Genomic DNA, 132,108 nt, shown 5'->3' on the forward strand with positions numbered 1-132,108 from the left:
CTAGTTATGCAACGTTATCGACTCAAAAAGATAGAACATTAAAGCTGTATAGAATATGATTTCTAAATAATTCACTATCACATTAACTCCGAAGAATTGTAGCTGTTTATGCTAATAATCCTGTACACGTAAGGTATAATTTGACACTTGCGTTACCCCAAATACTGACCAATGACCATCATACCAAATGCAAAAATAATATTATAATATTTTGTAGGCATGCTGTATGTAGGTACCTACACGCGGTTTAGCGGTTATATCAATAATTACGAATATAAAAGATGATGACCATGACATGCAGATCTTCATCCATAGGATTGAACTAATTATGTTACTAAATCTCTAATGATCGTAGTGACACACAAAACTATAAAAAAAAATACTCATATACATAATATTCTCTTTTACTTTTACTATTTAATTTCCATTAGATCAGAGATATAAATCGGAGTATGGTCTGAATCAATATAAGTACATAAAATTATACCGGGTTAGTGTTTTCTGAAATAATGAGTGTCTTACGTTAAATGGATCGATATTATTAGGTTAGTTTACTTCAGCGAGACGATAGTACCTAAGTTATTAAGTACAAAAATATTCGTGTTTTAATAGTTTTAAAATGTTGGTTTCTCCGTATACAATTTGGGGACTGAATGTAACTTTAAATTCGTTTTGTTATAAATGTGAATCCTAGGCTTGTGTATACCGCCTTGACGTCTAACCACACAATATACACTCGAGTAGTTGTACATCACGGACCAGCCAATGTTAAGGAACGGAATGATGGAAACGCATGAAAAAATCAATAGTTACCTACCTACCCGACTACCCAGTACCATTGATTTTATAATGTACAGATAAGCCATGGTCATCGTATTGACAAAATTGAAAACGGTCGAATGCAATTAGCCTGGGTTTTCTCTCAGTGGGGTCCATTAATCATATACATACTGAAATATATCATTATTATTATTCTGTAACAATGAAATGAAAAATTAACACAATTATTAAATCAATACTATAATACTTACTACATTATAGGAATTACAATATATTACCATTCAATATATTTGTTATTGTTATTAATTTATATAATGATAAATTGCAATGACCTATTAATATTATAAATATAATTTTAAAATCACATAACTATTTGGTAACCTCTTAAGCTTGACAAAAATTCATTTTTTGGTAGATCACGATTTGTACCATGTGTGGGTACATCATTCTTTAAACTCGTTAATAATGATATGCCCGCCATCGTTTTAAATTTTAAACGATCGAACATAAAATCATTCTTCAACCACCATCGACATCGGTGTCCGGAATACAGGTACCCATAAATTGTAACTTATTCGAACCATAAAAGCATCCAGCATGATACAAAGTCGGTCAATGATGTGTTTATTTACCGCCCGGGGAGAAAATTAAACGATTTTGTGTCACCTACAAAAATAACACTAGGTATAACATATTAAAATATATTAAATTACCTATACCTATATCAAACTAAATACAGTAAAAGTAAATGTATAGTTGTGACACATTAGTGGGAAACGTAAGTGCGCAACATTATTATCACTGCACATTGATAACTTTTTTAATGGCTTTGTATTCCATTATATAGGCGCGTTATATTTTTATATAGATTTTTTTACAATTATTTTGTTTTCAACTTTTTGATCATTATAATTCAGTGCTGCTACTTAAGCACAGTGGTCGCTATCTCCATCGCTACTTTTTTTTTAATATAGTGCGCTATTTCTAACTTTATTGTTTAAATGAAGCTCTTTACTTTTTCGCTACGTTTTCTTGATTTATTTGGATATTCACTTGAGTGCTCGGTCATTATTTGTACATACCACTATTTTCTTGTATTTTCGAATGGCAGGTTCGTTCAATGTATCTCATGTATCGTTGTAACAAAACTCAAATCAAAAAAAAAACGTTTTATTGAAAATTGATAATTGGTAGTTTGTAGTTTGTATACTAATTTGACGTTTGAGCACCGGGATGGAAGACTTGACACAGTAAGGAGATTAGTGATAAAAAAATTATATTTTAATGATAATGAAATACGTTGGAAGTAGCGACAAAATAATGAAAATTTTCTCCACGCTGTCCGTAAATTTCTAGCTCCCAATAATATTTCGCTACATTTTGTATATTGTATAGTGACACTATATGTTAACCACTACAACTTAAGTAGCGTAGCTACAATTAGCACACTACTCCCGACCCTGCAGTTGAGAGAGGCAATACGAAATCGAAATAAATACTCACCGAAAACGCCACCCAGTGCCACGACGGTCAACGAGTGTATACTAAGCGGGAAGGTATAAGACGCATCATTTGTGACGTAGGTACATTAGCAATACTGGTTTGTCATAGAACGATGGGTGAGTTATGGAGTTTTTGGTCACAATACACGAAGTCGTTTGAAATCGATCATCGGTGTTCGGTAATGATCGCTATTATTGTTCGTTATTCCTTATTGCTCCCTCCGGATGCCCTGTATATTATTGTAATGTCTATGATAAGTACCAAAACGTATTAGGTATATATTATTTTTATGGCATTGGTTTCGTACTTTTGTCAACCTAACAATGATTCATTTTTTTAATTAAACTGAAAATATATAAATATATAATATATTGTTAATTATGATGAACAGTGGCTGGTCGCAAAGTAAAAACATACTAATGCCTTGATTGAATGCTGAAATGGTAATTTCAATAAAAATAAATTAATATGTGGCCATGGTACAAGGATAAAATAACTTAATATTATTTTGACAAGCCGCAAATAGTAATGAGCTAAACAAGACTAAAAAAATGTTGGACTTGATGACTTGATCTTGTTCTTCTAGACTCGATCCAGGTCTTGGTGTGGTTCTTGTTGAATCAGTTGTAGGTATTGCCGAATTGGTCTAGTTGCAAAAAAAAAAATTAAATAACTATATAGGCTATAATATATTATGTGGTTATTTGTTGTTGGATTGTTAAATAATCTCTGGAAATACAATATATTATAATAAATACATTTATATTTCAAACAAAAACAAGTCTAAGTTAATTTTTCTCTGGACACTTTTTCATATTTTATCACTCATTTTAAAATATTAAAGTAAACAAGTTTAATATTAGTTAAGGCAGTTTTTATCACGGAAATACTGATGTACTGTATAAATATGAGGCTCGTAATTTGGTAGTAATAATGTCACTAGAACTATGAAAGAAATAAAAACATATAGTGCCCACTATAATATAAAGACTTCCTGTTATTAATATTATATAATATTCAATGTAGAAATTGGTACACCAACAGATGCACAACATTATAGTCACTGAATACTCCAGTGTCATTACTTATTTGGTAATAATTGTAAAATTAACGATTGATAGTTTAATTCAGTAAACAACTATAGTTTTTTTCAGATTGTGGCTTCTGGTTTGATAGTATCGATAATTGTAGTATCACACAACATACATAACAATCTACATTATGTAAATAATTTTGAATGCTTTTTCTTTCTATTACAATTCGTTTTTATGTTTTTTTTTTTTTATAGGTCTTGTTTAAAAAAACTGTGTTTGAATAATATAATCATCACGACAATTCTTCAGTATTAGTATTATGATGTAATTAAATAAGTGTGTAACAATAATTATTGGTTAAAATTTAAATATTAATACATCAGTTACAATATATTTTATAACAGCTGTTTTTTACTTTCCTCTCACTCACACGCGCTGTATTAAAATTGCATATACAAAGCGCCACGCTCCGTATTTTTTATTTTTTCATTAAAACCGGCACGTCTTACGAAAATAATTATTGTGCAAATGACTACAAGTAACAATATTAACATTTTTCTTATTTCTAATTTCTAATTAATATTGTTTCTTTAAGAATCACTTAAAGCAACTCTTGAATCCAGATGCTTTCATTAAACTTTAATATTATAGAAGTTGTGTGATTATTAAAATATACTAATTGTTCGGTATTCAAGTTCATTATACCTATCGATATACTTCAGTAAAAATCTTCAACGGACCTAGTATTCTAGTTGATATTTTTGACTTTTTGAGAGCTCAAAATTGAAAATTCCTACAGATAAAATGCATGCCTAAGTTAATTTGTTTTGAATTTGCCTTAAGAAGTGAGAATAAGTGACTCTTTAAAATTAAAATTAAGTGTACGTCATAGTGATCTTATTATTACTTATGGGAAATCCTTACAACCAAATAAAATCTTAGTAAATAGAATTATAAAAAAAATTATAAAATAATATTACATATTTGCATAACAACCTATTAATTTTAATAGTTTGTATTATAATTTATAACCAACATTTTTTCAGGCGAAAACTATGGTTTGGTATGATTTGGACGTATCCATTATTTTCCAAATCTACAAATGACAGATTTTATTTAAATAATAAAATAACCTTATGTTTTGTGCTTGGAATAGTATTGCTAAAAAAATGGAGATAAGATTTTAATAAATAATATTATCGTATTGTAAATCAAAAAATCTAGATGCATTCCCAAACTATACAAAACTTGTTGCCAGCTTTAATGTTTGAAACACATACAAATCGTATCTATGTCACAGCATTCAATTCCTTATCAGTTCTCAGTACTTACCTATTTGTTACAGCTGATATTGCGTTTATATAATTTATAACAAGGTCTAAAACTTCTAACGTACCTCTACTTTCGTATAATATATCGACTATATCAGATCAATATGTCGAATATCGCACACTGAAGCATCCGTCCGATGTCAAGATCCAGTCCGAGACCTTAAATTATATGCTCCAGGTTTTTGACGATCTCCGAGGGTCAAATCGCCCCAAAGTGGTAGAAAGTGATGAGTGCACAGGCGACTTACATCGACGCCCTACTACATTACGGTCGACTTCAGCAGGCCGACCACGACCGATTCGATGATCCAGGAAAATCACCGAAAAGTGCGGTGGTCTCGCATATTTGAAGGCTCACAGACGATGTAAATGGCGGCAGTCCAGACAAATTCCGCAGGCGATGCACTTGCGATGTAGGATTGCCGCCACCGGTTTCATCCAGGGTATCAAACTTTTAGACGTCCGCCGCCGTCGCCACCGATTCGTCTAACGCAGCAGAAATGACACTGCCCTGCCGCCGCTGCAGAAGTCAGCGAAAAGCTATCGTCGTTGTCGATGCAACCGGGTTGGCCGGCCGAAGGAGACAAGTTCGAAAGACAACATGGCAGCACTGCAGTTTGCGGTGATGCTGCAGAGTCCAACAAATGCTAGACTTTCCAGGATATGGAATCCTTGGCGGCCACGGGAACGGACTAGACCAGCGGTTCTCAACCTTTTTGAGTTCACGACCCCCTATGATGTCACCAAGATGTCCAACGACCCTTTTATAATGTAAGCATTAAAAAATTGAACTAACTGTTATTATTGTATTTATTTGTGTATATATTTTACAAAAAAAAAGTATATTATGTACACTTCAACGAACGTTTTTATCGACTATCGGACTATCCAAAAATATATATATATTATAACACTTATTAATTATAAGATTCTAAGTGAAACAATTTTTTTCCCACATGGATTGACGATCCTAAAATAATTGTTGGCGACCCCCAAAGGGGTCGAGATCCCGGTTGAGAATTGCTGGACTAGACGGTAACTGCGGTCGCCGGTCAATCCTAGACGTCGCTCACTGTGGAGCCGCACGAACAGATTCGTCCGGCGAATGTTTTGTTGTGGCGCTGTTGACATAGACCGTAATGAATACAGTTTATAACGAGTGTTATATTTTAAACGTCACTGCGAGCTTTACAAGTTCGCGAAAACTGACCCACTTCCGCCCTTGGTTTGTACGCCACTATACGCGCTCACTCTGCACTTTTGTGTCCAGCTGGACGCCCGTTCTGTCCGCCACTGTAAGCGTTTGTTCCAAAATCGTTCCACACTTGAATGACCGGACGAACACCTGTGTTCGCGCCGGACAATCCGTTCGACATCACTTTGATATTTTATTATTGTAAACAATTTTGAGATTTGAAAATAAAGTGATAATTTCTTCGAAATCTGCTTTACTTGCCTACCATTGTTATTTCTGATTCAATTGTCAATAATGCCAACGCAAAACACCTTTCTCAGTTCATAGTTGACCTTAAATAAAAATGTTAAGAACATTATCTTAAATGTAAAAATAAACACTATAGTTGTATTTGTATGCGAAATTATCATACGAATCGAGGCGTAATTTATAAAATAATCGAATTTATTGCCATGTAAAATGCCTCTTCTAAAATATCAAACTTAAATTAAATACCCGGTAGAACCCTAGCTCTAGTGATAAAATATTGTAGATCCCACAACAACAACAAATCCTGGCTATCAAGTATCAGTGTAAGTCTACAGCGTAAGACCTGTTAGACATTACAAACATAACTTAAACGTACCTATGGGCTTTGGCAATAAATTCGATCATTTAAAATTCTGTTAACTCTAGTTTAGTTATTATTTCATCATTTATATCAGTCGACAATGTACAACAATGTGTTAATTAGTCGTGTATATTAACTGACAATAAATAATTACCTATCAATTATCAGTTATCACCCGGTCTATCTTGTAGTGTTCTTGATCTTTTCATACAAATCGAAGTGTCGCATCACTTTAATTTAGTCGGCAATTCGGCACTGAAAAACGAGCGACCGATGTGAAGCCTCAATTCGTATGAGAATTTCGCAAAAAATACATCTAGAGTGTTTATTTATACACTCAATATAATGTTCTAAAAATAATTTGAATAATCACAGATTTTGAAAATGAAAAAAAATCTCCATTGCAGTGAGTACGCATGTAACTAGTGACCTCATCCATTAAAGAAATACCCTGTATGTCATATTCATTATTCAGTAATCTACCTAACCCTGTTTACAAGGTTTAACAGAAAGTGCAACAATAATATATCAATCACCAAAGTAATAAAATATAGTCAAAGTAGATTGTAGTTTGACATTAAATTTCGACAAATTTGGAAATTCACAAGAAAAAAATTACGAAACTGAATTAAACGATTGACTTACGTATTTTGTTGCAATTCAAAAATATTTTCGTTAACTGGTTTCAATAGTGTGCTGTTAGTTTTAAGATTAGTGTAAATTAACCTATATTATAAACAATTTTGGTAAGAACATTATCTGTGCTTATTGCTTACAAATCGTCGATTTTTTTAGATATTTTTATTTTCAAGCAAGACAGGTAGGTAGCAAGATAGGTATATGAAATTTCACAAATTAAAAATGCTCATATCTCGCTTGAAAATTAATAAACAGAATAAAATATTCTTTCCTCGCTCTAATATCAAAACTAACACCACAATATTTGATTGTAAGTTGTAATTACAATATTATTGTCTATAAATTATAATCAATGTAATCATTTAACTCATTGGTCGTTACAATAAAACAAACATTGATATTTGATACTGATAATTACAGACACAATGTCATATTTTAAATTAAAGCTGTTGTTTTTGTAAAATATAAAAACAAGATAAAAACATTGTCAACCATGTGGTAATTAAATTTTTTATTATTAATACTTCAATGTTGTACTAAATGACAAAAAATAAATAAATATTATAAATATTTTTTTTTTTTTTTTGTTAGGTAATTTGTTCAAGGTTTATTTAGTAATTACTAATTACAAATGTAGAGATTATCTAAACGATCTTAAATCTTAATGATAGCTTACAAAATAATAAATAATTACCTTAACATATTTGGCAGTATTTGTGTATTATTCATGTTTTTATGTTTAAGGTTCATAATAATAATAATACTGTATGCATAATACCATTGATTTTATAATATACATATATATATTATAAAATCAATGATGATACATAGTAATTGTATTGGAAACATTCACAAACACAACATATTTGTAAAAATAATAATATTTTATTTGGTTAGATACTAAGTGTAAGTATAAATATACATACATTTATACTTATGTCTATTAAATTTAATAGATATTTATAAAAGTTTACAATAATATATTCAGTATTAATGTACATAACTACAAAAGTATAAGAGTACATAAAAAAATTAATTGACACTATTGGCTTAACCAAATCACCGACTAATAGTTCATATTAGATTATGAATTAACACAAAAAATTGTGTTTATATAAAAAAAATATCTATGCATAATTAATTTTAACATATAAAAAATCCTTAAAATTACATAATATAAATAAAATCACAAAATTCGGACTAGGATCAGAAATATTGTACTAAATAAACTCTACTTAATGACACCTATATTATTTGTTTTCTTTTTACACTGATTTATACAATAAAATGGTAACGTTTTTTTTTAAAATACACAATTGGCCAGCATGGCCTACCGATGTATTAGAAAAAACCGCAATGATATTACATTCTTTTTTACTCCATACAACTATAGCAACACATTAAACTCTCAAGTTAGAAAATTAACTACTGTATATACATTTAAGAGATAATATTCCGGTTGCAATACACTTATATTATTAAGTTATATAAAATAACTTATTTAATACAAAATAGCCAAAATCTAAATTACATTGTTTAGTATGTTAAAATAATTTAAGTAAAAAAATATTATGGACATTTGTGTTTGTTCATTATTACATTTGTTAACACTTTGAAATAAAAGTCAATAAATTAGAAAGTGTAAAAATATAAGAATGTAGATTCATAGCAATATAAATTAAGTTATTGGGTTTTTTTAATATATAGAATTGAGATTAACAAGTTAATCAATTCGTTAAATAAATATTGGCAGGAAAACTAAACTATTGTCTATTAAAAATAAAAAGTATATTATCAGAAAAAATATACTTAATACTTAAAAAGTCTTACCTCGACTTTAAAATGTCTTATTTTAAGCACGTATAGTTTAAACTTAAGTATAGTATCATTTGTAAAGGAAAATAGTATACATAGAATATGAATTGTTGTGATGTTGGACGTGCGTAAGGTAGAGACAATAAATTAAGGTATGGTGTCTTCTTAAGCTACAATACTAGGAACACTCAAAGAAAGTTGTACAATGCAATGATAGTGAGAATAAATAAGTTTAATTTATGTGTACAATTGGCATCAGCTGTTGAATCGGGGTTAAACTCAAATACACTAACCGTTCTATTAAACAATGAGCGTGGTTCAAAAAACAATACATCAGAATATGCTGCATGTGAAGCATTGATGAACTGTTCATCGTGAGAAGTCATCATATCGAACACACACCAATCTAAATACTGATCAGTTAGTTTGTGACCGGTGGGCCCAATACTGTTGTGACATAATGTCAACCCACGATCTAATTCACTTATTGTGACTTGTTTAATATCTATTTGTTCAGAAGTTGGACAACCAGTAGAACATAATACATTCTTGTCTTGATCAAATACTTGCGCTAACTGGTCTGGCAATTTAGCAGAAATGGACAGATATTTTCCAACACGGGTCACAGTTATAATTGTAGAAATATACGATAATCGTATGATTACTGTCTCACTGTTGGCACTGTTGGGGTCATTGGAGCGCCAGGAAAGGGAAACAGTTGGCGATGAAGCTGGTCCAGATGAAGTGGTACTATCTTCAAATTTATCTGGCAACTGAAGATCTCCTTGTGCTTCGTACAATTTGTACGGAGTACACTCAGGTTTATGTGCTTTTAACATGACAGTCAACTAAAAATTTAAGAAAATTATGATTAAACATATTTTTCTATTAACATATAACAAATTAATTAAATACCTTAGTTGGAGCCGTGGCTGTTGTGCTATTTAAAATGGCGTCATTGGTTACCATGATACTAAAAAATGGATTCTCGATCACTTGCCAAGCCCCATGAATTCGGCAAGTTTGATATCGGCCATCGAATGTCCTCAAATGAGGATCACCAAACAAGCCACAAAACCGGTGTGGTTTTTTGTCATCAAATAGCAATGGGCAAGCAGGTCCATTGTGAGTTGATGGTACCATTTGGGAATTTTCACCGCTATTATTTCTGGAGAAATCTTCATTGCCGATGCATTTCCTTTTGAACTCTGAATTTGATACCGTAATAGCTGAATGATACCCAATGTCACCACGGCATTTCTTCGATAATGATTTCATACACTTAAGGTATGCATCTAAATCTCTACATTGATTGTCCTTATTATCAGGCAAAGTACATGTATCTTGAGGACATGGTACTGGAACACAGGTGCACACTAAAAAAAGTTTATGTTACTCATTAGATTCTCGATGTAATTAAACAAACATAAAAATTAATCATTAAATTAAAATAGACAACATAAAAGAACATTATGACGTATGCTAATCTACTTCATTTAAATTATATTCATAAACCAGTATTTAGTACCTACATTATCTTTCAAGAATAATTTATCAAGTTCATTTCATTTAATGTTTTTTAAGTAGGAAGTAGATACCTATCTGCTTTAAATTGCTTTAAAAACTAGTCTCAATGAAACAGTACCAATTATTATCAACATAAAATAATTTATAGATACTACACATTGTTTAACACACAAAAATACAATAAACAAATCACTAGTAAACATTTACATTCGGCAGCGCCATGTAGATGTAAACGTAAACAAATACTAATTTATATTATACTCGTAGTTGTATTGGCATGGAATCATAATATTATTTTAATCAGTTTACTAAATTGATAAGTAAATAACTAAAATTGGAATTGACAGAACGGTAATATTAATTTAATTGGTGATACTTGGAGACAAGTTATTGGCACTTGATAAATAATAAATAAAAGGCGGTTAAATTTACGCATAACACAATTTGTTAAATTACAAATCATTTAATCGCCTAACAAATAACATAACGAGTCAACATTTGCAAAACTCTTACCTGCAATAACGGTGGCCCATATTATCCAAATACGATGAATGAGGTTTGAAACAAGCATCCTCCAGGAGTGTATTGAACACGAACAACCAGCTACGTCACCATATCTTCATAACAAAGCTGAAAAATACCAAAACATGACCGATTGAGAAAATATTTAATGAAAATAAACAATAGTAGGTATCAGACTCTGATGGATTATTGAATGACGAAAACCATCGGAGTAATGCCAGCCACTGCGATTAAGTATATCAGGGTAACGACATAGTCGGACGATAGTACAAGTGAAACATTTTAAACGTTATTATCTAACGACAATATTACAACAACACCAAAACGGTTCAAGTTGTACAATTATATATTATTATATATTTAGTAATATCTGAGAATATTAAAAAAAATAGGTATGTCTGAGATCGAACGACAAAGATACGCACAACAATTAATATAATTTAGGTAGGTACCTGATATATATTTTATTAATATGCATCTACTTGACACATCTATAGACGTACAATACTATAATAATAGGGAATACGTAGGTAATGATAGGTATAATGATAATAAATCGATTGCGACATTTCGCGAACATTACCATTTACAGCGGACGGCCGTGCACGATAGGATGAAGAGGACGATGACGACGACGACGACGACGACGACAGAGGGGACGCGGCGATCGCACTCGGATGACGGGCAGCATCAATTCCGGCGGCGGCGGAGCCCGATCGATTCGTAAACGGCAGCGGCGCGCGAAATTAATAATATTATTATAATACGGACGGCGGCGGCGATTATTGACGTAATATTATCGTCAACAGACGGAACGCAGCACACAATATTGCGGTATCGGAATACCGACGATAACCACTGAGTCACTGAGGTGTACACGACAACGATAATGTAAAAGATTGGTCGCGCGCAAACAGCGTCAGTCGCTACAACTCGCTATCAGCGCAGAGGTGTGTGTGCGTGCGTGGTGCGTGTAAACAACGAGAACATCGTATTCGAAAAAAAAAAGAAATATTTTATTATTGTCGTAACGCGGTCTCGGAGATCGGTAGACTCACTGCGGCGGCCGGCAACGAGATACGGTCGCTCGGCGGCTGCGGCGGCGGCGGCGGTGGCAGAAGGGAATGCGGTCGGACCAATCGGCGCGACCGGTCGTGTATAACGGGCATCGCAGCCGCCTTGGCTGCGAAAGCCGTCAACGCGCCCGGACGAGCGGATGGGGGAATGATGGCGGGCGGGCGGGTGGACGGTACGTATGGCGGCGGCCGTTTTGCCGTGCGTGTACACACGGCGCGCGCGTTTCGTCCCAGACTTGGTGTCGTCGGCTCGTGGGATTCCTTCTGTGTGCGGCTGCCAACCCCCTGTGCCCCGTCCCCGCCGCCGTTCCGTATTATTACACCGCACGTACAAGCGTATATACCAATATTATTATTCATTGTTCGGTACCTATATAATATTTGATAGGTATACGTTTTTTTTTTTTAATCTTTTTCGTCTGTACGGCACAATACACGTTCTCATCTTACCCCTATATCAAATATTATATACGACCTGAAACGTACAATATTTAATATTATATTATTATTATTATTATTATGTGTAGGTAGATGTATAGGATGCATGCGATGTGTACAGGGCGGTCGGGGCGGCGATTCTTATTTATCGCGCGAACCACTAATTGTCTATGGCGAATTCGCAGTTATGAGTTTTCGAAAACTTTTTTCACATGCCCACCAAAATGGATTGATATCAAGCCAACACCCACAATAATATTATGATTTAAAGTCGTTACAACAATAATTATTACGTAAAATAATTATATTTCTTATAAATGTGATTTTGATGTGTAAAATTCGAATATCTGAACAATAAAAAATTACCACATTTACCAAGTAAATTGCAAGTAAGCGAACAAGAGTGTATATGACTGGGAAGCTTTGCTGTAGAGGTAACCCAGCCAACCGTTGTTGCACTACTCCGCTCATCATCCAAATTTTAAGGTTTAATTAAATTTTAACTATAGGTACCAACATGGAAATCCTCAGTAAAATGTTCTGTTTCAGAATATATGAAAATTAATGTTGTCATAAAAGTGAAAAACTTATATAAGTATAATAATGTAGGTATACACATGGCTAAAATATACTATACTACCTACAGTATATTAATAATTACGCCACGAGTATACTAGTACTTAAAAAAAAAAATTAACTTACTAGAGTAACTAGTAATACCTTATACCTATACATGAACATACAAAAATATAATGTTGTAATTACTATTAAATATTTTCTTTTTAAATGTTTTCAAAAACCATAAGCTTACCGGAGAATCAACTGACTCGACGTGATAAAAGAATCACTCTGTATGTTATATATATGAAATTATTACGGCCGTAGCCACACGGTTGTTGTGTCCGCATTTCAGAAAAGAAATCTGATGGGAACGGCGGAGAGGAAGAGGATGAAAAAATAATAAAATCCGAAATACGTGTATACATAATAATAATAATAATAATAATAATAATAATAATACTGTCGTACGTTGGGAATACGCGTGAACAACAATGGTGAATGGACGGCCGCTGCCGACGGTACGTGGTGTATTGAGAACACCGTGACATTACTATACGACGTTGCCTATTATAATAATAATATATGTATAGGTATATATAGGGGTACTGTGGCCGGGACGTTACGTCAAAAAAAAACCAAAATACTAGAATCCACGACAACCGTGGATTTTTGATTATTTATAAAATATACGTAATATTTTTTACCTGTAAGTAGGTACCCTGTAAGTAATACGATATAATATTACATATTATTATACTATATTATATGCGTCGGAGACGTGGTATTTTTTTTTATTGCATACGCGACCGTGTCAAAAACATAATGTGTAATATAATAACATAATATTACCTATGTACCATGATGAACTCGTGTTATATTATATTCATCATTCACATCGTATAAAACGTAAAGATGAACACAAAAATATATTTATTTGGTATAACATTAAAAATATTATACTTAAATGATTGCCCAAAAAATAATAATATATCTGTTCATTGCTACCGTAATTTATTACATTTAATTATATAAGATAAACGTACATATTATGTATTATAATAATAATAATAATAATGAATTGTAGTGTGGTTGAAAACGATTTTAGTTGTTCTAAAGACACCGCCTCTCGTTTAACGAGGTTTTTTTATTTTTTTTTTTATTGAGAAATGCCTACTATAAAAATAAAATATATTATGCATGTGCGATGTGCGATACCACAACGCGTGTGCATATTAATAACGTATTCAATTAATTAAAAATTCATCTGACATAACGTCTTAGTAACCGAAATTTTCGCACCTTCATCGCATATTATAGACACGTTTTTTTTTTTTAATTGTTTGTTGTGCAATATACGTATAAGATATACTGTCCGTTTAATAACCATTAGCGTTGCAGACATTATTCACTATTTTGAAATTTTGTTTGCGTGGGTTCCTAATTTAAATGTTATAAACTTTTAACCTACATTTGTATTATATTATACTATGGTCTGTTATAATTTAAAATAACAATTAAACTTTAAGAATTTAATAACTAATAAAAAAATAAATCGCAATATGAATAAACACTTAATAAAAAGTTGCATGGTTTCAAACAAACGCTTTATGATAGGTGCCTAATATAAAATGTAAAAATATAAAACAACTAAACAAGTATAAGTCAATCATACTTATTGAAAACGATTATACGTAATAATTAAACATTACAGTCTACAGATGCGTTATGGATTTACTAGGTATATTTGTATTAGTAAATTATTATATTCATAAGTCTATTTGATATGACTCATCCATATTAATCGTGTTAAGTCAACTATAACCGTATAATATAATTTATTTGTTCTTTTGAGGTATCATACGCTTAAATTGAATTATATTAATTTGTCTATACCCATACCGGGCCATACACCTTACACTCAAACTTTTTCGGACCTGACAGCTTTTTTTTTGTAATTTAAGATCATTAATTTCTAGATTTAAGTACTTATAATCCCTGTCCCCCTAGATTTGGACCATGTACTCATCCGGTGTTTGTATCTGAAGATGGTTAAAATTTTTGATTGAAACCTCATTAATTTTATATCAAAAGATAAATAATAATAATTCATAGAGCTCACTGCTAAGTATCCCGTTGTAATTTTTACTTAATAATTCCATGATTCATTAATGAATTTAAAAATTTTTTTCCTGAATTTAGTTTGGAGGATGAGAATGATATATTAATATAGGCATATAGTTATCGTGTGTTGAATATATAGGATGCAGTATACAACAGATGGAAGCATCTGGGATACAGAAACTCTAGGATTGTTTCTACAGCTGCCAGTAACCCAAATTACATATGTTTTATACGAAAATGGTAATTTATTAATTTTAAAAACTACTTAATGTTTCAAATGTTTCAGGGTACATTTCAAATGTTGTAACAAGAGTGCAAAACTTATACGAAATAATTATAATTATTATATAAGTACCTATATTTTTTTCGAGTTAGAACTATCAACTTTTTCCGGTAAATTATTATGTGGATGATTTTTTTGAAAATGTTGATGTATCCTATTTAAAATTTGACGAATGGTTTTGAGTTTTTTTTATTAATCTATCAATATTTTATATTTTGTACAATTTGTTTGAGTTTAATAAGTACTACCTATAGATTAAATATTACATCAGCTATTTCATAATTTTGTAACGCAATTTTTTAGAACTACATTAATGCTTAGTAAATAGTTTACCTATTAGTGGCGTATTTATATATTTTTCATTGAATTCCACATAATTGTCCTAACACAATAAGCTCTGGGTTACATTTATAATCATTTTTTCTATAAGATAAATTCAGTAAAAAAATGTATATACATCGTTATGGGGCAATTTGGACCACCCCCTCCCCTCTATCGCCCTCATAAATACGCCACTGATACTTATATTTCAATAACTCAAAAACTACTCGTTCAAATTTTGATTTAGAAGAAATTTAAATCGTCTATGGATATTTCTTAAATAATGAATACATCTTATAAGCATTTAAAATTATTGGTCTTCAGAGGAAATATCATCATAATGTATATACGAACTTTGACAAGTTTTACCTTTTTATTATTACTATTATTATATAAAAAATGTGAACAAAAAAAAGAATTTAATTCAAAGAAAATATTACCTATGTAAAAAAATTAAAGAGGAGCTGCCCCTTATTGGTACCTCATATTAATACAAATTTAATAATAATAAAACAAATAATAATGTTAATAAATTATCATCATCAATTGTATTTAAAATTTAAATATTTGTCTTAATGAACCAAATTATAGTTCACATTCATTGGGTAATAATGCAAAAATACATCCTAACCTAACCTATATATAAATTTAAAATTTAACAGCTCCACTAGAATTAACTTAATTTGGTAGTAAAACGTGTTGACTGTTGGATTATGAAATAGAGATGTCCTATGAAATTGTAAAAACATCCATAAAGTTATTCATTATTCAGCTCATTTATAAAAACAACTGGATAGTGAATACAGACTATTTATCGAGGTAAAATATTACATCAATTATACTTAATAATATATAGACTTAAATTTTTAATCTACTTAATTCAAAGTTCAAAATTATAAAGACTATTATTATTACTATTATTATTTATTACTTTTAGTTCGATATAGGTACATAATAACTATATTATGTATAGGTATATTTGAACTAGGAACTGTCAGTTCAAATATCTAATAAAAATAAATATACTTAGATGCATCCTGCAGTATTCGTATAATCGTATATATACGAATAATACAAAGTACCATTACACCGTCTGTACATGTACGAATATGTTCACAGTGCCCCCCCCCTTATCTTCTTGAAGAATAAATAAAAATAAAAATTACGCCATTATACGTACCCATATCATTTAATCATTATTTTTAAGTGATTTTGTGTACTATTGAGTTAATTTGTGTTATTAATGAAATAAATATAATATAAAAATCCTATATGAGCAGTCTGCTTAGCCCAGAATCGTTTTTCGCATACACCAATGAACGATAGGTACATCATTTAATTAAAATTTAACACATCCTTTACACTGACCCACTAGAGTTTGACACCAACTGTACAGCAGAGCGGCACCTATCTTTTTTTTTAAATTTTTTTTTTGAAAAGTACTGATACCATTTTTAGATCTTAGTGCAGTGATAAATGTATTCATTTCACAATGTATATGTATATGTATATTTGGGTCTGTCAATACCTTTTTGTTTTGACATCCCAAAGTACAAATTGAAACCAATTTGCTACCTGCAGAAACCCCCTACAAAGTTGAAGATTGGAGCTTTTTTATACTCCTACATATCAAACAAAATGTATTTCTTTGGATCATTAAGTATCATTTGAACATGTTTTAGTTGAGCATTAACTATAATAATTGTTATAACAGTATTTTAAAAATTGTATGCCGAAGAGCCGTCCCCTACAGAAAAAATCCAGAATTCCAAATAAGGTGGAGTACCACCGTTGATTAGTAAAATCAATTGTATTATACATTAATCTAATCAATAATCAAGTAAGTATGCCAAAAAAATATTTTTCACCCGTTCTTTAATTTATTTCCTAAATAATAAGTACAATAAATATTCAGATAAATTGAAGATTATTATTAATATTGTTATTATTATTATTATTATTGTTATTATTTAATCTCGCTTTGAATTAATATAGGTTCTGTTGACTATTTATCTCAAACATAAAGCCGAAGCCTGAAGGCTACTATTATATATATATTATACAATGTATAGATTTTCACACCATTTACCCGGTATAATTTCATTTGAAAACAACGTTAAGTCAATTAGTAAACAACGATTTGTTCGAACTATAACTACTACCTACAACCTACGTCTTACTCCTTAACATAAAATTTAATGATATGTATGTTTATTTTTTAATAGATGTATTAAGACTTAAGAGGATAATTTTACACCATATAATTTTGTAATAGAATAATAATATTATTATATTAAAAGCACAAACGTAATTTTCAGCTATCTTTAACATATTTGGGGTCTTACAGCGTAAACAGTAACACATGCAGTAATATAAAACAAAATAATAGTTATAACTCTTCACAAATATACACTTATCAACAAATTCAAATTAACATTTTATGAATATATTTTTTTCATGCTCCTTTCAAAAATTATACTGTCTTAGCCTCTTTATAGGTGACTGCATCAGACGAATATTAGATACGGCCTAATATTATAATTTATAACGATAAAAAATATTAAACTTATTACTCAATAACAAACTCATAAGTCATAAGTATGAAATTTCTAGGTGGTCTGCAAATAACATATGGCTATCTAACATTATAGACTATCCTGTTATTTTATTTCATATTTATTTAAGTTCCACAATATTTTTTTCGTCATTTTTTGTCAATTTTTGTCATTTAATGTTCTCCAATTCAAAAATAATTACCCAAGTAGATACATAAAAAGTATCCTTTGAAGCACTTATTATTACTAAATGTCTATTCAGACGCCAACAACTTTCGACTTACATATTTTTCTTTCTGTTAAAACTATTTTGAATATGGATACAGTATACTCTTGTTAAATATTCCTATTATTATTATTAATTATTATTGATATTTCAAAATATAATATTTTTATACTATGTTTACATTTTTGGTCAAGAATTTCAAGAATTGGACTTAGTCTTTAAACCATAAATAATTTTATATTTACCTATGTATTATAGATATAGGCACACGTATAGATAATATATTTATATAGTAGAATACTTCAATACCTATAATATGGCTAAATGCTTATGTTTTAAAATTAAAACATTATTTTTATAATATAGCAACTGTAGTTCTCTATTCGAATAAAGAACATTATATGAGTACCTAAATGTATAGGTATACATTTAATAGACGAAATAAATTATTTTTGGAGCCCATAATATTTCATTAACAAGATTGTTGTGATAAATTAAACATAAAATAATAATTTGGTGTAGGTGTAAGTACCTTCTTATTTTAACAAAAAAACGAGTGTATCTGCTATTTATAATCAATTGACTAAATTATGATGTATAATATCTATCCTTAAATTGTAATTGTTCAATATTTTAGTATTTAAAAGTGAACATACTTAACAACCAAAAATAGTTGAATAATATTAGTAAATAGATATAATTTCCCACTTCCTAAACACAGTTTATGGAAAATAAGATAGGTATTTTTAAATATTTATTATAATACAAAATAAATAAGTAGTAGGTATGAAAACTAAAGTGAGCACAAAATAATATTTTTTACTACCTATATTCTATAGATAAACGTACATAACATTTAGTGAAATAATATTTTTTTTCCAACCAGTAGAAAGGATTACAGTTGGTGTGTAGGTAGATGATTTTTTTCAGATCCTAAGCATCAGAAACCCAACAATAATTATAATGAAGTGTCACGGAGATAAATAATACCGCTAGTGTGTGTGGGATTAGTAAATTGTGAAAAATGTAATTGGAAATGGGGAGAAAAAAATATTAATAAAATATAGAAATATACGCGTTAATAAATAATTCACTGAGAAGGTTGTCTAGATCCAGTAGGCGCGTTTATTCTTGCGCTACACAATAAAAGGTGTGAACTGGTTTTGTACTGCGTTCAATAACATATTGGTGCTCAAACTGTGTTCCGTAAAAAAAACGTTAATACACCGTAACTAAAAACAAATTATTTCCTCTATTATTATAAATAGTGATGTGTAAAAAAAAAATATATTTTATGTTCTATACAACCTTGTTTAATTACGAAAAGAATACTACAATACCGAAGTACATTTTGCCATTTTGTAAAGTTAAAAAACCAGATACTCTTCACAGCAGTTTTTAACCCAAATAATGATGTGTTTAAAATAAATAATCGGTTCAATAAGGTTCTTCTTAATATATCATTTTTAATAACAATTTCCTAAAAAAATCATATTATTTTAAATTTACATACCAATTACCAATATATTATAGGTACTTAATAGATTTTATGTATAATATTTAAATGGTAAACGACATTATAGAGAAGTAAGAAACGTTTAAATATAATTTGTTTAGTACCTACTCTATAATTTTCATTTGTACCTACTGCCGATTATCAACTAAAAGACCGGGTATCAATAGTTCGTAAAAACTCGGTAGTCACAAAAGAAAATTGCTGGTTATGAAATAGGACACAGTTGGTAACTATATAATTTTAACAAGTTTACTCGATATGGGTTTTTTTAAAGACACGCTCTCAACCTTGTCTATACCTGAAGTGTGATGGTAGAGAATTATTGGGAACCCCTGTGAAAAATCACGCCGTACAATAGGGCATTCCATTCTGGTCGTACACAAAGACTTTAACACCCGGTCCTGACTCCCGACGCTGTACCATAGCTCAGTATTTAAATGATATGTATGATATATGACACATAACACGTTATGAGAAAAATAAAACGGAAAAAAAACACATTCATTTTATGTGAACGTCCATTTTGGTATCCTCATATAAATTCGGTTTGAACTTCGGCCTGTAAGAGAAAGAATGTATTTTATTGTAAAAAGAGGCAATGAGCCAGACAGAATCGGCCGTCAAGTGCAAAGTAATAGCTATTTATTTTTTCTCATTTATTCACGTCTCGGGACATGAAGTACACCACCATTGTAGAATCTAACACGTAACATAAAAAAATCTGAAATCGTGGACGGTAACACACATATACACACCTACAACAGGTTCAGACTCATTTGCGTTTAAATTCTCCTGGTATTTTATGCTCAATTTTTTATTTAAATAAACATATTTAAATGACAACTGTACTTAATCTTTTACAGTTTTACATATAAATTTAATTTTAGACTTCGTGGTGTAAGACTTGTGAGGTTAATCCGTTTTACAATTTGTATAGCTTAATCGAATTTATCATGTCAAACCAACCACATTATATCTACACCAAATACCAATCCTTACCTTATTTTCAGTCAAATATGGTAAATAAATATATATATAACTAATATTTTAAATTCTAGTGTATATTATATTATTAAATAATAAGAATTTACTAATATTTTTATTATTTATTTAATAATTTTCATAGATAGGTATTTTATAAATTAATGATTAAACTTAATCATTAATGATATAATATTATGACTTATATGAAAATCATAATTATAACGAATTAATAGCTTAATCTATACCTAAACGATAACACAATTCAAAGTACTCACTTATACATTAATCACGGCTGAACGGATGTTTATTATTAAAAAAAACATGTAATGTGCAATGTATACCTTTAAAAAAAAAAGTATATTGGTACTTATTTACCCCAGCTCACCGAAAAACTAGGGTCCATTTAGACGAGTGTGCCATTCAAAAATATTTTATCAGTCCAATCTACACACATGTATACCCGAACACCCACATGTTAACATAAATACATTTTATCGGAGATCGTTCATCCCATTCAATATTGTCACAGACTTGGTGGCTCCAACGTTCATCGAATATTTTGTTTGTTGTTAGTTGACCTTTTTTCTTGAGTACGTTACAATAATCCTAGTAGTAAATTTAATTTAGTTTTGTGTATCCAGTTATAAATATTTTAGTGTAATCAGTGGGCAGTTGTCAGTGGGCACAGGGTACTACCTAATCGAAAATAAAATAATATAAATTTTAGATATTATAGTCAGAAAAAATGTAGATAAAATTAACTAAAGGTTACAAATATTACTAGTGTAAATATAGGCTAGCGATGATTATACCTCCAAAAATATTTATAAGTAGATGCCTACTACTAGATAACCATAAAACATAAAAAATAAATTTATTATTTAACCATAAGCTATTTATTTCTATTCAATTTAAATATTTAAATTAAATTTTATATTTTAAAATATTTACACTTTTATATCTGATAAATACTAGCATTTCCGCTGTATGCAACCACAATGTAAATTAGGCTACAAATTCGGCCCACGTTTTTAGTTTATCAATTATTTTGTATAAATATTTAAAACATAGTGTGAAAAATAATCAGATAAATTCAGTAGTTATACTACAAAGCATTTGAAATTTAAATTTTAACTGTTTCTGGTAACTTTTTAACTATCAGATAAAATGAATAATTCATTGTTTTTTTATGTGTACCTATAGTAAATTAAGAAAAAAACATGTTTGGTGAGTTTAAGATTTATTGTACTGATTTGCGACGTGTATAGCAAAAAAACCTAAAACGTATAAATTATTTAAAACATCCCATACACCTATCAAAAATCTTATTTTCATTAATCAAATCCTTTTGTAATGTAACACAACAATAATAATGATCTGCGTTCATTGTCATAAGAAACAATATTGCTTATTCATTATAAGTATTTGAGCACATCTTAAAATTACCTATAAGGCTGAAAAGCTCACAAGCTATAAAAGTATTATTTGAACAATATAATTTATGTTCGTGGCATAATAATCGATATCAGTAAAATAATTACATTTACATAACATATTATAATTTATCTATTAAATGGATATAAATCATACATAATATGTTCCTATATGTAGTATGTATTGGATAGGTACCTAACAAAATATTAAATTTTTAAATGCACCTATAATTTGAAAACAAAACAACATACTTTAAAAAAAAAAATAGATTAATTTTGCAGTAATGTAAACTGTGAACATGGTCCATAAATAAAAACTAATATTAAGTTAGAAGTACCGTTAAAGTACTATGATATTCCTATATAATGTAAGTTTCGATAGAATATCAAAAACAAAATATAACAATATCAATTTCATCAATTGCTGTATAGTTAAAAATCAGTATATAATAATTAATAACTAATATAATATAATACTACAGTACATTTGTATTTTGTAAAATACATTTATTGTAACCCATTTATTATAAAGAGCGTATAATATGTTTGGACCAATTATCTTTTAACGGGATTTCATGCGGATTTCACTAGAACATTTTTGATTAGTGACAATAGTATACATTTAATCCATGAAATGTGCACCCTAAATCCACTTCTACGGAAGTAAATTAACCCATCGATTCCGCTAATTTGGAGGTATAAGTATAGGTAACTCAAGTTTATCCACTATTTTTCATTTCAAAAAACTGCCAAATACTCTTATATTAGGTATAATAATTGGGAATTGATGAATTATATAAACTTCCTATATAATCCTTTTTAAATTGATAATACAATAATTAATAAACATTATACAATTTTAATATATTAATTATCAAGCTAACGTTATTTTCAAATTGACTCAAAGTGAAACTGAGTGATTTAACAAAAATCTCTTTTTAAAAATTACAAATCGAGTAATATTTAAATTTTAAAATATAGTATATTGAGCAATTGAAAGACTTGCTGCAAAATTCACACTATAGTCTACTTTTTGAAACTTTCCGGTATGATAAAAATCATTATTATGGTTTGAAAATTATGCTTAATTACGATTTTGCATTTTATGAAAGGTACTGGATATCTATGTAAATTGTTGGTTCATCTATGATCGGAATATATTTTATTTTATTGTAATAAATTTGATCCAACCAGGACTTATCTGATTTTTCCCCACAATTATAATTTTTTTTTTTAATGAAAAAAAACCTAGGTAATATATATTTGACATAAACGAAAATGTATAATGTATACCTTTTGCAGTTTGCATACTACTTACAAGAAAACCAAATACGTCCATTTATTATAAAAACTATACTCATTAGTTATTTCAAAGGACTAATCTGGTTGTTGCACCAACTTGTAAGAAATTATCATTATTTTATTCAATAAATAGTAAACTATTTTTTTTATTGTTAGGGTCAGTTTTTGATGCGTTTGCATTTTTTTGCTGCGATGCTTTCTACGATACAAAATATGTGTTAAAAGTATACTTGGACTATGCTATAACTATACTAACTTTTTCGGGGAGTTTTTGCATTTTTCGAGGTGTTTGATGTTAAAGTGCATTTTTAAACATTTTTGGGGCAATAATTATTAAAAGGGTAATTTTAACCTAGGTATTTATAGTATAATATTACGAAAAAAATACACATAGTGTACTAAAACAACATAGTTATCTGGTTTTTAAATAAAACAATTCACAAAGTGATCTTAATTTCTGAAGAAATCCAGTCAATCCATGGAATTTTTTTTACGACATTTTTCAGAGTTTTAGGTCATACATTCATTTTTTGAAAGGGCATTTTCGATATTTTTAAGAGAATTTAAATCCGAGCCTTATATTTTTACTATTTATTATTATATATTTTAATTAATGGAGTACCTATAATAATTGTGAACTATTGTATTATTATGTACCTACAATATACTATTTCTTTTAGCTAATAACCACATAAGAAAAGTAATGTATTTGAGCGAGTATGATATAATTATAATAAAGTGAACCAATATGGATTTATACTAGATTTTTTTCCAATTCCCGTTACGGTAAGGCGTACCTATATACTACATAGGCCACCCTTTTTTGAGTGATTATACCAGAAACCAGCTGACTACATAATAATAATAATTTATAATACTATAGTAAAAATATTTTCAGTATTGAAACTCGCATCCGCGTATATTTGTATACAACATCTGTTACAGGATATCGGTTCCATATAAAGAATCAGAGAAGCTCACGGGTGTCTTGTAAAATTCAAATACGAATTTATTGTAAATCTGTTCCGGACAATAACGATTCGCGAGACCACGATGAAGGTTTTCGGAGAACTGTATAATATTTTTGTAAAATGTCGGTAATCGGTAGTAATAATATAATAAAGAATGGGTGCAAATTTGCAGCCTGCAGGTGAGAATCTATTGTGTTGGTGATCGCTGCAATCGTCGTTGCAACCATAATAATAATGATCCGGTCATCCGGAATAATATCCTATACCTGCACTGCGGCATAATATAAATAGTAAACCCAAAAATTATGAAAATGTATTATACTTGGGAGACGACAATTACGTTAATACATGACACCTATAAATAGGTTTACAGGTGTTTCATACTTCGAATGCTCTATTGGTTTATTTACTGTATTTATATATTTTTTATTGTATATAAGTTTAAGATTTGAAAATATATCACAATAAAAGGTTCTTCATGTAAAAAGTTCTTATTAAAACCCAAAAATCTAAAGCAGTATTTAAGTAAGTACCCAACCGGCTCTATTAGCCCTCGTTTCGATAATGTATAAAAATTAATTCGATATGATCCCAATCAATTTTGATAAAAATATATTTCGTCTTAATAAAATATATAATTTTAAGCTATAGTGGGTACTCACAATACACATTAAAATCACCTACATGGGATTCATTTTTAGAATTCCCTAACTTATTACTTCCTACTGGGATTTATACCTCTGCACCTAGCAATGGCAAAGAAAGATGGTTGTATTTCGAAACAATTGTTTCACAGCAGAAATTTGGTAGTCAGTAGGTATCAAGTGAGGTAAGTAGTGAAAAAAATGTTAGGTAGTCAAGTATTTTACATGTATAATATAATAATATACTACAGTTAATATTTATGAAAGTTTAGATTATAATTTAGATGATAACTAATACCACAGAAACAATAAATGTATTCTGTGGTAATATCACACTTATTGTAAATGCAGTGCAGGGTTTTTTACTTTTTTAGTGTGCAGTGAAATACATTTTGTGCAGTGAGAAAAGTAATTGTGCAGGGAAAATTGTTACTTTGTTTACTGAAAAAAACAATTTCTAGATGATATTTATTCTATATAATAAAACAATAATTGCGTAATCCTTAAGTTAAAAAAAATTGTTTCAAGATAAATTTTGAAAATTCATATTGCGTCTTAGTTTTATCTCGCTCTCCGAACGAATTAAGTCGAACAGCTAGTGCAACAGGCAAATGTATTGTTATATAGTCCGTGGACCGTGATACATACTTATAAATACTAAAATACATACTTACTAATATATTTACTAATATAGGTACTTATCAAAATGACAAAATCTTTTAAATTGTTGACTTAAGTTTTTATTCCTTTGCGTTTTCTTCAACACTAAAGTTTACATTGAAGTTATCATACTATATAGAAGTTTCTATTTTGGTAATATACTTAAAAAATTATGATTGGTTAAAAAAATTTTTAAGTTGTTTAGTTGTTAATATTATTCATTACTATAGGTACATACTAAAAAGTATTATTTGATGTAAAGTGTAAAACAAAAATTGAATTAAAAATAATAAATTACCTAGTCAATTCCTTTCAGATTTTGAGCGGAGCAATGAATGTATTGATTTTACAATGATATGCGTTTTTTTATTTTTTTATTTCTGTGTCTGTCATCACGGTTTTGGGCAGTAAAAAAGCTTAGATTTTCTTCAACAGCAACTTGTCTGGTAGGAAAGTGAACCTAGTTGGTGCATTTGGGAGGTCAACATTTAAAATTTCCAATCATTTTCAAAAGCATCAGAAAAAAACAAACAAAATATTAAGGAAAAACGGGAATCTTTATGCAAAACGAGTTTTCGACTTTGGTTATTATTGTAACTTTAAAAAAATGACCAAAGATACATGAAATATTCACAGTTCACTGAATGTTTGTGTACATGGTTTATACACTATCATTCTTTAAAAATATTTTGACTCATGTTGAACTATTTATTGGCATATGCAATTTTTTATTGTTATTTGTTTTTTTTAACTTATGGCGATAAAAAATGTCCTCAAAAAACTTGAAAATGTAATACAAGGTTCCTCGTAAGTTGTTAGTGAAAAATAAAAAATTAAGTTGAGCGTAAATCCTCAATATTTTTTATGAGCGTTTGAATCCCCACACCCCCTCTCGTTCATAAGTTTTGTATACTACATTTCAGCTTAATTACAGCATTTTAGTTTTATTATATTTCAAGTATAAATTATAATTATATAATATTATTTAACTATATAACAATAGTAATCAAATATGAATTTATATTCACTTATTTTTCGAAATTTTTTACAATTACATTTTATGCATTCAGTCCATGTTTTAATACGATCTTCGATTTCTTGGATTTGAAAGTCTCTGTGGAGATTTGCATTTCTGACAAACCATGGGGCATTTGCAATTATTCTAAGGACTTTTGTTTTGGACAATTTGCATTTTTTTGATGTGTGAGGATGCGCAATTACCCCATATCGGGCAAGTGTAGGTAGGAATTATTGGGCGTATTATTAATGCTAATATCATGAAAAAATACATTGTACAATAATATATGTTGCCATGGATAATATCTTAATTTGTGGTTCAGGCGCATTACTTTTTTAACTTTTCCAATAGCAAGCTCATACGAGTATATTGTCCATTAGCCGTAATCGGGCCGCCGCGGTCGTGCGGTTATTTTATTTACTAATAGGTCTTTTAGAAGTAATTTATTTTGTCAATTACATAATATTTGAGTCAAATAGATAGTTAATAACATAACAATTGTAAAATAATCAAATACATAAAAATAACCCAAAATATGCAATTATATGCAAAATAAAATGTTGTATTTGGATTTGTATAAGTATAATTCAAATTTGTAACTAGCTGATCTAGCAATTTTTTAGTTCATTCAGTTAAAACATGCAAATGCATGAATTTCCGGGCCCTACAGGTGAGTCTCGTCTCCCTATGCATCACCAGTCACCACAATTCAAGCACTGCTAATAATATTTACTATTTATAATCAATGCTAATACCCACAAGCGGCGCTCACTAAATCATAATATCACCTAGCGCTTCCTAGTGAATAACTATTGAAACAAAGCTCATAATAATGAGTATTGAACAATCAATTTGAACATAGACCTCATACTACGGTATGAGGTATTGAGTAATGAATTTATGTTAAAGTATATTACTATATTATAAGCAGGACCGTCCCTGGGGCAGGGCGAGAGGAGCCCAGTACTCTCACCACAGTTGGACAGACCCCTCGTAATCTATAGGTACAATAAAAAGTCAAGTTGATGAGCAAAACATTTTTTTTATTTAAATCGAATTATAGACGTGTTAATGATTAAAGGCTTCGAAGTCGGTGAGTTTTTAGTACAAAAACATGTCTTACAAGAAAAACTAAATACGCCCTGTAGAATAGCCATTCCGTTAATTTGTTTTTAGCTTAAAATAATAGAACATTTTGCAGGTTGGATCAAAGCACGATTTTCAAAAATAAAATTATGGAAGCTAAATTATGCATTTGAATATTGTATAATATTAATTGTTATTTTTCTAGCACTATTTTGAGTAAAATGAAAATTCGGGCTTTAACCGTACCTAAAAAAGTTCTCATCTTTCAAATAAAAATAAATGGTCAAAATTCGACTTATAAATAAGGCGTGAGTGCTTTTCTTCTAAATTATTTTTATTGATATAATACATATTACACCTTATAACCTACAACCTATACAACCTCCCCTAGTGGCTAGTAGATTATTGGATAATTATTATAACTAATAAGTATAGCAATTAAAATATAAAATATAATTTTCAAATTATTAAAATTCAATTTTTTAAGCTGAAAATTATTTAAAAAATGTAAAAACTATCTTCAAAGCTCTCTGTCTCAAGAAAAAGACTCCAATTTAACTATATTCAATGGGTATCTATAAAAACAAATTGCTGACCAACTAAAATATAACGATATTATTGACACACTTTCTGATTTAAAAAATAGAAAGGACAATAATTTACAACAGGTACATTTTTATAGTAGGTATTGTTTTACTGTATTTATCAACTAGTTTATCAATAAAATTACTTCTTTTATATTTAAGTAAATGATGTGTTGTGTTATTAATTTATTTACTTAATCATATATTGTTGTAGCCTTATTATTATTTTACTATTAGCTTTATTGTTATAGGTACAAGGTACTATATATTTTAAGTCTATTTGGGCCCTTTCCCTATTATAAAGATTAAAGGGGCACTTGACGATAGTGACACTTTAGGCCTCGCAATTTTACTTTTCCCCGAGCCTTGAAAATCGGCAGGGCGGCCCTCATTATAAGTTAAACCTTGTAAAAATAGTTGCGTAAAAATTATTCATACCTACTTCATAAATTCATAATATAAACATTATAAACTGATGCCCAGGAATTCAAAATGAATTGTTTGTAACTATTATAAATTACTATGTACTACTAAATAGCAAGGTATGTCATTCGAATGACAAATTTAACTTTTTAGTGTCACTAATAATGATCTCTGATTAGTGATTTGTACTGCACGATAGGTAGTCAAAATAATGTTTCAATTTTCAACTTCAGTATCTTTTCCGATTGGAAAGTTAATTAGTTTTTACATTCGGGAAGTCAAATAATTTAAAATTCCGAGTAGTTACATCAAAAGAGCAGTGAAAAACAAAAAAAAAATATTAAGGAAAACGTGAATTTTTTAGCACAGTTTATTTTGGTTTTTGTTGTAACTCTAAAAAAATACCGTAGATACATGCAATTTTAACTGAATATTTAGATTAGCATTTTTTATACAACATAACATTTTCAATATATAATGACTCATGTTAAGCTATTTATAGGCTTATACAATTTTCAATTAACATTAGTCTTTTTTAAAGTTGTTAATGTTGATAAAAAATGTTCGCTTTCTCAAAAAACTTGTGAATAGGATATAAGGTTATCGTAGATTGATGTTGGCGGAAATTAAAAAAAAAAAGTTGAGTGAAAATAGTGTAATTCATTTGAACTGAACTTGACTGAAGGGAAAGTCCAACGTAACTAAATATTACCTGCTATACTAGAACACTATATTCAATAATACTTTTAATTTCTATCTAGATGATCTAAACATGTGGCCATAATTACTAATATTAAATATATATATTAAACTTAAATATTTCGTGGGTATATTAATTAATATTGCATATAAGTATTAAGTATTAATATATAAATTATATATATAGTATTAACATATTAAGTATTAGTATGACCGATTTGTGTAAGACATTTTGTAACATCACCATATTCGTTAAGCTGCTCAATAGCTCTTTTCAACAGAATTCACTTCTAGAAGTTTGATCTCGAATCTAAACATAAAATGTATAGGTAATAATAAGGTTGCATAATATATTAATAATTTATATTGAGTCAAAATAGCTGTTTTAAAAATAAAGTAAGTATTGATAGGTTTTTGCTGGCTTGTATAAATTCTAATTAAATTGATTTTCTAATTTTCTGAATTTCTCTATAAGTAATAAATTGTAGGTAATTAATTTGGATAGAAATAAGAAATTGGAGAAAAGTCTTATGCTTCAAAGATTCTTACATAAAAAGTCCTAGATATTTGGGTGATTTCCAAAGAACCTTAACAACTGGCTATGAAAGGACTCCAAGTAAGTATTTTAAATAATTAATCCTTATTTGACAGTTATTTCACTACTAAAGACACTAATTAAAGCTGGTCCAACTTGGTTCACCAAAAATGTTACATCTATTAATAAATGAGAAAATAATTACTAATATGGTATCACTGAACCAACCATATGTTTGATAACCTGTGCCCATCGCCAAAGATGCATCGAGAAAAACATGTGGTAAATGATAATTGATAACTATAGATATTGTGATTTGTGGTGTAAGGTTCTTAGATAAACACTAAGTAGACAAGTAGTAAGGTTTGTATTAATATAACATTTCGCAATACTGTAAAACATTTGGACATTTTTCATCTAACTCTACGAATTATATTCATCTCAACTTAAAATAATGAGGATAAACAATGCGTTGACGAGATCATGTTTGGTTAACCATCAGGTGAATTTATTACTTCTTTATACTTTTGATATTCTATTAAGTCAATGTCAAAAGTAAAATCATATTGGTTTTAAATTGTTTTACAATTTTATTAATGGTTTTAATATGTATTTATACCAGTTTTAAGAAGATACATTTTTAGTTCCGCAGATACGTGGCTACAACTGAAAAACCAAAAGACATTACATCAAATGTTAAAGGTCTGAGTTCCAAGGTTATCATTGCTAACCCACCACCAGGTAATTAATTATTTACCAATGACTATGGTTTTACTAATTTATTTGTTTACAAAAACGTACTGATATATATATATAGAAGTATAAATGTATATTTTTCATCCAGAGAATATGACTAAAAGCTTACAAATGTAGATCCTCACAGATTACTCTCTTATTGAAATATTATTGTCCCATATCAGCTTTGCATTAGAATGTTACTAGTTTTGGTTTCTGCACAGTCATATTCTCTAGGCCAGGGATGGCAAATCCATGGTACGCGGGCCCGAGGTGGCACGCGAACATTTTTACTATTAAATATTATATAATATTATAGGACATATAACAACCTAAACTTTATTACTAATTTTTTGCATGCAGTGTTCAAAAGGTTTGCCATCCCTGCTCTAGGTGGTTAAAGAACCAATACTCCGCAATATTATTATTATTTTTTCCATCACATTGATTTTTATATTATAGAACGTGTAAAGAAAGCCGCAGAAAACGGTCCCTACAAGAATCCACAATATTTCAGTTACCACAAAAATTCATATTTTGATGCTGAGATTGAAATGCACAAATACAGATTACCACAACCTTCAAGTTTAAAATAGAAAATGTAAGATTTTTTTTAAAATATTAATCTAATTTAAATACTTGAACCAAATGAGGAAGAATGAATTAGTTTTTATTTTCTGAGTGAAGCGATGAATGTATTGATTTTACCATGATGTGTATGTTTTTTTTTTTGTGACTTTCATCACCTTCCAGGACAATAAAAATGCTTCACTTTTCTTCAACAGCATCTTTATTGGTAGGAAAATGAATCTAGTTTTCATTTTAAGGGGTCAAAAGTAAAAAATTCCAAATAGTTTTCAAAAACCTTGTAAAAAATAGATTTTTTTCACTGAATGATTATACATATCAGCAATTTTTTTTGGCAAAAATGAATTTAACCTAGTGATGTACTACTAATGCCTAAAAATAAAATAATTATGCTTAGTAATATTAAAGGCTAACATGCTGTCTTCACTCAGAATAGTTTTTTGTCAACAATGGTTTTATATCATTGAATTCAAATTGTACACCATTTATTACAGTGATCCACTTGTAACCTACTATATAGCAGAGCGACACCCACTTACCCACTTTTTTTATAACATGCCTTACCACTTTTTTAAAGTAGTAATGCTCCATTAGTTTCATATTTACCTACAGATTAAAAACATGATCTTGTTGGTATTCTTAAGAGACTTAAAATCATTTTAAAATGTAGAGTTTCATAAAGGTCATAACTTACTTAAAAATAATAATATCAATAAAAGCCTATGCAGGGCCCTAGATAATAATTGTATAACAGGTCAATTTACTCTAATATCAAAAGTAACAGCACACTGTTGAAACTGGTGAACAAAAATTTGCTATATCATACATGTGTCCGACAACAACAACACATGTGGGTGTAGCATCCTCTTAAAATTGGTCATTTTGATTGTTTCAACAGTAGTGCCGAGCATACAAGTTTTGAAGAAATAAGAAACATAAGGAATTTGAAAATGTATTTATACTAACTATTTATAAATTTACAAGTTAAACAAAATCAACAATAAAATAATCTAAGAAATTTGATATTTTGACTAATATAATGTTATAATAACTATAGTAAACAAATTATCTCTACTAAATTGTTTATTACTAAACTACATAAATTAAATTTATTAGCTTATTCATACATTGTTTTGATTTTTTTTTCAGATTGACCATGGTTTTGTATAGAATATTGTTAAGATATGTACCAATGATAACCTTCCCAATAGCTTTTGTAGCTGGTATTATTGGTTACAATGTAGAACGTACAATATCTAATGTAGAAACACCATCTATACCCAGTATTTTGGAAGAAAAACTTAAAAGAATAGATGATCAGAAAGTTTCTTACAAAGAACCTCCGGTTTTAGAAAGAAATCTTTCACCGCCATTAAAAAAAGGCTATTGATGGTCGCATAAAAATATATTTAGTTAAATAATTACATAATAATATAAAAATGAATTGTATATTAAATATTTGGTTAGCTTATTAATATGTATTACAATCATTAAAAAAATGTGTTTTTTCATTTCATTTTTAAAATAAATATATTATCCATATTTTTTTTTTTTACTTGGTATCAAGAACCTGAGGAGGAAAACTGCTGTTGGCGTTGATTCTCCTAACATTATCTATACCGAATGGAAACTATATGCAATAAGATATAAGTAAGAAACATTATACTTTAAAGATTGAAATCCAACTTATCAATTTGATTAAGTATATTTTCCCCGGAAGTATATGTAAAATGTCAAGTTGATTTGTGTTCTGGCAAATAATGGACAGCTTTGGGTTGAGAATTTTCAGACCATCAACATTGTACATTTCTCATGGTCTGAATCGAAAAAATTATGTTACTTAACTTCTTTTAGTGATGTAGGTTTGGAACTTATTTTTAGCTAGAAATCCAAAAATAATTATCTCAATTTTTTAATCTTAACCCAAATGCTGTGATACTTGAAGACAGTGGCGTGGCGACAAGATTTTATAGTAGGGGCGAATACATCTTTTTGGTACCCACCCACGTCTTACAGATTTGTATATCCCCCCCCCCCACCATAATTTTATTACAAACCTCTAAAAAAGTTATTATTTTTATTTTTATTATTAACCAATTCTAAATAATTATAATAATAATAATAATAATAATAATAATAGTAAATAAGAATTCTAGAATAGTATACTGCAGTTGAATGACAAATGACATAAAGGTAAATTAATATATTATTTAACCTTAGATATCACCCACTAACATAAGCACCCATCCACCCCTGGGTTGTACTAGGGGCGGTTGCCCCAAAAAATTTACTTCGCCACGCAACTGCTTGAAGATTTGCACTGTAGGTCAAAAACTTCAATCCTGAAACCATTAAAAATATTAGATTTACATGCATTATCATTCATTTAATTTATCAGTACATGGGGAATAAAACATAATGAGGACATGAGGTTATATTATTCCATGCACCATAATAAGATACAAGTCTTTTCTCCTCTTAATAAGGTGCTTAAATGTATTTTAACCAAATTAGAATAATTTTAATGATATCGATGTTCTGTGGTAAATGTTATCGACGATTTTGACTTGTTTAGGTTCCTGTATTTAGTTTATGTTTTTAAAATTGTTCCAATAATGTTAGTACTCATTAATGACGATCTTAGAGGTTTAGAGATTTTCTTTAAGGGGCAATATTTAGGCAATTCGTTGCTGCTCCTCATGGCAATTGATGGCATATTGGCATTAGTGTTGGTCGTCAATGATAATTATAAAAAAAATAGTGAGTGTGATTGTATACGAGTGATACGACTACAGGACTATCAACGCACACTCCACGCACACACATGTCAACGGCACCGCCGACCAAAAATAATGGAAGATTTTAAGAGGAAAAACTCTTGTCTCTCAACTCCCGAGCATCGTAGAGTGGACAGCCGACAGATTTGGTTAATTTTTTTTTCTGTTAGTTAGAGTATAGTTTTTTACCGGGCGCATTGAACTTTGATTTTAAATGTTGTTGCTTGAATCAAACATAATAAAAATAACAAATGCTTTTGAAAATTGGTCGTATTCAAAATCCTATTGTATTGTTGAGAAAAAGGATTTCAAAAATCCAAGTCCAAGCACCATGTAAAAGTTTCTCGTTGAAAAAAAAAATTATCAAAAAAAGATGGTTCTACCGTGAGAGTTTTTCCTGAAAGGCATGCGTTGAGCAAAATACAGATCACTTATAAGCTATAAGCCCCTTAACTAAATAATAAATAAATAAAATGAAATATTATTTTGAACATCAAAATACATAGAAATTAGGAATCCTTTTTGTTTTAAAATATTATCAGCTAATCAGATCAGATCTAGAATATTGTTTACACATAATTCAACTTACATTATCTCCTGGTTATTGGTTTATAGTTAACATAATTAAAAAATATATACATCAGACATATCACAACGTCCTATTACGACCTTATACGAGTAGTTTATAACTTATTATTAGAGGTCGGATTTTTATGATTTTACATATTTGTTTCTAGTCTGTGCAGTTAAATGGGAGTGAGAAATCTTTACGAATCATTAAGCACAGAATTCACAGAAAAAAATTTATTTTGCATAAAAAAGCATATTTTAGAGGTTAGAGAATATTTGTGAATATTTTTGTAATATCCGGCTTATAATGTACATATTTCACGTATATCAGCACTTTGATAAATACAATGTACACTAAATGATTTATTTCTGGGTTTTAATAAAAATTAATCTCCAAGTATTCCTTATCGATTGCGAAAGCCCATCGGTTATTACTTATTTCGTTAGCTGTCACGACTATCCATTAAACAATATATAGTTATTAATTGTTATTGTAAAATTAATTTAATTAAATATATTTAAAATCGAATTAATAAAAAATAAATTTAAACTGAATTTTTTTTTTTAATATCAATGAATATTTTGCATATTTAAGGTAATAAAACATCATATTTAAGGATTTTAAAAGAATATAAATCCGACCTCTACTTATTATTAATAATTGCTGCTTGCCTAAGATATTTTAAATGGTTATTTTCTGCTCATGAGTTGTTTGAAATTGATTTTTTATCTCTTAAAAGTTCACACAATCTAAATTTATTTAATAGTCCTAGTTTTTTATAGGAAGTCCGAAGTTGCCTAACAAATCTTTACAGTATATTTTTTAGATTCTAATTTCTAAGCCGAGAAATGAATGTATTGATTTTACAATGATGGGTGATTTTTTACTTTCTTATTTTTCATTTTTTTTTTTCGTATTTGTCATCACGTTTTGGGACAGAAAAAGTTCTTCGATTTTCTCCAACAGTAACTTTTCAGGTAGGAAAGTGAATCTAGTTGGTACTTTGGGGGTGAAAAAAATAAAAAATTCCCAATAGTTTTCAAAAACGAAAGAAAAATAGGAATTTTTTTATACAGATCCGGTTTTCGACAAATCTATTTTGGTTTTTGATGTAACTCAACAAAAAAATGTCTTAGACCTATGAACATTTCGCTAAATCAGAGTTTTCTATTACACACAATACAATTTTCAAAATATTTTGACTCTTGTTAAACTATACATGGACATATGACATTTTCGATTTTTTTTTCAAACTAATGTCGATAAAACATTATTCACCAAGTCAAAAAACTTGAAAATATAATACAATGTTCCTCGTAAGTTGGTGTGAGTGAAAATTAAAAAAAGAAGTTAAGCGTAAATCCACAATATATTTTGTTAATGTATTATTTTGTTGTAAATTGTAATTTAAAAACGAATAACTCCAGATACTTGAAATTTGCACTATATTTTTATATTATCAATTCATATACCTTATACAATTTTCAATTTTTCTTTTTCTATCATTTTCTATCATTTATTAATACCCATGTGTTAGTTGACTTTTTTATATGTATACTTTATTAAAGAGCTTATACCCATTGATAATTACAAATAAAATAAATAGTTAAAACATCAAACTTTTATTTTAAAGATACACAGACCAAAAGTTTTAACATGGTGGATTTTACTTTTGATAAATATTTTTATTTGGTGCACATTGACTATGGAAAATTAATTTAAAAAATAATATATAATTTAACATATCTGCATTTTTTAATGATTTCAACTTTCAATTTTTTAGTTATTTTACCCTGTATTTCATAGTTTAAATAATTACAAATGAAAATGTTGTATGTGTAGTAAAAAAATATGAGGAAGTAGGTACCTATAAATATATATAAGGTCTAAAAATATTAAGTTACAATCTGTAATAGGTATACAACAATTTGTTTTTAAGAAAAATATGTTGCAATAATAATTTACATAATTTAAATAGTATATGTACGTATATATAAATAAAAGATAAAATATTTCAAGTTAACAAAAAATAAAAATTAATTAATTAATTAATAAATAAATAAATAAATAAATAATGGTAGGCTAAGGTCACAAAATAGAAATTATTAAATGCTTCTTTCGTCAGTGAAATTGAGCTCAAAAAACCTTTTTCTGTTTCTTTGGTCAATGTATTAATAATGAAATAAAAACAAATTTTAACTTTCTATCACTTTTTTTCTAACGCTATAAATCTGTACTTTCGGGTTCTTTTTTTGTAGATAAAACTGGTGGCGGAGGTGGTGGAGGTATGGGTCGCTGAGTTCTTGTTGGTGTTTTTGATGCTGGTGATTGTCCTAAAATGAATTTCATCTCATAATTAAAACATAATTTAATAATTGTTAATATGCTAACCAGATTGGATGTCTGATGGTATATGACTGTGACTAGAAAAATTTGGACTTATATTATGCCCACCATTGTCATCATTTGGACTCTCTTGGTTTGTACAATAAGCATCCATTATATTATCTGAAATTGAGTAATAAATATCCCCGTAAGTATTTTGAAAATATTTATCTTAAAAGTAAAATTAAATACAATAATAATAAATTCATACTAACCAGTGTGTTGATTTTGATTAATTTCTTTATCGTCACATTGATCACCAACTTGTATCAACGAAACTTGTTGTTTAGACACAGTGTACAGGTGTGCTCTTTCCAACATAGGCCCTTGATCCACCTATAATTATAAAAAATGATTCAATATTGAAGCATGCATAGTGAAATTAAATTATTATTACATCTACTTTATCATTAGAAACATCTGTTAATATTCTAAGACTCCTAAATGAAGAACTTAATGGTCTTTGTAAGGATGCTGGTCGTTCAGGTATAGCAGGTTTGCGGAAAACTGTATCATCAGACGTTTCAAGTATTGTGCGTGGAGCAACTGCAGGCTTAACAGGGCGTTTCAAAGAACCTGTATCAGCAGCTGGTAACTTTTCTCTAGGAGATTCGGTAGTTTGACTAGGTTTCACTAAGGAACCAGGCGGAGGTTTATCACAGTTTGCTTTATCATGGTCTTTTATAGTGACTGAAGGACTTTCAAATATGTTGTTGGCCTTAATTGTCGGTGATGGTGGGACTGGAGCAGGTTTACTTTTACGTCCTCTTGTGTGCGGTTTAGGGCTCTCTGATGGAGGGCTAAATATAATCAAATTGTATACTTCATTAATTAATTTAAATGGTTTAATAAATGTTGTTTTGATAGTTTTAAAAAAATTAAATAAAACACACATATATAGAATAAACACAAAAACATTAAATACCTGATATCAGTAATATTAGTACTAGATCTACTTCGTTTCAAATTTGTGTCAAAAGTATCATTTGTATATATCAAATGTGTATCGCCACTACTTGATCTTTTATGTCCATTAAAATCATTTACGTCCAACGCCTTTAATGTGACATAAAATTCTTCTTCTGAAAATAAAATTTTTTCATTATTTAATAATAAAAATGTACTGATTACTATCAAATATTTTATTTTTACCCCCAGGAAAAATCCAATCTGAATGGGAAATTAGACAGTCCACAATGATATTATGACATGCAGCTGCGTTCATATTTAACCTAGTCCAACAAACAAAAAAAAAAAGGAATATAAGCAATATAAAATTCAATACACATGAATTCTTACCCTATATTATCACTTTTATCTTCAGGTGTCCATAAAAGGTTAGGTGCAATAACTATAGCTAAATTTTGTGGGCTCATTTTATTTACATCTTGATGTTTGGTCAATAAGGCCAAAAATTTTATTATATATCGTAAGTTATATAAATTAGATTGAGGTAACTTTTGAACAACATTTAAAATTGCCTGAAGTCTACTTTCACTAGTTTGTAGCCTAATAAATAATAATAATACATTATAGAATTATCAATAATAATAACAAATAATATTAGGTAGTTAATAAATGAAATCAAAATACATACTTAGCTGCAGCCATCCATTCTTCATACAAATGATGAGTTAATAGAGGTTCGGGTAACTGTCTCAAATAAGATTTTAAAACTCCAGCAATTATATGAGGATCCCTGTATTCAACTGCTGATTCTAAATCTAGACAATTAGAATCTAATCTGAGTTTCATGCACCGTACTTTAGAAGCACCAGCTGCAATTCGAAACAATCCTTCTTCTTCCACACTCATTTCCAATAAAGCACAAATACACAGTTCAATCGGATAGGCTATTCGTCTACTTGTAACTCTTAAATGGTCTTCAAGTTTTTGACCAAAAACTGGCTTTGATGGGTTACTATCTGCAAAAAATGCATAAAATATGTTAGTCAATATTTAAAATATTAAAGGATTAAAGAACATACCAATAACAGTTTCTAATTCAGGAACTATTTCATCCAAAACAGCTAATGCAGTTTGGTGGTAAGAACGTTGATGTTTTATTAATTCCATAAGAACAGATGAAAGTTCTGCTTCTCGTGAAATTAATTGAAATATTTCGGATGCTAAAGAGTCCTTAATGTAAATAAAAAAAATTTTTTTTTTAAATGAATAACTATTATTGATTATTTTATACACATACTTTGCATTGTTCGACTTTCAATTCTATATCTTCTAATTCTTCTTTAACTGCATCTACTTTATTTGTATGAGAACTTCCAGAATTTGAGTTTTTTAAGACTCCTTGGTATCTTTTTAAAAATAAAATACAAATAATAATTTTAATTTACAATACTAAGTGTAAAATCAAAAATATAATATTCATTATTCATTAATATAAAACTCAATTATGATACCATTTGATACCTATTATTTATTAAGTTTGTTAAATAATTACGTATTAAATTGAAATATTAAAACAAAAATATGGACATCAAAGAAAATAAGGCAATAGGTCTATATATTTGAGTAGTTATCAAAAATATATAATTTAGTTTTACTATTAAATATAAAAACAAATATTACTTTGCTCGAGCTAAATCCATATCAAGCACCAATTTAGTAAGCAATCGTTTTTGCTTTATAATATTTGGCACATCTACATCAAGAATTTGTTGTAGTTTACTAAGCACTGTTTGTTCAATACGTGATTCATAATCTACACCTGCATTAGCTAAACATATTTGTACTTTGCTACATTCCACTAATACTTGTCTAAAAAATAATAATCATTTAAAATAACCTTAAATTTAAATTTAAAAAAATATATAATTAAAGTTTGAGACAAATTAAATCAAACCACTACACATAAACAAATCATGGGTTTTAATTAGTAAATCTAAAGGTAATTATAATTTTATTTCACCATAATAAAAAACTTGATTCTTTTACTGAGTAGTAAATAGGGATTTCTCTGATTCATTATTGTTTGTTTATGTATCAGTAGCTTTAACGCAAACTATAAAAGTATGCAGTTAACAATATTTTACCTTAATAAATTATCTTCTTCAATAGAACCATTATCAAGCATTGCCATAGCTAACAAATAATCAGGCATTTTTTTCTGAAACATTAAAAATGAATTATTGAATATTATGATGTAATAAAATATAATATAATATAATATAATATAATATAATATTATATCATATTATATTATTTAATAATGATGTATAAGAAAAAATATATTAGTTACTTACAAGTCGTTTTTCACGTGCAGGAGCGTCATGGCCAAGCCCAGGTGATATTAATGTGGCTAATAGTTTTTTTGTAGTATTTTGACAAGCATTTTTTATAAATTCTACTCGTTTTTCTGCTGTTTGTAATGTATCAGAAAGAGCTTCAGTTTTACCAGACCTAAAAAAATTGAATAAAAATATTATTTGAATATTTGTAAGTTTATAATTATAACATTAAAAAAATTTAATTCATCATACCTAGAAAATGTCTGGTCAGCGAATTGCTTAACTTTAAAAAACTGCCTTTTCATCTTCGCTATGCTTGGATAAAAATTAAATAGTAAAAGCTACTTAAATAATCATATCATATTATTGTCATAAAATGAATAATTATTGTAAAACCTAAAAACCAAAAATAATTATTTTATTAAATAGTTGTAGTCACAACTGGTAGATGCACACAGTTATAAAAATTAAGTAAATATTGACATCAATTAGATTAGAAAATTGTTTGAAAAAGATGAGATTAGAAATGTTTAAATATTGAAATTGGTATTCCTATTATTTGAAACGATTGTACAATTTAGATAAATACTTAATATGTTAATAAATTCAATAAGTCTTAAAACACTGTTATTTGTATAAAAACATAATTTTAACTATTGACACTAAATTAATGTATATAATAATAATAAACTATGATTGTACAGTCAGAGTTATATACTCAGGAATTAAAGGATACTAATGAGATAACATTATTAAGGCCTTTGATTATTTGTTTAACTTATTCAATAGGTACAGACAAATTATAAACGGAATATACTGTGAGCTCCATAGTGTATAGTAATAACTAATAATAGTATTATTAAGTATTCAGTATACTGCAATATTATGTTCTATGATATATTATCATATAATACAGTGAAATCACTCAACAAACAATGATAGTATCCTATAAGTATTGTGAAAAATATGCTCACGAAGAGGCAAGAAAACCCATAGGTATAGCCAAAATTTATTAGACAACACCATTCAAAAAAGTTATTTTTAAATAAAATATGGGTAGGCCAAGCAAACACGTTGGCTGTGTCGCAGCATACAATTAAAGTTAAATACAACAAAATTACAACAGATACAATTAGTCAATATCTTAGACGAACCTAACACTATTATTAAATTTTAATACAAATTAAATTAAATTTATTCTAAGAATTATTATACAGTTAATTAGCTTTAAAATGTTGAAATGATATAGGATGTACTTTATTTAAAATTAACTAATTGAAAAATTCACAACATTGAAGTTTAAATAAAAGTGAAAGTAAATTCATATTGTGAATAATATTATATAGATCTACCTACAGTGAGTCATTTCTAAAAATAATGAAATGTATAGAAAGATTTAACAGATTTACATTAATTTTTATCTTATTGAATTAAATATAACTCTCCATTAAATTATATTAAATAAAAACAATGTTAATCAGGACAGTATGGGTAATAGCACTCAGATGTGCATTTACTATCTTAATAATTAGTATATAATACACACATACCTATTACCTACAGCAATAAAGAATAGCATGAAGATTTTAAACAAGCTATCAAATAATTGCAAGCAAAATTAGCTTTAAAGATAACCTATAAATTATAATTGAAACCCAAGTACTGAATATAAATATATATATTTATAGTTGTAGGTTAGGTAGTTGTATAATATTCAATAAATGTTTATTATTATTATAAATGTTTTATTTAGTATTTTACAATTTCTCATACTTTTAATGCCTAAAGAATTCAGAATATCATTAAACATTTGCTTTCTAAGAAAAATAAATTATAAACAACAACAATAACAAGAATATTGATTACATTTTGTAGGCATGTAAAATTTAAGTAGTCCGACTACTTTATACTAAATCTAAATATTCATTATTGGAATTTAATGGTTTTTAATAAATCATAACCACATACCTATAATAATATGAAAAAAAACCCATTAAAATCATTAGTTGACAGTAAATTTTAAAATTACCATTATTTTCTATTTTTTTTATGAAGTATACCTCATAAAAAATAAAAATAACTGATTATTGTTTAACTAATATGTCATTTAATGAGGTCATACATCCATTTGTTAAAAAAAAAAAATATAATTGTAACATGCATAATAAAATATCCCTTACTTAAGCAGGGTTACATGAACAATCACTAAACATTTATTGAATCAATAGTGAGCTAATGGTCTCTTAAATATGATTTAGTGGTCCGTTACATTTTACTGAACCATTAAATTCATTAATTTTTCAATTTTTCATGCAACCCAATGTTGGTATATTTTGAATTCATATTATGTACATTTTGTACATAAAAATAATGGTATAAAAATTCTTTAATTCTTAAATCAGAAAGTCATAAGCAACTTTAAAATAAATTAACATTTTTTTATAAATATTGTTTTATTGTAATAAAAGATAAAAATTTATCAATAACAATAAACATTTGTGTTAATTGACATAGTTACAATTTGGCATATACAACTAAGTATAAATCATTAAGATTATTAAAACTAAAATATTAAAGAATTCTTAGATTAGTTCATATTATTTAAATAAGTCAACTAATTGAAACCATAAATATATTTTATTGAATTAAAAAACAATTTTTTATTCTTGTGTATAGCAATGAGAAAAAATGTACTTCTTTTACAATCATTAATTCTTTTTTAGTTACTTTACAACTCAAAAGTTAGGTTAAGTTCCTAATTAAATTCTGATAAAAACAATATAATGTCTCTGAACAATTGATTAATATCCAAATTCTTTTGATAGAATGCTGTTAAATACATTGGTATACATTCTTAGCTGAAATAGTTTGATTTTACCAATGTGTGCCAAAGTTTACCAATGCAACTATTAATAGGTAAATGATTTCTGGTTTTCACTTTTAACTTTCTATAATTATGAATAATATTTATTGGGTATTAAAAACCAGAATTTATAAAACGAGAGATTATCGTGTGCAAAAAAATATAAAAATTTGTTTTGAATTAGCTTTAACCAATAAGTGAGTTGTAAGCTGTATATTAGAATAAAAGCATGTATCAGGTTTAACTTAATAAAAACATTTGACCAAGTTGTACCACATTAGTAAGTGTTACTTTGTACTGGAGTTTTTAGATTTCACAATTATTCCATATTAAACAATATTTTAAAATAAAACTAAAAATGTACATGGATTGTAGACAAATTACTTATACATTCATTGTACTGAGATAAAATCAAAAAAGCTGAACTTAATAACTTACGCTACAGTGCTAGCGGCCCGACGTTATCCTCCGACCACCGAACTTCGAGAAGGACAACCACAGCATGAAACGGAAACGTTTTTACTCATTTAAAGGAAAAAATGAAAAATTCAATTTTTCTACAACTAGATAAGGAAAAAACTTTAAAAATTGGTGAAGGAAAATGTCAACATTTATACAGCGCTACCAACAGAGATAACTAACCGATTGTTTTATTTTGTTACCGCATAGTGCATACTCATTTTTTAGTACAATAGAAGACTTTATTTTAACAATTTAGGTACAATTATTATGGCAGACGAATATTGCTTATTGGCTAATACGACAAAATAAAAAGGACATCTCTAATTACGAATTCGCGTGATATCGACATAATAAAATGCTATCTAAACTATTAAAAACCATTTATGAATTGATGTCAAAAATAATCGAATAAGTTTAACTTAATTTCGATTTTTAGACCCTGCACTGTACACGTAATCGTTAGTTGGTAGAATCGATAACACTTCTGATATCGAAATTTTTCTTTGAATTTTCCCTTGTTTCTAAAAAGAAATAAGAATTTTCGTTTTGTATTACGGATTTTGAACTTCAACACATCATTTTATAGTGAAGACGATATAATTTAGTATTTTTGTGTTAAATAATAAATGCTGCAGAGAAATGGCAGGACAAATAGTGAGTATCTAAATGGCTAAGTATCATCGAGTTACATTTTTCTATTGTTATTACATACAAAGTACAATATTATACTTTTTTTATATAAAGGTGCTGTGTCATTGAGTGTTTAACTTGTTTTTAAATATTTTCTTTTTAAATGCCAATCAGACAATTGTCTATTGATAATTTAAACTTCCGGTACATCAAATATTGTCTAATTTTTATTTTATTTACATTATACTTGAATACACTTTAGTATTCAATTTTTCACCTTTCTGTTGCATATTATTATTTTTACTGAAATTTGATTTAATGACAACTACCTATAACAATTTAAAAGTATAGCCTAGTTATTCATTATTTGTTCCAGTATACAGATGATTTAATCCTTTTGTTTCTTAATAAATTGTTTTATAACTATTGTTTTTTAATTGTGTATTACATAATTGGACATTTAAGTTGCTAAATAACCTTAGACTTACTCTTAAACAATTATTTTATAAATACATATTTATTTGAAAATTAAACATTTTTCAGGTATTACGTGTAGAATCTCCAGATGGAACAAAAAGAGTACAAGTTTCACCTACGGAATCAAGTTATAATTTATTTGAAAAAGTAATGAAGTATACCTATTAACATATTCATCTTTTTTTATAAGATTTAAACTTTATATTTTTAAAATAGAGAAATTATATATATCATAATACCTAGTGAATAATACATTTTTAATGAAACTTCAATTGTGAATTCAGCACTATTTCAGAAAAATATTCTAATATTATTTTCAAAATTTTTACAGGTGTACAATGCATTTTCTCTTTCAAATTATGGTTTCACTTTATTTAATGATCGAAATCGTAAAAACGAAATTAAATCATCTAGAAGTGTATACTTGAACAGCTTAAATCTGAAACATGGAGATAAGATATACATGTGTCCATTAGATCCAGATAATATATGGGCAATTCCTGGCCCATCAAGTGCAGGTTCTGCTAATGGAAGTCGTTCTTCTTCAGTAGTGTCCACGCCAGGATCCACTACATCACTGCCATCAAATGGAAAGAAAAGTTCAGGATCAACAAGTCAAGTAGAAGAAGATGAAGTGGATAAACAACTATGGAAATTAGATGGAAAAATTAAACGTCTCAAAGATAAAAAATAGTAAATAATAATATCATTCATTTTTAACTGTTCATATTACTATTTAATAAACTTAATAATAATGCGATATACTTTTAGTTGCCGTCATGGAGATAATGGATGTTGTGTCCATTGTTCACCTTTAGAACCATACGATGAGGAATATTTAAAAACACAAAATATGAAGCATTTATCTTTTCATTCATACCTTAGAAAAATGACTGCTGGAGTGGCAAAGTAATTTAACTATTTTTTTTTTAAATTACTCAAATGATTCAATTAAATTAAATTTCTTTTAGAGGAAAATTTTTACTGTTAGAAAATATAAGCTGTCGGATAAAAGAAGGCTGTACAGGACATTTACCATGGCCAAAAGGTATATGTTCAAAATGTCAACCATCAGCCATTACGTTAAACAGACAGGTAAATAAAATAGGTAGATGAGGTATTTTATTGATTTATATAACTTATATGTTTTTGGCAGACCTATAGGCATGTTGACAACGTTATGTTCGAAAACTCAGAGTTGGTAGAACGTTTTTTGAATTATTGGAGGATTACAGGACATCAACGTATCGGATTTTTGTATGGGCGATATGAGATACATCCTGATATACCACTTGGTATAAGAGCTGTAGTTGCAGCAATTTATGAACCACCTCAAGTAAATCTATTCATGTTCAAAATAAGAATTAAATACCTACCTATTTTTTTATTGAATTTTTTTGGTGTTCAAGTAATAATACAACTAACTGATAAGTATTAATGTTTCAGGAAAGTTCAAGAGATCATGTTAAATTATTGCCTGATGAAAAACAAGATATAGTTAATGAATTGGCTAGATGCTTAGGGCTTACGTCGGTTGGTTGGATTTTTACTGATCTTTTGACTGAAGACATGCAAAATGGAACTGTATGATTATTTATTATATATTTATTACTATAATTATAATTGTATACCTATTTTTTTTTAAATAACTTAGGTAAAATATGTTAGAAACATAAAAAGTCATTTTCTATCTGCTCAAGAATGTATAATGGCTGGATACTTCCAAAATTTACATCCAAATCCTTGCCGTTATGCATCCAATGGATATTTTGGTTCAAAATTTGTCACTGTCTGTGTTACGGGTATGTTCATAAAATTAATAACTTATAAGAATCCAGTTGTGAAATGTAAAATGCTATTTCGACTCTGTTTTTTTATGTACGTACTATGCATATAAAGTATAAAAAATTGCAATTCAATTATTTTATGATTATAGAATTGGTCATATTAATATATAATCTGAAAATACACAATTTTACTTTAGTATTTATTATAAATATTTCCATACAGTATTTTTATTGCCTAATTTAAAATTAAATTGATAGTTGGTGACATTATTTTTATAATTTCTAACAATTGAAATATTCATTTTATAAGTTGTTTATGTAGTTTTGGCAGCTTTTATATTTATGATAATTTTGTATGCATGCCTTTTAATTTTCATTTATTACTTTTACTTAATTTGTTTGTGGTTTATAGGGGATGAAAAATGCCAAGTGCACATGGAAGGCTATAGTGTATCTAATCAGTGTATGGCTTTAGTTAAAGATGACTGTTTGGTACCAACCAAGGATGTACCCGAATTGGGGTTTGTTCGTGAATCTTCGGACAAACAATATGTGCCTGACGTCTACTATAAGGTATGTATAATAAAGTTCTATATATTTTTTTAAACCAATTATTTTAATTAGAATATTTACTATTAAAAACATTAGTTCATTGTTAAACTAGAAAAACATGTTAGTATACTAGAATTTATATTATGAAATCAGTATTTTTTTAGAAAACGGAAACTTACAATATTAATAACTAAATTCTTAAAAAGTATTATTTGTAAATTAATTTCTAAGCTTGAATTTCATAAAAATCAAGTATCAAATTGTATTTATATTTTATATATCACACTACACATAATATTTTTTTAACTATTAGGAAATAAATATACAAGGGTATTCAATATGATTTTCAATGGTTTTATATTTTAAGTTCTTTGGTTTAGAATGATCATTGATACATTAAATACAATAATACTATGTTATTTAGTTTCTGGTAGATTCATACCTATCTGTTCGATGCGGGTTCCCTTCACCACACAAACAACATGTAATATAAAATCAAATTCATCCCATGCTTGCTCCATCATATTATCCATTGTAATTGACTCCGTGAATTATTTTACCTTCTCTGTGGTTGATAGTAACGGTAATATGTACACAGTTTCTTTAACATATCTTTAAAAGAAGTAGTCACATGACATAAGATTCGGTGACCTAGGAGGCAAGATGCAAAGCATGGGATAAATTGTGTATTTTTGTAATTGTATGTAAGCAACACAAGGATTTTAGACCAAATAAAACAGCTATACCTTTCTATACAGCACATTGGTTCAATAAATAACTAAGTAGATTTATTGATATTTTATTAAACAATAATATTGCTAAAAAGTTGTTCCTGCATGTGTTGTTTATCTTACAAACATAAGCACATCTACACATATAACGTTGCACACCTACGTACACAAATTCTTATTATAGTTTATTTATAATTAATATTATAAACAATATATATTACCAAATTTTTAGATGAGAATATATATTGTGCTCAAGCAATTTATTTTCAAATTTTCATTTTAACATAAGAAGTGCTTAAATAGTTCATTTTTTTCAAACTCATATAACTTTAAAATAAATATATTACTACATTATATTCTTCTCTTAAATTTCAATAATAAGCAAGTTTGCTGTACTATATGTTACACTTTTGCATGGCAGAGACAACACATGAGAGTAAGACCTGTTAAATACAATACTCTGTTTTGATTTAAAAATTGTTTATGTTTTGAATATGATATTGAATAATTTAGAACTGTTCAAATTTTAAAATTGATATAATAATGAATAACTAGCATTTATCTGTAGGAATTATTATTAGGGTTTATTGATGGTAATTAATAGCTCACTGCAATAAAAAAATATGTCATGTTGCCTATCCAATGGTGAAATCCCTCCACCCCAAAATCAAAAAAAATGTATTTAAATTTTAAGCTACCTAATTTAAAGGAGTTTTTAAATCCTAAGTACATTAACAAATCTATCAACAGTTCTTAGTTATGGCGACAGTGCACCCAAATTGTAGCAATTGCTAAATAATACTGTGCAAAATCTTATATAAAGATTATCAAGAATGTCTTGATCATATAATAATTAAATTATTAATATTTTAAGAACATTTCATGATTCTATGGTTTACCTAATTTTAATAAAATAATGTAAATTATTTTGTTATCAGTTTTGAAAATATAATAATTTGGCTTTATATACTATGGCAATCCATCCAACCGATTCCTGTTGCTTACATTTTTTGAATTAATTATTGCTACAAATACTTTTTAAATCTCTTGGATATGAGTTAAAATATTAAATGTGCAGTTTTTGATATCATTTTCACTTAACATATTTAAATGATAACATTTTTTGGATACTTATTATTTGATCTGAGACATAGCATATAATTTAATTCTGCTTATAGGATATTCTACAATTATTAAAAATCAAATAACTACAATTTGTAGAACTATATTTTTTTATACTCTCTGAATTGAGATGAAAGATCCCCTATAAATATTATTAATAAAGATTTTTAACTGTCAAATACAAAATAATAAATCCCATTGAAAATATATTTATTATTCATGAGTTCATGACAAACACTCCGAAATAATTTACAATTATTCATGTATGAATATGTCATAATTTATCGTACCGATTAATAATATAACCTTACTCATCAACATATTATAATGTATACATTTATATTATATAACTCAGTTTACTTATAATATTGTTTACAATTGTTTGGTATAATAAAATAAAACAAACTTATCTTGTGATGAATAAAACATTTTCAAAAACAAAATCATGTCTGGGTAAAATCAAAAAATAATATGAACGTTGAGTATACATTGAAAAACATTTACTTTTGGAATACATTAAATTATAAAATAATCTATTCCTGGTATCGAAAAATTTGTGTAATTGTCTTTTTTCTTCAAATTATAAATGTAAATACTTATTTTTTTTTACCTCAACTTTAACAATAATTAGACCAACTTTAATTGATCTATATACAGTAAAATATAATAACATTGTAATTGAAGTTGAAAACCAATGTTTGTATTCAAACACTATATAATGTTATATTATTCTGAACTTTAAATTTTAAACAGGTATATAACTTATGCATATCTGTCAGGAAAGAAATACAGTTAAGATATTATGGTACACAATTTGAAAAATAATAACATGAATAATTCACTGTGCGCAACTTAAATTTAAAAACCGCCATTATATTATTTGATAAATTTTAATATATATGGGATATAATTATTGTTATTATTTAAAACTAATACACGTTTTGGATTCCAAAATAAATTTATCGAAACCTCCGATAATGGATTACAAAAATACACATAAACGTTCACTTGCTTCTATAAACTACTCGATCGATTATTTAGTTTAAATTAACATTAAAAAGAGGGTTATGTTAAACTTTACCACAACTAGATATGACAAATGTCTTGGACGGTTTGCCAGTTTGATCTCCAAACGAGGCCATTTTTTCAACGAGATCAATACCATCTACCACATGTCCAAAGATTGCTGTGAACCCACGCATCTCTTGTAGAATAATACGAAATTGTGATCCAACCATACCCATATTATCATGACGTTTTTGAGTGCGGCGCATTCCTACAGCTCCTCGAACTGCAGGAAACTTAGTATCATCGGGCATGAAGTAACTTTCGTCATATATAGATTTGCCACCACGACCATTGTTTAATTCAAAATCACCAGTAATCACAGATTCTCCATCCCAACATTGAAATATTGAGCAGCCTTTATATGAACAACCATTTGTATCACCAACAGTTAATACTTCAAAATTCTTTGACATTTTTGGCGCTACATCTGGACGAGTTTCAATGACTAAACGACCAAATGATGTCCCATTTACTTCAATATTGAAGTAAAACATAGGATAAGTATTAACATTACGAATTGAAGGTACATTATTCAAAATAGCTGGTGGTGGACTGTTTTGAGACGTTATCAGTACTGGTTCATTTGATGATATTGAGGATAGAGACGTTGTATATTGAGTGGTGGACGAATTTCCAGGAGAATTTTTTGCAAACTCTGATCCATTTACAAGTTGAGTGACATGTTTGGGTAGTACATATCTTGTAAACAACTGTGCAGTACAATAGTTAGCCAAGAAAAAAATATGGGTGTTTGGATTTGCTAAATCTGCAGACTTATATGATTCTAAAGCCATGGACTGTAATGAAGACAACGATTGTTTGATCATACCAAAATCTAACAAGTTAGTAGAAGATATGATATCTTCTAATTGGCCATGTGCAAATTGTTCAGAGTATTTATTTTGTACTTTCTGCTTCACTTGTTCTAGCCGATTTAAATATAATTGTAAATCATATAAATCATCTGTACGCAAATTTGTTGGTTTTATACTATTCAAAGTTTCATTGGTCTGCAGTAAATCATTTGTATTTTGAGTCCAACCACTATTTAACTCTAGTTCAATTTGAGTTTTTAGCGTGTTACAGGCATCTAGAACCCTCAAGAGAAATTGGCGTTTGTGTCCAAATAAATTTTGAATTTCACTCATCAGTTTAGCAATAGCTATAGTTTCAACTTGAACCTATAATATAAAAACAATTATAATTAAGAATACAATTTAAATACCAAATAATACTTACTTCACTGATTAGATGGTCACGTGCATCATTATTTGATTTTATGGAATGTCCAATATGATCAGATTGAGTTCCACACGCTCGACATAACAACTGTTGGCAATTGTAACACCAAAATGAAAATGGCATTCCATGTGTATGACAATTTTCTCCCTAAAATCAAAAAAGTACCAAAATATTTTTAACCATCAACATTTTTAAAATCAATATTAATAACAAACCTTTCGTTCTTTATCAACAGATTTATTGACTTTTACATTTGCAAGATGTCTAATTAGACTGAGAATAGACTTTTGTGTTCGCAGAGTCTCTGGAGATTGCTCATCTAATTCAGTACGCTTCCAACAGTTTATGCAATACACTTCCAAACCTTTGAGCATAGTAGTCTTAACACATTGCAAACAAAAACAATGTTTACAACTAAGTTCCTTTGGCACAAATTCTGTTTCATTAAATTTCTGCTTGCAACAGCCACATATGATAAGTTCTTCAAATTCAAAATCTTTTTTCGTATCCATCATCTATAAACAATGGATAATTATATCTGTATTCAGTACAATAGAATAAAAAAATAAATTAGGAATATTGGTTGATTAAAACTATCTGTACCACTTGAATAATGCATATTTAAGTAATTGGGAAAAAAATGTAAAATATGCATACACGATACATCAAATTATTTTATTTTATTTGTTATTCTTCTATAACTATTATTATTGTATTACTAAAAATAAAAATTCTATTTGTACCATAATTTGATGTAATATGCTCATAGGTGACTGGTAAGGTTAGGTTAGGTTATTTAATACCATAGTAAAATGCCTTGTACTTAATACAACTATGCAAGATGATTGTATGGATCAATTTATTAAATTAAAACAACTCAATTTTATAAACTCAAATTAATAATTAAATTTTTTTAAGTGATGCTATATTAGATACGTACTGTTATTCTATTATGATTAAATATTAATTATTTTATTATTATTAAATAATAAAAATAGTTAATATGTCAAATATGGATAATTGTTGAAAATTATTTTTTTAATTTATAAAAAACAAGTATGTTGAGTTTATTGTCAGAAATCGTATTTATTTTTAAGTATAATTGAAGATTTGAATAGCTTAATAAATAAAAAGTATATTTTATGTACGATAATTTTTAACCTTGAAATTTATAATGTAGATTACAATAAAAAGATTTTTTTAAAAACTTTCGACCGAATAATGCATCTCATTTATCAATTCTTACGAAGTACGACATAATAATATCATAGTATTATGCATGACGTATAATATTGTATTATTGTTTTGTACTCGGAGTGACGAAGGTCAAGGGTGATCGATAATAATAACATTTATATCTTAAACGCGCGGCGTTCAAGTGCGTTTTTTTAAATTATTTTAAATTTTAATAATTTTTATTAGTGGTCCACCGACGGGGCCCCGGTCAAACCCCCAACTGTTGTTTAATAAACATGACATTATTATTATTATTAGTATTATTATACGCATAATAAAATATATCAAGTATGGCGGTGTGCGCAAATACACGAAATCAACTTACACTTTGGTGCAATGTAAACAAAATATAACGGGCGGCCGAACGATTAGCGCCTTGTGTAGGTGTAGTATATTATTATTATAGATAATAAATATACAATATTACGACGACGGTGTATAAAAAAAAAAAAATAATAATAATAATAATAAACAACAACAACAACAACTCGTGTGCGTTGTGATAAGTACGTTCCGCGTGCGTCGAGCGCGTAAAAATACCAATTACGAGTTACGCCTCGCGCACTTATCAATGGCGACGGCGGGCAAACACGATGTGACCGATGGCGCGCACTGTCTAAAATATTAATAATAATAATGTTATCACGACGGCGGCGCGACAAAATATGCGAATGGAGTAAAAATAATTATTCGATAATGTATTTCGTTGTGGATCGAACGGACGACAAACGACGGGAAGGCGACGGCGGGGGGACGTTGAAGGCAGACGGCGACAACGTTCGGAACGATTATGTATTACGAATTACGATTGTAACAATTACGCCATTAAATCTTATATTATTATTTGGCGCGACGACGACGACGGTGCCGTTGTTGTTGTCGTAGCAGCGGCGGTGAAACCGGGGCGGCGTCGTTGTCGGTGGCCCGTCATCGTTGATTTTCCGCTGTGCACAGCTATACGCGAATCGAGCACGACGATATCGACACTGTCGGCGGCCGTACCGTTCGGTGATAACCGACAATAACAATAACGACGACCACAACAACAACAACAACAACTGCTACTGCTACTACTACTACGACGGTATCGACGACAGCAGCCGCCGTGTTGCATGGCGATCGCTTCGGACGGTGCGTATACGACTGACGGTGACTGGTGTCGCGGCGGCGGTGGCGGCAGCGTCGGGCCCGGTGTTTGTGTCGATCCCTCTCCCGCGCGCGCGGGTTTTTCGGAAGTACGCAGTTCGCTAGCGGCGCGGCGCGGCCCGGCTCCGGGTTTCGGGTCTTTTTTTCCTTCCTTCTTTCCACGCCGCCGTGTTGTTGTTTTCCAACCGCCCCGGCGAACCCTCCTCCTACCCTTCACACCGCCGCACCATGTCGGCAGTGCATGACGTACACACGGTCTACCGTAACACTATTTACGTTAATGCCCACGTCCCCCCCCATCCCCTTCGCGCCCGGCCGGCCACCGGTTGTTGTTGTTGTCGTTATGTTTTAAGTGATGGGGTGGTGTTGGTTGGCGGGTGGGTGGTGGGGGTCAAACGAAAATATCGTGTCCGCCTTCCCGTCTTTGTTTTTTCTTTATTGCGTTACATAATAAAAATAACAATATCATACATATTTTATACGACAGTACGAGCAATACACGACACGCTGACGTGCTGTTCAAACTGACACCGACTGGCGACTGGTAATCGGAAAAAAAGACCAAGGAAAAAAAGACCAAGAAAAAAAGACCAAAGAAAAAAAGGACAATTTACAATTTTTGAAAACTACATTTTAAAACCGAGAATAATCATTTTAGTTATTTTGTTGTAATTTTATAATTAATATGTACATTATAATATATTTTTTGGATATTATACACAATTTAAATTTAATAAAAGGAGAAATTACCTTCATTACAAATTTACATAATATTATTTATACGCCATCAAGTAAACGGTATAGGTTAGGTTTTTATTATATTTTATTATATTTATTATATTTTGTGTAACAGCGTATTTTATTTTAATGTGTTTTATTATTAATTACTATTTATATTTTGACTTATTTACAACATTAACTGTTTACAGTGTTACCAGTGTTACAGTACTATATTTTATATCATAAAATTACAACAAAATAACTAAAATGATTATTCTCGGTTTTAAAATGTAGTTTTCAAAAATTGTAAATTGTCCTTTTTTTCCTTGGTCTTTTTTTCTGTTGGTCTTTTTTTCCTTGGTCTTTTTTTCTTGGTCTTTTTTTCCTTGGTCTTTTTTTCCTTGGTCTTTTTTTCCGGGATTCCTGGCGACTACAGCTACGACTCGCTATTCCCCGAAAACGAATTCGACCCGCAAGAACGATAATAAAAATATAAGAAATATAGATAGCTATATGTATCAACATGTAAAGTGAAGAAGTGTTATTATTGAATAGAAACATTAAAATAACTTATAATATCTTATTATCATCAATAGACAATAACTGGCAAGTGTTTGAGATGGCGACGCGACGATTGATTTATTACTTATCAGTTATTGTTCGCTCTCTCGGGCAGCAATTCCGCGTTTCAAGTGTAATTAGTATTTGGCATAGACGTGTGGTACTATTGTACTTGGGTGATTTTGTCTCATTCCGCTATATTGTCCATACGGTTGGCGTATGACCTGTGACCACTATGGCTTTGTGTCAATGTGCTACTTATTGAGATTTTTAAAACCTCGATTTTCATGTGAACAATTTAATCGTGTAATATAAATTTATAATAATAAGAAGATAATATGGTACTTATGTTTTATCCGAACTACCTGGAACAATCGAGAATTTGCCAAGTTAGAGGACTAACATACATATTATTTGGACTACCTACCACTCTTTTTACATATTTTGTGTATTTTTACATCACCTCATACAATTGTATGAGAGTTGTAGTCATATAAAAGTAGTATTGTTTTTTTGGAGGGGATACATTTTTATGTTTCTAAAAAATAAAAATTGAATCATATTATTTCGAATTGATGTGATTTTGTCGCCACATAAATTCCACCAAATGTGAATTGGGGTGGCGTGTGGACCCTACGTGGGTGGACTTAGTTGGGCCACTTCACCAATCCCCATAATATTCTATCTTTTGCTTGTGTATCACTTTCACAGAATCTACATATTAATACCATTCCTGGTAATTATACGTATGTAGTTTTTCCTGGAAAAAAAATTTATATTGGTTGAAGTAAATTTCTTCAAATGATACAGTAACCCTCAGCCCTCTTAAATCCACCATAGACTGGTCCAATGTCCTGCGTCCAACAAAAATGCACATCTTTTGGCTATTACCTTTGTAAATAATTAATAATACTAACGCTGTTAAGATTTTTTTCGTTTGAAATAACTGCTATAATATCTGGTTGGTCATATTATTTGTCAAATAAGTTTTAATGTGTCTTCGGCTAAAACAAGTTCCAATCCGACCCTTGAGGAAGGTATGGAAGTTGCTTCAGTATATATAAATTAATAAAAAAAAGTTCAGAAAAAGTCAACTTGTAACCTTCTAGACTTGTTAGTTTAAATTTTTTTCTATTTTATGTATTTTTATGAGTTAAGGCATTAACTCAGGTTAAGATTCTAAGCTCTCAATATAAACTTCATGGGGCTTGGCAAAAAGTAATAATTTTTGCAAGTCTTAAAACATTTAAGTATTTCGTGCAATTAATAGTTCCTTAAATACTCAAAATGCCCAATTACACCAGATAATATTGGATTATTGTCGGAAATTTCTCAGTAATCTTTAAAATAATCTTGAACAACAAAAAATAAATACGAACATTGTTAAATTTTAACATTATTATAAAAATAATAATTTGGTAACGAGGGTTACACACAAGTTGTAGTCTCGGTTCAGAACTGTAATAATCGTACATGTACAATGACTTATTGTTGAGTTCAAAGTTAACACATACATTACAGTGACTTACTCATTGAAGAGGTGCACTCGACCGACACCTACTATACTGCAGAGCAGTTATCTACTTAACGAGTTTTTTATACAAATTGTAAACACAAAATAGTCGTGGAAGGGTTATTCCTACTAAAATTATTCTGCACACCGCGCGAAAAAATCCTGTGCACGCCGATGATGCAATGTAACAGTGGCGTAGCCAGGGGATGTTTTATATGTTGAAACACCCGTCTCCTCCTTGGCTGTATTTATGCAAAATAAATATGTACTTTATGATTCAGATGTCTGCAAAGTATGTAGAACATATGTTATATTTAATAATAAAATTTAAACACCTCTCCAAAAGAAATCTCGGCTGCATGTACCCTCCTGCAATCTAATAATATTATAATATTTAAACGCGGCGAAGAATATTAATAATATGATAGGTACTAACATCTAATGACGTTAAATTATTCATGTACCAAGTTCATGTACGACGGTTGTTTCGGGACGAAATTACGAAAGCGGAACGCCGACCAACTGCCAAAGTCTATATTATAGTGTTATACGGTATTACGGTATTTCGTGTCGCGTTGTTATGGCTGCATCGGCTCGGCCGGCCGCAATTCACGGTCAAATATGTACCACCACCCGGCATAACAAACGCCGTCCGCCTCCCCGACGCTCGAGCTGCCGGCGCCCCGCTCCCCCGCCATCTTGTCGATCGGATCGACCCCTAAAACCTCTACCACCCGCCGCCATTGCACTGCAGCACACGCGCACGTCGTCGTCGTCGTCGTCGTCGTAGGCACTTCACAGTCGTTCACTTTCCTGCAATTGCTCGCCGCCGCCGCCGCAAATACTCACTCCCACGCTTTTCAAGCTACGCGGCGCGACGCAACCCGACCCCAGTTTGGGCTGGTCCAGTAAGAGCGTTTGTTTCTATTATTATTATTCACCGCCCGGGGGGTTGGGTACCTCGGCCGCCGCCGACCTTGGCCAGTGACGTCACCCGAGCGTTACGTTTTTATTTCACCCTCTTTCGGGTTCCGGGTCGAATCGCCGAACGTTATATTTTTATAACAATATTGTTATTATTATTATTTGGCCGCCGCCCGCTCGCAGACACTACTGCCTGCACGTAGCCCACCCTTGTTTCGTACGCAATAACCTAAAAACAGTGCAGTGTTCGTTGGGTCTGTCGTCCGTGTGATCTTCCAGTGTAACCAGTGTAACCTTCCAGTCCGTGACGATCACTCCGAACGCAGTTGTTGTGGTTATTGTTGTTATAGCAGCAAGAGAGTAACCTTTTTAAATTGTATACCCACGGAATACGGATGTATGTGTGTTCCGTCAATTTGAAAAATCTCATTGGATTAACACTATACGACGTCCATATTTTGAGAGTTTTCTGTAGGTTAAGTTGGGCACTTGTTTATGCTGTTGAAGAATTTATCATTGTATGGAAAAAAACAACGGCCAAGATACGTTAGAATGAGAGTGGAACAAATTTACGATTCTTTGTATTCTTATGTGCTTGACATTCGAGACTCGAGTATTCAACTCTTCAGTCGTTTTTCATACAATACGTACGTGTTGTTATTGGTGCATACCCCCGGGTGTTCTATTATAGGTATCATGGTGACTTGAAAAATAATTGATAAAAAAAAAACATCCTTCCTCGAAAATCTGTAATCATATGAGAAATGTAAACCCTCATTCACCGAATTGTTGACATTTGCCATATGGAGTTCAATTTAAACACATATTTTCGATTACAAAACTTGTATAATATTCATTATTCACTTCCGTGGACACCTGGTGTTGTACCAAACTGTCAAAACTCATACATCCCACATTCTTACAGTATTCAACGCTATTACCTATTTTTATAGCTGGTTTTTTGAAATAAATTTCGATCAAATAATAACATTAAATTATTCAAATGGTTAATTCCGTGAAGGCAAAATGCAAAATCCGTTGTATGAAAATAATTAAACAATGAAGTAAAATAATTAAATCTTTGATTTCTAAAAATCTAGTGTGGGCTATGTGGCGTTATAAATTCCCAAACATCATAATATTATAAGCTTTTAAATAGCTGAAAATGTCTTTTAAAATATTCCTACCTCCTGGTGTTGGTTTCCAAATCGTTGTCTGTACAACTTTATCTTCTATAAAATATAAATATATTGTATGTATACATGATTATATGATCATTTTTGATTACATATACCCTCAAATCATTTTCCAACGTTAAATCTATTTATGTAGACACCATATGTGTAGAATGGGGGAGGGGCTAAGAGGGCTAGACCTACCCCCTAGAATTCGGCCAAGTCCCCTTGGAATTAACAAGAAGTTCCGGTAGCGTCGTCGATGAATCGTGGAAAAAAGTCCCGAGGAAAAAGGTCCTACATTAGGAAAAAGTCAATGAATAAAAAAAGTATAAAATTATAAAATTTAATAAAATGATAAATACTAGCAAAAATGTAGATAAAGCAAAAAGAGCATACTCAATTATGTTCTACATAAAGCAAACATCTTGCATTTCCATATTCCAAATATTCTCCTAGTAAATTATAAACAAATATGTGTACAAAATATATTTTTTTGAAAAATGTGTTTTTTAATTACATAAAATTATGTAAAAAGCTATGAAATAATGAGTGTTGTTCGATAAAAGAATCATCTGGAGATCACTCATAGGTTAATGTACGTTGAACAGAATTTTAGTTTTTAATTATTTTATACTTTAGTAGGAATGTATTTATTTTAAATAAAAATGAATAAAAATTTACCTTCAATAATTATTTTATTTCCACAAGTAGGTTTAGGTGGATCATTAAATGACTTGTAGTTTCTTATAGTTCTTTTTAGATATTCTTCTCTTGGCAATTCAAGTATATACTTCAGAGTTCGGGGAATATTTGATACCACTTTCTCGAAAATTTGAAAAAGCTAATATCACTTGTTAGTTAAGCTTTTCCATCATTAGGTTTTTCATTTTTGTCGCAGAAATAACATTTTCATTCCCTTGATGTACATTGTACATGATCATTATGCACAGAAATAAAAGTTGGGTGAGTTATGTCTAAATCAGTTTTTTAAAAACATGGACACTCCATAAAGTTGTTTTTTGAACACCCCCAACTCTAACGAATAAAATGAAAGCATTCTTTGTGGAATCTGAGCAAAAATCCCATTTACGCAACCTGAGGTTATTGCTAGAGTTAATTAATTTCATTTTTAAATGTAAATTTTCTTTTAAACTGTAAGAAATTATAAAATTTGAAAACAACTGCGCACTCATACGATGTAATCCAACAGACTGGCAACAGTCTCGTTACCTATATCATGACTTTGTCGGGTGCTTGTAATTTTTGATAGTATTAGTTTACCAAATATAGAATCAAACATCAAAAGATACGAGTTATGATGGATATTATGATAGATAACAAATAAATATGTTTATGCGTTTTATACATTACACACTAAAATACGAAGTACCTATAATACAATTGTACACGAAAAAGTATTTCGGTACATTTTCACTAACTTTTTTTCCCGATTACCGTCATCCATACCACTAGGAGAAAAAATGGTTGAGCCCCCCCCCCCCTCCCACGTATAAAGTCATTACGCTACGCCTATGGTAGGCACTATGTACCAGTCCTTTGAGTTTGAATATTAGTGTTAATAAAAAAAACAATTTAGTATCAACCATCATAGTATTATTACAATATTACCTAACGCGTTTAGTATTAACTTTTAAGTATAGGTTCTATAGTTACTATATCTTCTTACAATCTTACCTATCTGGCTATCTACACAGTATAAACTACATATTATACTCGTATTATTATAACCTTTTTTATTGTCATTAGTTACCAGACTTCCCCCTCCCCCAATCTTCTTCAGCAATAAATAGTTGAAATATAATATACCAATACAATTATGAATGCACATTTTTAAGGAAATATTTCAGCTTTTGATCATAAATTAAAAATATACGTTGATAAATGATGGAGAATGAAAAAATCTTATTTAGTTTAAAAAAATGACTATACTATAATATTAAGACCCACTACCTAAGTGTCAAAGTGATATTATAAGTTTACTATTTTTATTCTTATGAATCTTTGTGGACGTGAGATACTTGGTTTTAATTTATTGCTATTTAATACCGACTACGGTTTACGGCGGACTAATCGAGAGATTTATTTTGAAATTCGAAATGATATCGAATGTTATGACAGTTTTAAATTTGTGTTTCGTTGCTTTTGTTATTTATTAAAACTTTAAAGTTAATTATTAGTATGTCAAAATTAACATTTCATCGTTAATTTAACACGAGGATTTAACGCATATTTGATTGCATATTTTAGTGTCTGCGCATACTTCACTACATATTTTAATATTGACAATTAACAGTAATATATTTTTAATTTAATCTCTTTACCTTCCTGCTCACTCAGAAAATAGCAGTAGGTTTATTTTTTAGATATAGGTTTTCTCTAATAATTCTGTTTTATATAATTAATTTTTGATTATAGATAATATGTACATTTTTCATTTTTTAGAATTATTTTCTATCATATTATTTTATACAATTTATAATCATCTTGGGTATCATACATTTGTTTTTCAAAATTCTTTATGAATTTCCGTAATTATCAGCATTTTGTAAGCCACCATTAACCCAATATTAAATAATTATAAAGTAAAAACATATTTGTATATTTTAGTATTTCATTACATAACCTTCATCTCCAAACCATGTTTTTAATTATAGTTTATCTATTATATCACTACAGCAGATGATATTGAACTATTTTATACATTTTTTTTCTTCAATTTATTGATAAAAAATCTTGTTTATGATTTAATATTGCAGATATAATATCTTATTATTTTTTTTATAAAACTATCAATTATTACAAATAAGAAATTTTGAAATTATTCACATTCTATAAAGTACGTGTTTATTTATTGTTGTTATTACGTGGTTGGGCCTAATGTTCTAATACATGATCACGATCAGAGGATCAAAAAACCCTTTTTGTGTCTTTATTATGTTATCTATTTATAATTTAAAATAAGTTAATTTTTTTATGTTATGTAATGGTTCTCCTAACAATTTATTTTTTTTTTGCTTTTATTAGGAAAAAGACAGTTATGGCAATGAAGTGTCTAAATTAGCCCGTCCATTACCTGTGGAGTATTTGTTACTAGATGTACCAGCTTCAACACCCTTAACTCCACTGAATACGTTTACATCAATTAAAGACATCACTAAATTCCCTGTTGAAAACAGATTAATTGATGGGCATTTTCAAGACTTTGATTCATTATGCAAGTACCTAAGACAATTTACTCCATCACAATTCTACGAGTCTATTTCCGATTTTCATTTACTATTGTATATTGCTACAATGGATATGCTACCCATGAAAGTAATTTTTTTTTTAAATATTTATTACCATTCTTGTGTCTAACAAAATATTTTTTTTAGGACTCCATGGCTCCTCTGTTAGAAGCAATACAAATTAATGATAAACAAGCAGTGGTTGAATGGTCTAGGTCAGACGTGTGGGCAACACTCGAGCAATTGATCAGCAATACTTCCGACTCTGCTGTATCGGGGCATGTAGGTAACGGTTTTGCATCTGCTCAGACAGAATCGTGGACATGTATTCATTGCACCTTTATGAATAATTCTGATCGGCAATCATGTGATATATGCAGATTGCCAAGGGATATCAACTAAATGTTTTATAACAAACGTGTATCTCATTCACAGTAAATATAATTATATATATACATATTTTTTTATGCATTGTTTATTATATTGAAAAAAAACTAAATAACACAGGTAATATTATGTAATGAATTTTTGTTTTGTTGTATAGAGCATAAAAATTTAAGTGTATAAAAGAAAACTGGTGGATTATCCCAAAGTAAAAAAAATTTCTAATTTTAATTATGTTTTTTAATTTCAATAGAAATTTATAGTAATTTTTATCTTTATTGTACTGGTATTTTATTTTGATTGATTTTTCTTAATATAAAAATTGAAAACAATAAAGTTTATACCAAAGTAAAAAAAAAAATACGACTTAATTTCTTAAAATCTATGCAATACGCAATATTGAATGTTGCGTTTAATATTTTCCTGATTTTCTTTTTTATCCAACATCATTATTGAAATAGAATAATACTAAAAATGTCTATTTCAAAAGGCATTTGTACAAACTATAACATAATATCGATAAAATATAGTTAATAATTATAAAATCTTGTAAAATGTATTTAGATTTTTTTAACGACCATCTCACAATTAAAATATTTTGTACCTCTGAATATGAAAAACATGTACCTAATCTAGATATTTTAATATATTTGTTCATACATTATTTCCTGATGAAAAATAAAACATCAATTTACAGTCACATCCTGCATTTAATGTATAATTATTGAAAATATTATTGTACAATTTGTTAACATTTTAAGCATATTATAATATATTGAGTCTTAATACTTAAAATTTAAAAATATATTGTTTAAATGTATTTATAAAATATGTCACAATTGTTGAAGAAAAGGCAGATCAAAAAAAAATATATAATATGAAGACAAACAATTTAACAAAAATTTAACAATACAAATGATAAGCATGCAAGTTTCATATAACTGGAGGAAACTCTGAATCGTCGTTCAAGTTAAATCGATCTTCGGATACATCAGTCAAGCTGTCGACATGATTCTCTGCATCTGTAATAAATAATTATAGTTTATCCAACAAATATATTATATTTTGTGAGAGGATTGCTCAACATTGAAATATGTATAATGTATAATGTAATATTTTTGTCTAAGTACGCATTTTGTTGTCAAATGAAAAATTCACAAATGTTATGAGTTCTTATGAAAAATACCTGACTGACTGGATGGAGGATGTCCCCTGAGGGCACCAGCATAACTTCCGACTGGATCTTTTTAGGTATTATCATAAACACAAATACACACATAGATTACAGCAGGTTCATTTGAAGGACAGCAATTTAGAGAGAAGGAATCGAGCAGCAGAAAACAAAACCAACAACGGTGTCATTCAAACCATGTTAAAATTAAGGGCAAAAGCTGCATACTCACTCGCTACAGATAGTGTGTAATCCAAGCAGTCCTCAGTCATATGATTAGTGTCTAACACTACTGCGGTCCCAGTATCTGTTGCAAACAATTTTAGAAACTACCAGTCAACGACTCATAACAAATGTTAAATGACTTGTTACAAATGGAATAAGTTTATCATTTAAACAACGTTTAGTAGAATATTCTAACTCATATATTTTTAATAGATATTATATGAAATTTCACTAAAATATAAGCATAGGACAATGTGATATTATTTTAAAAAGCCTCACATTTTGTGTACCTCAAATTCGTTTTAATTAATTTTTGTTTGTTTGGTATGTTAACTGATGTGAGTTATGATGATCAAATATTATACTAATAGTTTTAAATGATGAAATAATTTAAATTTAGAGATTGATTTTACAAACCTAAATTTTTATCAATTGAGGATTCTGTCCTCATGTTTTTGTCTAACTTGGTTATATTGGCCTCCTTCAATTTGATTGGTTTAGGGCTGTCCACTACATCTAATTGGCCATCCAGTCTAATATAGAGACATAGTTCAATATATATCGATTTATTAATTCAAATTTACAACAATTATACAAACACAAAGCATTGACAAACCTATGAGTACGCCAAAGAGTACATTCACCGCCTTCTTCCATATCTAAATTATAAACGTATAAATATCCATGGGATGAAGCAACCAGGAGCCTTAAAACTTTGTCAACCCTAGAAACAATAAATCAAAAGTAATTTCAAAATGTTTTGTTTTTAGTAAATTGGTTACTTACATCACTATAGTACAAATGTTTTTTAGTCCCTGAAACGGTAGATGGATTGAAGCTACTGCTCTTCCCTGGTTGAACACATCTGTTACTTGAGTCGGTAAATAATTAGCTGATGCAGTAACGGCTTTTGACAAAAACGACATCCAGCTTTGTTGTTCGTCGGGCATTTGTGGACTACAGAGAATAAAAGAGAAAACATTTTTATTATCATCCATTAAACGCACATTATGATGAATAGTAAATTACATTTCTTTGGTGTCATCCAATTTGAACACGTGCACTGTTTCAGTATTACTTGATGAACACAAGTACAAGCCATCAATACTGAACGCCAAGCTACAAATACTGACACAGCGCTTAACACCACGACGGAACTCATACAGTTTGGCACCATCAGAAATGTTGAACACTCTAATAACTGTGCCTCGTTCACTGGCCGTCGCTATTCTATTACCCTGGTGGCTAATGGCCATTGCCGCCAAAGGACTTTCATGAGCTGAGATCATGGACACAGATTGCTAAAATACAATTCAATTAATTTCAACTCAAAAAATCAAAACAACGAGCATATATAAAATGATTACCAAATTGATGGCATCAAAAATTTGCACTTCACCGGTTGTACTTGAACCGGGATAGGCCAAATAGCACATATCACTATTTGTAGACAGACAACAAAGTCCCGCTGGGTTAGGTGGAGTGTCTCTGATTGTATGCAAGACCTTCATGTCATGTATATTGTGTATGTACAAAGATTCTTCTAGGCATACAACTAATCTCTGCCAAAAATAAATTGACAATAATTAACGCCATTACAGGTACGTTACCTACTCTAAAGAAATAAACATAATACTTACAGCCCTGTTTAGTTTCACACCTAGAATAGTGTTTGAGTAGCTGTAGTTACATATTTCATTCCCTTTTTTAAAATGGCACACTCTTAACTTACGTGGCGACGACAAGCTGACCACTGCAACCAGGCTACTGCTGAATAGCCTCTCCACAATACAGATATCTTCAGATTCTGTCACAATTTCAAGTATAATTTTTACACAATTCAATATTTTCATTTAATTAAATTAGCCTTACCATTTTCATATATTTGGTCTAAATTATCAACGGAAGACAATGAGTACAAACGATATCCAGTCTTTGTACCAACAGCAAGTGACCTAAAACAAAATAAATATATGTTAAGTATTTACCAAAATTAAAAAAAAAAAAAAGTTAAACGATTTATTCATATTTCATAGTAGATTTTAGGATTGGTATTTCCGTACAAATTAAATGAATTAAATGTATATAAGTTTTTCAGTTACAGATATTTACTGTAACTATCAGTGGTGTAAATGACATAATAATTGTACTTAAACTACTACAAAAAGTCATTATCACAGCTTACTGAGGTTTTAATCTTAGTAGATACTTTAAGCACAAATGAAACTCTGGTTGAGATTGCGGCTAGCTGAAGCAAATCATCGTTCTAAATACTATGATGACCAGATAACTCAGACAAATAGTCAATCTCATCATCTACATAAAATCGAATCACAAAAAACGTAGTTGATATTCTACTCCTATCTGAAAATTTCACCCACGGAATTATTGTTATCTGAACCACAAAAATAAAAAAAAAATTAATAATTATTGTATTTAGTTGATTAAATATATGTTTGAAATATATATTTTTTTTTAATGTGCTAAACGGTCTGCATAATGAAGTTTTCACTTCAAAAAATTGAAATACATTTTGATTAAAACCTAACGAGAGTAGGTACAACAAATGTCAGTCCTTAGGTACTTGTGTATAACATTTTTCTGGAAGACTATTTTAAAATTCTAAAAAAGGACTCGCTGAAACATATCATCTGCGTGCATTCAATCTAAGTGTACGATTATATGAAACTTATGAATTTATGATGTACTTCTTATACGAAAAAAAAATCAATATAATCTCGGAGATATTTTTGCCAATATATTACCTACCGCATTAAGTCATCATTTTTGAGAACGGTAATTTTTATTTAATAATTGAATATGTTGACTTAGCATTTTTTAGGCTAGCGAATGTAATCCAGGTACCTATCATAAAACATTACGCAAGAAGAAAATCAGGCTTTGAGGGAACAGAAATGATTTATCATATAATATTGATGACCATTTCAGTGACCATATAACCAATGAAGAGGTAAGTACACTCCATATACCTATAAGGAACCTATATATACCTAATAATAAGTCTATGGTACACTCATTGACGGATTCAGCCCCTCGTACAAATTTAAAATTAGCCACCCCAAAACTAACACTGTACCTACTTATTATACATGCGGCCATGCGGGCACTTAATAAACATACCTATTTACTATCTGCAGTTATAAAATATATTAACCAATAATCAAATCTCACTTAAACAATAAACAGGGTAATTCTAAATTCACCAAGAGCATCTCATATCCTTTCACTACGCACTACCTCATTCAAAATTCGATTTTCGGAATTTTTAAGTGCACTTAAAGACCTGCAGAGTTTCGTGTACTGAGATTGTTATATGTAAGTCAAGAAGTTTTGTGCAGCGACACAAAATTCTTTTTTTCAGTACTTTAGTACAGTACTTTCTCCAAATTGTGAATCAAATGATTCTTTTGAAAAAATGTTAACACATCTATACAAATAATACAATATCAAACTTCGCAGGTTCCGAGTAATTCAACTTAATGTGTTAGGGAAATAGTCCTTATTCTACAATAATGGTTATTTGAAATATAAAATGGATACAATTTTCTGTCCAGCACATTGTACATTTGTACCCATACAATTTTTACTAATTCAATTTTTTAATATATTAATAATTAGGTTACTAAGTTATTTTAATTTTCTAATCATCATAGTCGCCATATCGTTTAAACCTACCATTATATATTATTATCTATAGCACACAAAGTTAAATAAATCATAAGTCTTAAGTTACTAGTTTGAATTCAAATTTGTGTACCTGTTAATTGTTATACACCAGAGCGTAATTTATTAATAAGGTTGAATCTATATAGGTTGGCAGGTGGCCGTCGGTCTAAGACTCGGCTCTAAATATTATATTTATTATCCTAGCTTACTTGTTTATACTTAGGTATATTGGACAATTCAACAATGTTGTTCTTTCAATGTTATACACTATATACCTACCATATTAATCACAATGCACTTTTTTTATATGATGAATACATTGGAAAAAAATCAATTTGTTTTGAAAGTATTTTGTTAATATTGACACGTGTAAATTAAACAAAAAACCTTGCATCGTGATTATGAAACATATGCACCGTCGCACCAAGTAACCTTGATAGATGCACACTGCACACTGCATAGTATGCACATTATAGATACACTTGTAGTATTTGCTATGCTTCTAGTCATATTTCATTTTATCAAGATAGTTATATCCCTAGTTTACCAGACCTTGGTATTTAAAACGACGTATAAGGTAAACAAAAAGCACTACAGTTTTAAAACATTATAAAGAACGACATGACTAACACTAATTCCTATTAAATACTTTACAGGTACAACTTAAAATTATAATAATACTCGTACAAAACACATTTTAGAGAATATTGAACTACGAACCGCGTATGGCCATACATGTACTATAAAAGTAGTTACATAATGTTCTTCTACTCAAATCTAATTACAAATAAAATCTATTGTTTTCATTTGTTATGGAAAAAAAATGAATAAATATAAAAGTTAGAAGACACGAAGGACGATAATATTATCGCAAGTAAGTAATACAAAATGCGTGATGCAAATCTATATAAATTTCAATTTAATTTATTTCAAGTACAGATGTACCTATACGAGTTCTTTATTATTTAAAACATATTTTGTAAAACATGAATCTTATATGTCAGGATGCTAATAGAAAATCGTTAATTATTTGATTCTATAGCGATACATACAACATTTAGTAGAAGTATTAGCTATATTATACATGAAAAATAAGACAGCATACAAGACACATATACCCAGCCACCATATCGTACTTCTTTTTTTATATATTTGTTTTTATAGGATTTATATTTATTACGTGAAATTAATTTTAGTTTTTGTTAACAATTTAAATTCAAAAAAACTCTTTAAAAATCATTTATTAGTATGTGTTTTGTATTGACTAAAGAGGCCTTCACTTGGGAAACATTCTTTCATAATGATAATATAACTACCTATGCATAACCTAATGTGTAACGAACACATTTTTAAAACAAATTATTATGCTATGTTGGTACACTTTTTAAAATACCCAAATATATTTTTTAATTAATATTGTTATAATTTTAAAATCACTGTTGATTATTTAAATAGTGAACCATAATAGAATGGATAATCAGCATATTGTTTCCTAATAATAATAACTTCGTATCTTAGTTTAACTCATGTTATCAAGAGTTGTGTTCTGTTTAAGAAAATTGAAATTCAATCGTTTCCAAAAATTGAGTCTGACATCATATTAAGAAAGTATAAAAATAATATTAACGGATATTTTATATCTGCAGGTAATAACGAATTAGAAAAACAGATTGGACGTTGAAATTATCAGCATTAGCTATATAGAAAATAACAAGTCTACCATCCATACATTCATATACCTACATATTTACATATAGATATATACACTATGTAAACATACCAGTTGTTATATTTTAAACACGTTTTTTTATATTCATATAATTACGCAATTTTAAATTTTAGTAGTTAATAAGTATACAATTTACTATGTTAAATGTGAACTGTAATGTCTGTATATTCTGAAGTACTTATTATATCCACTAGGTATAATATTCCACCATTTCACGTATTTCAGTTAATTCTTATGGACGCTTTAATTATTTTAATAAAATACATGTTTCAAAATCCATACAAATACTGTATTGTACTTAGTAAATTACAATTTATTAGCATTTAGAAATAATTTATAATGCACTATTCGAACGAAATATTAAGAATAATTTATTACAATAAAGAAAACTGAAAAATAACCTCCACTAAGTGATAAAATGATTTGGACAATAAAGAGTATAATCATCTCGCGATAATTTAACAAAATTATAATTGAATTAGTAAATCTCATCAAACATCGGCGTGTATGTACAAATAAATAGACAATTAAAAGATAACTACGATGACATATTATTGTTTACTTATCATTAAACAATAACTACGCATACGGAATACGTTGTTATGAAAGAAAATTAATTATTAAGTATTAAAATCACGTAAGATTACGTTTTTTTGTTTCTATTTGACACACGTATGCTGCTCAATAAAATCACGTCCTATATATCATTTTAAAAAAATGATAATAATAATCGCGAATCTCGTATTATAATTTATAGTGACTGGTATGTTGCCCTCTATTTATTTATTTTCAATTTAATTGTTTCAGCACTTCCTATATATAATATATATTTTTTAAGATAATAAATCCAAACCAAATTATTTTGATAAAAATGTGTGTTACCTCACAGTATTTAATCGCTTTTGCGGTTACAAAATGTATATAATATGTACATTAGTACACTAAAATGATATTGTGTAGTACCATTTGCCCATGTTAAAGGTTATTATAATAATAATTATACCTATTATTACTGCTAAGTTATAATCATCTACGTCATAAATCATTTTCATATAAACATATTTATACATAAATAAATATAAAGTTCCATAATTATATAATTAATTGGTACATATATTATATACACATAGAAGTTTATTCCCAGTACATATAATAACGTTTAACAGTTACGATTATATTGACAATATTAGTGACAGAAGACAGACAAGATCCCGGGGACAAAGAAAAATACCGCTCCACAAGACACAAAGAAACAAAGACGTATCTCTATATCTATGTATAGGTATTAAAATATATGGCCTTTATAAATATTATTACAAGACTTTAAGTCATAGCTCGTACATTTTAAGCCGTTACATTACCAAGACCCTTAAAAATTTGTTTAATTATACCATGTCAGAATACAATTAATAAAACACTCGTAATGAAAATTTTGTTCTCCGAACTGCATCAACAGCATTAGATATGAAAACACTAAATTTATAGTAACTGAAATAATAAGTTACTAAACTTTATACAGAGTGATTCGGCAAGCGTGCTCATGGCTCACCCCCATTTTTTTCATTTAACTAATAATGAACTTGTTCAAATTCTATTTTTAGGGATTTTTAAGTATACTTATTAAAATACTCACTTACATTCTTTATACAATTATATAATTCAGTTTTGTGTCCTACTTCTTTTTTTCAGTAAATATTTTATTAGTTGGCCAGTTGGGTTATTTGAGAATTGTATGTATCTATTTCGAAATTCGTACGAGTAGCTATGAGTTGTCCACGATAATGAATTTGGGAGATATGGGAGTTATCTATGATAATTTTAAAATGTTAGTAACTAATATATTAATTCGCATCAACAATTTATAATTTGTAAAACTATTTTTAAGTATTATTATTCTTATACTATACACATTTTGATCAATTTGATAATTCAGAAATGACTATTATTCGAGTTTTGATTTTGATGCATAAAAATCTGAATGAATGAAAATACTTAAACTTAAAAATGCCAAAATATAGAATTTGAAAAATGCATTATTAAAAGAAAAAAATGGGTGCGATTATGTTTGATGAAACATCGTTAAAAAACGTATACGTAAACGTATTTTTCTTACGTAAAATTTCAAACTTCTTGCCACGTCGAATATACTAATTTCACTATAAAAAATCCCTCGTATATTTTAAATAATATTCCTGTACCTATAGGATTGTTCATTTATTTTAAATCTCTAAGGTCAACTGGTTAATTACATAACTATATATAACAAGTCCTCCACACTCAATGTATAGTATGAGAACCACTGAATAAAAATTTACAATTTAATGTGCAGGTGTGTATTATGGCCGTGTAGGAATCGAGGAGAAGTACATAACCCCACGCACACAACAAAGTAGAGATATATAGGGAAAGTATCACTAGCATTATTGTTTTATACGTCATATTACCTATATAGCCAAAATATAGACAGGATAACAACGCAAAAAAATTATTGAGATCGCAGACCATACAATAGGAATATAGGACGAATGATGATGATGGCTGATGAAATTTAATAAACTGTATACCTTAGATTATATAGTTAAATAATTATAACAAGACGAAATAATTTCGTTTATATTAAGTATGATTTTAATTTTTAATTTATAAAAAATTGCTTAAAATTCTATAGTCGATGCTACAACGTTCTGCGCGCTATTAGCGACCGCAGCGTATAATATATTATAATGTACATGTAATGTATATTTTTTATGGATATAGTATTTATTGGTTGAGTTTGTAAAATTGCATAATTAGATGGATTGCAAGGTAAAAAATGACTCATTGTCAGAAAAAAATTGCTCAAATCATTATAATAACAATCATCAAACCTTGGGTTTATGAACCGTAACTTTGGGCAGCGTGGAAGTAAAACAAGTGGCGATCATAATATTATACAGTATCAGTACAGTCTGGTCATACAGTTTTTTTTAGAGTATAGGCATAATATTATAAACTTACCTAGTACCTATAGAAATGATATAAGAAAAAAAATAGTATCAATACGTATACCAATATAGTGCATTAATAATATAAACGTTAATAATATGTACTTTAATACTGAAACACGTGAGGATTATATGATACAATGGTAAGTATAATGATTAATTACGATCCTGGATCGTGTCAAATGGTAAAAGCCAAACATTTTATTTTTTTTGCAAGCGACTGAAATTTAGGGAATTTCTACATTTTATAACATTACAATATAAATATCGTTATCGCAAAACACTATGACGACGGATGTACGTTGCGATAGTTTACGGTGTAAATAATAGTAAATAATATTACATAATTTATAACTGCACATATTGATATTATTTTATTAAATATTATGATATTTTAATGTTATGTAATACCGCTAGCTTCGCTTGCACTCAATTTGTAGCCCTGACAAAATTGCCGAATTATTTTTAAAATTCATATAGTAATTTATCAGTTTGTATCATAATATATTATATCATAGAAAAACGCATAGCATCAATTATATATTATTAAGTATATCATGTTCAAAATCGTACTTGCTCAACACTTTTTTACCAGCGGTACCAAAACTGAAATATTTGAGTTCCGGAGTACCGTTCGACATTAAATATAATACCGGTATATGCGCGTGCGATACGCCGAATCACGATATCGCGACGACAAAATTCGAATTTTTATTTTTTTTAGCACATCTTCACTTCGAACTCCCGTTATTGTAACCGGAGGTTTTGCACACGCCTCGTATAATTAGGTATTAAAATTAATTATAATACTCGTTTAAAAACCAAAAAAAAAAAAAAAACAGAAAACGAAACTTCGATTATTTCTAATAGTATTATTATGTTTCAAATCAAAATATTAATAATAATAAACATACAGAATCACAGCGACACGACGGCAAGTATTGCAAAAATCATATCACAACCACAACAGTGCAGTTGTTGTTATAGGTACCTACGGCGGCGGCCGACTATATACATATAGCGATCTTCGCGTCGAACTGCATGCTATCGTTTAGCACAGTTTTCAGCACTTATTGACCATGGCAGCGGTGCGTCGACTGTTACACGCGCACTGCACACACCCACAAACACACACGCGCGCGCAGCACACACACGCGGCGCACAACCAGCACAGTCGCTCGCGCGTATAGTAATAATAACAACAACAACAACAACAACAACAACACTACAACAGATAACGCGCTCGTCTCTATTACAATAATCGTTGTTGTCGTAATGACTGTAATGACAGGTAGTCGAGTTACGTGTCATAAAAGATGGGTCCCACAACACATTTTGACATATTTTCAATATTATAATTAGGTAGTAAAAAATAATTGTTGTTGTGAGTACGGCGAGCGCACGTCGGATCGCCGCCGCAGCGCGTTACCACCAAATCGTGTGCGCGGATAGCGTGTCGTCGCAGTGGTTTCGCGAACGCGGTGCGCCGTTTTTCTCGCCGCGGACCAAAGTTCACGCGTGGAACTGTGTCACGTAGAGATAGCGGCGGCAGTGGTGGTGGTGACGGAAAAGAGGACCCGCGGTGAGCCTGAGATTTACAGCCGAAACAGCCGTCCGCGATAATAATGTTACAAAAATTCAAGCGTTGGCCGATTTTCGATTTTTTCGTTCAGTCCGGAACGAAACGAGGTGCGCCTACGCGCGGGGCATGAGAACTGGAGATTTGTGTTTCGAAAAAATACTGATTATTCCTGGAATGCCAACGATATCGCTGGTCGGAGCTCGTGATGTGCGCTGTTGTTATTGTTGTTGCGACTCGCGACTGTCATATTATTATTATTATTACACATTTACACCGTCGTGGAGAATCACTTTCGCCCGCCGCCGCGTTAGCGCGAAACTTAACTTGACCTCCAACCGTGACCTGGTTAAAAACGCAAACGAACGTGTAATTTATTTTGAACGCATTGCCGCTGTTTGGCGGGACCGGACCGCCTTGACGTTTAAAAATGGGCGAACAGCTGTAGCCGTCCGTTGCATTACATATTAATTGTTACTTCTATTATATCACGTCATAATAATAAAATCCTCCAGCTGAACGCACAAGCTCCTAACTAACGACGCATGGTTTCGCGCTGTGTAAGTTTTACATACCTACTTTGCACGAACACTCGCGCGCGCGTGTGTGTGTGGGTATATCGTACATAATGTACAAATTAATATATTATTATATCGTCAATTATTACACACGAGATGTATGATCTAGCGACTGGCAACACTAATTTTCAGTCAATTTTTTTTTTTAATAAACATTGTCATTAAAAATAATTATAATACTTCAAAAGAACAAACTATAATTATTTTACATAACCTACTAAATAATACGGATGTATAAATTTTCAAATTGGATTAGGAAATTAGTATGACCAGTTAAAATTGATTAGACTCTAGATTGATGTCGAAACACAGTAGTTAATAATATTGACTCGGTTACACAATTATTAATATTCTTCATAGAGTACTCATATCAAATAAATATATGCAATAAGTTATTATTATTGTTTACCTCTGTTGACTGTTACGCGTATGGCATATCTATGACGGAATGCAGTTGTAACTATTTCATTTACGAATCCGCTAAAAGTTGTTCAAACAAATTTGTCACTGTAAACATATATTAATTGGATAGGGTGTTTCAATAAGTTATGATATAAAACCATGTTATAAACAAGATTTAATTTATTTCAATTATTATAAATTTTTTATTTAATGTTTTAGTTTAACCAATTTAAATATATCCTAAATTTCTTATAACTGTATTATTTTTAATTTATATAGATTCTGTCTCCTGTATTAAGTTCAATACTTCAATGCACAATAATATGTTAAATCGTTAATAGGTTCCTCATAGATAATGAATCATAGTATAGGTATATCACTAACTACCTAATAAAAACATAGAGAAGTACTTGGAATTCTTTGAAAAAAATTAAAAATCGAGACAGTAATTAAATATAATTATATTTTCTGAAGATTTTTACTGCAATATAGTGTATTAAACTAATATTATTTGTTTTACAATAAACTATAAAGTAAGATGTATCTATATATTACGTATACGAGTGGGTGCTGCATTTGGTTATCTGATACCAAGTGAGTGGTAGGTTTAATGGACTAAAAATATTTAGTAGAACACAATAGTTTTAAGAATATGGAAATGAATATATATATATTACAACTGGTAAATTACAAGTAATAATAATACAAATAATATTGTTAAGAACTAGGTAGAAACAGCAAAGAACACACAAAATTAAGCTTGTCCCAAAATGCTCAAAACCTTGGCTGCCGACTCCAATTATATAATATATAATCATCAACATTGATAAATATTCAATTTGAAACATATTAGACACAAGATATGAATTTATGAAACCATTAATTATACTATGATAGTCGTTATATCACAATCTTCACAAAAAAAGTGCCAAAAATGAAATATTAATATAAAATATGAAATTCGAATTGAGTAAATTGTTTGTATTTACATAGTAAAAAATGTAAACTTGTACTTTTTAATTAACTGAAACATTTACAAAAAATATATACTAGTTAATTTATATTAAAAAAAACGATTGATAAAGATTGATGTTCAATTGTGATTCAAATATCAAGGTATGTAAAGAAAATGTAAAGAAAATGTATGACTTTAAAAATTCATTTTTATATTATTATTCAAAATAGTTTTATACAAAGATGAAATACCCCATACAACACAAATACTAAATATATAATGCTAATAATAACTAACATTAATTTTGTACTGTAGTCCATTAATTTAAATAAATATCTAAATTACATGAGTAATATCATGAGTGATTTATCTTTTTAAAATTTGATGATTATTAAAATTAAAATATAGGATGGTACAGAATGTGTTCTTTGAACAAATAAGAGGATAACATTTTTAAACTAAGTACTACATATTTTATTAAACATATAAAATACAGTCTGTTTTTAATCAATTAATAAAATATATTTTATACACTGATGTAATAATACAAATTATAGTTGTCAACTAAAATGTATGAATAATTATGATTATTAATTTATAGTAATACAATTTTAAATGAAAGCATACTAGTATAAAAGCCCAAAGTTAACTAATTAAAGCAAAATTAGAAATCTAAAATTGTAGTACTCAATTAAAAAAACCTTAATTTTAAATAGGATTTAAATGGTTATTTAATCCATAGTGAAAATTTTAAAAAAAAAAGACATAATTTAAAACAAATGAAAAATATATCTCCAGTGAATGTTTGTGTAAAATAAGTGAACCATCAAATATGTTCTTAGTTGTCAGCATTGTATTTTCATTCAATGGATCCTTCATCGTGATCTTGTGAATTCCTGTTACCATTATCATTGCCATCAAGTTGCCATTTATTGGTTTCAGAAGTCGGTTCTGGTGGAGTCTTGGGCTTGTTATTAGCAATATGCTGTTGATCTTCACCACTACCACCAGAATAACGTTTTCTATATTCTTTCGTGGAATTTTTAGATCCACTACGGCTCTTACTACGGCTACGACTACGGCGATTTGGTGAACCTGAGTAACTGCGCCTCTCATAGTGTCTATTTCTATCATATTGTCTAGGTCTGTAATGGAAGAATCTTTGCCTTCCACCGCCTCTTTGTCCTCTATTATTCCAGTTATTGTTATAGTTATTATAATTTTGTCTGTGCACATATCCTCCACGATGTTGGAAACCACGATTCTGAAAACCACGATTATGATGATTTTGATTTTGAAAACGTGGTTTATAGTATGTGCCACGGTTACGATTATTGTAGTATGGCATGCGATTGCGATGATGCATGGAACGAGAACGTGAACGGGAACGAGAGTATGAGCGCGAAGATGAACGAGAACGATTTGAACGTGAAGATGAATAACGTCGATGTCGAGGATAAGATCCTGAACGGCTCCTGGTTTTTGACTTTGACGTCTCTTTGGGCTTCTTTTTAAATGGCGACTGACTTGAACGACCTCCAGAACTTCTACTTCTTGAATAATTGAGGCGCCTCTTAGATACTGATCGGGTACGTGATCTTTGCTTGTTATTGGGACTTGTAAGTCCTGAGTTAAAAGATTGCTTTTGTTGAAACTCCATACTATTCATATTATTCTCAGGAACTGGATGAGTTGAAGGAGGTGGAATAAAATATCCTTTGTTGTTGTCATACATAGTAGGAAATGTATGCTCTGTATTATTAGTCTCATTATTATTGGATGATTGAGTTCTCTGTAACTCGTGATTTGTAGGCAGCAGACGGTTATTGTCCCAATTGTATGGTCCGCTATCAGTTGTCTCCTTCTTCTTGACCTTAACGTAAGTTGTAGTTGTAGTAGGTAGTTGCATTTTAAACTTAGGTGTTGGAATTAATGATGGATCTTCATCATACTTGTAAGTATTCTTTGGTACTTCTACAGCTTCAGTTGCTTTAAATATGTCCGATTGTTCATTATCCTTATCAATAACATTTTGATCAATGGGTTTATCTGGTTTCACATACTTTTTAAAGAATATATTTTCTTTTAAACTTGATAAATTGGATAAATTTGATTTAACACTCTCCGGATCAGGGAGACTGGATTTTTGGACAACTTGCTGTTCGTTATCAAAGGATTGTTCAATGAATTTGTGTTTTTTTGATTTATTTTTTTTATGATGATGTTCCTGATGGTCTTTAGCACTTTTCTGCTTATTTTTAGAATCTTTTTTCTTGTGTTTATGAGACTTCTTTTTATCTTTAGATTTTTTCATTTTCTTATCTGTCTTTTTTTCTTCATTCTTTAAGGCATAAGCATCTTGTAATAATTTTTGAATATTGATTCCAATTTGCTTACTTTTCTTAATTTTGTTTGATTGACTTAGGAGTATTAACTTTTGGATTCTTCCTTCAATATCACTTTCTTTTTCTGAATTCTGTTGCTGAGATTGAGAATTATCTGTTGCAATAAATGAGGGATTACAGGGTAAACCACCACCATTTGTATTACATCCTTCCATCATAGCTAAGCGTTTACTAAATGGTGATAAGGATCTTTCTTTTTCTACTTTTTGTGAATCATTTCCAGATGATCCATCACTAGAACTATCAGAAGAGGATGTGTGATCAGAGTCAGTATCAGAAGAACTAATACTTTCATCATCCGAAGAACTTCCTGAACTTGAACTATCAGTTGAACTGCTGTTGCTATTATTAGAACTGCTGCTACTACTAGCAGATTTTTCTAAATCCGTATCATTTCTTTTTTTTGGTAAACTGTCAAGCGTATTCATAGGTATTGCTCCTGAAACTAGGAGAGTTGACTTAAGATATTCAATAGATGCTTTAGCTTCATCGTGATCAGGTATTACATGCAAGCATTCTTCATAATATTGTAGAGCTTCTTCTAATTTATTTTGTGACTCTAAAGTCCTAGCATACCCCATTAGAGTTTCACCAAGATACTTACGACCATTTACATGTTTCGAATTAATTTTCAAGGCAGATTTTAGATCTTCAATTGCTTTTGGAAAACGACTTGTATTGGCATATAAAGCTCCTCTAGCTACATAAGCTTCCACATTTAATGAATCTATGGTTAATGCCTTATTTAAGCATAAAAATGCTTCAGAGTGTTGTCCGGCTTTAAAATATTTAATTCCATCAGAGACACTTTGAATAGCCCATTGAGCAGACTGAACTTTGCGAAGTTCTAATGCAATTTCTTTTTCAGGGAAGCTCCCCGACAAAGCTGGTATAATAGAATATCTATCATCAGCCAAACCTGTTATCAACTCCAAGTTTAAAGTATTTGACGGATTTTTAAATCCTGTAGAGTTCTGTAACATTGAGTTATATGATTCATCGTTTTTGCCAGCATGAAACAATTTAAATGTTTGAGGACAATTCTCCATGTTAAATAATCCGAGAAAATCTTTATACTTCTTGTGACATTTAACTCCTTTGATTCCACAAACTAATTTACAAGCTTCAGGTACTACCTCTAATACTTCACAACACAAGTTGTCCCCAATACTAAGACCAGGAATAGATGCTTGACAAAAACCACGAACATTAATATCAGAAACACATCTTATAGGTTCAGTATAAGTGCATAATACCTTTAAAATCAATCCAGAGACAGTTTTTGAGGATATTGAAGTAATTATGATTTCTCCTTCAGAGAGTTCGCTTAAGAAATGTTTTAACTTTGTATCTTTGTTGGTATATCCGAACACTTCAAATGGTGGCATTACAGTAAATGAGTTTATCTCAAAGTCTTCACATTGTTTTTGCTTATTGTTAGCCAAATCAACACTAAAAAATGCCTTTGAATTTTTTGCAATAAACTTATGAAGTTTCAATTGTTTTTCACTATCCAAATCATTATTGATACTATGTCCATTTGTATAAGCTGGGAAACTTATAGTAGAAAGTCCAGCAAGATCTCCAACCTCACCCAATTCACTTCCTAATGCTTCTTGTAAATTAGGCCCATGAAATTGAATGGCAGTATACAGCAAATCTTGGTCCAGTTCGACTTCCATTTTTATCTGAAAATAAATCACAATTAGGTTATTTAAAACAAAAAATAAACAAAAATAAACTAATGGCGTATATATTTACAAATATTTTTATTAAAATAAAACATCTAAAGATAAAGTTAAATACAGAATTAAGTAGAATATTGTTCATTATTTAAAAAAGCAAGGCTATATTATTTACTGATGCGTGATGCATATTTTAATTTATGTATGTAACTAATAAAAGGCTAGAAGTTGATCAACAAGATATAAAACAAAATTATCAAATTAATATAAGTGCCTACATTCAATTTTGGAAGGAATAATAAATGAAAAATATGATGAGCTGCTGAACTGTATTGTATTATGACACAAAACCATGGTAACAGCTTTCTTAAATTGATTTGTTTCCATTGTATTAAATTAAAAATCATGCATGTAACAAAATTTCAAACAAATGTAATGAGTAACTTTGTAATATAGTATTTTTCACTTCAGTTTTAATCAAGAGTTTGAAAATAGTTGTATTATTGTTGTTGATCAGCTTTGCCTCACAGATATTAAATACTAAAAATGTAATAAAAATTCCAACATTTTTATTTATTTATTATTGGTTAGATGTAAGATAAAATTCTATACAAAATAAAAATAGGTACTTAAACTGTTGTTTACCTGGAATATTCTCAGTAATAACGATGAAGTGAATAATAATTTTTTACGTAGATTTGATTACAACCGAAAACTTGGCACTAATAAAATAATTATCCAAAATCATATTTTTGAAAAAAAACATGATACCACAAAACCATGTTCAATAAAATTCTAAAAAAATATAATTTTGAAAAATAATTTATCACAATTTAATAACTCTAGATTAAACTCAAGTGAAAAATGTTAAATTAATTTCACTAATTTCCATTTTAAGTCGATAATATATTGAAATTATTATGTACCTATTACATAATATTACCTTGTTTTTTAAATGTAGTTATCATGAAGTTATCATTAGTCTCATGAAATTTCTATTAGCATAAACTTTACATTAATTAATATCATTTTTTTGTCATAAAAAGTAATATTACGAATTAAAAAAAAGAAACAGCTTTATAAACGCAACAGTCTATGTGAACTGCACACCTTTAGTCAATCTTAATAAATACATCAGTTTTAATATTTGCTACCATGGTTACGTGGCATATTTTTGAGTAAAAGTACATTAGAAGCAAATTAACTTTTAATAAACACATACCCAAAATAATAATAAATCACCTAATACTGTTTTAATATTTAGGTAGGTAGGCAAATAAATGTACAATAATACAACTTTACTCAATTTAAACCTCAAGTTAATAAGAAAAGTGTGAACTTTTAAGTATACATAAAAAAAATGTATAATTTATTATGGTGTTAATATACAGATTTTTTTAAGAAATAGGTTAAAAATTTTATTTACCTAAGAGAACATTCAGTTACTCAACAAATAACAAATAAAGCACGTAAGTGAGATTGATGGCTATCATTTATGTACTATCATACTTTAAATACATAAAAATATATTAATTGAAGTTTTGAATTTATTTAACTCAGACTTACAGTGTTTTATATTTGACTAAAGACTTGAGTTAAATATAAATGAATTAAATCTTTGAAAAAAACATAAGTAAACCAAAATATAATATTTTCAAAAATAAATTTTACCTAGTAACTAAATAATTAAATTTTACTTTCACAGGAAAATTGATTTTATTGGTAAAACTCAGAAAATTCAAGAATATGGCATACTCATAGAAATCGATTACAATATAATATTTTAAAATGTATAATGTCTTTAATTCAATATATAAAATATTGTACTTTACCTATTTGCTATTTGACTGTACACATATAGAGTGTATGTTTTGAATATGTTAAATTAACTAACATTTTAATTTAGATTACTGAATATATTAGTAGCTTATGCAAATGTTTAACTTATTATTCAATACTGTAAATGAGATAATACATAGCCAACATCCAATCACTTCACTTGCAACAATTATTTTTAAATTTAATCAATAAAAAATTAAGAGCATTATAATGTTATAAAATAGTATCAATAATATTGGAAACAATATTTTAATTTCGGTATCCATGGTAACATTATTGTATTATGCTTGAATGAAACAATTTATAGACCTAATATAATATATATCAACCGTATACATATTATATACCATATACATACCATGAAGTTATATTTAAGGTAAAATTTGATTTAAATTTAAAACTTAAATACTAATTTAAAATTTAAAAAAAGAGTATAATACCATCTAAGTTATAGTTGAAATATTAATTGAACGTTAAAAATTGTAAAGTACATAGGAGAGGATATTAAAAAAAAGCAAGTTGTATAAATTGTAGTGTATAAATTACTCTGAAGTCAACAAATTCAAATTAATTGTTATTCATTGTAAACAAAATAAAATATATTAGTAACAGGCAGAAGCAAATTATTTATGCCATGTTGGACTTTTTAAATGCTTTTTTTATTTTGTGGTATTTATTTAAGTCTCACGAAAACGATAAATATATTGTTAAAATTGTAACACTAGTGTTGTAATTTAAATATTCCTTTTCTTTACTAACAAGTAACCATCTATTATAAATTGATTCAACACTATCACAAACATATTATGTATACCTAATGTTTAAAAAAAATACAATAACCTACTTAGTAGCATAACAATAGGAGCAGCGAATTTAATTAATACGTCAGTATAGTGAAATAAAAACTTAAGCAAATCAATTATGAATACAAAGTGGAAAATTCATGAGAACTACACATTCTTTATATATCATGTATAATGTAGAGTATAACGCACAACGGTGTTCGAAAAAACGCATTTTACAATGTACACATTTTGTATCTTTGAATAACTTACATTGTACCAGACAAAAAAATATATAATGCATCGTAGCCGTTACAGTAACTCGTGTAAATCATCACAATAATAATAATAATAATATGGCAGACAATAACGTCCGTCGGGTCATGATGACATAAGTAAGCACGTAGTGGCGGGACAGATATCAAGCAGCAGCGCGAAGTCGCGCAGTTATACTCGGAAGAAACATTTACTTACGTGCTGTCTTGGTTAAAGTTGATAAAGTACAAGCGTTCGTTCAGATCAGAATTTGAGAGGTTCATTTAGCCTGAAACATACCGAAAGGTTTGTGATGTGATCGTGGGTGTCAAAGGCGAGGGAGGTGGGTGAATTCCGTGGGCGAGGGGTGTAGAGGGGGGTTGACATTAAAAGTGTAAACATGGGTTTTCATTAATTTTTTTTTCCGATTCGACCGGGCGGCGAACAGGAAGCCGCCGGAATGGGAATCGGGACCGTTCGTAAATTACTGCGCGTGACCTTGAGCGGTTAATGATAAATTCTGTCGTCCAGTAAACAACGGGCGCGCGACTATCGTTTTCCCCTAATAACTCACCAGCGATTCATGAATCTGTTGCCAAGATTATGCGAGTTGAAACCGCACGCGCACTGTGTCTATGTGCAGACGACCCGTCTCGTCGCGCAGCAAACGCACGGCGACGATGGTAAAAAAATTACAGTTCAAAAAACGCTAATGGCCAAAGAAACACTTTCGATCAGCGATCACGCAAAACGTGACCGAGTGCGAGAAGAACAATAGAAAACAGCCAAGACTCAGCATAGGCTCGTCGTTCGACAGTCGATACACCGCAGACGGTCCAACAACAAGAACGACGAACAAAAACAGTGTAAAATGCAGACGGCGCACAAAATGGTCATACACATGGGCACAGTGCAGACAACAACAAGCGCGTTATTGTAGGCGGTGTTACCGCCACAGGTTTTTCAAAAAACGCGATTTCGCGTTCGCGGTTCCTATAGATCGTCGAATGCGGACGTGCAGGTGCTTACGATTTTGGAAGTTCATAATAACATTTAAATCGTTTAATAATCAAATGAAAAACTTCGTTTCCCACGATTTAAGCTTGCAGGCTGCAGCTCTGAGAAATTAAGGCTTTTAGCTGCAATTATTATAAATAATTAGTCAGCATAATGATTTTATGTTTTGTGTATGGCAACTACTTGTGATTGGTCTTGTTAAGTGTTTTGTAATTTTTAATGAACAGCGTTTTATTAAATCGAAAATGTACATGTTCACGTTGGTAATACAGCAGATTTATAGTGCTCAGGTTTGATAAAAAAAAAGAAAAAAACGTCATTGGAAGAATTGTGATTAGAATAAAAAAAAGTTGGGAGAGCTGATGTCGGAGTGGACTACAGATTATAAGAATATAGCTATGAGACATGTGCAATTGTGCACATGACTACACGAGTGACATGACTATGCAATAATGCACATTCTAATCATTCTATTACTTTTAACTTTTTTAACCTATTCATTAAGTTTACCTTTACGAAAGTTGTAGTTATTCGTCACTTAATCATCAATTTCATAGTCCATAGCATATAAAAAGTTCGATTACACTTGACTACTCTATAGGTCAGTAGGCTAATTCGTGAGTTACGGTCATTAACCACTATAATAGTTCTAAAGTTCTCAAGTCACCAGCAGGCAGCAATTGTTATTAGAGTACAATTAATTTTGCCAAACCATGACGATTTCACTCTCCAGTGTTTAAATTTGTCTGCTATTTGCGACGGGAGTAAAAGGCCAACTTAATTTAATATTCGCCTGGTGTAATCGATCCTTCGGTCCTTAGCATTTAGCAGAGTATTGTACGGCAGGGTTGGTAATGTCTCAAAGTATTATCGTTTTGGGTTCCTTTTTCCTCTCTTAGACCTTAGTTCATACCCATTCAACCCCATTTATGTATTATCGGGTAGCTAATGTGTTAAGTTTAGTAATTAGTGTACAACCATATAATAAAGCAACAAAACAATTTCCACCAACGCCGACACGAATGTGACAACATTGCGATGCTGTGGAAGTGTTGTTGGGCAATATTAGAGGTTTAAGTCCTAAGTCAAAACACTCAACACTCCAAAGCACGGATTCAGACTAAGTATCTATATTAATATGTGTATTAAGTATACTATTATGTATTGTATTATACAGTACGAGACGACGTGTACATCATCACAAAATACAACATTTATTATGTTATTAAAATGCTACATTGCTACAATATCATATTTTGTCCTGGTGTATAAACTAAGACTATGGCTGTATTCAATGACTCGTCATAATTCATAGTAAAGGCTAAAGACCGTGAACCGTGGCCGTGTTAACAAAAAATGATACGTAGAAAAGAGATAAACCTCTATATTATTAGTTGCCCTTTTCGGTAGTAAAAAATGCAATGTAGGTTGGTACAAAGATCCATGTTATCGCAATATCGTGTTCCAAGAGAACTGACCCCTTAATCCTTATCCCTTTTTAAAATGGACATCACAGAATATAATATTATGATAAATAAACAACTGATAATTTGAAATTAAATGATTACTAGAACTGGAAAATTACATTTTTCAAATGTTCACTTTTAACTTCTAATTCGTTTGCACGTAGTCATAGAACAGTAGTGTTTTATTTTTTTCCTTAATTTAAATATAAGTATCAACCGAATTTACACATTTTGTATTTAATAATTTGCCACAAGATAGCTGAACAATTACTTATTGATGACAAAAGTCCAAAATTGGTTTCTTTTTCATAGTATTAATTTAAATAACTTATTGTCTTACCTTTAAATGGTTGATTATGGATTTATGATCCAAATCTAACAGGTGATTTCAATTATTTTTCTAAGATACCTACCTAATTTTATAAAAATAATTTTAACCCATAAAAATTGATTGTAATTAATAGGTGTAAGCAAGTTTATCTGTAGATTTCATTTGTTAATTTATTGAAAATACCTACATTTTCAAATTTTTAAATCACAATATTCATTAATATTTTACAGTACTTGCCTGCTTAATTTGTAATTTCTATTATTAGTTTTACTCACTCATTATTTCAGTTTATTTAATTTTTATGACTTAAAATAACTCAAAATATTAAAAATGTGTTGAAAGATCCTCTGAATGTAAGTGTTGATTAATTCAATTTTTTTGTTACAATGTGTGACATTCAAGTGTGTGCTGTACTCCGTAGTACAACTTCATTAATTGATTAGATTACAATAGCACTTATGTCTTAATTCAATTATTGTGTTTATGTTTATTAACATAGTTTCTGTGTATAAATTAACTAATGTCTCAACTCTCAATAATAAAACAATAAAAATGTATTATGAAAATATATTACAAAAATTCCAGTTTTTAACATAAAAATATTATAGATATCATAATGATATTGGATTAAACTTGATAATTCTAACGGCTTATGACCCCATATAATTTGGTTTTCGCTTTTCCACAAATGCCAAGAGTCCTTCCATTCTATCTTTTGTTGGAATTATCTGGCTATAACAAAATTCTTCAATTGCGCAACCGTTATTTATGTCCACTTGTTGTCCATGACTGATCGCTTTTTTAGCCATTTTTACCGCAATCGGCCCATTAGGTATAATCTCTCTAGCAATTTGTAATGCACACTTATAAGCACCTGTACCGTCTTCATTTTGTTCACTTACTCTGTTTACAGCTCCATATTGTAAAGCCTGCTCTGCTTTAAAAAGTCTAGCAGTATAAACCAATTCTTTGGCTAGTGAGCCACCAACTGCACGTGCTAAACGTTGAGTTCCACCAGCACCTGGTATTATGCCAAGTCTAGTTTCTACTAATCCGAAAATGGAATTGGAAGCACAAACAATAAAATCACAACTTAGAGCCAATTCAAAACCTCCACCTAATGCAGCACCATCAACGGCTGCAATAACAGGAACAGGTACATTTTCTATAACATTGGCTAAATTACGTATTTCTGATACACGCCTTCCAACATCAGAAGGTGGTAATTTTAAACGTTCTTTTAAATCGGCTCCTGCACAAAATATTCCCTTGACAAGACTTCGAAAAATAACTGCTTTTGTATCGTTGTCATTGTACAATTGTTTAAAAGTATTTAGTAATTGATCAATCATATGCTTATTAATTGCATTTTTTGACCCTGGTCTATTGAGACTTATAACTACAATACCTTTATCATCATGCGTTAGTCTTTCAACATTGACCAATTCTTGAGTATGTTCTTGAGTTGGTTTTGTAGATAAATGTTTAAATATAAAACTTTTATTGTTTAATTTTGACAACCTATTTATAATAAACATTGTAAAATATTAAAATGGTTGTATTATATTATTATTTAATACTTGTATAAAACACATAAACTTATTTAAAAATGTGTAGTGATTTAATTAGTTTTTTTACACATACTTATTATGCTGTTCATTAAATCATATTATTTGTTTCTGTGATAAGATAAAATATATTTATCCAATAAGTTTATCTATTAGTTCAAATGTCTTGAAAGTTTTGGTTGCTATAACAACAATTTTCAAAACAACTAAAATGTATAATATTTGATGCATAAATAACAGATAAGAGCTAGTTATGAATGTTTAATTTAAATTACCATTGTAACAAAATTGTTTTAAATAATTTCTTAATAAATATATTTAGTAATAAGTACCTACTATAAATAAAATCAATTAAATTATTTTTAACTTTGCATATGAAAATCATTACTTCATGTCAAAAGAAGTGTTTCCATTATGGTTGGAAGATTTATCGGAGTGAGTTGAAAATCTAGGTGATCATTTAAAAATTTTGATAATGATTCACCCAGATTTTTAAATTATTATAATATAGTAATATATTGTCGATCAGAAAAAAAATGCAAAAATAATTTTATTAAATAAAAAATGATGATTTTGCAGGAGAATTGGCAGTTCTCGAAATATATCAACACGTTCCCGAAGAAATCGAAGAATATCAAATGCAAAAAGTGCACGTTTTAGACCAATTGAACCTGCGGTGCTTATGGATATATCACCAACATTATCTCTATCTCCAACAATACATAACAGAACAAATGATTTATTTGATTTGCTTGATGAAGGTATAGATGCACAAACACAGCGTAGGGAAAATTCAGCTCGATATGGTCGAAGAGCTATATCTAATGTTAAAAATATATCTAATCAAACTTTACATAATGTTCCTGATGAAATAATATTACCTAAAAAACCTACTAACCAAGTTAATGAAGATTTTCTCGAACAGTCTTGGACATCTTTAAACTTTTTTAATCGCAAACAAAAAGGGAGACTAACTAGCAAACGACAAGGTTAATTTGTATATGTATTATATTTATTATTTACTGCACTAATATTATTATAATAATATGACAATTTTCTCGTAGTATTATTAATTATTATTAGTACAATTTAAATTAGATAAGTTATTTTAGTATCTATGATGTTTGTTTTTATAATCAATTATTGACTTTTACATACTTGCAGATCGTAAAACACCAATGAGTTTTGGTGTGGAATCCGAATTTGGCACACACATTTCAAAAAATGAATCTCAATCACATACGCCTTTTGTAATACCTGAACTACCATCTGGATCAACATTAAAATTGGATATAACCAGCACTTGGGGTGATCAACATTATGTTGGTCTCAATGGCTTGGAAATTTTTAACAATGAAGGCCAATTAGTAAATATTATGAAAGTATGTGAAACCATAAATTATAAAATGTAAAAGATTGCTCACAATTTTTTTAAATTATTTGTTCAGATTTGGGCAGATCCATCAGACATAAATGTTTTACCAGAATATACATCAGATCCTCGAGTTGTACACAATTTGATAGATGGGATTAATCGAACAAGAGATGATATGCATTTATGGTTAACTCCATTTACTCCAGGGGCTCATCATTTTATCTATTTAGAATTTGATGATGTACATACAGTAGCTATGATCAGAATATGGGTAAGTCAATTATAAATAAATACAATTTATTAAGTTACCTATATTTTAATTATTTATTATGGATGATCCCAATAGAACTACAACAAATCAAGAATCCATTCTTATAGAGGTGCCAAAGACTTGAAAATGTATCTTAACTCAGAGTTAATATTTCAAGGAGAAATTGCTAGAGCGTCTGGTGGAATTGTTGGATGTACAGATGCTTTTGGTGATGTAAGTAATTTTAAATAAATCTTATAAGTTATGGCTGATAAATACAAATTATTTCATTCAACAATGTTTGACCAGGCAGTCTCAAAGAAATATTAATCCCAAGCAAAACTAAATAATTCCATTTTTTTTTTAAATTACTTAATTTTATCTGACTTCATAGTATGTTTTATTTAAAATGTTTATTGTATACTACTATAAGATACATTCTGTTCTATAATTATATTAAATAACAAATACATAATAATATTATTTTAACTAAAAATTGCTATTTATACTGCTTTTAGACAATACTATATACATTAGATGAAGATATATTAGAAAATATTGCACACAACGATACTTCATATTCAATATTATTAGAAGCCAACAATACAGTTGATTCAATTTCAGTTGAACCACAACAACGTCCCCTTACAGCTGATACTGGAGTACAAAAAACTTTAAAAAAATAATTTAAAATGTATTCAATATAAACTTGCTAATATATTAAAACTGTTATAGATTATCAGACCTTTAACATGTGCACAACCAATTATCACAAATATGTCTTCTGATTCATCCGAATCTAACTCAAAAACTCAATATCAAATAACTGGATCACTATTATGCCAACAATCATTGACTATTACTATTATTTCGACTTGGAATTCATTAGATAATTCAGAGGAAATGAATACCGTTAATGTTGTTGGATTGTTGGGATTAGAAGTATTAGGGGAGACTGGTGATGTAGTTAAAATAGACAGTTTAAAATGTAATATTGATACGTCATCTGATGTAGACAAGTAAGATAATTCAAATATATTTTACTAACAATGTAATTAATTCTGATATTATGCATAATACCATGAATTTGTATACATTTTTATTTAACAATATATTTATTTATTATACGTAGAAAATTTAAGTTTCATTTTTTTAATAATAATTATTATAAATGTAAAATCATTATTCATAATATCAGATCCGATAGTAATATATTTATAATAATATCTATGTATTATGATACATTGAATGCATTTAAAATAATGTTATAGATTATTAGAATGCCATGTTACCGATAAAGATTGTGATATGTGGACTTGTGAGTTACCAGATGAACCTTTAACTTTGACATTCAACTTTTTAGCACCAGTCCATTTGTCAGCATTAGTTATATGGAACTATAATGGATCAATAGAAAGTTTAGACTGTGGAGTATGTTTTATTCATTATTTTATAGTATACAGAAAATAATATTTTATTAACAGGTAAAATTTATAAAACTCAATATTGATGATCGAGAATTGGTTGAAAGAGGTATAGTTCAAGTAAGGCGTGGTCCTGGACATTGCCGATATAATTTTGGTCAAAAAATTCCTTTACTTCCAAAGCATTGTCCAGCTCGATCTAAAGAATTAGCAACAGTAAATCCAAAGCAACTTATAAGTATGCATGTTTTTACTTTAAATTGAATTATACTTTATAAACATAATAAACAAATATGTAGGCAATTGTTACTTTATGACATTCACTCACACAATACTATGTTCTAACTAAAGTGATTACCTATAATGTTAATTTGTTTACTGTCAGTATTAGTATTATAAACTTTCTATATAAAATATAATGTGAAATATTTAGAAAAATAATTATTATTCTGTTTTATTAGGAATAAATAATCCTGATTATGAGCATGTAACAATCCCAGTTGGTTTTGTTTACCAAATTGCTTTATTATCAACTTGGGGTGATCAATATTATATTGGTTTAAATGGTATCCAGTTATTTGATAAATTGGGACAAATTATCCATTTGGAGCCTAAAAGTAACACAATTTAATTCAAATAAGATGTTCATCATTTTATGTAAAATATTTTATATTATAAGGTATTAGTTGTTGGCCAAGCAGTGTAAATATTCTACAAAGTAATAAAAATGATATTCGTACACCTGAAAATCTTGTAGATGGGATCAATGATACTATGGATGGTGCTCATATGTGGTTGGCTCCAATTTTACCATCAGAGGTTAATTTTTGTTAACTATTATATATTTGTAATTTTTAAAGTAATATCTAATTAATATTTTTGTATAGGTCACCAAAATTTATATTGTTTTTGATGAACCTACCTATGTCTCAATGTTCAAAATTTGGAATTATGCTAAAACTCCTTTAAGAGGAGTAAAAGAATTTGCAGTAAGACAATAATATATTTCCTAATTATTTTTAAACCACTCATATTTGTTATTTGTGTTCTTAAAGATTTTAGTAGATGATCTGCTGGTTTATAATGGGATTTTAGAATGTTTCAAAACCACATCAACCTTAAATCAGTATTCCACTGTGATATTTGATACTTCTAAGGAACAAAATGAAGCTATTTTTGAATTGTCAACGTAAGTATTTATATGTATTGGTAATATATAAATATAAAAAGTATTCTATTTTTTATACAAAAATCACAATTTCTCCATCATTTAAAATTTATACATGTACAATATATTGCTTGTATAAAATATTCCACTGTCTAAAAAAAAAAACTATTAAATTCTTAAAATTGTTCATTAGTGAAAATTAAATAATTTCAAACATAAACATAAGCCATTAAATACTATGAGGCAAAAATGCATTAACTAGTTTTATGTCCAAAGTGTCCAAAGTAACATTTTATAAATCGAAGCAACTGTAGAATACTCAAGTAGTACAAGGTTTACGGAGCAGTTTAAAAATAGTAAAGAAAACCATAAATCAAATAAAAATATTTATTTAAAAAATGTTCTAAAAATTACTTCATTACTTACAATTAACAATAAGTACCTTTATACAATTATTATGTTTAAAATCAAAAAAAAAATGTTTTTGTGTTTTAGTGCAAATGAATTGAATAGTTTGAATATTGAAGGTATGTTATTAGATAATGTTGTGGACCAGTCACAAAGACCATTTACATCAATGTTACCATCTTCAAGATTAATAAATTAAGAGTTCTTAAATAATCTAGATTTAAAAAAATGCTTATTGTAGTTATGTTAATGTCCAACTGTTATTGGATGTATGATATTGTATAGTTGTGTAATTACCTTTAAATACTTTTATAATTGCATGTAAATGTTAGACATATAATTTATTAAAATAGGTTAAAATGTATTATATTTTGTTTTTATTTCATTATTCAAATCCTTGGTCAATCTAAAATTTTAAATAAACAATCAGTTGGACTACATATAAAAGAATACACCCAATTTTCTTTGGTAATAAGTTCTTTTCCATATTTTGAACTTCAAATAAATTTGTTGTTTCTCAAACGTTTGCGATATTTTTTTGTTTTGTAACTATAAGTGATGATAACTCATAAAAACTAAGAATTATATGCATATAATATACATTAAAAGAAAATGGATGAGTGTGTGATGTAATTTCAATATGAGTCACCACTATGAAATTTTAAGTCTCAGTGACATTAATTGTACGACATAAGTTGTGTGATACCATTGATTTTTCATAAATACGTATAATATTCATTGATGTGAGGTATGATTTCAATTGAGCGTCCATTTTATGTGGCATGTCAATGCTAACACTGATTTGTGATTACAATGTCAACATTTTCGATCAGTCTGTATCTGTAACCCGAATTATCGTTCAAATTTTTTAAATTTTGAAGATTAGTTTATCCTCATACTATCGTGATGTGGCCAACGTCGACTGACATCAACGCCCTAAGACCACTTAGTACTAGTTGAAGGTTGTTCGGAAAGAATTCAGTTGAATATGAGGGACGGCGCGTACGCAGTCCCAGCTACCAAAAATTATGCGTCCGAGGTATCCACATTAGGGATACTCGCAGGGGTCAACCAACTCTATGTGCAATGAGCAGGCCTCACCCTGGAGGAACCGCCTATTTGATCACGGTTGACCTCCACGCCAGGTAAGTATGCTTGTAAACGCTTTTCAGGGCCTCTATATGCTGTCAGACGTCCGCGCCGGCACAGTACCCCGCTGTCCGTCGTCACTGTTACGGTGGGTGTCGGGTGCTGTATCTCATGCTCTGGGACCTTATGCGTCACGTTACCTGTACCAGCACATTTTGTTTTGGAAGTCCAGCTGAATACGAAGCATTTCGAGCATAACGCGACTTACAAAAACCGTCTGTCGTCCGACGAACATTGACTGGTACCGATTTAACGCCATCTACCGGCGGTACCGTTGCCGCGGCGGAACCGTAGTTCGCTGACCGAACGGTGGGCAATACGGAGCGAAAACTCGACCCGTGGTACGGCACAAATGCTTGACGGTACATTTTCGGACGGTGTCTCAAATTCTATGATGTAATGTCGAATTCATGCCTCCCCTGTACAGTTCCGTCTGTGTTTACCAGTCAGCGTTTTCCGTAAGCGCATCGGTCGCTTCACCGCTAGAGCGCGTACGTAGTATATATTTTGTACGCGTAACGTAAGATAGCCATTTTTTGTATTTTAATATCATATTATTATTATTATACGCATTTGTGTCATGGATGACTTTCAGCATTAATTGAAGCAATGTCAGTTGTCCGATTAATTATGATTTGTGAGACGGAAATAAAACTACAATTCGAACAGACAACATGACACTTGTTGCGAAATCATTGGTGCACGAGTACATTGTTTTTTGTTTTGTATTACCATATTATATTGCTTATACATATACATTAATAAATTCAAATGCATTTTAAATGACTAAATTAAAATCTGTGAATATCATTGTACGAGGTTTTTAATGTAATTGATTCTTTTGTATCACAGGTTGTCACAATAATTACTCAAATCTAAAATAATAATGTTATTATAGTAAAACCTCAACTTGCGACACTGAATGAAACTTTAGAAGAATTTTGTTTATTTATCTAAAAGACAATTTACAATCAGTAAACAATATTACAATAAGCAAATATGAAAGTTTATAATGGTTAAAATAACATGGACAGCATTGCAATCACCCGTTGACAACACATATTGAAAATAAAATATTATGTTTATAGATCTCTACACGACTACATCGATATTAATACAGAACAATATATTACGCTTCATCTGTGGGTGTTGAGTTTTTTTGAAGAATGATAGTGGACATATGGGAAACGAGTAGACAGCTATGAGTATTTAAATTTGAAAAACATAAACAATTTAAAAATGTAAAATACATAAATTGATTAGGTATCACAACAACAACAAATATTATTTCTTAATAATTTTTTTTTAATAATTTATTTGTAATCACTTGTGACACTGTAAACATGCTAAAAGGCTAATAAGACTAATTGTCCATATTCTATTCACATAAATGCTTCTTTCTTATTCCTATACAAAATATTTCATAAATCATATGACATTTAAATTTTAAATACAATTAAAAGTTTTAAAAGATTAATTGATGATATCAATAACATATTATAATTTTTAATAACTGGCAAAAGTTTCGATTTTTTTAAAATACCCTTTTTACATAATTTTATGTGAAAACTACATTTTTTGCAGGAAATATTTTTAAAAATTATACTAAATATACATTTTTTTTAAATTTCCATATAAATAATCAATTAATATATTTTCAATTTTGGAATTAACTATGTTTAGTGACTATGTTTGTACATCTTACTGTATAATTTGTTAATATAATTATATATACTTATAAATTATAATATAAAACCATCTGTATTAGGTTTGTGTAGTTATATCCACGGGTTTTAGCAGGCGCAGATCCAGCCTACATTAACGGGAGGGGTGGATTATAAATATCTAAATATATTTACTATTTACCTATTTTAAATACGAGTACATATATATTATAAATACGCAATAATTGCTTATTAATTATAAAGAATATTTTTTTTCTTAAACTGAATTGAATGCATTTATTGAATTATTTACTCTCAATCAGTCATAATATTGTTATCAACAATTTATAAATGTGTGTTATTAAAATAAAATACGACGATTTATGAGTTTGTGACTGAATAATATAACAATACATTTACATAGGATAACACAAAATATTAAATTTAAATATTACGGTCAACGGGGGGGGGAGGGGAGTCGCCCCTACTGCCCCCGACTGGACGCCTGGGTTTTAGTGTATAAGTGTCTAGCGTACTTCAGTCTATAAATGGTGACGTTTAAAGTTACTTAATGTTGACCGCAGAAAGGAATACGTTTACAGGTATAAAGCATTACTTAAATGCCTTAACCACACGACATAGCACACATTAATTATGTTTAGCAGTATTAAGTAGGTTAATAATTGCATGTATCTAGTAACCTATAATAATACGATGAATCGACATAATATCAAACTTATAGGTAATAGCCAATAGGTGAGATATTTTCGTAGGTTTTTTATGAAGTTTAAATCAAGTCATAAGCGTATTGAATATTACAATTTGAAAATTAGCTTTAGATTCCATACACATCATGTTGTAGAGCATACAATATGGATGAATTAAGTATTAACTATTCATTATGTATATTTTGATTCAATTACATATACAAAATGAGTCGATTTTAGGTGTGGTTTCTACACTGCTATCTCATATATTAAATACCTGATATTGTAAGTATTCAAATATCACATTGTTTTGTCTAATATTCTTGACATGAGATTTGCGGGTAATTTAAGAAGGTGCCTATTATTTTTACGCTCATTATTTAGTCACGTATAACACCATGTTCAACTTACCTTGAAGTGTATTAGAACTATGTGTTATTGTGTTGTGTTTTTCATGGTACCTGTTTTACATGTTATAGGTATTGTTGTTATAGAAAATATTTTCTGTATGTTTCTGTTTGTACTTAATACTTAGGCTCTTAATAACTCAAGTCTAAGAGTGCCTAACAATGATATTCTAAAGGTCAAATGTAATTTTTACGTTTCGTAAACATCAATAATGGGTTGTACTCGCAATATTTTCAAATAATTTGTTGTCGTTGAAAAATGTTTTTGTTTATATTTATTGTCAACACACGCATCATTAACCACTTCACGTGTAGGACAGCAGTTGTTCCACACAGCTCATACACAAGTATACAACGGTATCGCCAAAAGTTCACCAGAGCAGTACTTTTTTATATTATGGGTCGGGTAGACCACTTGCTAGCGTTACATATTTTGGCAAGTTTTGAACGTATCCACGTACCAATCTACATTTCAGGAAACTATGCAACGTCTAGTTTTAAATTTAGAGGACGGTGCGCGCGCGCGCCATCGCCGGTCATCTATACTCTCGCTTTTAAACGACAGTGTCCCCGGTTTGATGAATATGCATGCATCGTCTAATTCACCGGCCATTTCTAAACCACTCCTTCTCCTCGTGGACCATTAAACCAGGTGGCATGGACCCGGGCCATGAATCGTAACCGTTTACCGGAATGCGCGTATTTATTATCCTGATAAAATGCCGAGGAGCAACTTTACTACGGTGCCACGATTTACGAGGCACTCGCGGCCACGTCCGGTACTAGGTCGCTACAACGGTACGTGTTTTGCCGGCAGATGGCGGTGTTATCGCATACCGTCTGACTCCGATCGCTGTCGGCCCCGAGTCCGCCATCCGCGGACCGCGACCGGGATGCGAACCGTCTGCGATCGTAGCATTGCCGGCGTCGGAGCGACGGCGACGGACCTCAGACGTTAGAATATTGCGTGGACTGAGTCCCGGTACCGGCGGAGGTACTCGTAGACAGGCGGTTCTGCACCGCTGTGACGGGCTGGCCACGTTACATAATCGGGAACGCAACGGCACTCGGAATACTTACTTGGTGTCGAGGTCAACCGTGATCACCGAGGCGGTTCCTCTAGGACGAGACCGTTCCATTGCACATCGGGACGGTTGACCCCTGCGAGTATTCCAAATAGGAATATCTCGGGCACGTAATTTTTGGTAGCGGGACTGCGTTCGCGCCGTCCCTTATCATCGAATCTTCTTTATGTGGATCATACAACGTGGAAACCTCTTGACTCCAGCAGCCGCTGCTTGACTTCACCGAGTACCTTGAACCGTAGTGTGACAAAATTGACTACTGGCGCGCTTTGAGCCGTTATGTCCTATAATACGTACAAAATATGTTTTTACTTCGCCTAATATTTGTGATAAAATCCGACCGCGTATCGTTGTTAAATTTTCACGTAGGTAACGAAATGTTAGAATGGTTAATATGAGATCAAAATGTACATCACACATAGTACCGCAAGATTCGGTAATATACAATGATGTGGACATGATTAAATTGTTGTGGCGTACTTTATTCGTCATTATTTCATACACGTAAACAACTCACTATTAGGTTGTTAATAAAAATAAAGTTTAATTTGTTCTGAAATCTAAAAACTACATCCAACGATTTTATTTTCCTGTTCATGTCGAATCATCTCTTATGTTAACAACTATTATTGTTGTTACAATTTGAAAAATGATATTATTACCTTTACGTTTGGCCTTAGCCAAGACGCTTTAATTTGTTTAAGTAATTTGTCAATCTTGCCAAAAACATGACTTTTACATTTTAATAACAATTAACATTATAAAATATAATTAAACTTTTCCTCTAATGTATATAATTCATTCGTGTTAAAACAATAAACGACCACTAGTTGTTGTTGTCAGTATATCCTAGAGCGCGCGGTCGATACTGAAGATGAATAAAATATAGCATCAAACGATTACACCAGTTTTGGGTAGGTATCAAATTATATTTGCTTGAGAAATTAAAACAATAAACTCCTTTATGTTCATCAAACCCAGGGTAAAAAAAAGTAAGTATAAAATATTAAATAGTAATACGCTCAATAAGTGGAATACAATTTTTTACACAATTCTATTTGCATTTTTTATTTAAAATTGCTCATATTAATAAAAATATATATTTATAAACACTTTAAATATTAAAGGGTTTTTATGATTTTACCACCAAAAATTCATTATTTTTTTAACCTGTTTAGAATTTGTATAATCTACTCGACCGAAGTTTAATGTTGTAATTGCCAATTGGTACTTATTTCTTATTTATTTATGTCTATACGGTCTATAGGTACCTACTTAGTAGACAGTAGATAGTAATTATTATACATTATAAAATGGAATATGACCGAGATTTGTTATACTACTTGCATACAAAAATAGATTTTAATTAAATGCCGCTAGGATTTTATATTTCTGGAAAATATTATGTACGTTGCTGAACTTGAAAGTAGAACACATTGCTATTTTCGTGACTGCCGTTAAACGAATCTCATCAACTCACTCTAATCATTACGGTTTTGTGCAGTTTTAACACATACAATAATTATCCAATTTTTCATTTGAATTCTCCTTACATAATAGCATATATTGAACACGAATACTCGATAAAATAATTGCAATTGGTTGGGTAAATAATTATTCTGAATTTCTGAAGACATCCAACTATTGTCTATTAGTCCATTATCTTTTAGGTATTTAAATAATGGAGAACATCGTGTATAATTTCGCAGTCAAAGTTATAGCGAACCATATTATTTAAGTTAATATCTTGTCCTGCAATATCTACAACCTACAATGAATTATAAGAAAACACAACCTTTATAGTTATTATAGTATATATTGACATATTGTAAACACATTTGATTAAAAAATTGTTTAATATTTTAGTGGCGTATTATTAACTATTATTACACGGAAACATAATAATTATATACGTCACAATAATAATGCGATGACAAAATATGAATCGTTATTTGTTGATATAATATTAGTAACCAATCCATGATGGTAAATAGTATTGGAACAAATCAAGTAAAAAGCTATAGTGTTAACTTTTAAGATTATGTATAGGTGAATAGGTTAGGTTGTTTATATCTTTAGTAAAGACTTAGTAGATCTTACTAAAGACCGCCAACGATAACAATGATTTGATCTCTGAAAAATTTGTATACATTTTTAACTACAAGTTAATCAAAAAACAAGGAATAATAATATTGTTACTTATACAATATAATGTAAATCTATTACCTATAGGGCTATAGCCTATCTAATATCTATACGTATAGGATTTAGATAAATTAAGTATAACCTTACACAATATACCTAAGTATTTTCATTTTATACGATGATTTGTAGAAATCTGATACAGAATTAGAATACTTAATAATTAATTAATTATTTTAAAAGAACTATAAATTAATGAAAATTATTTGTTGGAATATTTACATTCTCAAGCAGTGTACTTGAACAATAGACTTTCAAATTGTATAAATAGGTAATTCTATGTTTCATACTTTAAAACATAATTATTTTATATGAGATACAAAATAATTGTAATTTTACTTTTAAACATTTATATAATATACCTAGGTACCTATACGGCTATACATATCGTGAGTAATGAATATTATTGAGTTATGGCTCTATACAGTAATTTATTTATCACTACATCTACTATAGTACATAATATATAATTACAATTTATAGTATGAGTCATGTACATATAAATTATAATAATAATACTTATATATCAAGTTATAGTACTCAAAAAACTCGATTTCATTTTGCTATTTTGGAACCCGGATACACGGTTTTAATTTTGATTTGTTTAATGTTGATAAATATTTATTATTTATATAAGCTACCTTTAGGCTTTAATGATAACAATTAATATACTTATATAGTTATAAACCTACCTATAATTTATAAGTACTTTTTAGTTTTTACGTATATAAATGTTTGTTTTGATTTATTTATTAAAACTATTTGTAAATTATAATTTATAATGTATTATTTATTACGATAGACTCAAGATTATTATAGTTCTTTGGTAAACTAAAATGTATTTTAGGCTTCAAGTCGCTTTGCATTCCATTAGTCCATCTTAAATTTTAATATTCAATGCAAGTGTATATTTTTATAACGAATACTAACAACTAGGTTACGAATTTACGATACCCAACTGTGCCAGGGCCAGAAAATACTTGCTGTATAAGCCTATAATAAATTAATACCTAAATGTATATTATAATATTTTATATAATTATGTATACAATTTCGTCATCTAACTAACTGTTAAACTTTTTAAGTCTAGTTTATGATAGTAGTAAAGTGGTGTTGTAATTACTTAATATCTAATTACTAATTACTAATTAGTATAAGTTACCTAGTATTATGGAAGCGTCTTAATATTAAATACATGCTGCAGGAGAAACTACTTGTAAGTCGTAGTTATAACTATTAACTGTACATTGCCACATTGGTATTGTAAATTACGACGGTATGTCGGTATGCGTATGTCTGTGTAAAATTGTACAATGTGAATATTCCCCGAAACGTCGGTTAGGTAAAATCGGGTTTGTAAAGTCTGGTCACAGAATAAATTAAATTTCATTTATTCTGTGGCCCGGTTCCGGTCTGTGAGTGTGTTCAGGATGATTAAGGATGATTCACACAATCACACTTAATCGTCAGTACCTATATTGGTTAATAATTAATAATGACTTTAAAGTTAAATAGCCCAGCTTAGTGTTCTATACTGTGTTAGAATTACTTTATTTTTCGTTAATGCAGTAATATGGAAATAAATAGTTTTTATATTTTGAACGTAAACATGATAAGTGTTCTGCAGTATATATATTTTAAAAATGTTGAACCCCCAAATTTTTTTCAGTTACGGCCTTGAGCGTATTACATGTCAATTTTATGATTAGTATTTTTGTGTATTATTATCTTATGAATAATGATTGTAATTTGTAGAGTTTATAGCAAAATGTATAACAAATTTGCAAATTATAACTAATTTATTATATATACTGTGAAAAAGTGGTAATATGCTATAATTTTTAATTAAATATATACAACCTAAATAGAGCGTCAATGGACAACATTTACTTGTTAAATACAAATACAAATTAGATAACATTACAACATTTTGACCATTTTATTTTTTAAATTATAATATAGTCAGGGGCAAAACTTAGGTCCTGTAGGTTGTGGGTGTAAACCAGATTAAAGACTATATTATTATGTAATCGTATAACGAACAATTATTAACTACTATTATAATGATATATAGTTAGGTGAATACATATTTCTATATAATGCATGTACATCGTACCATTTACTGATTTACATCCAAATATGCCAATAAAACTTAATTTTTTATATAAAAATATTTTTACTCCGATGTTCGATAGTGGATTGCCATTTGCTAATATTATGTAACTTATTTATGTTAAATAAATTATGTACATTTAATGATAAATACCAATATAACATTTATTTGGTAGGTAGTACTATATTTAATTTTAGAAGTGCAACATCTTAACAATAATAATTTAAAGAGGATTGCTTAAATGTAACTTGTAACTTAACAATTTTGTGAAAAAGAGGTAGATCTAACTAACATAACCTAGGCTATATTTAAATATAATAAATTATAATACTTATGTCGTATGCAGTTCACTATTAGTTATTACTGAAATAATGAATATATGAATCAAATTATTTTCTAATGATCAACTTAGTAATAAGTTTATTATGTTATAAAATATATATTCCAAACGATCCAAACTACCATTAACATATAATAAAGACACTAGTACAAAATAATATATCATACCTATTATATGTATATTTAAATGTCTCTGGTTAATACTTATAACACGACCTAGGGTATATGGTATACAGGCATACAGCAAACGTTACAGTAGGTAAATTAATATAAATGTATATATTTTTGTTAATATTTATGTTCTTACCAAATATATTATTTCAAGATGCTAATGCTTACCTCGGCGCGTAAGCGTTTTAAAGGCAATTCAAAATACGCAACTTTACTTCATACTTATATCCACACGATTACACATTACATTTTACAAATTATAATACACACGAATTACGCATCTACCTTCGAGCGGTTATTATAGGTGTGTAATGAAGTATTGAAAAAGGGAAGGTGAATAGATGACGGCGATCGGACGAAAAAGAAAATCACATGCACTGTGTGCCTTGATGTATATAATGAAATATATTATTATTATTGTTGTGCATCATACAATTTTAAATGTAGTAATTTGTAATTATGGGAATAATTAGGATATTGAAATTATACAAAGTCTAAAGCCCTACAACGGCAATTTGAAAAAAATCACACACAGAGGGATTGTTTCTTTTATGATAATAATTACAATTTTCTTACCTCAGAGTACGTAAATAAAAAAGTACTTAAACTATAAACTATTACAGTATTACCTAACATTATTTATTAAATTTCAAAACATTTAATAAAAACATTTCAAATTTACAAATGTATGATAAATATTACAATATTGATAATTACTACCCGTAATCTTTAATAGAATATAATACTTTTTATAATTGCAACTTGCAAATAAATATGAAACCGCCTAAGGTCAGAAAACATTTTTCATATAGATATCTATAATCTATGTTATTGTCGCTAAGTCACTTTTAATTGTGGATGATCAATGTTTCCCGATATCAAAAAAGTCTCTAAATATATCATGTACCTACTTATAATTATAGTAGTTATATCTTTCTAATGCACGATAAATATCGTTTACTTCACTTGCAGGAACAGTATAGCGATTAGCGAGCGCCGGGACGACGGGAAATTTCCCGTTTGCTTGTCATCACTCGTGTTCATGGATGGCCTGCAGACTATAGGTATAAAAATCCATTTTTTTGGTTAAATCTTCATGGACAGCCTATACAATTTCTCGGCTTGAAATATCACCCCGATCCACCCCAGTTCACTGGTTGATTGAAAACAATTATATTTATGTACAATGTTCTAAATTTATACGAGATGGAGGGCTGAGATTGTGTATAATACAGATTGTGCATCCTGCAAGAATACCTACTGCTGAACTCGACAGGCGATATTTCTTATTTGTGGCTAGAATGTAACGCAAGGTGCATGCAATGCATGTTTACCGTATACGCATCATTGGCATCATCCGCCTTGGCAAGGGGTGACAATCACACGATGGGACTCTATCCATGCATAGTATTTGCCATTATTTCATGAAGGTATTGACTTATGCAATTTCATAGTGTCATATGGATATGGTAAAAAAGGTTTTGAATATTATAATATAGCGCGTGTAATGGTTTAAAAGACGATAATGCCCCACACAAATATTATAATATAGTCGGCTATAGTAAAGTACATCGATGAGTTTTGCTCGGTCTGGCGAATACCGGAATACATAATAATGAAATAATATATACCGAAATGACGCCACCGTTGCAGTCGTAAGTATTACCTGTGCAGTTACGTTGCGCACACGCATCCGCGTAGATTTATAATAATATGTATTATTATTATAATAATGGTCGTCGTGTCTGGTGTCTGTCGCCGTCCACAATAAATAAATAATAAAACGCCGGTGGTGGTGACCGGTGGTGGTGGTGGTTGCGAGTGTTACGACGTGGTCGGTGCAGTGTGCGTGTGTGTGTGCACCGGTCGCTGAGAGACCTGTTGGGGGGCATTGTTCAAAACGGCTTCAAGGTCGTTTTGACTATACAATCCCGACGAGATTTGGCAATGCCGCTTTTGTGTACGACGGCTGCGACGACGATCGGCCCCGAACGAATACATAACACATACCTATCTACGACGATGATAATAATAATAATAATAATAATAATAGAAATATTATGATAAAAATGATAAAATTTGAATAGTTGATAATATGGCCGTTGTCGAACCGTGTCCCCCACATACATAATATACGACACTTCGCAGTTCACACTTATTAAAGCTTGATTGATAGAAACGGCAGCGTATCTCGGCGATTTACATTCCGTAAATTATTATAATTATTATAGTTGCACAATTTATGTATATTTATAGTTTAAAATAGTGATAACAGTAAACGTTTACAATTCGGGTAGGTATTGTCATTTGTTAAACTAAAGTATGTACTGTTCCAATACTTATTTTTTTATGAATGAACTAAACTAATAAACGAGATGATGGGCATCTTTGAAGGTCCTACAGAAGTACTCCTGTCTCCTTTAATAGTCATAGGTATACTCGTACCTAGGTAGTAGGTTTAAGATTCTGGGGAGTACTGCAGGCTGCACTGCACCCCTCACCAATACTGAACGTACAGAAACCACACCCCACCACATGTCCACATTTATATACCATAATACCGTATTACCATCAGTCATTTTCTATTCTGAGCGAAGCAATATTGGTCTTACGATTGTCAGGGGGTGCTGACCCACGCCCTAGCTGCACCACTGCCCCTAGTAGGTATCCGCCCTAGAGGTAAGTGGTCACGAAGTACGAGGCACGTGAAATGACGAGAAGCGCCGAGCAACCCGCGACTATACGTCGTGTCGTCGTCACTGACGGAGCGGTCCGCACGAGTTATTATCAAAAATAAAAAAATCGCTGCGTACTCGGTGCCGCTATCAGCTGCGGCCTGCGGTGATTCAGATTTCAGTGATTGAGCGAGCGAGCGGTGTTTTTGTAATTTTGTCCCCCGCCATTTCGCCCCGAGAACCAGTGGGGCGCACGCGCGTTCGTCCGTTGTGCGTGTGTGCGCGACCGAGAGAGCGAGTGCGTGTGCGTCGATGTGTGTGAGTGTGTGTTGTGTGTTGTGTGAGTGTGTGTGCGTGTGACTGTGTGAGTGTGACTGCGCGCGTATGTACGCGAAGTGTCTCGTGCGAGGCCGTCCGCGCTTATCTCGTCAAAGGTTGTTGTTCCGTCCGTTTCGTCCGTCAACGGGAAGAACCACGTACGACATAAAAAATAATCGCAGTCCGAGTTCCGGTGTGCAGTTAGTGCTCCGTTTTTTTTTTTTTTTTACAAATACTCGCGTGTCCGGCGATTTCCGTGCACCGATAACATATATGTTTTGAACGGACCGGAACCAACTATGGAAGCCACGGCCAAGCACGACTTCAAAGCCACGGCGCCCGACGAACTGAGCTTCAAAAAGGGTAGCTTGCTCAGGGTGAGTTAGTCTGGTGAACTCGGCCTTGGGGGTTTGAGGGGGTCAGAGTGATGGACGAATGTGGGCAGTTTGGATGGTTAGGGATGGCCCTTGTGCCGCCGCCGGGTATCTGCCACTGTACATGTACAAGGCACCTGACTGATTCAAATTGTTTTTACAGGTGATCAACATGGAAGACGATGTCAATTGGTTTCGGGCCGAGTTCGAGGGGAAAGAGGGACTGATACCTAGCAATTATATAGAAATGAAAAATCATGAGTGAGTGGCGCCCACTTTGGGTTTCTATGTCTTTATAATAAAATCATTCACGCCTAGGTGTTACTAATGTTTGTCATTCCTTGTTTTCTTGTAGTTGGTACTATGGGAAAATCACTCGAGCAGACGCCGAGAAATTATTAGACCAACAGCCTGAGGGTTGTTTTTTGGTACGAATAAGTGAGAGTTCACCTGGAGATTTTTCACTATCCGTCAAGTGAGCAAAGATATTCCATGATACAATACCTACCTATAGTATTTACAAACTTTTCTGTATTGTGTCCTTGAACTCCTATAATAATTTGTATTTTTTGAAAATGTGTTTTATATGTTGTAATGTAATAATTTTCAATAATAGATGTGGTGATGGTGTCCAACATTTCAAAGTTTTACGAGATGCACAGGCAAAATTCTTCCTGTGGGTGGTGAAATTTGATAGTTTAAATGAACTAGTTGATTATCATCGAGAGTCATCTGTGTCCCGTTCCCAAGATGTTAGGCTTAGGGACATGCCAGCAGCAACTCAAAATGGATTTAACCAAAAACCGGTATTTATTATTTATGTCTATGATATATTATCAACTGGGTCAATTGTAGGTACATATTAATAAATAACAAATATGTCTTTTGCGGTTTTACAGACTCTGGTAATTGGCATGTATGACTTTACTCCTCAAGAAGATGGAGAATTAGCATTCAAAAGAGGAGATGTTATAACTGTGACAAATCGCACTGATGTAAATTGGTGGCGAGGTGAGATTGGCACCAGAGAAGGACTGTTTCCCGCTGCGTATGTTTCTCCTTATCATGCCCCTTAATCTACAGTGTTTTTCATTATATTGGATGTATTTACTACTATATGAAACGTTTATTTACTACGGTAGAGAACATGTGACAACAAAATAGACTTAACAATTCTAGATTTTTCCTTTGAGATCAGATTATTGCAATAAAAAAAAGTCAATAATTATTTAAATAATTAAATCTGTTTAGGTTTTCCAAGTTTTGTTATTAATTAATTCATTGATATATTAACTTAATTTTTTTTGCTTACCCATTAATTTTTGTTCATTATTAATATGTACGAGGTTAATACACTATGAATCAAAATAATAAAATGTTACCTACCATTCAGACTTAGCAATTGTTTTAAAAAGGTATTTTTTACTATTTAGAATATACCTAAAAACCATTTAGACATGTGATAACCATTGTGTAAGAAACATTAGTTTTCATGTTTGATAAATTGTTGTAATCATGCAAAAAGTTATCAAGTATAAATTAAAATCTTAGGAGGACGCTACCATATGCGTAATTTGGAGTGGGGTTAAACCTTCTTAGCTCCATAAAAACATGCAGCTTTTTAGTTGTGTGGCATCAAAGCCCCCACTCATATTAATGTTAAAAATGTTAACCACCATGAAATTTTAATGTATTTGCTCCTATGGACGCTGCTACCCATCCATTGTCTATATCTTAGAACATGTTGACACCAATTTTTTGTTCACTAGTTTCAATAGTATGCTGTTGTTCATTTTGATATTAGAGCAAATCCCATTATCAAACTTTATTAAGAACATTATCTGTATTCTGTGCTTAAACGTTGGCTTTTCTTCTATATTTTAAGCGATATATCATTATGACCTTTTTTTAATTTATGATATTTCACATACTCATATTATCAAAAAAAAATCACCAACACTTAAGCAGAGATAATTTTCTTATCTAAATATTAGGTCAATCCACTCTTAAACAGGGGGTGAATCGCTAGGGGGACCCTGAGTTTGGTCACACAACCTAAATGTAATAGAATCAAACATGTTTGATTGTCAGTCGTGAGATACAAGCAAAGGTATTGTAACGTGTTGCACCCCAATTTATGACCCGTGGAACCTTACTTAATATCAAAACTAAAACTCCATTATTGAAACTATTGAACAGAATTTGGTTGGTCATACTCTTGTATGTTGGAGACAACAAACGCGTAGCGTCTTCTTAATAATTTTTACTCTATCACTTGTTGCATGAAAGCGAAAATATGTTTGTTCATTTATAGACCTTTTTTTTGGAATTTATAATTTTGATTTTTATGTATGAGATTTTTGCTCGCATGCTTACTATGTATATCCATGCATTTAAATCGTAAACATTGCTTTGATAACCTGCTATTATTTATAATATATGATAATAGTTCTGAATATTATGATTAATATAAAACATTAAAATAAAATACCATTGAACAATAAGTCAATAAACAGAAGTATAGGTTAAATGTTCATAAAAATTAAAGTTACAATAAAACAGTATCCTTTTTTTCATCCAAACATCAAATATTATTATTTATTATAATTCTTAAATTTGTATGAAAGTTCAATTTAGTGAAATCTATCTAAAATGTATGTTATTAACAAATTGTTATGAAAGTGGTTCTTCATCTCTATTAATATTTTATTTGTTAATTGAATAGATTTGTATTAATTTTAGATAGATTTCACTTAATCATTTGTGTATACTATTATATTTAAATTAGGAATATTAAATTTAGTACAAGTTGATGATTTGTTCTGTGTTTTTTTTTTTACCGTTTATACTATCAGTTCTTTATGGAATTAAATTTATAAATATTATATGATGTAAACTATATTTTTAATGATTGCATTTAAATAAGGAAATATTTTTTATCAAATGTATTTCCATGTTAATGTCTTATTTTTTATTTTTAAGTTGAATACACAAGTATAACGACATTTAGAAACACAGAACTTTTATGTTTTTCTTCTTACAATTTATAAAAATCGCTCAATTCCTTTGTCTGTATCAAATAATTGTTTTTTAATATTTGAAATATTTCAAACAAATATCTGTTTAGTTATTTATTTGTTGAACTTGACTTGTACTTGGATCAATTATTATATATTGTGCTTAACAAATTTTCAGTCATATCGAACAATTATTTTAGTTTTGATTTTAAATTAAACAATACAATGTCAATTTGTGATATAAAATAATATTAAAACTCCTTACTTTACCTATCTTATATATTTCTTTGTTGTAGATTGAGATTATTTGTTTTTTTTTACTAATTTGTCTATATTTAAGTATAAATTCTCCCCGACATATAACATATTCATAAAGGTAAGACTCCATTGTTAATTGCCTACACATGAATATTTTCTCGCATACTATGATATAATTTTTTTTTTTTACTAGGTACTTATAGAAATTTTATTTTTTATTATTTATTTAAGTAAAATAAATTGTGAAAAAATATATATGTTAGTCATAGTGATTAAAGACTCTTATAGTTTGAAATAGTGAAATAATGTCCATAAAGTATATTAGTCTATTAATCTATTATATACATACATATATATATAAATACTTACATGTATTAAATAACTAAATAAGTGTCTTTTTCCCTATCTTATACATTTATTAAATTAAAAATATTTTTGTGCCACGATCAATATTATATTATTTTATATTGTAAATAGTTACACTGAAATAATTCATAAATCATTTTACCTACATATATAATTTTCTTTTCCAGTAATACCTTACATTATCTGATGGCGTTGAAGTAAGTAATATTTTATCAACGATTATCTATGATAGAAATAAATACTTTAAAAAAACTATTTTAAATCTAAGTAAACTATTGAAAAATCAAAAAGATAATTTCAATATATTTTTTTTAAATTTCATTCAATTTTTTAAGACATGTTGAAATTGTATTCTTACATAATGATTATGTTCTTATATTTTAGTTATTATTTTGTGTCTTAAACATCCCTTATAATATTTGTAATAATAACATAGTATAAAATCGGTGGTGATATTATATTATTATTACATTTATATATTTCATTTTTAACTATTGAAGTTCGTTATTTGGATACAAGAAAATTAAAATATCAGGTTTCCAATACAATATTGATAGATTGTAAATTCAATTTTATAAAATCAAAATTCAGTAATGGAGTGATTGATATAGAGTTTTCCTATTTCCATATGAAAAAAGCGGGTAAGTGGACGTCGCTGTAATGGATGGTAATTTGAACTCAATAATAAAATATTGTATACGAAAAACGATTCTGAGCTGAGACGGAATGCCAGTTTAGGATAATTTATACTGTTATTATTACTTATTTATATGGTAGCCGGTAAGTTGAATTAATATTACTTTTGGATATGAATTACAAAAAAAAATGACTAAAATCGTTATTCTTGGTGTTAGTATGCAATTTCGTCTAAATTTAAACTCAAAATAACTAAAAAAAAAAAGCTGTGTTTATGTTTATTTTTATATTTTTTTGGTTACGGAATTAACTACTTACGTAGAACCTTGTTTTAAATTTTCAATCCTTAGCTAAAAAAAAGTTGAGGGCGATGGTAAATTCCACCGACACTTTTTTTACCTGAAAAAAATATGTAAATTCCACCGGTACGTATTTTTGACCTGAAAACATTTAACATGTTAACTCCACAGACTACTATACTATATCGCGAAACGAATACATTCCATAAAATATTTTTGAAAGCATATTTTAGTTCGTGAGTTTGTCCGTTGATTTCAAAATGAATACATTAACCGAAAAAATCAGTGAACTTGGCCAAGTTTTGCTTTGCTTAAATAGTTGTAAGTTTTATAAAAAGTCGCACTTTTGCGGTCCGCTATTTAGATGATATATCACATTCACATCATATCACTGCAGTCTGCAGGTATACCTCAAGGTATCATCTTAGCTCCGACTCTCTATAACATCTTCACCTCGGATAAACCTCACTCCTACGACACTTTTATTGCCCACATTCGCCGGTGACACTGCTATAATCTCCTCCCACTCTGACCCCGATCAGTCCTCCAAACGACTCCAGCCTCCAGGATCATCTGATACAACTCCAAAGTTGGTTCCGCCTCTGGAGAATAAAAATTAACGAATCCAAATCTAGCCACATAACCTTCACTCTACGCTCTATTAACAGTCATCCCCTATCCATCAACAACAACATAATCCCTCAAAAAGACAATGTTAAATACCTAGGCATCCACCTTGACAAAAAACTAAATTGGTTAAACCATATAAAAATTAAACGTAAATCTTTAAATTTACGTCTTCATTCTCTTAGAAATCTATTATACGCTCCAAAATATTTCACTTAGAACCAAAATTCTAATGTATAAACAAGTTAAAAGACCAGCCATGACCTACGGCATTCAAATTTGGGGAGCAGCTAAAAAATCAAATATTAATACACCCCAATCCTTCTAGTCTATAAGCTTACGCGTCATCACAGGTGCCCCTTGGTTCGTCAGCAATCAGTCCCTCCATAATGACCTGAAAATCTTAACTCTTCCTGAATTAGCTTCTCGATCCTACAAAAAACTACACACAGCCATAATTAACCATCAAAATCCACTTATCTCCAATCTCCACTCTTTAACTAACCCTATAAATCCACTACGTCGATTAAAACAACGTTGGCCCAGAGATCTACTAAACTAAATTAACATTCTGATGAGTAGAATGACTTTTTGAAGTGGTGTCAATGGACGCCCCCTTCTCTCAAGCCTTCATGTTCTTTTCGTTTTCGTTTAAGCTTTCATAATTTACTTATTGTATTATGTTATGTATACAGATTGTAAATATTTATTTAATAAAAAAAAAAAAGTTTTATAAACAAATACTCTTAAAGTCTGGTGGAGAAAAGTGATGTGAAAACAAAAAGTGTACCACGGTTTTAAAAACGATTAATTCTGGAAAAAATCAAACAATAACTTTCCAACGATCACTACATACTCACAAAGCATAAACCGAAAATACACTACAACGGCAAATATTAAGTACTGGTGCAAAACGAAGGGCGATAGAGGACAATTGTAAAGCACCAAGAAAAATAATCAAACCCACGATGGATTAAAATTCATTAGATAGATGTAATAGTCAAATACAGGTTAGAGATGTGAACTATGCCAAGATAAATTTATATAATTAGGTTCCTTTTTGTTTTTGCGTATTAAAAGATAAACACGTGACCACTTATTTTAAATGCTTTTAAAACATTAACGAACTATGTTCATCATATGATTTTGTTTTTGAACCAAAAATTACCATTATTGATTTCGAAAAAGCAATTCACAACGCATGTGATAATTTGGCCAAATGCGAAATTGATGGGTTGTAGGTTTCACATTACACAAAGTTGGTGGAGAGCAATCCAAAGATTTGTTTTAACGGAAGACTATATAAAACAAAAACTGAAGTATGTGATAGGCTTAAAATTTGTATTGGATTAGTGTTTTTAGACTCCGAAGATGTTTCTATTTTTTTTGCAATAGAATTAATGTCTATAGAATCCAAAAACTCAAAACTTACACAATTTGCAGATTATATATTAGACGCCTACATCATAGAAGAAGCATTTTTTCCACCAAATAATTGGGCTCAATGTAGTTCTAAATTGAATTTAACAACGAATGTGTGCGGGTCGTTTCACTTACATTTAGCTCAAGCTTTGAGAACACACATCCAAAGTTGTTTGTGTTTCTAATGAAGTATTTATCTGCATATAAATGGAAATGTGTTAGTAAAAAGTGTAATGCAAAAAATATACATAGGTAATATAAACGAATCCTAAACCGACATTTTAAAATATGATATTGACCATCAAAACCATGAAAAAAATTCCGATAAATGTATTTAAAAAATACTATTTTCTAAACAACTCAAAAGAAAACTTACTGATTTCAGAACTTCAAAAGTCATAAATAAATCGTGAAATACTTAAAAGTTCTAAAGTTGAAAATATTAATCATACTGATATTGATAATATTCAATTATGTGAACATTGAGATGTACGTTGTTCCTACACGTACCTTCTCCTCGGAAAAATCTTTTTGAAGTGATTGAATCCTGAAATAAAAATTGTCGAAAGTGAGTCATTTTTAATCCAAATAGATTTGGCGAACAATATAGATTATAGGTACCTATATTTTTCTAAAAATAGTAATCTAAAGGCTCTAAGCTCGTCTAATAATATATTTTTTGACGATATATATTTTCTTCATATCCTATCATTCCTATGTTTTTTTACCAACTTTCCAATCCATGTAAAGTGTAAATATGAATGGGCATTATGTTAAAATTAAAATTAAATAATTTAGTTTAATTTTATAAATTTATATATTTATTTATTTAATTTATCTTTTTTTTTACCGATTACTGCAGGGAGCTAATCTGCCACAGATGCGTACGTATATGCTGATTGCTGAAGCAGTGTCTCGATCACAATAATAGCTGACTATACTAAGGTAAGAATGCCAATCGAAGAGATATTAAAAATAATTATAAGAAATAAATTATAGAAAAAAAGAAGAATCCTATATTCCTATCGATCTCTAGTGCACTTGAGGAACCTTCGATGTTGGTAAGTCTAATAGAACCTATTAACGAAATTTAATTTTTAAGTATTTGGTAGGTAACAACTAAGGACTTATAAGGTACAGTAGATGTCTATGACTCGAGTGTACCTTGTCATAGTCCATTGAAGTAAAGTAGACGAGTAAGCCACTGTTGTAGTTTCATGTACCTACCTATGGGCTATAAGACTATGTGTTAAATACTTCAATTTGAATTTGAATTATTTTACTATTATTTAAATTAATTAATTTTTGCTGAAAATATTGATTCAATTTTAAAATTGTCTTTATGCAAGTTACATTATAATAATATACTTTAAATGTTTCAAATAACCATGAATAATATTTTTAAATTACAACAAAATAACTCACCTACTTAAGTTAATTTCTCTAATGAACCTATTTATTAATTTCATGATAAAAGTACGAGTATAGGTACCTATACGGCTATACCTAACCAGGAGTAATCGGAAAAAAGGCAATTGAAAAAAAAGCAAACGAAAAATTTTTGTTTTTTTTCCAAAAATGTTGAATAACTCAAGATATTTTCAATATTTTAGTTAATCAGTGTGAAGTGTAAAATATGCGTGGTTATTTTGTAGCTTATCCTTTTCTCCCATCCAAATGTTTTATTTCATTTATTGATTATTTGTTTAACCATTACTTACTTAATATGTCATATATATATCTTCTAAGGATAGAAGTAAAAAATGTTCTGCCTTTAAGTATATGTAGTAGTGGCCTATTTCAGTGGCATGTATCATAAAAAAATAGGTGTTGCTCTAATAATTGTTGGTGACCTACCCCTCATTATACTGTTATACCGACTTATAAAATGCCCTATTTTTCTTTTATCAATACCCACCCACTCATATTTAAGGTGTTGCCTCAGCAACACTTGGACCCTATGTTACACGCCACTGGGCCCTATTTACATACAATTTAATTAAAAACTTGTATGTGTAATTATGTACTGAGGATGCTCATCGAAACTCTTGCCGCTTTCCCCGACAACCGATTGGGAACCACAAAATATTAATCAAGTGATTATTTGCGATTAGATATCTCCTATATGACTCGTTAGTGATTAATGATTATATGAATCTGACAACAATTGACAAATATGAGTCATGTGAGACTATAATAAAAATGTCTAAATTATATTTCAAACTTATCTTATAATGATTCAAGGACAGTTTTCCATAATTGATAAAATACCAATAGTAAAATTATATTGGTATTGTTGCTATAATATGTTATCGACTGTTCTATCATTTTACCAGTAACAATTGAAATAATTAAATCTAACAAAAAATGACAACATTTGTCTAGATGGTCGTATGTAGTATGTACACATTATAATTTATAGTACGAAACTAGGTAGGGAATCAATTAAATGGCAATGTTCAAAAATGTTTTCATTCGAATGTCCAGCAGTCTTAGGTACGGATAAACAAATACTCGGACATGACAAAATATATCGTCGTAATCATTTACCGAATCGCAAGGAAATTATGGTAAACGTTGATGAATATGAAAGAAAAATCATGAAAGTAGGTACATATATAAATATTATATTATATATAGATGATAAAGAATTGCCGAGAATATAGAATAGAAGCCATTATTCAAGCTATTCGTAATGTTTTGAGAGAATATACAGAAATTAAAGTTTGTTATTACACGGAAAAAACTGTATGGTTGTAGATACCAATTAAATGGTTATCCTAACCAAATTCAGTGGTAGGTATAGGGACTACCATTTATCATAGTTCAAAGTACCAAACCCATTTGGTTGTCATAATTCAGTTGATGTAACCAAACAATTAGGTTAGAAATTCTACCAGCCTACATGGTTCCATTAACCATACACTACTGTTATCCCAACCTAAATTGTTTTGTAATTATAAAGCAATAAATAGTATTTCCAACAATATTGTAAGGTTACGGTAACAATTCTCATCGTTTGTAGTAACCACAATAAAGTGGTTGTATAATCACTAGGATATAGGAGGGGGAATTTATATCATATATTAATATACATTTTTAATAATATATATGAATAAATAATTAAGAACAAAATATAATGAATAAATTATCTTTGATACATTTTAATATAAATAATCAATTTAAAATATACCCTTAAATAGTTAATACCTACAATATTATTATTTATACATTTTAATATGAAAAAAAAAATATTTAACAAATAAAATACATTATTATTTTATGGTATAAAATATATAGTAACTTCTTAAAAATTACAAGATACATATGTACAACCATCAGACATTGTGCTACAAACACAAGGACTTTGTTCTATAAGTAGATCATCAAATGAAATACATAATAGATCATCACAATTTTTTATTTCATATGCTTGTAAATGTTCATTAAACCCTATTGTACTTATACGTTGACCAATTAAAAATGGTATGTCACATTGGAGTTTAAAGAAAATATATTTTATAATGACAAATATAGGCATATCTTTAACATCAATTATAATAATCATTCTCTGCTTGGTTGTGTAACGAGTGCCTTTCACCTGAACCCACGAAACAAAACTAACAGAATTTAAATTTGTAATCTGATTTAATAAATTATTTTGTATTTTTTCTATCTCATTTATAGACATATCTATTACTTTTCCTACGTTTGATGATTATAAAGACAAAGATAGTGTATTCGATTTAGATAATAATCGATGTGCAAGTCTTAGTTGGTGTTTAACACTCAGTGTATAGCATATATTTTTCCGACTGGTAATAGAATGGGCCGTTAGCTATGACTCTCTATGTTTAGACTCGTATCTCATTGACCATAAGTGAGATACAGGCCCAACTTTACTCATTATTAATGGATAATGTAATAAGTGGTGATACTTTGGTTTTAAGTTGGTTGGAAACAATTTTAAATACAACTCATGATGTTCAGTTATAAGTGTTTTTAGTAATAAATTATGTTCTGGTTGAATTGACTTTAACGTTACGATCTGTATAATTTGTCGAAGTAATATATATAACTGCCAAAATTCCAAATTAATGGGTACAAGATCACCAATAAGAACACCTAAATGTCTGCTAATAACTATAGTTATTACCATTTAACACAAAGCACGCATAGGAAAATTCAGCAGCTTGGTTTGGAAAATAAGGAGTTCATGTTATTTTGTGAGCAAGTCTATAGTTTGGCTTTTTTGCCGGTACCTGATATACTATAGAAGGAATGTAAAAAAAAAAATAATAATAATTTTACTTACGTAAAATCATGCCTGAAGAAGCACATGACTTGGGTGAAATATTTTGATCAAACATACGTAAATGGAACATACAGACGTATTGGCAAAGATATAATACATTCTAATTCCGAAAAGTATATCACCCTTTTTTCCACCTGAAATTTGGAATGTACACGAAAGTACTGAAGGTTTCAATAATATAGATTTGCTAAGTTGATAAGCGATAAGCATCTTTCTATTTTAAATTTTGAAACCTCAATAAGAAAGTGACTCTGAAAGTTGCAGCTGAGGAGACAAAACTCCAGCAACGGTTATTAGGCACTATCCAACCAAAATAAAAACTTAAGAAATATGAAAAAAAGCAATTTAATTTTAAAAAAATATCTGAAGAGTATAGATTCTCGATATCATCTCTAGATGATCCACCAAATTTTTTATTAGCTATATCTTTTACCACAGGCTTTACATTATAAATTATATTATGACAAATTTATGTTTCATATTGATGAAATATGATGCATTTAATTTTATATTATAAATTTAATTTTAACTTATTAGGTAAATAAACATTTTTTTACAATTTTACCAACAATGAACGTGACTTAAAAAAAATGTTATACTTATTATATTTACTAATACAGTAATACCCTTTTATATTTGAAATTATTACATAATATATTTTCTAAATTAATGAATCTTTGCAAAATGGAATACATTATTTTAAGTCTGTTGTGCTAGGAAAAAATTAACCAAACTGCATATTGCTATATTGGTTTTTGCTATAATTATACGGGTACGGCTGTACCTGTACCTTTTTTTCAAATGTTCAGTAGCTCTAGCTCAATCAAGGAGGGGGAGCTATCTCAATGCTATAATATAGTCTAAATCAGCGGTTCCCAAACTTTTACGACCACGGCACCCTTAAAAAATTGTTTGTGTTTCGCGGAACCCTAATGTCTAATCCAACTCAACTACAATTTTTGTAAATTAAAAAAGGAAAATCAATTCCTTAAACTCTCAAGTCCAAATAATATTTTAATGATACTGTTAATGACTTTTCATTATTAAACTTAGTTTTAAAAAAAATTTTCAATCAAATATTTTTTAAACAATAAACATTAAATAAACATAATTTTCTCAATAATCTCATACATCTAACGGAACCCTTGACATTGTCCCACGGAACCCTAAGGTTCCACGGAACACACTTAGGGAAACGCTGGTCTAAATTATTTTTTATCTATAACCGTGATTTTAAGTTATAACATCAACAGTAATAATTTCCATGGGGGGGAGTCCACTCAGCTACTCCTCTAGATTTGATATGTTTTCAATTCTTGATTCTTGACAAAAGAGTAAAGCTAGTACAACTGCACTGCTGCAGCTGTGCAGTACTGCTACTGCAGTATGCAAGAACTAGAATAGGTTTGCTGGTCTATTGCATCACCGAATCATGGAAAAAAACAGTGTTTGTTTATTTTCCATGCATGCGCCAACTTGATGGGAAATGTTCGAGTTACGATCATACTATAGATAACTGCACTGTGATTATTTCATAACAAAACATTCAATTAGTCTGATTCATACTACCCTACCTTTACTATAATAAAATTGTTAGAAGCGTATAAAATAAGTGAAATTACGTGAAACTAGATGAATTATGTAGAAATTACAAAACTCGAGCGTAATATTCACGTTTAATTTATTGTCTGTGATAAAAAAAAATATAAAAATAGTGAGGAGAAAATAGTGCTGCTAATCATTATGTGTTCAATTTTTTTGTAGTAAAACATTTTTATTATGCCAAATGCTTTTTAATTTACCAAACGTAGATTTATCATAATTATTAATGACTAATGAGTATCAAATATGTCGAGTATGTCAGGATCTTCAGGTAGCAGGCGAACTGGAGGAACAACTAAGATCCGCCTGACTGGTGAGTTAAACATTATAATTTGTTATGAATTATTATTTTTATTAACTAATACGATGTTTATTTTTCTATTTTATATATTTATTTGATCTAATACTTTCACAAATTAGTTTTAATTAATATTCATTTTAAATTTGTTATGGTATGTGAAATATCAATGACTAATTATGTATCTTTCTGGATCATTCCATAATAATATATTTTGTTGTTATTTTGGAAATTCCTACTTTTGTCTGTTTGTTCAAGAATTCCTAATGCCTAAATATTTATGGGGTATACTTATTAATTCTATAATACTATTAAATTGTATACGTACTTACCTAAAAGCAAATACTACAGAATTTGCTTAAATTTACCACTGCGTAGATGCCATACCTTCCTTTGCTCTAACCTTAACCTATTATTAAAAATCTATCTAAAAATTATGGGATCCATAGAGATTATTATTATTTTTTATGCATCATACTAAAAAATCTACTGCCACAGAAGTAACTGAGTCTGGCCGGTTTAAGTTCTATGTATTATAGTATTGAATTGCCTTCTGTATGTATAATAATGTATTTATATAAATAGTAATATTAGTTTTACAATGATCACAATTTGGTTTCAGTGCTCTGCGCTCAGAATTTGCTGAAAAAAGATTTATTTCGTAAGTTTAAATTTGATTTAATTATAAATATCAGTTTTATATTTTTAACATATCGTGCTTATGAACATAGCATATTTTATCGGTTAAAACATGGATTTTAATAGGTTTACCACCTGATGCATTTGCAAAGATAAGTGTGGATGGATCTGGACAATGTTACACAACAGATACCTGTAAACCAACCTGTGACCCTCAGTGGAATCAACATTATGATTTGTAAGTTTAGTTAAATTATATTAGCTTATATTACTTTTATATATTTTTATACCTTATTGTAAAGATCATGATAATTTAAAATTGTAGATATTTAAGTAAAGGCGATCATGTAACAATTACCTTGTGGAATCATAAAAAAATTCATAAAAATATTCAAAAACCTTCTAGTGGTTTTCTCGGGTGTGTAAGATTATCATGGAAACAAATCCAACGATACAAAGACACTGGTTGTAAGTAATACAATAACATTATACATAATATAATAATATGTAATATAAATACTTACATTATGTTTGTTTGAATAACAATTTATATGTTTAAAATTCTTAATTTACAGATCAGAAACTAGATTTAATTAAATTAAATCCAGATGATCCAGTACCAATTAGAGGCCAATTAGTGTTATCTTTATTATCTCAAGATGGTACAGCAGGTGTATCATCTCAACAACCAACTCTGTTGCCAGATGGATGGGAGGAAAGAAAAACAGAAAATGGACGTTTATATTATGTAAATCATAAAACCAAAACGACTCAATGGGTTAAACCAACAAAGTAAGAGAAATAATCATAATTTATAAATGTATAAAAAATGTTGTAGATACCAACATAAAAAGCTAGAATTTTTTTATGGGCTGATCAAGGATATTGAGTCTGATCTCATCAGCCATCTAAATAAACACAAATAAAAGATCTACATAACATGATGCCAAGTTATAATTTTAAGATTTTAAAATATAGGAAAATTTAAAATCTGCTTACCTAAAACTTTTAATTATAAAATCTATAAGCAGGCATAAATATATAAAAATGAATAAACTTTTAAAAAGTTATAAACATCATGCAGTTAGATGTACAGCATTATTTATAAAAAATAATTTTAAATTTAAATTTTAGATCTCATTCAAAAATGACTACAGGTAGTAGTAGTCCTCGCCCTCCAGCACCAACACCTACCGAAGATACACAAAATGAATCCGATGTTATAAATAATAATGATGGTAATAACATTGCTTTGACTGCACAAACGTAAGTTACTTTTGCTTTTAAATTTTATAAAAATGTAAGGCAAGTAATAACTATATAACTAAAATACTTAGGAATAGGAATCCTAGCAATCGAGCATCACTCAGTTCTGCCAGAAATGCATCATCTCATAGTTCCTCAATTCAACAACCACAAGATTTGCCAACAGGTTATGGTTAGTATCATATAACTTTAATCTAACTTAAAAATATTCAACTATCACTTTTTAACCTTAATAGAAATAAGAACGACACCTCAAGGGCAAATTTATTTTTATCATACCCCAACTGGTTTAAGTACATGGCATGATCCAAGAATTCCAAGAAATATTAGTGTAACTTCAGGACAACAACTTGGCCCTTTGCCCGCTGGTTGGGAAGTACGTCAAACATCCAGTGGTCGCTATTATTATGTAGATCATAATAATCGAACTACAACTTTTTCGGATCCAAGACTTTCAACATCAGTCATAGCTAATTTATTACAGTAAAAGAACCAAATGCATTAGCTACAATTATTATATTAACCCCTTTTATAATTTATTACAGGAAACAAAATGATCAAAGCTCATCAACGAACGAACAAAACTCAATGAACAATAAAGAGAACACTAGTATCAACACCAGAGTGCCCAATACTAGTGAAACATCATCAAGTCAACAGAGAATTCAACCTCGGCCTGGCCCTGTTTTTGATGGTCCTCAAAGCATTGAGACTGATTCAGAGTGTTTGCCTAAATATAAACGAGACTTAGTTGCTAAGCAGAAGATTTTACGTACAGAACTGGCTGCATTACAGCCTCAAACAGGACATATGAGATTAGAAGTTTCAAGATCAGAAATATTTGAAGTATAAAATCTTTTGAACTTGATTATTTTGTTCCTAATATCATTAATTTTTAGGAGTCATATCGAGCCGTAATGAAAATGCGACCCAAAGACCTACGAAAACGGCTGATGGTCAAGTTCCGTTGTGAAGAAGGTCTTGATTATGGTGGTGTAGCAAGAGAGTGGTTGTATTTATTATCACACGAGATGCTTAATCCCCAATATGGATTATTTCAATACTCTAGAGAAGACAATTATACTTTACAAATAAATCCGGACAGTTCAATTAATCCAGTATGTTTTATTTACAATTTAGTGGGATTATATACCTTAAAATGCAGCTAAAAATGGATTTTAATTTTTAGGAACATCTATCTTATTTCCATTTTGTTGGTCGTATAATTGGAATTGCTATTTTCCATGGACATTATATTGATGGAGGATTTACTACACCTTTTTATAAAATGTTACTAAATAAACCAATTACTCTAGAAGATATAGAAGGAGTAGATCCTGAATTACATCGAAGTCTCACATATATATTGTAATTACTAATAGCCAGGAAATTCTATACATTTTCTATATATATTTTTTTTTTTTTTAAGGGAAAATAAACTTGAAAAAGATATAATTGATACCACTTTTGCGGTTGAACAAAGTAGTTTTGGTGTATTAAAATTGCATGAGCTCAAAACTGGTGGACAAAATATTCAGCTCACAGAAGATAATAAAAAAGAATATGTCAAGTATGTTAATAATGGATGGTTACCTATGTATATTATAATATTAATATTAAATAGTATAATACAAATAACAATTTAAATGTATGTAGATTGTACGTGACATACAGATTTATGAGAGGCATTGAACAACAATTTTTGGCCTTGCAAAAAGGCTTAACTGAAGTAGTTCCTGGAACATTGCTAAAGCCTTTTGATGAACGTGAGATTGAATTAATTATCAGTGGTATTGGCACCATTGATATTGAAGATTGGAAGCGTAATACTAGGCTCAAAGTGATTATTTTTTTGTACTTCTTAAAAATCGAACAGTTAACAATATACTCAAATAATTACTATTTTATATTTTATATTCCTTCAGCATTGTGCACCAGATATGCCTGTAGTAAAATGGTTTTGGGAAATTATTGAACAAAACTATAGTCAAGAAATGCGTCTCAGACTGTTACAATTTGTTACTGGGAGTTCAAGAGTTCCTCTTCAAGGTTTTAAGGCACTTCAAGGTAAATAATTATTTATTTAACGGGGCAAAAGTGCATATATTTACGCATAATATATTTTAATTTAGGATCAACTGGAGCAGCTGGGCCTCGTTTGTTTACCATACACTTGACTGATGTACCTACTGATAATCTCCCCAAAGCTCACACCTGCTTTAATCGCCTTGATTTGCCAAAATATGAGAGTAAACAAAAATTGCTTGACAAACTCAGCCAAGCAGTTGAAGAAACTTGTGGTTTCACTGTTGAATAGGCTATCTGTTAAATTTCTATTAACTGCATATATTATTATTTGTTTAAAATATGTTAAGCGTCACTTTTTGTATTATTTTTTGTTTATAGAATTTTTATTGTACCTATAGTCATTTGTTAATTACAACTTATTTTAAGTTTATATATATATTTTTTTTTAGAAGAAAATGTTGAGATAATTCAATAATTGTTATTGAAATATGTAATAGTTCTAAGTTATAGTTATAATAATAATGTGCAATAATACAGGGTAAGATACGATGTAAGGCCTTGGAAGCAAAATGATTCTAGAACTACATTTAACTATATAATTTTATTTTCTTAAATGATTATTGATTCAATGTATGACAGAAATATATTATGGTTATTTGTTACCATTTAAAACTTATGAATGGACGCTGAAGTGTTGATTTTTAAGGTGATTTATATTTTGGTTCCAATTTTCAGAAAATATAATTGAATTTTTTTCAATATCTTATCAATCATTTATAATCTATTGTAATATCTTCATTTTTTAAAATTAATTTATAACTTAATTTTATTATAATAGTTTATTTTTCATATAAAACAATCATATTGTCTTCCATAGGTTTAATATATTAAGGACTGCCCGCATATGACAATCCAAATCATTCAATTCAAGAATAAATTATTTATAATATAACTTAAATAGTGGATAGAATAGGTATTGATTGAGTATGTTTATCTCATTTATGCTCTGAAATCGAACAATGATGTATTTATGTTTATATAATAACATGTCTATTTATTGTTAGCCGTTAGTTTAAATTGTTTAAGGCATCACGATCATATAATAATTAACAACTTACATAAGTAACATTATATTCAGCTATTGACGAAGGAATCAGTATGTTCCATTTAATAAATACAACATTTGTTTTTTTTTTAAATTTACAAATCCATATTGCAGCAATTGCAAGTTGTTAAAAAATGTGAAAACAGAACAATATATTAAATGTATAACTGATTTTTTTTCTGATGATCTCTAAAAAATTATTATTGTTACTTTATTTACAATTTAATAAAACAAGACTTAGTTTTATCTCATAGTATATCTATTAGTTAGATTTATTGTGTTATGTAGATTTATCTTAAATGATAAGTAACCAAAACCTGTATTTGGATGAAATATTAACTGTGGTAATAATTTTTATTGTATTATTTATAGTTTGATTTATCAAACATGCTCACTCGACATTGCTTTTCAATAATACTGAAATTATTCAAAGTATAAATTTGGAATTTTCAAATTCTTAAATATTTTGTATTATTTAAGGAGTGTCCTGAGGAGATGCAAACTTTTGTTTTTCAAATGAGAACCATAATTCCAAAAATCTGAATTTGAATAAATTCTTAATTAAAGTAAAAAATGGAGATAAGCATGCTTGGCAAGTCATCTTGTATAGTAAAAAAAACCACTTCATAATGAATTATAATAAAAGATATTGAGGACAAGTACCACTATTTTTTATAAACTATACAACAATATAATGTTATACATTTATATTGAATTATTTTCGTGTATTTATTAGTAACACCATACTTATTGTGCACATTTTCTCTTAGTTATATTTATGTCACATCTGTAATTTAAATAAATAAATATGAATACGATAATGTTTTATTTTTTGTCTTGTCTAGTTATTCAGGAATGTATTTTATACCAGCGGTTCTCAACCTTTTTGAGTTCGCGACCCCCTATAATGTCACCAAGATGTCCAACGACCCTTTTATAATGTAAGCATTAAACAATTTAACCAACTGTTATCATTGTATTTATTTGTGTATATATTTTACAAAAAAAGGTATATTATGTACACCTCAATGAAGGTTTTTATCGAATATCGGACCATCCAAAAAAAAAATATATATATTTTAACACTTATTATTAATTATAAGATTCTAAGTGAAACAATTTTTTCCCACATGAATTGACGACCCTAAAATAATTGTTGGCAACCCCCCGGTTGAGAATCGCTGTTTTATACAATACGCATTAAACTGAATGGGTTTTAAAAACAACACTTCATCATTAAAAAAATTGAATTTTTTATTTAAAAGAATACATAAGTAGAATAAATAAATACATAATAATTTTTAGTATGACAATTTAATTATGAATTATATGTACACAATAATTATTGCTCTGTTGCACTTATAATTAATCTAACTTTGGCTGTTGAATGATTAGTGCTGTTAAATTAATAACCAAATTACTCAAATCATTTACATGAATAGTGGACAATTTAACATTGTGTTAAAACAATGACAGAACGGAACTTGTCACACTTAAAATGGATCAGATTTTGGTTGTTTTTTCCAAAACTTTCTAACATCATCGTGTCCATCAGTACTCACAACAATGTTTCTTCTTCTTTCATCACACCACACTAATGCTCCAATTTCAGCAGCATAATTTTTAATTGTTTCATAATCATTAGGTGTATTTATATTACTATATAACACACCATCTGTGTATGTTAGTCGATTTCTTTCATTTTCCCATAAATAAATTTGATCAATTACAGTTTGCGGCATTCCACATTCTTGCATCTGTGGATGTGTATGTACAGTAAGAAATCTCACTATTTGTGCAGCAGTAATGCCGCTCCGTAATGCTGTTCGAACTGAATCTCTTGTTAGTATACCAGCAGCCATATTTGGAAATCTAAAACAGCAAATAGTATAATATATATTTTAACTATTAACTATTATTATAATAAGTATTACCTGTAAAGCATATGAGTAAATAATGCAACTAAGGCAACTTTTAGATCAGAATCAGTCATTGCATATATCCGAAAATTGGTTTCTACAACTATATAACGTTCTTTATTTTTCATTCGTTCTGAAGTACGGCTATTTCCTTGCCCCATTTCAATTACTAATCGAGTAGGATAAAAACGTCCAGCCTTACGTCTCCTTTGGTAAACCAATCCAAATTCTCGTAGATGTTGTAAAAACGCTTGAAGGTTTTCAGACATTTCATCTGTTATGTAATCCCATCCTAAAGTACCAAGATGGATTTGAAAGAGGAATGTCAGACATTGAGCAAGATCAAGACCCCTCGATTCAACTGTTTCCATATAGCGCAGCATGAAATACCAAACTTGAGTGGCCATGTCCAGTAGAAGAAACTGAAATCCTGTTGAAGTAATTACTGGACTATCATCCGTGTCTCTGACCTAAAATATAATGTCATTGCAAAGTACCTGATAGAATTATATTGTAATGATTGCACTTGTTACTTACCATGAGACCTGCGTTTAGTAACACTCTGACTGCATCTGACGATATACCTTCATGTTTAGAACCAACCATATAATGTAATATGCATTCCCATCGTTCATACGCATATGAATCTAAAAAGTCTATATCTCTTGCTTTCGGATCAGCCGCCATATCGCTGTTGGGTACTGTAGAGCGGCCACCGCCCATGAGTGCCACTTTGAGTTTCTTCTTGAACGTAGAATTCAGAATCCATCCTTTGAGGCCACCAGACACACCGGTTAACTTCCATATGTGTAAATTAGTGGCTACGTCTATAGATTCGTCAAGTTCACTGGAATAATTGGCCGGCACCCAGGACGAAAGTACTGATTGCGGAACTGGCTGTTCGATGAACAAAATACGTAAAGTGAACTGTTGAGCAATATCGGGTAAAACTCTAAACACTGTCAAGCAAGTCGGCGGATGACTGTAAAGCCGATCTTGGACGGCTTCTGGAAGTTTTATGAGGTATTCGTATAATGTCAAGACCTTCAGTATTTTAGAACCGTCATCTTTACGCAAATTCTTCCGCTTCTCCTTGCTAGTACTTGGTTCTTTGGACATAACTGTACTCAATTTATAAATCTATCGATTTGTTTCGAGTAATTGCATTATTTTAAGGTCTCAGACCATAGTGCCCTGTACAATATTAAACACCAAATAAACATTAATTAAACATAAAAATATAACTAAATCATATTTGTATTTATTATTTAAATTTTAAAAAGATGTTTTGAAATTTTATTTACTAAAAACTAATTTAAAAAATGGTCATATCAGTCAACATAACCTCCAAAATCTTTGAAACTAACATAGCTGATAATAATATTATTTTTGTATATATGTGTTTTACATACATTATCTATGGAAGTGATAGTGTGTCATTTCATAAATATTTTATATTTGAAACTTGAAAGCATGAACTAATGGTACTATGGTAGTCCACGCTTGATCGCTTTAATACAAAACGCTTGTTAAAACCAAGTTCAAAGCTGAAAATTACCAAATACCTAGTAAGTAAGAATTGATTCAAATTAATGCAACAAAATAAATGTTATGATTATGGAGTTCATTTATAAAATCATATTTTAAATAATCATTATTAACAGATGTCTGTTTTATTTCTTATAGAATTAAACAACTGCTGAGCCAATAAATGGAACTATAAGTTGAAATGGATAAACGGTCAAAAAATATGCCCAAATTTGGGGCAGCAAAACTTTCGTTTACACCAAATTTAGGATTTAAAAGGTTAATTATTTATTTTACTGAGAAATTTTCTAAAATTATGAGTTCCAATTCTGGTAAGCCCTTAAATTGTCCTCAATATTACAGGCCAATAAGACTACTTCTATACTTTTCTCGAGTAGCTGAATGTCTGAAGATCATTTTACCATCCATTGAAAGAACTTCCCCTCATTCCTAATTTGGGTTAAGGAACAAAAGCCATAACACACAAATCCACAGATTAGTTGATAAAATATTCTAAAAAAAAAAAATGTCTGAACAAGTGTTTTCCTAGATATGGAGCGAGCACATAATAAATTGTATTTATATATTCTAAGGTACAGGTAATTGAGTACCAGGTATAGCATCCAGTTCGGTTACTCAAGTTAAAATATTTATTTCCAATGTCAAACTTTCTTCTAATCAACATGTGTATAAAGGGAAAGGAACAATATTTCTCCGTTTGCCTGAGAACTTTTCTCTCTCATTACCAAAATTGAAGAATGTGTTTCTCAAGGAACAGTAATTGAATAGTAAAATAAGTAGGCTCTAACCAATACATTGCTAATCTGTCCACATCTCCTAACACTGTTATTGGGAACTTCGCTGCTAGGTTGAAACCTAACCTTACCAATGAATAATTCTCTCACCTACAAACTATCACTATACTTGATAAATATTAAACATTAATATTATATATTTATGTTATAGTAATAACAGATATGAAAAATTGTATTTAAAAAAAAAAATTGACCTTTATATAGTCAAAAGTATATTGAACATTACGTTTTTCTCCAGAAATGTAGCCAAGGGGTCAGATCAACTAGCTAAAGTAGAAGTCAAAGTTGAACATGACGCTAATTCAAGTGCCCAATTATTGTCAGCACAAAAACAAAAAAAAACTAAAGAAAGATCTACAACACAGGTTTATATCTGACTTAAGAATTAAATGTTATTAATATTGTTAGTTGTTACTTTATATTATAAAATAATTATCTTTAATTTTGTATATAAAAATTACTTTTTTTTAAATCAAATTTTAAGTAGCCAACAGATCAATCATAAAATATACAAAATAATTTTTTTGAAAAAAAAAATATTATATTTAATCATTAATATTATTTGTTATTTAGAATAATTATATTAGGTTCTATTTTTAGATACAAAGTGTATTTTCTAACATGAGTTCAACAAGCCAGGGTAGATCAGGTCCATCACGCATGGGATTATCATCTGGTTTTCGATCTTATTCAAATCTTGGCAGTTTCAATAGTTCAGGATCTTATGTGAGTATTATAGTTATATTTGGTTTGTATTGAGTATTTTGATGTTGGAGTATCTATTCAAATTGATTTAGGTGAAAAAAGAAGCTTGTCAAAGCATACAACAAATGCAAATGATAGAAAATGCTCAATTTGATATTGATGACCCGATAGATGAGCCTCATGGACCAATTCGATTACCCTTCTTCAAAAAAGGTACTAAAAAATGAACTAATATTTACTTGGAAATTATGTAATAGTATTTGTTTTAGACAGGGTACCACAAATTAAGACTGAAATGAGCTTAGAATATCCATTCCAGAAGAATATTTATCCTTCATTAAGTGAATTAATTTCTCCTGAATTATTAATTACTTTACAGGTTATTACTACTTGATTTACCAAAATATTTTATATTTAAAGACATTGATTAAAAATTAAAGTTGATTGATCAGGCAACTTGATAATAAAATCACTAGTAGTTGCCCCTGGAGCAAAGTTATCTATGCTCTATAGGCACAAACTAAAATAGAATGGACTGGTAACCAGAGTCATATTATGTTTAAAGAAGAGTCTTGTGTGGTGAGGGAGCTTGGGGGACAGCATGTATCTATCAAGCGATTCCTTCAGTTGCGTACTAGTGTGTATCTTAAAAAAAAATTGGTGTTGCTCAAATAATTTTAGGTGACTTACCCCTCATTATACTGTTATACTGGCCTATTAAATGTCCTACTTTCGTTCTATCAATACCCACGCATTCATATTTAAGGTGTTGCCTGAGCAACTCTTGGACCCTATGTTACGCTACTGGGTACCTATGTTTATCATCTAGCTTGTATGATGAATACAAGCAGCTCAATATAAAACATAGGTATATTCCCCCTACAAGACTTCTAAGCCTTAAGCTCCGCTTCGCCCGCCTGCCAGTTTATGTCCAGTCCATTCCATCTTAGTCTGTGTGAAAGTAAAGTGATATTAACAATTTTTTATCAAACTCACCTTTTATTTTACAGAATGTATTCTATTGCAGTGAGCCATCTTATTATAACCTATAATTAATTGAAATTGTATAATAATTGTTTGACTTTATTAGTTCTATGACAGTTCATTTAGTATTCAACCAAAGATTGCAAATATTGATTTAGGAGAAAATAATGATAATGATGTAATGCCCTTAAAATTAAAATCAGAAGTACCTATAAAAATGGAATATAATGGCCATTTAAAAACTGAAGTAAATATTAAGATATTAATAATGGCTAATATGAATATTGCAAATCATGTTAATGTTTAATTTCAGAATGATACAGAAGCTGTTTTTAAGTCCAAACCAATAGGTAAACTTCAATATTTTAGATCGGGACGTGTTGTTTTAATTTTTAATGAAAAAAAATATGAATTATTAAAAGCAACTGAGGATAAACATCACAAGGTGACTTGATTTATTTGTAATATTAAAATTTCAGTTTATGATATTGAAATTTTTCTAGGAATTATTTAGTCTAACCAAAATTGAAGAAGCTGAAAGACCTGATAAACTAGTGAGTTTAGGAACAGTACCTCGACGACTAAAAGCTGTTTTAAGTATTGATAATATAATTGAGCACTTTATGACAAATAGTAATTAATATACAATTTTTTTTTATTAATGTACAACAAAAAAAATAATAATCATACTTAAATAAAGGATTACAATGTATCATAATCTTCCAACACATTTTTTAAATGTTCATTATCCCTTGGTCTCTTAGAGAATCTTTTCTTTGTCACTGGTTTTTTCCGTTTTACATGATTTACTTTTTTGATACCATTATCTTGCATCGAACTTATACCCTAAATAATATTTTATGTATAACATCAGTATTTTGTTTTAAAATATTGGTTTTGTAGTAAACATACCTGTTTCTCCAAATGTTCCTCTATCTTTTCATCATCCATATTTTCCACTGCAATACTCCTCCACATTTTTTTAAAATCTTCATTAATATCAATAGTTGCAGATTTATCGTTGTAAAACATGACTTTTTTTTTATCCCCGGGCCGACAAACATATAATATTTCATTTTGTAAATGCTGTTGTAAAAATAAGTATAATATATTAATAGTGAAATATTTTTTATAAATAAAATGTACAACAGAATTTTTATAATTCATTTCTAGTTTTTACCTTAAGAGCTTTTTCACAGTTAGGTAATGATTCTTGAATATCGTCCATCATAATTCCTCCTAAACCTTTCAAATCTTGTTGTTTTAATAACTTCAACAGAGCTTTTCTGTCTTTAAGTTTATAAGGAGGCTTGAACATATATTTTCCATCTGGTGTACGTTCAATTTTTGGATTTCCTGGTAGTGCTTCAGTTTCTAACCACTTGATAATAATAATAATAAACATAAAAATTATGATATAAATTTGATTTTTAATTTTTGATATGAATATATAATAAATCAATAACATAAGTACCGTTTTAACTTTAGCTCCCACATCTAATTGATTAGTTTCATCCAACAATTCATCTAATGTTAACGGATGATCATCTCCATCCTGATGTCGAGCTCTAATATACTTAACTATTTTAGTGAGAACACCAAATTTATACTGAGAACTTTGCCCATACGACTTGTAGCTACTATAGTGTTAAATAAAAGTTTAAGTTATTAAAATTACGTTGAATAAATCTATATGAAACAGTTCATACTTCAATGAACTAGAAGTATTTGGGGGCGAAGGTGGCCTTGGCATAGATGGTAATGGTTTTGATTTCCTTTTAAACTCATCTTTGTTGCTATTGTCTTCTCTTAACCTTTTTTCAACTCTACAATGGAAACACAATGTAATCAGTTTATAGTTACTGTAAAATTATTATTTGAATAACATAACATGATATAGTAATGCACTTACACAGGAATAGCTGAAGCTTTAAGTTTGAATAATTCTCTTTCTCTCAACAAAGCAGGATCCATGTTTACTTAGATATATGCAACTGAATCTAATTAAAAAGTTTTTATTAAGTACATTATTGTTTGGATTTTTTTGATAAAATGTATCATACAGGTTATACATTATTTATGTTTGAATTACATCACATTATTCAAGGTGTTAATATTACAAATTATTACTATATTATTATTTGTAGGTTAATTGTTTTAAGATTCCAGAAGTAAGTTTGGCAATAGTTGTGTGTAAATTATGGTACTGACCATGGTCAGGCATATGGACACAGTGATTATTTTGTGTGATTCTAAACAATCAAAACAAAAAATGCTTACTTTATTTCCAGCTAAATTGATCCACCAGAAGTTAATAATTACACATAAATAAGAATTGATGACTCAGTAATACAACAGTTTTTCAAATTCAAATTACAGAAAAATAATAATGAACTAGATATTCTTGAAAAAGAATATACATTTTCATAGCATATAAACTACGTTGATTTGGAAAAAAGATTACTTCCTCTACCTATTTTTTGAACATAATAAAATATAATTTTTATTTTGTATATTAATAGAGCTCATTTATTACTTGAGAAATTAAGTATATTATGATAGTGTTATTGTATTATACAGAATACAGATTAAAAATTGAGAGTACAAATATTAAATATTGTTGTTTTCATTTTAGTATTTACTATTTATTATTCGTTTAATGATATAAGTTGAAACTTTTTGTAGATAAGATAGAAATTTATCAAATTTCTCCCTGGTAACACTGCGGTGGAACACGAGAGGGGGCACATCTTCCAAAATATTCATTATCTACTAGACAAGCTATGAGTGTATGGAAAGCTAAACAACATAGTCACATAGAGGGCGCTCTATGATTACTCGATTATACCCGTACGAATCATTGTAGCGCGGGGTAGCAGGGTAAGATACTAACTCAGTAATGCCTGGTTGCATGAAAAATGTATTAATTTAACGGTCCAATAAAATTTAATGGACCAATTATGGAATATGGGCCACTAAATCATGTTTAAAGGATCATTAGCTCACTATTATGGATTCGTTAAATGTTTAGTGCATGGCTAAATAACTTATTTAGTGATTGTCCATGCAACCCGACATAAGGTATTTATATATTATACTCGTAGTATGGTTATTGTATTTTTCATAAGGATAGTAACATCACTGCGAAATGTGGTTGTTACGCGGCTCGTAATGCTATTGTCTTAGATTATAATATACAAGTAGTACTAATAGTACTAATAATAGTAGTAGTTTATGATCTAAGACACAAGTT

The 132,108-nt window shown here is 29.6% G+C and overlaps 14 protein-coding genes across 23 annotated transcripts; 7 read left to right on the top strand and 7 right to left on the bottom strand.

Moving 5' to 3' along the window:
* Positions 1–8,342: 8,342 nt before the first annotated feature.
* Positions 8,343–12,053, bottom strand: LOC111037641 (RGM domain family member B-like). 2 transcript variants are annotated; one of them, XM_022320317.1, is made up of 4 exons: positions 11,540–12,053; positions 10,948–11,064; positions 9,823–10,283; positions 8,343–9,755 (listed from the first exon to the last, which is right to left on the bottom strand). In XM_022320317.1, the coding sequence occupies exons 2-4, from the start codon at positions 11,003–11,005 to the stop codon at positions 9,096–9,098; spliced, it is 1,179 nt and encodes a 392-aa protein (XP_022176009.1). In that variant the 5' UTR covers positions 11,006–11,064; positions 11,540–12,053; the 3' UTR covers positions 8,343–9,095. The 2 variants fall into 2 exon arrangements, with proteins under 2 accessions (XP_022176009.1, XP_022176011.1); XM_022320319.1 differs by lacking the exon at positions 11,540–12,053 and adding an exon at positions 11,409–11,533.
* Positions 12,054–30,709: 18,656 nt separating this feature from the next.
* LOC111037644 (NADH dehydrogenase [ubiquinone] flavoprotein 3, mitochondrial) lies at positions 30,710–33,022 on the top strand. Its single transcript, XM_022320322.1, has 4 exons — positions 30,710–30,894; positions 31,037–31,133; positions 31,590–31,728; positions 32,865–33,022. Exons 1-3 carry the CDS (start codon positions 30,847–30,849, stop codon positions 31,721–31,723), a joined length of 279 nt encoding a protein of 92 aa, XP_022176014.1. The 5' UTR covers positions 30,710–30,846; the 3' UTR covers positions 31,724–31,728; positions 32,865–33,022.
* On the top strand, positions 32,337–33,128 carry LOC111037642 (small integral membrane protein 12). The gene is made up of 2 exons (XM_022320320.1): positions 32,337–32,344; positions 32,865–33,128. Exons 1-2 carry the CDS (start codon positions 32,337–32,339, stop codon positions 33,103–33,105), a joined length of 249 nt encoding a protein of 82 aa, XP_022176012.1. The 3' UTR covers positions 33,106–33,128.
* Positions 33,129–37,086: 3,958 nt separating this feature from the next.
* Positions 37,087–44,661, bottom strand: LOC111037633 (rho GTPase-activating protein 44-like). 2 transcript variants are annotated; one of them, XM_022320308.1, is made up of 15 exons: positions 43,998–44,661; positions 40,949–41,092; positions 40,712–40,868; positions 40,502–40,575; positions 40,038–40,226; positions 39,655–39,763; positions 39,437–39,587; positions 39,046–39,373; positions 38,748–38,957; positions 38,601–38,680; positions 38,374–38,530; positions 37,852–38,248; positions 37,664–37,784; positions 37,455–37,571; positions 37,087–37,396 (listed from the first exon to the last, which is right to left on the bottom strand). In XM_022320308.1, exons 2-15 carry the CDS (start codon positions 40,999–41,001, stop codon positions 37,287–37,289), a joined length of 2,253 nt encoding a protein of 750 aa, XP_022176000.1. In that variant the 5' UTR covers positions 41,002–41,092; positions 43,998–44,661; the 3' UTR covers positions 37,087–37,286. The 2 variants fall into 2 exon arrangements, with proteins under 2 accessions (XP_022176000.1, XP_022175999.1); XM_022320307.1 differs by having other exon boundaries at positions 37,088–37,396; positions 37,846–38,248.
* LOC111037634 (nuclear protein localization protein 4 homolog) lies at positions 44,661–62,623 on the top strand. The gene is made up of 11 exons (XM_022320309.1): positions 44,661–44,675; positions 45,195–45,275; positions 45,460–45,821; positions 45,900–46,037; positions 46,100–46,223; positions 46,285–46,464; positions 46,575–46,712; positions 46,783–46,930; positions 47,328–47,488; positions 61,954–62,244; positions 62,304–62,623. Exons 1-11 carry the CDS (start codon positions 44,661–44,663, stop codon positions 62,556–62,558), a joined length of 1,893 nt encoding a protein of 630 aa, XP_022176001.1. The 3' UTR covers positions 62,559–62,623.
* Positions 49,864–54,025, bottom strand: LOC111037635. 2 transcript variants are annotated; one of them, XM_022320311.1, is made up of 4 exons: positions 53,192–54,025; positions 51,846–52,145; positions 51,628–51,777; positions 49,864–51,569 (listed from the first exon to the last, which is right to left on the bottom strand). In XM_022320311.1, the coding sequence occupies exons 2-4, from the start codon at positions 52,143–52,145 to the stop codon at positions 50,391–50,393; spliced, it is 1,629 nt and encodes a 542-aa protein (XP_022176003.1). In that variant the 5' UTR covers positions 53,192–54,025; the 3' UTR covers positions 49,864–50,390. The 2 variants fall into 2 exon arrangements, with proteins under 2 accessions (XP_022176003.1, XP_022176002.1); XM_022320310.1 differs by lacking the exon at positions 53,192–54,025 and adding an exon at positions 52,374–52,577.
* Positions 62,624–63,398: 775 nt separating the features above from the next.
* Positions 63,399–73,481, bottom strand: LOC111037636 (WD repeat domain phosphoinositide-interacting protein 2-like). Of its 3 annotated transcripts, XM_022320312.1 has the most exons (11): positions 72,910–73,481; positions 65,809–65,891; positions 65,577–65,743; positions 65,304–65,498; positions 64,966–65,237; positions 64,723–64,893; positions 64,553–64,660; positions 64,354–64,469; positions 63,944–64,018; positions 63,727–63,783; positions 63,399–63,562 (listed from the first exon to the last, which is right to left on the bottom strand). In XM_022320312.1, exons 1-11 carry the CDS (start codon positions 72,975–72,977, stop codon positions 63,474–63,476), a joined length of 1,401 nt encoding a protein of 466 aa, XP_022176004.1. In that variant the 5' UTR covers positions 72,978–73,481; the 3' UTR covers positions 63,399–63,473. The 3 variants fall into 3 exon arrangements, with proteins under 3 accessions (XP_022176004.1, XP_022176005.1, XP_022176006.1); XM_022320313.1 differs by lacking the exon at positions 63,727–63,783 and having other exon boundaries at positions 72,910–73,479; XM_022320314.1 differs by lacking the exons at positions 63,727–63,783; positions 63,944–64,018 and having other exon boundaries at positions 72,910–73,470.
* A 1,859-nt stretch (positions 73,482–75,340) lies between these two features.
* Positions 75,341–83,701, bottom strand: LOC111037631 (tetratricopeptide repeat protein 14 homolog). 2 transcript variants are annotated; one of them, XM_022320301.1, is made up of 3 exons: positions 83,391–83,701; positions 83,036–83,105; positions 75,341–79,943 (listed from the first exon to the last, which is right to left on the bottom strand). In XM_022320301.1, exon 3 carries the CDS (start codon positions 79,935–79,937, stop codon positions 76,710–76,712), a length of 3,228 nt encoding a protein of 1,075 aa, XP_022175993.1. In that variant the 5' UTR covers positions 79,938–79,943; positions 83,036–83,105; positions 83,391–83,701; the 3' UTR covers positions 75,341–76,709. The 2 variants fall into 2 exon arrangements, with proteins under 2 accessions (XP_022175993.1, XP_022175995.1); XM_022320303.1 differs by lacking the exon at positions 83,391–83,701 and adding an exon at positions 80,586–80,662.
* Positions 83,702–85,032: 1,331 nt separating this feature from the next.
* LOC111037632 (protein KIAA0556-like) lies at positions 85,033–92,187 on the top strand. 3 transcript variants are annotated; one of them, XM_022320305.1, is made up of 15 exons: positions 85,033–85,681; positions 86,544–86,786; positions 87,778–88,187; positions 88,363–88,580; positions 88,647–88,844; positions 88,920–89,057; positions 89,342–89,485; positions 89,559–89,842; positions 90,095–90,254; positions 90,308–90,485; positions 90,709–90,864; positions 90,927–91,066; positions 91,135–91,236; positions 91,303–91,436; positions 91,911–92,187. In XM_022320305.1, the coding sequence occupies exons 3-15, from the start codon at positions 87,881–87,883 to the stop codon at positions 92,020–92,022; spliced, it is 2,271 nt and encodes a 756-aa protein (XP_022175997.1). In that variant the 5' UTR covers positions 85,033–85,681; positions 86,544–86,786; positions 87,778–87,880; the 3' UTR covers positions 92,023–92,187. The 3 variants fall into 3 exon arrangements, with proteins under 3 accessions (XP_022175997.1, XP_022175998.1, XP_022175996.1); XM_022320304.1 differs by lacking the exon at positions 85,033–85,681 and adding an exon at positions 87,600–87,633 and having other exon boundaries at positions 86,672–86,786; XM_022320306.1 differs by lacking the exon at positions 86,544–86,786.
* A 12,286-nt stretch (positions 92,188–104,473) lies between these two features.
* Positions 104,474–106,261, top strand: LOC111037643 (protein enhancer of sevenless 2B). The gene is made up of 5 exons (XM_022320321.1): positions 104,474–105,030; positions 105,191–105,288; positions 105,383–105,502; positions 105,644–105,833; positions 105,927–106,261. Exons 1-5 carry the CDS (start codon positions 104,953–104,955, stop codon positions 106,101–106,103), a joined length of 663 nt encoding a protein of 220 aa, XP_022176013.1. The 5' UTR covers positions 104,474–104,952; the 3' UTR covers positions 106,104–106,261.
* Positions 106,262–117,491: 11,230 nt separating this feature from the next.
* On the top strand, positions 117,492–122,212 carry LOC111037627 (E3 ubiquitin-protein ligase SMURF2). Its single transcript, XM_022320296.1, has 15 exons — positions 117,492–117,882; positions 118,490–118,528; positions 118,633–118,744; positions 118,832–118,974; positions 119,082–119,298; positions 119,641–119,772; positions 119,844–119,944; positions 120,009–120,255; positions 120,318–120,618; positions 120,672–120,890; positions 120,962–121,140; positions 121,202–121,342; positions 121,429–121,612; positions 121,698–121,839; positions 121,905–122,212. The coding sequence occupies exons 1-15, from the start codon at positions 117,816–117,818 to the stop codon at positions 122,087–122,089; spliced, it is 2,409 nt and encodes an 802-aa protein (XP_022175988.1). The 5' UTR covers positions 117,492–117,815; the 3' UTR covers positions 122,090–122,212.
* Positions 122,213–124,203: 1,991 nt separating this feature from the next.
* LOC111037628 (general transcription factor IIH subunit 4-like) lies at positions 124,204–126,124 on the bottom strand. Its single transcript, XM_022320297.1, has 3 exons — positions 125,362–126,124; positions 124,840–125,294; positions 124,204–124,777 (listed from the first exon to the last, which is right to left on the bottom strand). Exons 1-3 carry the CDS (start codon positions 125,941–125,943, stop codon positions 124,399–124,401), a joined length of 1,416 nt encoding a protein of 471 aa, XP_022175989.1. The 5' UTR covers positions 125,944–126,124; the 3' UTR covers positions 124,204–124,398.
* Positions 126,125–126,239: 115 nt separating this feature from the next.
* On the top strand, positions 126,240–129,575 carry LOC111037629. 2 transcript variants are annotated; one of them, XM_022320298.1, is made up of 9 exons: positions 126,240–126,392; positions 126,511–126,630; positions 127,405–127,531; positions 127,767–127,892; positions 127,964–128,084; positions 128,129–128,250; positions 128,962–129,102; positions 129,169–129,300; positions 129,359–129,575. In XM_022320298.1, the coding sequence occupies exons 2-9, from the start codon at positions 126,554–126,556 to the stop codon at positions 129,494–129,496; spliced, it is 984 nt and encodes a 327-aa protein (XP_022175990.1). In that variant the 5' UTR covers positions 126,240–126,392; positions 126,511–126,553; the 3' UTR covers positions 129,497–129,575. The 2 variants fall into 2 exon arrangements, with proteins under 2 accessions (XP_022175990.1, XP_022175991.1); XM_022320299.1 differs by having other exon boundaries at positions 126,243–126,392; positions 128,141–128,250; positions 129,359–129,496.
* On the bottom strand, positions 129,493–131,522 carry LOC111037630 (transcription initiation factor IIE subunit beta-like). The gene is made up of 7 exons (XM_022320300.1): positions 131,136–131,522; positions 130,768–130,855; positions 130,565–130,681; positions 130,330–130,495; positions 130,036–130,236; positions 129,768–129,941; positions 129,493–129,701 (listed from the first exon to the last, which is right to left on the bottom strand). Exons 2-7 carry the CDS (start codon positions 130,827–130,829, stop codon positions 129,558–129,560), a joined length of 864 nt encoding a protein of 287 aa, XP_022175992.1. The 5' UTR covers positions 130,830–130,855; positions 131,136–131,522; the 3' UTR covers positions 129,493–129,557.
* Between the last annotated feature and the right edge of the window lie 586 nt (positions 131,523–132,108).

This window comes from Myzus persicae, unplaced genomic scaffold, assembly GCF_001856785.1.
Source record: "Myzus persicae strain clone G006 unplaced genomic scaffold, MPER_G0061.0, whole genome shotgun sequence".
NCBI classification, from domain to species: Eukaryota; Metazoa; Arthropoda; class Insecta; order Hemiptera; family Aphididae; genus Myzus; species Myzus persicae.

Excerpts from the sequence above, each read along its gene's own strand:
- LOC111037641 (XM_022320317.1), bottom strand. The coding sequence starts at position 11,005 with ATGCTTGTTTCAAACCTCATTCATCGTATTTGGATAATATGGGCCACC. Across the intron at positions 10,284-10,947 it reads ATGGGCCACCGTTATTGCAG|TGTGCACCTGTGTTCCAGTA; the intron begins GTAAGAGTTTTG and ends AACTTTTTTTAG. Across the intron at positions 9,756-9,822 it reads CAGCCACGGCTCCAACTAAG|TTGACTGTCATGTTAAAAGC; the intron begins GTATTTAATTAA and ends TTAAATTTTTAG.
- LOC111037644 (XM_022320322.1), top strand. The coding sequence starts at position 30,847 with ATGAGGATAAACAATGCGTTGACGAGATCATGTTTGGTTAACCATCAG. Across the intron at positions 30,895-31,036 it reads CATGTTTGGTTAACCATCAG|TTCCGCAGATACGTGGCTAC; the intron begins GTGAATTTATTA and ends ATACATTTTTAG. Across the intron at positions 31,134-31,589 it reads CATTGCTAACCCACCACCAG|AACGTGTAAAGAAAGCCGCA; the intron begins GTAATTAATTAT and ends TTTATATTATAG.
- LOC111037633 (XM_022320307.1), bottom strand. The coding sequence starts at position 41,001 with ATGAAAAGGCAGTTTTTTAAAGTTAAGCAATTCGCTGACCAGACATTT. Across the intron at positions 39,588-39,654 it reads TGAAAGTCGAACAATGCAAA|GACTCTTTAGCATCCGAAAT; the intron begins GTATGTGTATAA and ends ATTTACATTAAG. Across the intron at positions 38,681-38,747 it reads GATAAAAGTGATAATATAGG|GTTAAATATGAACGCAGCTG; the intron begins GTAAGAATTCAT and ends TTGTTGGACTAG.
- LOC111037634 (XM_022320309.1), top strand. Across the intron at positions 46,713-46,782 it reads AAGACATGCAAAATGGAACT|GTAAAATATGTTAGAAACAT; the intron begins GTATGATTATTT and ends TAAATAACTTAG. Across the intron at positions 47,489-61,953 it reads TGCCTGACGTCTACTATAAG|GAAAAAGACAGTTATGGCAA; the intron begins GTATGTATAATA and ends TGCTTTTATTAG.
- LOC111037635 (XM_022320310.1), bottom strand. The coding sequence starts at position 52,397 with ATGAGCATATTACATCAAATTATG. Across the intron at positions 52,146-52,373 it reads GCATATTACATCAAATTATG|ATGATGGATACGAAAAAAGA; the intron begins GTACAAATAGAA and ends CATTGTTTATAG. Across the intron at positions 51,570-51,627 it reads GTGACCATCTAATCAGTGAA|GTTCAAGTTGAAACTATAGC; the intron begins GTAAGTATTATT and ends TTTATATTATAG.
- LOC111037636 (XM_022320312.1), bottom strand. The coding sequence starts at position 72,977 with ATGTCGAACGGTACTCCGGAACTCAAATATTTCAGTTTTGGTACCGCT. Across the intron at positions 65,238-65,303 it reads TTTTTGATGCCATCAATTTG|CAATCTGTGTCCATGATCTC; the intron begins GTAATCATTTTA and ends ATTGTATTTTAG. Across the intron at positions 64,470-64,552 it reads ACTCTTTGGCGTACTCATAG|ACTGGATGGCCAATTAGATG; the intron begins GTTTGTCAATGC and ends TCTCTATATTAG.
- LOC111037631 (XM_022320301.1), bottom strand. The coding sequence starts at position 79,937 with ATGGAAGTCGAACTGGACCAAGATTTGCTGTATACTGCCATTCAATTT.
- LOC111037632 (XM_022320304.1), top strand. The coding sequence starts at position 86,690 with ATGGAATTGGAAGCACAAACAATAAAATCACAACTTAGAGCCAATTCA. Across the intron at positions 90,865-90,926 it reads TATCCATTTGGAGCCTAAAA|GTATTAGTTGTTGGCCAAGC; the intron begins GTAACACAATTT and ends TTATATTATAAG. Across the intron at positions 91,067-91,134 it reads CTCCAATTTTACCATCAGAG|GTCACCAAAATTTATATTGT; the intron begins GTTAATTTTTGT and ends ATTTTTGTATAG.
- LOC111037643 (XM_022320321.1), top strand. The coding sequence starts at position 104,953 with ATGGAAGCCACGGCCAAGCACGACTTCAAAGCCACGGCGCCCGACGAA. Across the intron at positions 105,289-105,382 it reads ATAGAAATGAAAAATCATGA|TTGGTACTATGGGAAAATCA; the intron begins GTGAGTGGCGCC and ends GTTTTCTTGTAG. Across the intron at positions 105,503-105,643 it reads GATTTTTCACTATCCGTCAA|ATGTGGTGATGGTGTCCAAC; the intron begins GTGAGCAAAGAT and ends TTTCAATAATAG.
- LOC111037627 (XM_022320296.1), top strand. The coding sequence starts at position 117,816 with ATGTCGAGTATGTCAGGATCTTCAGGTAGCAGGCGAACTGGAGGAACA. Across the intron at positions 120,619-120,671 it reads CAAGATCAGAAATATTTGAA|GAGTCATATCGAGCCGTAAT; the intron begins GTATAAAATCTT and ends ATTAATTTTTAG. Across the intron at positions 120,891-120,961 it reads CGGACAGTTCAATTAATCCA|GAACATCTATCTTATTTCCA; the intron begins GTATGTTTTATT and ends TTTAATTTTTAG.
- LOC111037628 (XM_022320297.1), bottom strand. The coding sequence starts at position 125,943 with ATGTCCAAAGAACCAAGTACTAGCAAGGAGAAGCGGAAGAATTTGCGT. Across the intron at positions 125,295-125,361 it reads TACTAAACGCAGGTCTCATG|GTCAGAGACACGGATGATAG; the intron begins GTAAGTAACAAG and ends ATTATATTTTAG. Across the intron at positions 124,778-124,839 it reads TTTACTCATATGCTTTACAG|ATTTCCAAATATGGCTGCTG; the intron begins GTAATACTTATT and ends TTGCTGTTTTAG.
- LOC111037629 (XM_022320298.1), top strand. The coding sequence starts at position 126,554 with ATGGATAAACGGTCAAAAAATATGCCCAAATTTGGGGCAGCAAAACTT. Across the intron at positions 126,631-127,404 it reads CCAAATTTAGGATTTAAAAG|AAATGTAGCCAAGGGGTCAG; the intron begins GTTAATTATTTA and ends GTTTTTCTCCAG. Across the intron at positions 129,301-129,358 it reads CTGAGGATAAACATCACAAG|GAATTATTTAGTCTAACCAA; the intron begins GTGACTTGATTT and ends AAATTTTTCTAG.
- LOC111037630 (XM_022320300.1), bottom strand. The coding sequence starts at position 130,829 with ATGGATCCTGCTTTGTTGAGAGAAAGAGAATTATTCAAACTTAAAGCT. Across the intron at positions 130,496-130,564 it reads AATACTTCTAGTTCATTGAA|TAGCTACAAGTCGTATGGGC; the intron begins GTATGAACTGTT and ends TTAACACTATAG. Across the intron at positions 129,702-129,767 it reads AGGAACATTTGGAGAAACAG|GGTATAAGTTCGATGCAAGA; the intron begins GTATGTTTACTA and ends AATATTATTTAG.